This window comes from Phyllobates terribilis, unplaced genomic scaffold (genome assembly GCF_046119375.1).
Source record: "Phyllobates terribilis strain yellow unplaced genomic scaffold, ASM4611937v1 Scaffold_5__5_contigs__length_657084704, whole genome shotgun sequence".
Classification (NCBI taxonomy): domain Eukaryota; kingdom Metazoa; phylum Chordata; class Amphibia; order Anura; family Dendrobatidae; genus Phyllobates; species Phyllobates terribilis.
The window spans coordinates 320,289,298-320,413,876 of record NW_027362765.1 but is presented as its reverse complement, the minus strand read 5'-3'; the positions used below and the strand labels follow the sequence as shown (position 1 = coordinate 320,413,876).

Sequence of the window (124,579 nt, the reverse complement as noted above, 5' to 3'; positions counted from 1 at the left end):
TCACCTAACCAATAACCATGAGTGGAGAAAAAGTTTTTTTGTTATCATTCATATTCTCTGAAACAAAGCGAAGAAAGCAAAAATTCTGCCGGGGCATGTAAACTTTTGAGCACAACTGTATATAATATATATACAGTACAGACCAAAAGTTTGGACACACCTTCTCATTTAAAGATTTTTCTGTATTTTCATGACTATGAAAATTGTACATTCACACTGAAGGCATCAAAACTATGAATTAACACATGTGGAATTATATACTTAACAAAAAAGTGTGAAACAACTGAAAATATGTCTTATATTCTAGGTTCTTCAAAGTAGCCACCTTTTACTTTGATGACTGCTTTGCACAATCTTGGCATTCTCTTGATGAGCTTCAAGAGGTAGTCACCGGAAATGGTCTTCCAACAATCTTGAAGGAGTTCCCAGAGATGCTTAGCACTTGTTGGCCCTTTTGGCAATGTTGCGAAGACCAAAAAAACGTAATTCTGGGGTTTGGATTTTTTTTCTCATCATGCCGTTTACCGATCGGATTAATTCTTTTTTTATATTAATAGATCGGGTGATTGTGAACGCGGCGATACCAAATATGTGTATGTGGGGTTTATTTTTTATTATTTTATTTTGAATGGGGCAAAAGGGGGGTGATTTAAACTTTTATTTTTTTTAATTGTTTTAATATTTGTAAAAACATTTTTTTAAAACTTTTTGCATGCTTCAGAGATTGACAGCGGCATTTAACATGTTAACAGCCGTGGGTGGATCGCGATTCCACCCGCGGCTGTTATGGGCACATGTCAGCTGTAATAATCAGGGGCGGGCTCAGCGCCGGAGCCCTCACTAAACCGGGGGTGATGGCCTGGGGCGTACTAATACGCCTTGGGCCAGTAAGGGGTTAACCTTTGGCACTCTGATAGCTGGTGCATGGCAATGCTTTATACCTGTCAGTGCTGCATTGACAAAAGCCTCTTATACCATGCTCTGAGCATGGTCTAACAGGCTTTCCGTAGCCTGGTGATCCGGATGTCGTCATGATGAACTCTGGTCACCATGGCAACGATCGAGCACTCTCCCTCTCCCTACCGTATAAATGCTGCGATCGATATCGATCACAGCATTTAGGGGTTTAAATAGGCGAGAGCAGTGCGGTTAAACATTCAGTGGCGACCGCACGCTCACTGCTGGTGCCTTGAATCTCCCGCTCGGGACCCTTCACTAGTCCCAGTTCCTCAGTCCTGCTAACGCCTGTTACCTTCTGCGTTACAAGCTCAAGGTCTCGTGGCTAGGCATCCTCTCGTATCTCGTAGGACCAGACTCCGGAAGGTCACTCTGTCTTTTTGTCACTTTTCCTCAGGATCTCACTATCCCTCTTCTCCAGTCTCCTCTCGTTCAGGGTCACCCCTCAATGCAGCACTGCTCACTTCGCACTCCAGACCCTATCTCACTAACTTATCAGTAAGTTCCCCACAGTCTTCCCACATAGCCCCTCCCATTCTGGGTTAGTCCCAACCATTAACTGTATCTTACTCTACTCACTGTCTGTTGCTGGGCAGAACTCAGCTTCCTCACAGCACAGTACAAATATTACAATGCAAACCTTAACTCTATCACGCATAGCACATATTACAATTCACATTATACACACACTACACTTTACATTATACAATATATTTCAACAATTAACTTGTGTATTCACGGGGGAAACATGGGCATTTTGTCCATATTCTTACACCGGCGCCACCCGTTACTGAAACAGGGAGCCTGCCAAGTGGAATAAAGTTAATTTCACTCCCATGTGGGCAATCCTCTTAAGGGCATTACAATTATATGACCCTCTGTAAATCTGTGAACACCTGTGACAGCGATGTTAAAAACATATCGGCTAAAATCCAGGTTTTGAAAGGCTTTATTTCTAGACGTTATAACATCTGAAAAAAGAGTCCGGGAAAATCAAGTTATCTTCTGTAAAAGTTTTGGATTTGCTTATTATGTACAGTATCTCATTAAGGCCTCATTCAGTCGTTAATGATTTTTCACTTATGCAAAATAATGGTACCAGTGTCCTCAATGTTTTCAATCCCAGTTTCATCAGTATTTGTTCTGTCAGTTTTTAGCATCAATGATTTTCATGTATAGAAAAATATATATTCATTGCAATGTTAGTTAAGGCTTGCACACTGATGCCATCCGAACGCTGTCTGTGATTTTCACTGACCCATAGAGTTGTATTGCTACTTTTCATCCAAGAAGTTAATAAAAATGGACATGTCTTGTGATTTTTTCATGGACACATGGGTTGCAAAAAAACATGGACAGAGACTATAATGGATATGTGTTCTATCCGTAGAATAGAATACGTATGTGAAACATGTACATCTGAATGATGCTTTACAGGGAGTTCCCATTAAAGTCATTTATGACATATCTACAGATAATGCCACCCCTGCATCCAGCACCAATGCTAGCAAAAGAGGTCCGGGACCCTGTCTTGATGGCTGAGATGGCCAGAGGCTGCCCCATCTGGTTTAAAAATGAATGTTCAAGTGGCTGTGCATGTGAATGGCTCCCATTATTCACTTCTATGAGATTTAAGCAAACAACCAATTTTAACTGCCCTGTAGTATCTGGAAGTACATGATGTAAATCTATAAATAAAGAAAACCAGCACTCACCGCAGATGTACAGATCTGTGGAACTTAAAATGGGGTGTCACAGACTTCTTACTGGCGTCAAGCAATGATCCACTGTACAAAGAGTAGGATCTAAGTCTTGCCCCTCTGAACGTGGGGTCCGGGGCGACCACACCGTCTGCCCCCTCCCCCACACGGTAGCTATGCTACTGCTGCGGAGCTATTGCCTTTTCTTCCCAATCCAAAATACTGATGGATCCAACTGTCTTTGTTCTCCCTTCTTGGTTTGCTCCTCTACAGGAGAGAATTGAGGCCTTTGTGTTCAGGTCTCAATTTTTGTCGTTGGTTAGACATTCCAGAATCCTTCACAACCACTGATTATGATCTGGATAAAATGTATTTGAACAGGCAAGTAGGATGATACCTATTCTCACTTACAAAATTCTAGATTATACAGAATCTTGCCATTTTTTATTATGACTAAATACCATTTTTAATTACTAACATTTACCAATATAAATATAAGGTGAAAACATTCAAAGACACTTCTCTTTATTTTTCCAATAATTCTAGGGTTACCACAATTCTACAAGATGTTCACAACTGTTATTAACACGTATACAATAAATATAAAGCAGATGTAAACATAATATTAAAATAACGTTTTTACATCAAAATGAACAAAAAAGGATGTAACATTGGAGGGCATGTCAGGAAACTAACAGAGATCCACTTACAGCTCAAACATACTTTCCATCTAGACACCTGTTCTTAGAACAGAATGTAAATATTAATTACAACTTTTGCTTTCATTTAGAAAAATGTGATCACCCACAAAAGGCCAGATCAAGTCTGCTAAATTTTTCACTCTTGAAAAAAATCTTTTCATGGTGCTCAGCAATCATGTTAGTGTTGTGATGCTCCAAAAACAATATCAGAAATGTTAACCGGCCACCTAAGTGATATCAACTAAGGAGTACCTATCATTTTACCCAACACCAGAGTAAATGCATGATCTTGCTGCCTTGATTCCCATGAAAAGTTAAAACTGCTTTTGATGAACTCACCAATCTAAAATGTTCAGGAACTGTGCTTTTTCTCATATTCTGTATTTACCATCCACTCATTTTGAGTGGGTAAGTTTCTCCTTATCAGGATATGACCAACACTTTAGGTGCTGGAACGTCCTTTTTTTCTCAGTTTGCATTGTGCATACCAGTGTCCAATCTCTTGCTTGATGGTCTCTCTATTATGCCGGAATGCAGTTTGACAAAGTGGTAGAAGTAGAGACAAAGAGCCGTCCACCCCTCCTGTAATCTGTCTCAGGAGTGTTTGTATTTTAAGACAGATTACACTTGGCAACAGTCAGCGGACAGCAAGTTAAGACTTTCCTGGTGTTTAAGAGTGATTTTCTAGAGGCTAAAAACCTTATTTGGAGTACATTGCAATTCATTTAGTAACTGAACTGACCATCAGGTGACCTTAACTTCATTGAACTGATGGTGATTATTTCAAAAAGACTGCCAAGGAGTAGAAAGCTCAAAGTAAAAATGGTGTAAAAGTTTGATATGGACTGTTGGATTAAAAGGTCTCACCGATTGAAACCTGTCTTATACTCCATGGTTCCTAATTTATAAAAAAAATGTGTTGGTAAGAAGCAAGGCCCAATGTAACAACTTACCTCACCATGGAATGTAAATAGCTTCGAGATGTTGGCCATCAATGTAATCAGTTTTGTACAGTTGTAACTTTCAACTGTAAGACATTTACTACATACTAGACATTTAGATGGTTTCTCTGCTCTGTGAGTTCTCTAGTGAATCTCAACATGGGATTTACAGTACGTTTAGAACAAGAGAATAGATTCTCAGTTGTGTGATTCTCTCAGGTTTTATTACATTTAGCTTTCTAAGTAATACTTCCTAAATTCTTAACATGAAAACTGTGTCTCTTCTTTGTTGCTGCTTTCTTCCATGTCAAAATCCTCTTCTTCGACACTTTCTGGATAGGAAGACATCTTATCTCCTGTGTGAGTTCTCTCATGTCTAGAAAGATCTGATTGGTTGATAAAACATCTTTCACACTCCAGGCATGAAAATATCTTTTCTCCTCTGTGAATTCGGTGGTGTATTTTAAGCTGAACTTTGCTGGTAAAGCATTGCCCACATTCTAAACACGAATATGACTTCTCTTTTGTGTGAACTTTCTGATGCCTAACAAGGGCTGACTTTTGGTTAAAACATTTCTTACAGTCTAAACAAGTAAATGGTTTCTCTCCTGAATGAATTCTCTGATGGTCAGCAAGAACTGATTTCCTAGTAAAACATTTACCACATTCTGGACAAGAAAATAGATTCTGGCCTGAGTGAATTTTCTGATGTTCTACAAGATTTGATTTCTTCGTAAACCACTTCCCACATTCCAAACATAAGAATGGCTTCTCACCTTTATGAATTCTTTGATGTTTAACAAGATGTGATCTTTGAGTAAAACATTTTCCACATTCCTGACATGTAAATGGCCTCTCCCCAGTGTGACTTCTTTGATGGATCTCAAGCTGACTTTTACGTGCGTAAAATTTTCCACACTCTAAACATGGAAATGGCTTCTCCCCTGTGTGAATCAGCTGGTGTTCAACAAGAACTCGTTTTCTAGTAAACGACTTTCCACATTCTGCACAGGAATAAGGCTTCTGACCCGTGTGAAATCTCTGATGTTCTAGAAGACTAGATTTATAAGGAAACGATTTGCCACATTCCTCACATGAGAGAGGCCTTTCAGAAGAGTGAATTTTCTGATGTCTAAAAAGAATTGCCTTTAGTGCAAAGCACTTTCCACAAGTATCGCAAGAAAATGGTTTTCCGACTGTCCGAATAACCTGTTCTCCTACATGAGAATTTTGAGTCACAGCGTTGTCACAAGTAGTACATAAGAAATGTATCTGTCCTGTGTGTGCCGACTCATATTTAAAAAGATTAGAACGCGTAAAACATTTTCCACATTCAGAACATATAAACTGCATTCCTGCTCTTTGTGTTACACCGTGTGATTTACCAATAGATGGTTCTCGATTACAAGCATTAGTTGAAAGATTTGTGCTTGGATGTCTTGGGGGTATTGGCGTGGTGGAATTTCCTCCAAGAGAATCTTGTCTGATGTTGTTATCCTCCACTATATTGTCCTGTGATAATCCTGTTGAGCTCTTGGTGTTGTCATCTGTTGAAGAAAACCACACTTATTACATGATATTTCAGATTTACCAAGCATTTTCTCGCTTTATGCCAGGGGTGAGACCATTTATGGCCCACAATGTCACTTCCTCTGGCCCCTGGGCAGATTCTCGGGGACCACAGTGCTTGGGCCACGGACTCCGTTTCTCTGGCCCTTTTTTATGCCAGAAAGTGGTGTAAATAGCTATAATAAATGCCCAGCACTATCTGTGAGTGGGGTTGTGGTAACAGTAGTCCTTTACATTGTTTACCATACCAACAGTAAGCCCTGGCAGTGTTAAACAAAGGTAGTGCATGGATCTGGTCCCCTAGCTCCTCATAGATTGTAAGCTTGCGAGCAGGGTCCTCACTCCTCCTGGTATCTGTTGATTTATGTGATTATTGTTATTCTGTAATGTCTTTTATTGTCTGTACAAGTCCCCCTCTAAAATGTAAAGTGCTGCGGAATATGTTGGCACTATAGAAATAAAAATTATTATTATTATTATTATTATCTGGGAAAGATCGCATAATATCTCAGGGTACTCATACTTTTATTTAACCTTGAAAAACCCTTTCAAATAAGATAAAATACACAACTAAGGAACTAAATTTTGACTTGTACGAAACCCCAGTTTTCCCATGCTTAGTGCATATTACTCACCAGTGCTGATATCTGTATGAATTTCCTCTTCTTTACACATCACATATGTTTCTTCTTCACTTTCTATAATTTCAACTTTAATATCAATGAGATCTTCCGCCTGATTTCAAAATGGGGACAAATTAATAGTTATATACAACTGAACTATAATATAGTTACAGAAGTTGAGCACAACATATTAAAAGGGTTAATAAACAAAAGTAGATGATGGCATCCCATGAAATGCTGTAAAAACGTGCTCTTTTTTCCTCTATAACCAAATTACAGTGACGTTTCAACACTGAGACCTATTTAAGAGGATACCGAGGACACCATGAACCCCTACCGATTAGATGTCAGTAGCTCACACTGCAGCCAAATGTATACCGAGTACAAAGCCATGATGTACAATACAAAGTTATATTGTGGTACCGTGTTAACCAATAATGTAAATACTTTTATGCCCAAAAATGACAAAAGTATTCTCGGAATGATACCTTTATGATACCCTGTCTCTGAAAGCTTGCATATTTTTTTTTTTTCTGGTTAGCCAATAAAGGTATCATTCCGAGAATACTTTTGGCATTTTTGGGCATAAAAGTATTTACATTGAGTACAAAGCCGAATAAGCACAGCTCCGTATACTGTGTAGTGGCCATTCTGTGGTACTATAGCTAAGCTCCCAATGAAAACTACATGGTAAACAGATTTGTAACCAACAAGAACCATGACACCCACGTTGGAAGCAACTAACTAGGCCCCAAAATCTAAAAATCACCACACTATCTAATACAGTCCTGAATATAAACAAATCAGATTAAAACTCATGTAGCTCCTCCACTGGACGTAAAGAAACCTAAGCTCTATTTACCTGATGATCTTCCGCATAATTCTGGGAATGAATAGGACTGGAACATCTCGCTGGTGAATTTTTTGTACTGGATGCAGCTGTAGAAAATTCAGTCAGTGAGTGAACAGATTGTCAGTATGTGATGACCAGGACTGATGTAGCCAGGTGACCAAGAAAACTATACACTGTGTGCAGAATTATTAGGCAAATGAGTATTTTGATCACATGATACTTTTTATACATGTTGTCCTACTCCAAGCTGCATAGGCTTGAGAGCCAACTACCAATTAAGTGAATCTGGTGATGTGCATCTCTGTAATGAGGAGGGATGTTGTCTAATGACATCAACACCCTATATAAGGTGTGCTTAATTATTAGGCAACTTCCTTTCCTTTGGCAAAATGGGTCAGAAGAGAGATTTGACGGGCTCTAAAAAGTCCAAAATTGTGAGCTGTCTTGCAGAGGGATGCAGCAGTCTTGAAATTTCCAAACTTTTGAAGCGTGATCACCGAACAATCAAGCGTTTCATGGCAAATAGCCAACAGGGTCGCAAGAAGTGTGTTTGCCAAAAAAGGCCCATGAATTGAGGAAAATCAAGCGTGAAGCTGCCAAGATGCCATTCGCCACCAGTTTTGCCATATTTCAGAGCTGGAACGTTGCTGGAGTATCAAAAAGCACAAGGTGTGCGATACTCAGGGACATTGCCAAGGTAAGGAAGGCTGAAAAATGACCTCCTTTGAACAAGAAACATAAGATAAAACGTCAAGAATGGGCCAAGAAATATCTTAAGACTGATTTTTCAAAGGTTTTATGGACTGATGAAATGAGAGTGACTCTTGATGGGCCAGATGGATGGGCCAGAGGCTGGATCAGTAAAGGGCAGAGAGCTCCACTCCGACTCAGACGCCAGCAAGGTGGAGGTGGGGTACTGGTATGTGCTGGTATCATCAAAGATGAACTTGTGGGACCTTTTCGGGTTGAGGATGGAGGGAAGCTCAACTCCCAGACCTACTGCCAGTTTCTTGAAGACAACTTCTTCAAGCATTGGTACAGGAAGAAGTTGGTATCGCTCAAGAAAAACATGATTTTCATGCAGGACAATGCTCCATCACATGCATCCAACTACTCCACAGCGTGGCTGGCCAGTAAAGATCTAAAAGAAGAAAAAATAATGACATGGCCCCCTTGTTCACCTGATCTGAACCCCATAGAGAACCTGTGGTCCATCATAAAATGTGAGATCTACAGGGAGGGAAAACAGTACACCTCTCGGAACAGTGTCTGGGAGGCTGTGGTGGCTGCTGCACGCAATGTCGAAAACAGATCAAGCAACTGACAGAATCTATGGATGGAAGGCTGTTGAGTGTCATCATAAAGAAAGGTGGCTATATTATTTCTACATTTTGTGCACTGATATTGGTTTACCTGGTGAAAATAAACAAATGAGATGGGATTATATTTGGTTTTTATTAAGTTGCCTAATAATTCTGCACAGTAATAGTTACCTGCACAAACAGATATCCTCCTAAGAAAGCCAAATCTAAAAAAAACCCACTCCAACTTCCAAAAATATTAAGCTTGGATATTTATGAGTCTTTTGGGATGATTGAGAACATAGTTGTTGATCAATAATAAAAATAATCCTCTAAAATACAACTTGCCTAATAATTCTGCACACAGTGTATAATTCCTCTGACATACAATCAATAAAAGTATTTTCATACCAGGTGATGTAAGTGGATGTTGGTTCTCCGTCATAACATCTTTGTATTGATCCTTATGTCCTTCTATATACTCCCACTCATCCATGGAGAAATAAACTGTGACATCGTGACACCTTAAAGAAACCTGTCACACACAATGATACAGTCATCATCCAGACACCATACCCCCATGTCAGCAAAGTTAGTACTCCCATAGCGCCCTGCCACAGTGCTTAATACAAGACAGAAGTATTGCAGTGTATGTACAAGCGATTGAAGTTCAAGTTCCCTAGGAAGACTATAAAATGAGTAAAAAATAAGTGTAAGGAAAATTAAAAATAATTAAACTCAAAAAGATATAATTACTCTAATCACCTCCTTTTCCAATTATGTACCATATTTGTAATTAGGAACGGTAACATTTGGACAGTACCAAATCTTAAGCGTGTGAAATGCTGCTCGATGGGGTTGAGATCGATTGATTGACTCAGTCATTGCAGAATATTCCACTTTTTTGCCTTAAAAAAACTCACGGGTTGCTTTCGCATTATGTTTTGAGTCATTTGTCCATCTGTACTGTAAAGTGCCATCCAATCAACCTTCCAGCATTTGGTTGAATCTGAGCAGAAAGTATAGCCCTATACACTTCAGAATTCATCCAGCTGCTTCTGTCTTCAGTCACATCATCAATAAACACTGGTGACACAGTGCCATAGGAAGCCATGAAAGCCCACACCATCACACTGCCTCCATCATGTTTTACAGATGATGTGCTGTGCTTTGGTTCATGAGTCGTTCCAAGCCATCTCCATACTTTCTTTTTCCCATCATTTTGGTACAAGTTGATCTTTGTTTCATGTGTCCACAGAATGCTTTTCCAGAACTGGACTGGCTTCTTTAGATGTTTTTTTTTGGCAAAGTCTCATCTGGCCTTTCTATTTTTAAGGCTGATTAATGGTCAATTCTCTGTATTTGCTCTCATGAAGTCTTCTCTTTATGGTAGACTTAGATACTGAAACACCTAATTCCTGGAGAGTGTTTCACTTGGATGGATGTTGTGAAGGGGTTTTACTTCACCATGGAAAGAATTCTACAATTATCCACCACCATTGTCTTCTGTTGATATCCAGACCTTTTTGCATTCCCAAGCTCATCAGTGCGCTCTTTTTCTTGCAGAATGTACCAAACTGTTCATTTGGCCACTTCTAACATTTCTGCTATCTTTCTGATGGATTCTTTTTTTTCAGCCTAATGATAGTCTGTTTCTCTTCCATTAAGAGCTCCTTTGTCCGCATAACGTGGATTTACAGCAACAGCTTACAAATGCAAATGCCTACCTGGAATCAGCTCCAGATCTTTTACCTGCTTAATTGATGGTGTATTAACGGGGAATAGCCCATGCAGCCCATTTAAGAGCTTTTGAGATAACTGTCCAATTACTTTTGGTCCCTTTAAAAACAGGCAGCTACATATTAAAGAGCTGTAATTCCTAAACCCTTACTCCAATTAAGGTTCGAATACTGTGAAATTAAAGCTGAGAGTCTGCCATTTAAGCCTACCATTATTTCTTGATGTAATATCATAATTTCCCACTATTTATGGGCAGTGCTCACCTCTCCAGTCACCAGCTCAATGATCTTGTTGGTGAGATCTAGGATCATCTCCTCATGTTTTCTCTCATATATCAGTGAGTGAAGTGGAGGCTTTGTGATGGGACTCTGCATCCTGTTACATCCTCCTGACATATGGGGATGGCTGCTGAAGGTTATACATTCAGTAGATGTCTTCTTCACTAACATGCAATCCTATGTAATATCAGAGTAATGCCATTACAATCATTTCCAGGATCCCTCACTTTTTCAGTGTCTCACTAAGATAAGAATGACTATGTCCCTCACCTCTCCACTCAACAGGCAGATTATCTTTAAAGTGATGCTTAGTATCTTCTCAGTCATCTCCTTGCTTATCCACAGTGGGTCAATCAGGGAAAGGATCATTGTCTCATATAGGAAATTGTAAGGAGAGATTAACTCTGAGTATTCAGAATCTAAACAGAAAATAAAAGTAAAATATAAAAGTAATGAACACTGGCAACTCCAGAAACAGGACATTCGGCAAGTTTTAGCTATGTTGTCTGGAAGCAGAGAGCCTGATTCCAGCAATGTATCACTTACTGGACTGATTGGTGAGATTTGGACAGAATCCCGGTTTTCTCTGTTGTAGATGGTCAGAATGCTGAGCTCTGTATAACCCCGCCCACACCCCTGATTGGTAGCTTCCCATGTACACTGTACATTATAAGCAAGCTGCCAATAAGAGGTGTGTGCAGGGTTGTTTTCTAGTGCTAATCTGCTGATAGAACACTGATTGTATTACTTGCTCAGCAGCATGTTGTAGTTTTAACACATCCCTGGAATCAGGGTCTCACTCCTACATTATTTTAGCTCTCAGCTAAAATAACAAAGCCCCGCTGACAGATTCCCTTTAACTGCACGCCTTCTGAACAGCAAATTGCCCAAGTATCCTTGCCCACATCTTGTCAGACACTCCTTACATCAGAACTCCTAAAGTCCGTGCACTTCAGAAATGTTCTGTAGATCCCCAGCTATTGAATCTTCTCATCTAACTCTGCAAAGACACTCCTAGGCTTTTTTAATTAGACCTGGCATGACCGTTGACTGTCATTTCTTCATCAAACGTTGTGAAACAAGATACCAATACACTCTTCGATAAACAATGGAACCTCCTCTGCACCTCAATTAACCCCTTTACGACCTTGGGTCTTTCTGTTTTTGCGTTTTCGTTTTTTCCTCCCCTTCTTCCCAGAGCCATAACTTTTTTATTTTTCCATCAATATGGCCAAGTGAGGGCTTTTTTTTGCGGGATGAGTTGTACTTTTGAAAGGCACCATTGATTTTACTATATCGTGTACTGGAAAACAGGTATAAAATTCCAAGTGTGGTGAAATCGCAAAAAAAATGCAATTACACATTTTTTATTTTTTTTATCATGTTCCCTAAATACTAAAACTGACCTGCCATTTTGATTCTCCAGGTCATTACAAGTTGACAGATACCAAACATGTATAGGTTATTTTTTACTTAAGTGGTGAAGAAAAATCCAAAAAATAAAAAAAGCGCCATTTTCCGAGACCCGAAGCGTCTCCATTTTTCAGGATCTGAGGCTGGGCGAGAGCTTATTTTTGCGCGCCGAGCTGAAGTTTTTATTGATACGATTTTGGGGTAGATACAATGTTTTGATTGCCTGTTACTGCATTTTATTGCAATGTTGTGGCGACCAAAAAAACGTAATTCTGGCATTTTGATTTTCTTTCTCATTATGCCGTTTACTGATTGGATTAATTCCTTTTATATTTTGATAGATTGGGTATTCCTGAATGCAGCAATACCAAATATGTGTATTTTTGATTTTTTTTATTGTTTTATTTTGAATGGGGAGTGATTTAAACTTTTATATTTTTTTTAAAAAACTTATTTTTTTTTCTTTACTTTTTACTTGCTTCAACAATCTCCTTAGGAGACTTGAAGCTGCGATCTTCTGATCGCTTGTGCTACACATAGCAGGACTCCAGCCCTGCTATGTGTAGCAAAAATCATCATCTGGTATGAACGCTGGCCACGGGGCAGCGCTCATAGCAGATCTACAATGAAAAGCATGGGGGTCTCCTGCAGACCCCCAGTTTTCATGCCGACCCTTCGGCACACCATGATCATATGACAGGGGCACCGATGGGCGTGGTTTGTGACATGCATCTGGAACGCTCTTGTTAAATGTCGCTGTCAGAGGTTGACAGCGGTATTTAACATGTTAATGTGATCAGATCAGCTGTCATGTGGCTGAAAAGATGTGGGCTCAGCGTCGGAGCCCGCATTAAAGGGAGATACACGACCTATATGTCATAGGTCATGAAGGGGTTAAAGGAAATCTGTAATCAGTATTCTGCTACCTCATCTGAGAGCAGCATAATGTAGACAAAGAGAAGCTGAATCCAACGATGTATCACTTAGATTACTGGGTGCAGCCATTCTCACACAATCAGAGCTTTTAGATTTATCAATGAAGTAGAGCTGAGAAAGCTTCCCCTGCCCACACCAGGCTCTGTATATGCAATGTCCATAGACAGTGAGCTGCCTGTCACAGGAGGGGGCGGAGTCTGACTAGGAGGCTCCTGCTGCTGGGTCACAGCAATGATAAGCTCCTGGTACTAAAACAATCATTGCAGGCAAACAAAACCAAGGAGCTTTATAAGAGAGAAATTGCTGAAAGCTGTGCTTTAACCCCTACAACATCCTGTCTGCAACTTACATAGCAAACGCCTGCTGACAGATTCCCGTTAAAGAAAGTCTGTCAGCAGGTTTTACGTCTTGTTTTACGTCTTCCATGTCATGCACAGTCTGTTCAACTCTCTTTGTGCAGATCCTGTAACCTACTATGCAGGTGCTGCGGATGACTTAGGAAACGTTAGCCATGTCAATCAAGGTAGGAGGGCCGGGAACTGTAGCGATAAAGGAAGTGTCGAGCACGAACCAGCGATACCCATTGGACTGGAAAGAGCCGATTAGAATTCAAGATGGGAGGATTATAAGAGGTATTTTCTGACATATGCAGGGGAGATGGGCAGTTATGAAAAGGATGCAGTAGCGCTGTTCAAAACAACTTAAAATTGGTGGATTTACTTTATATAGGGAAAACCTGGTGACAGTTTTCTTTTAATTTCACTGCGGATGAGGTTGCATTGTTTGTACAAGAGTGAATTGTTGGTCTGGTAATAGTTTGTTAAAAAAAGTTTAGGAGTGTCTTTCCCAAGTTGGCTGAGAAGAGTCAATACAACTGGTATGAAGTCAAAACTCTCAAGACAATTTCTTGCCCAGAAGATTCCTCAAAAGCCCTCCAGGATAAACTGGACAATCTGAAAAAGAGACGAAGGAGAAACAAAACCCTTTTCTTCTGAATCTCTAAGACCATTCAAGCGGCTGTGCCATGATAAGATCTCGTCACCCATCCACAGAACAGGTGATACGTTGCTGATTGCTGGAGGTCGCAACACTGGAACCCCAACTGCTTATTGAAGCATAGGTCTCCTATTTTAATAGAGTGGTGGTTGAGGAGGCACATTAGGACAGACAAGCTGGCCACCTCCGTAAGTCCAAATGTAACACTACTCCTGTAGACCTTGCAGAGGAACATGCCATGGTTGCCAAATTTCTCTTCTCTTTAGCATAAATTATTATTCTGAGGAAAGTAAACAAAACTATACAGGGGTCTGAACTTACAGTTATATGAAAAAGTTTGGGCACCCCTATTAATCTTAATGTTTTATAAAAATTGGTGTTTTTGCAACAGCTATTTCAGTTTGATATATGTAATAACTGTTGGACACAGTAATGTTTGAAATGAGGTTTATTGTACTAACAGAAAATGTGCAATCTGCATTCAAACAAAATTTGACAGGTGCATAAGTATGGGCACCTCACCAGAAAAGTGACATTAATATTTAGTAGATCCTCCTTTTGCAAAAATAATAGCCTCTAGTCGCTTCCTGTAGCTTTTAATGAGTTCCTGGATCCTGGATGAAAGTATTTTTGACCATTCCTCTTTACAAAACAATTCCAGTTCAGTTAAGTTTGATGGTCGCCGAGCATGGACAGCCCTCTTCAAATGATCCCACAGATGTTCAATGATATTCAGGTCTGGGGACTGGGATGGCCATTCCAGAACATTGTAATTGTTCCTCTGCATGAATGCCTGAGTAGATTTGGAGCGGTGTTTTGGATCATTGTCTTGCTGAAAGATCCATCCCCTGCGTAACTTCAACTTTGTCACTGATTCTTTAACATTATTGTCAAGAATCTGCTGATACTGAGTGGAATCCATGCGTCCCTCAACTTTAACAAGATTCCCGGTGCCGGCATTGGCCACACAACCCCAAAGCATGATGGAACCTCCACCAAATTTTACTGTGGGTAGGAAGTGTTTTTCTTGGAATGCTGTGTTTTTTTGCCGCCGTGCATAACGCCTTTTTGTATAACCAAACAACTCAATCTTGGTTTCATCAGTCCACAGGACCTTCTTCCAAAAAGAAATTTGCTTCTCCAAATGTGCATTTGTATACCTCAGCCAACTCTGTTTGTGGCGTGCTTGCAGAAACGGCTTCTTTCGCATCACTCTCCCATACAGCTTCTCCTTGTGCAAAGTGCGTTGTATAGTTGACCGATGCACAGTGACACCATCTGCAGCAAGTTGATGCTGCAGCTCTCTGGAGGTGGTCTGAGGATTGTCCTTGACTGATCTCACCATTCTTCTTCTCTGCCTTTCTGATGTTTTTCTTGGCCTGCCACTTCTGGCCTTAACAAGAACTGTCCCTGTGTTCTTCCATTTCCTTACTATGCTCCTCACAGTGGAAACTGACAGGTTAAATCTCTGAGACAGCTTTTTGTATCCTTCCCCTGAACAACTATGTTGAATAATCTTTGTTTTCAGATCATTTGACAGTTGTTTTGAGGAGCCCATGATGCCACTCTTCAGAAGAGATTCAAACAGGAGAACAACTTGCAAGTGGCCACTTTAAGTAGCTTTTCTCATGATTGTATACACCTGGCTATGAAGATCAAAGCTCAATGAGGTTACAAAACCAAAAAAAGTGCTTTAGTAAGTCAGGAAAAAGTAGGTAGGAGTATTTAAAACAAGAAAATGATAAGGGTGCCCATATTTATGCACCTGTCAAATTTTGTTTGAATGCAGATTGCACATTTTCTGTTAGTACAATAAACCTCATTTCAAGGCAGAAACATTACTGTGTCCAACAGTTATTACATATATCAAACTGAAATAGCTGTTGCAAAAACACCAATTTTTATAAAACATTAAGCTTAAAATTAATAGGGGTGCCCAAACTTTTTCATATAACTGTACATAATACTCCCAAGCTAAGTTTGACAAAGCAACTAAGGAAACTAAAGGAGCAGACTATGATATCAGCTTTGTCACTCCCCAAATAATTCTCTGTTAATACCAGCCTAGTCATCATATCAATTAAACTCCCTACACCCCATTACATGCTTATAAACAAACCTTTTTTTCAAAACTTTCATTAATTTCTAAAAGGAGTTTTCAGATTCTAGAAAACTGCTGTACCCGGGCTTTAATTTATTAAAAAAGAAACAAACTGGGCCTTACTCAGCCTCACCGGTTCAGTGCAGAGTCTCAGTCTCTGCTGCTACTCCGGAGTCTGCTATTGTCTGCAGCGCTGATGTCACATCAACAGCGCTGCAGCCAATAATTGAGCTCAGTGGTTTGAGTTTCTGGAATACCCTTTCAATGAACCTAACAACCAGATTTAGGGCAAAATCCCACTCTTTTACAAATACTGTATTTCATCTCTAAACTATAGAAACACCACATATCTTTTAACACTGTTTTCCGCCTTACCGGACTTGGATATCTCCAACATTGTAAATTTCACAGAATATTCTCTAAAACCCCCTCATCCAGTACATACATGGAATTAACTTTTCACCTTTCACAAATCATTCAATTCACCCACTAGGAGATACAAATTACCAATAGTCTCCACAGACGCCTGCTTCTGTAATAAAACACTAAAAGTGGACCGCAAACTTTGCCTGTGGTCGTGTGGCACTATCCAGTCATTTTATCATGATATCTGAGACCCAGTGGTGTATCACTAATAGAAACAGACCACACGGCCGCTATGGGGCCCATGAGCCAGGATGGCCTAGTGCCAGTGCCAGCACCGGGCCTCCCCTGCCTGTCATCGCACTTTCAGCTGTATCGGCATCCTGGATGCCAATACAGTTGAAAGCAATAGTAGAACAGATATCTCCCTCCTCTATCATTCTGCTCTGTGCATCTGGCGGGATGTGGTCACTACATCGCACCCACTCTGTAAAGCTTCAGACCACATATTGCAAAGACAGCAGCTGCAGGGGAACAAGGAGAGAGGAGTATTTTTTGTTTTAAATCAATGGGAACCCTTATACCGTGGACAGAGATATGTAGGCCAATTATACAGTTTGCAGGGCTATGTAGGGACCATTATACTGTTTGGAGGGCTATATGGGGGCCATTATACAAAAGGAGTGTTGTGTTGGGGGCATCATACTATGTAAAGGGTTTGGTAGGTGCCATCATCCTGTATGGAGGGCTGATTCGGGTCCAACATACTGTGTTGGGGTCACGGTGGGGGTATCATACTTTGGGTGTGGGAGTACAGTAGGGTCATCATACTGTGCATGTGAAGGATAATGTGTAGGAATTAACTGTGTGGGTATCATACTGTGTTTGGGGGGAACTTTTGTTGGCATCATACTTTATGGGGGCCAAGAAAGGGGTATCAGTTTGGTTAACAAGGCCTCAGAGAGAGATTCTGGCTTGTTTCTCGCTCTCCAGATCCAATACAATTCACTCTGGTTAGCTTCCCCCAGCTGACTGACTGAGGTAAGCACCTAGCCTGGTTGCAGAGCTAGCCAGGTGCAACCAACCAGAACCTGTAGTGGTAGGATTTAACCCCAGAGCCTACCTGGCTTTGCCACATTTGTGTATGTATATAAATTTGCATATTTTTGAATGCTGCCGGTGAGTGCACACAATGAAGATTTAATTGACTCTGGAGCATTGGGATTTCTTGAAGGTGTTTTCACACCATAGACATTTCAACAAAATAAGTGGCTGTCATACGCAGAGACAGAGTAGATAGGTTCATTCCCATTAAAGTATATGGGAGTTACACAAAAATTATTTTAAATCCAAAAGGTTTATTTTTTGAGGAACCACCAGCACAAATATATAGTTACTTTTTCACCTGATATACTCTACATCTATAGACAAGATTTAACTATTTTTCATAGTGCATGCCAAGTAGAGTTTCACATGCCTTACCTGGTAAAGAGGGAGGTGTATGGTTGTCTATCATTACATCCTTGTACAGATTCTTGTGTCTTTCTACATACTCCCACTCCTCCATAGATAAATGGACAGTGACATCCTGACACCTTATAAGAACCTGACACACAATACAGTCATTAGAAAGACACAATGGGCCACATTTCTTATTATGCTTTATTTTGGAGGAAATTTCACATGTTTAAAAGTCACATCTAAAATTGAGCAAATTTGTGACATCTGTTTCTCATTCCAAAAAGAAAGAAGAAAAAACACATGTCTGCAACATGTAAATGCACTATTATACTTATTTATCAATGGTCAAGAAAGTCGCACATTAGTATGTAGAAAGCATAAAAACAGTAAACAAAAATTGCAAATGCTTACATAAATTAGGCAGAATTCTTAAAGGGGGTGATCTAAAATTAAAGTTGATTTAATCCTAAATGTCTATCTATTTAATGAAATAATCTATTCTCTTTTTTAATATACTTTAATTAAATAGTCCCTACCATTTCCCTTCTACTCTATCGCCTTTATTTATTTTTTATTTTATGACTTCCTTTTTTATAACGTTTTTCTTGAGTATCTCAGTACATGCTGGGATTCTCAAACGAGATGACATCAGGTGGAAGTGCTTATGGTCACTGCTGCAGCCTCTGTCCCCACCCTGAACCGAAGCATCAGCAGTGACGTCTGTTTCCTGGATAGGGCTAGTCCCTGCTCTCTGCGTTCACCCCTGTTCAATGCATAATGATAACTCGTCGCTTCTCATTAGAGCTGGTGAGGGAGAGCACTGTCACTGCGCATTGAAAAAGAGTATAACGAAGGGAGCTCATACTGAACATGCGCCAGAATTGACAACCACCACATGCTCCTTAGAGCAGGGACTAGACTAGCCCCTAAAACAGATCTCACTGATGACGCTTTGTTTCAGGGTTGGGAAAGCCTGTGCCCCCTGATGATGTCCCATTTAAGTAACCCAGCATGCATTAGGGATTCTCAAATGAAATGTCATCAAAACAGAAGTAAAAAAAATAAAGCTGAGTAGAGAGAGACTGATAGGGATTTTTTAATTAAAATAGATTAGAAAAACAATTAGATTATTACATTAAATAGAAAGAAATTAAGGATTAAAATCAACCTTAGTTTCATTGCTGCAATATATAGAAAATTAAGTTTCAGAACTGTTATATCCAAAAGGTGACATTAGAGTCCTAGTTTTCCCCTCTATAGAGGATATTTGCATAGTTAAATTCCCAGAGGAGCAGCTAAATTTCACTCAGTGATGTTGAAATTGTATAACTCTTGAAATATGTAATGTATGAAGCCTCATTAATCTTCAACATGTTTTTGTTATATGTTGGAATATCCAGAATTTATTGTCATGATTCAGAGTATGGGGGATGCTCGGGAGAAGTCTTGGAGGCGACTGGGTGAGGAACATATAAGTGTGGAGGAGAGAAGGAGGTATTGAAAGGACAGGAGGAGATTAAGTGGTGGAAGGTCACGGGAGATTAGTTTGGAGATATATGGGGGAGACAGATTATGGATGGCTTTTTTAGGTCAATGTTAATAGTTTGAACTGGATACGTTGGGGAATTGGGAGCCAATGAAGGGATTTGCAGAGGGGAGAAGCTGAGGAATAGCGATGCGAGAGGTGGATTAGTCATGCAGAAGAGTTAAGGACGGACTGGAGAGGTGTGAGATTGTTAGCAGGAAGGCCACAGAGGAGGGTATTGCAGTAGTTGAGGTGGGAGATGATGAGGGCATTTTAGGATTCATGGTTGAGGAAAGGACGGATTCTGGAAATATTTTTGAGTTGGAGGCAGCAAGAGGAAGATCTACAGTTTGAAGGCCCGGGCAGAGTGCAGGGTTATGCCGAGGCAGCGAACTTACGGTACAGGGGAAAGCGTGATATAATTTATTGTGATAGATCAGGTAGGAAGATAGGTGAGATGAATGAAAGATGATGAGCTCTGTTTCGTCCACATTTAGCTTTAGGAAGCCTGATGAAAAGAAGAAAGATATGGCTGATAGACACTCTGGGATTCTGGACAGCAGAGAGGTATCACCAGCATATAGATGGTACTGGAAACCATAGGATTTTATGAGTTGTCCCAGGCCAAAGGTAAAAATTGAGACGAGAAAGGGTCCCAGGACAGAGAGCCTTGATGGACACCAACAGAGATAGGTTGGGATGAGAAGGTAATATGGGAGACGCTAAATGTGCGGTAGGAGAGGGCAAGGTCTTTGACACCAAGGGAATAGAGGATTTGTAGGAGGGAATGGTCGACTGTGTCGAAGGCAGATGATAGGTCTAGAAGGAGGAATACAGAGAATTGTCTGTTAGCTTTCGTTGTAAGTAAGTCGTTGTAAGGATAAGTGTGATTGTGGCATGTTTGAAAGCAGAAGGGAAGGTACCAGAGGTTAGTAATAGGTTGAAAAGATGGGTTAGGGCCGGGATAGGCGTGGTGGTGAGGTTGGGGAGAAGTTGGAATTGTGTTAAGTGCACAAGTGGCGAGGTGCGATTTGGACAGATGAGTGAGCTCTCCTTCAGTGATGGTGGGGAGCATGGTTATGGGGGAAGGGAAGTGATCTTTTATACATAGGGGTTGTGGTGGATGGGCAGTAAAGACTTGCCTTGCTTGGTCGACCTTATTTTGGAAATGTGCGGTGAAGTCTTCTGCGGAGATGAGTGAGGTTAGAAGGGGCAGTGGAGAGTGGAGGAGGAAGTTAAAAGTGTTGAATAACTGTTTGGGGTTGTGGGATAAAGAAGATACAAGAGTTGTGAAATAGACCTGTAGGCAGAGGCGAGAGCTGATTTGAATGTGAAAGTTAAGTCTTCTTGCGAGTGTGTTTTCCTCCAGTGCTGCTCCGCAACCCTGGACACTTGGTGAAGCTTTTTAGTGAGGTTATTGTGCTAGGGTTGTCTACGGATTCATCGCCATGCACGAGAGGGGTGACTGAGTCAATAGCTGATGCCAGTGTGGTGTTGTAGAAAAAGGGTGACAGTGTCTGTGTAGTGAAGATATGGAGGACAGTGTTAGAACAGAGCCGGAGAGCGTGTGACTGTCTAGGTGTGCGAGGTTTCTGTGGGGTGTGCTAGTTTCTGAACATAGGGGACAGGTGAGGAGGACAGAAATAGAAAAGTGAGTAGATAGTGGTCAGATGGGGGCGAGATGAGGTAGTGAGGTTAGATAGGGATCAGAGGCAGGTGAAGATAAGGTCTAATGTATGTCCGTCTGTGTGGGTGGCTGCAGAGGACCACTGAGTAAGACCAAAGGATGAAGCAAGGGACAGGAGTTTGGAGGTTGCAGGTTGGCGGGTGTCAGTGGGGACGTTGAAGTCGCCCATGATGACGGTGGGAATGTCAGCAGAGAGGAAGTGTAGCAGCCAGGTGGAGAAGTGGTCAATAAAGGCAGTGGCCGGGCCTGGAGGCTGTATATGACGGCCACTTGGAGGTTCGAGGGAGAGTAGATATGGACAGAATGCACTTCAAAAGACGGGAAAATAAAGGAGGGTAGAGGGGGGATTGGGTTGAAGGTGCAGTTGTTAGAAAAAAGAAGACCCACTCCTCCACCATGCCTATTGCCAGGGCGAGGAGTGTGGGTGAAGTGAAGGTCACCATAATACAGCGCACCAGGTGTGGCTGTATCGGAGGGTGTTAGCCAATAAATCGAGTTATAAAAAAAAAAAATTCCCAGAGGAGCACTGCATGGTCTATAACTCTCCTTACGCCGACTTGGCACTTTCCACAAGGAGAAAAGTTACCCATAAGACCCTCTGTCAGAGGTCTCTCACCTAGCCAAGTCAGACTTCTTGCTATCTACTGAATAAGGGCAAGCATGCCGAAGCTTGTGACTGCAAATGGAGTGTGTGGTTTAGCTTTTTATCCTAAGTCATGTGACAAGGCTTGTTAAGGGGTTAATACTGACTTTTAGGATTGTTACCTCCAATATGTGGAGCTCAAGTCCACTTCCTCTCTGACGAGTAGTGATAAGCAGTCCGTCTCTTTTTGGTTATCTGAATACTTGGCTCAGCTCACCAAAAAGAACCACCTCTTTTGGATTCTAAGCAGATCTTTATTTACTGTATTTTTTGGACTTTAGGCTATGTGCGCATGTTCAGGATTGGATTGCAGAAATTTCTGCAGCGTTTCTGCATCTTTTGGCAGGAAAAACGCTGCAGAAAAAAATGCGCGGTTTGCCACGATTTTGATGCGTTTTTTTATGCGTTTTTGTACATCAATGAATGCTTTTTGGAGCTAAATAAAGATATTTGAAAAAAGAAACGTGGGACATTGCTTTAACCCTTGGATTACCGTCAGACCTGCGGTGAGTATATTGGTTAATTTAAATGATTAAATAATGCATCTATTGTATTTCAAATAAAGTGTTTACTCTGTGTATGTGTTTATTTAACTCTTTACTTTAGTTTACTTAGGTGTAGTAATGAAAGGGTCTGATTGACACCTTTTCATCAGCACACAAAAGGGCTAGGTGTCAGCTAATACCATATACCCAATCTCATTAGCATTTCCATTCATGTCATTTCTGGGGCAGCTGAGAGCTACTATTTTTAGCCTAGGAAGGTGCCATTAGGCAAACATGTTCCCTGGCTATTAATAACAGCTCATAACTGTTTAGTTAGCTGCTACGTCCCCCCGATCAGCAACAAGCAGTGCTGTGGACGCAGCACATTTTTGCTGTGTTCAAAACGCTGTGTTCTAATGCCGCACTTTTGTTGTCGGTACATGTGAATCCACCCCATATAATGACATTTCAATCGGTCAAAATCTGCAGCGGAGAATGGTTGTTAAGGGTGTGTGTTATTTTTTTTCCGGCATGTCACCCAATGTAAACCAGACATGCTACTGATAACAGGATATTCTAGGGGCACAAAATGACTGCATCGTTCTGGGAGTATAGAATATTTGTCAGCTTTTTTAAACAGGCCAGTAAATGATCCCCCGATCGTCTCGTAAATAGCCAATTGGGAGCTGTTTAATGGTCTGGATGGGCCCATGTGAAGACTGTATATTCCCAGCAGCGCTCACCTCTCCTGTCAGAAGCTCAATGATCTTGTTGGCGAGGTCCAAGATCTTCTGATCAGCGTTTTTCTCATATATCAGTATGTGAGGTGTAGACTCAAAGCTGTGGCTCTGAGTGCTATTCCATCCTGCGGACACCCAGGGGTGGCTGCTTGGGATCACATATTCTCCAGATTTTTTCACTACGGTGTATTCCTGATAGGGAAAGAAGCACAGACATCACTATATACATCCCCAGAGTCTGAAAACTCTTCTTTATTAATACTAATCATGCCATTTCACTGATGTGACATAATTGCCAGAATTCTTTACCTCCCCCGTTAGCAGGCAGATAATATCTTGGCTGATGTGAAGTATGCGCTCTGTCATCTTGTTCCTGTCCTTGTCCATGGTTAATGGACCAGGCAAGGAGGTAACCATGGGACACTATGAGAAAACTAAAAAAAAATGATATCCTGCACAGTTAGAGGATAAAAGAGAGATACCGTTATGTATGTATGTACAATTTTATACTAAATTTATCATTTCTGTGATAAATGCACCAGATATAACTTATAATGAATATGCAGACATTTCCTCCCTTTAAACCTTTGTAAATAAGTATGTTAAAGCGAACCTGTCATGTAGAAAAATGCTATTTATTACAGCTATAGGGTTAATTTGCAGGTAAGTATCTATATGGGCATGTAGGTTATAGTAAAGCAAAGATGACTAACACCTTTCCAATAAAGAAAATGAGACTGCAGGATCCGTAATGGATGTCCTTGACAAAGACCACTGTCGGTCAAAACATTGGACTATATCTGTTTTTGGCCCAATGCCGGATCAAAATAAATTAACACTGTAGCAAGACCTACAGTTTCATTTTCTTTTCTGGTGCTGAAGTTCCTATCTCAACTAGTCTGGAGCACGAGTCCCTTCCTCAAGCATACTATTTTTTTTAAAGGACAGTGTTTGCTGGTCTTTCTCATTCACCTTCCAATAAAGTCCCAGTCAGAGTGGAGGGAGAGGCAGCACAGCAGAATTTAGCTGTGTCACATAACTCCTCTATCAGCTACCTTTCTCTCCTAGCACTGTCACTTCTGCTGTACTGCCCCTCCCCACATTGCCTGTCCAGAGATGGGACAGTATAACACTGTCTTCTGTAATAAAAGCAACTTGACCTCTCTTTGCAGTGAGACCAGAACAGGGCCCATTATATGTCTCACACATAAATGTGATTACATCTTACATACTGAGAAACCTGCTCTGAACTATTGTGTCGGCGTGTTCTTCTTCTACTGTATGTTGCTGACTATTTATGATTGGGCAATGTCATACAGGAGGAAGAAGTAGACGCCACAGTCAAAACTCTGATAATGCCCAATTAGACCTAAATATAATTAACTCATTAGATGCCAAATACTTTGATTACTGATATCTCTGCAACACAGAGGCGAGATTAAAAAAAAAATGTTCTCAGTTCTTCAGCCACTTTTACATCATGTGTCTTGTTCAACATGAAACATCCAGCATATGAAACTCCGATACAAATAAATTCCCCCAGTATGTGTATGAGTAGTGCAGAACGATAGTTAAAAGAAGTATACAAGGTACCGTAATAAGGCTTCCATTCAAGAGCAATGGGGCTTCTACTAAACAGTCGCATGCCTGCAATTTCATATGAAATAAATATGGCAGGAAAACATCGATTGTTGTACCATATTCATTGGGTTTTCCAGTCTTTTATGATGGCCCATCCTTGATAGGTCACCAATGTTTCACAGTGGGATCTAACCTCAAAAGGGGTCCCTTTGTTTTATTTTTACCATGAGCACACTGGCTTTTTAGTACAGGTCTCAGTGTTTGGTACTGCAATGACAATTATGAAAACCTTCAATATAACCAAAGTGACAATTACCTTCAATAGATCAACGCTGGTAAGCTCCAGACTGTGGCCCACTCATTTTTCATTCCATTTTTTTAGATAATAACTTGAACATGGAAACTTGTCCAACTTGTGCAATTTATATATTCATCCATGGGACACATAATGAATAAATCACAAACTGCTTTGGGAGCTTCAATCAGTCAAAGTGCTGGTATTAAAAAACATCCCCCATTGTGCCATATCAGTGTATAAAAGGCCATGGAACTGCAATTGAGAAAAGAGATCACCAAAAATTTTTACATTAAAGTCATTGTAAGAAAAAGAATGCTGCTTTCTTCCAGAAACAGCACCACTTGGTCCATGGACTTTGTCTGGTACTACACCTCATTGCTATTCCCTTGAATGAGATCTTGCAATACGAGAGATAGTACATGGACAAGAACAGCGTTGTTCAAAGTAGCAGCAGTTTAATACAGGAGAACAATAACAATCAGCTATTATAGTCTGGATAGAAATATTTGGATGTCCATGTAGACGTGCCTCGGTGGCAGCTGTTTGTAGGGATGGGGGACTGCCGCTGTCTTCTGGCTTCATTTACATCTGCGCTTCTTATTTCTGTTATGGAAACAAAAAACAAAAATAATGGTAGTGCTGTGACCCCACACCCGATAGACCCCATTGACTTTAAAATCGTCTGTCGAGTTTCTGTCTTGGTGGCTGTCACTTTACCTATAAAACCCCCCCAAAAAACAGTATACTGTGCTATTTGGTTGGCTTTTTTGGCACAATCTATTATGGTGCCTCCTATGTAGATGTGAACAAAGCCTTAGTGAAGGAGGAAGCTGAGGTGTGCTTTGGAGACAGCAGAGGTCCTATCTATAATCATATTTCCACGAGGACTGTATACGTGACAGGACAGGGGTCCTTTGTTTTTATATAAGGCCTCCTTCACATGTCTTGTGTTTCCAGTATGTGTTGTATCCGTTTGTTTTGGATAAAACACGTACCCATTATAACCTATGGTGCTATGCACATGTCGATGATTTTACGTGGACCCTATGTCCGTGCAAAGCATACTGAGACATGTCAATACTGTATATACTAGAGTATAAGCCAACTCGAACATAAGCCGAGGCACCTAATTTTACCACAAAAAACTGGGAAAACTTTTTGACTCGAGAATAAGCGGAGAGTGGAAAATTCAGCATCTACTGTTAAATTTTCCCAATCCTGGTATGCATGGCCCCCTCATCCCCAATCCTGGTACACATGGCCCCCTCATCCCCAATTCTGGTATGCATGGCCCCCTCATCCCCAATCCTGGTATGCATGGCCCCCTCATCCCCAATCCTGGTATGCATGGCCCCCTCATCCCCAATCCTGGTATGCATGGCCCCCTTATCCCCAATCGTGGTTTGCATGACCCCCTCATCCCCAACTGTGGTATGCATGGCCCCCTCATCCCCAATCCTGGTATGCATGACCCCCTCATCCCCAATCGTGGAATGCATGGCCCCTTCATCCCCAATCCTGGTATGCATGGCCCCCTCATCCCCAATCCTGGTATGCATGGCCCCATCATTCCCAATCCTGGTATGCATGGCACCCCTCATTCCCAATCCTGGTATGCATGGCCCCCTCATACCCAATTCTGGTATGCATGGCCCCCTCATGCCCAATCCTGGTATGCATGGCCCCATCATCCCCAATCCTGGTATGCATGGCCCCATCATCCCCAATCCTGGTGTGTATGGCCTCATCATCCCCAATCCTGGTGTGCATGGCCTCATCATCCCCAATCCTGGTGTGCATGGCCCCATCAACCCCAATCCTGCTGTGCAAGACCCAATCATCCCCAATCCTGGTGTGCATGGCCCCATCATCCCCAATCCTGGTGTGCATCGCCCCATCATCCCCAATCCTGGTATGCATGGCCCCATCATCCCCAATCCTGGTATGCATGGCCCCATCATCCCCAATCCTGGTATGCATGGCCCCATCATCCCCAATCCTGGTATGCATGGCCCTATCACCCCAATCTTGGTATGCATGGCCCCATCATCCCCAATCCTGGTTTGCATTGCCCCCTCATCCCCAATCTTGGTATGCATGGCCCCATTATCCCCAATCCTGGTATGCATTGCCCCCTCATCCCCAATCTTGGTATGCATGGCCCCATTATCCCCATTCCTGGCATGCATGGCCCGCCTATCCTGGTATACATGGCCCTCCATTCACTACACACATGAAAAAAATAAACACTCCTACTCACCTTCCTTCCCTCTGCTCCAGCGGCGTGTCCTGTCCTCCCAGCAACAGCTCACCTCAGCATCTGAGCAGCGCATTACATCACTGTCATGTGCCCTCAGTTGCCAAGGTAAGCTGCGGGGATAATCACTCCTCTCCACACCGGGACTATGGGTGTGGAGAGGAGTGAATAGTCATTTTCTTTAATAGTCCGCAGTGTCAGCAGCGGCGCAGCTCCTGCTGTTGCTCAGCGATCCTCTGTGCCCGCTACTAAAGAGAATGAATATTCACTCCTCTCCAATCCCATGGGACTGGAGAAAAGTGAATATTCATACGCTCTAATAGCGGGCACAGAGAATCACTTGGGCGTGGAGAAGAGTGAATATTAATTTTCGTTAGCAGCGGGCACACGTGGTAGCTGCATGAGCCGACTACTGCCTGTGCACCACTGCTCTGCCGCCAACCCCCCCCTACACAGCCACTATATACTATATGTATAAGTATATACCCAAGTATAAGCCGAGGGGGGCTTTTTCAGCATAAAAAATGTGCTGAAAATGTCGGCTTATACTCGAGTATATACGGTATTTTTATGGCAGCACGGATGACAAGGGTCAATACAAGTCCATGGGTCCGTGAAAAACATGTGCAGCACACAGATGGCATCAGTGTGCTGTCCGTGTTTAACATTGCAAAGCAAAGGAGATGCTTTGTAACTTATTTCTTTCTTTATCCATCTGTGAAAAACACTAATGACCACACTGATGGAAAAGACTGATGACACACTGATGGTAAAAACGGACACACGTATGGCACACTGATGGAAAACACTGATTACGCCGATACCATTTTTTCACTTATGTGTTTTATACATATGTGTGAAATGGGTCCTGTGTATAGCAAGCACTGGAAGCATGATCTGTAGAAGCTAGACCTTGTCATCCTGTATATAAAACATCAGAAATGTATAAGGGACAGTGCAAGGATGTGTGTATAGTACAGTGGATATAGAAAGTCTATACTACCGTTAAAATGCCAGGTTTTTGTTATGTAAAAAAAATATATATACCAATAAGAATCATTTCAGAATTATTTCCACCTTTAATGTCACCCATAATCTATACAAATCCATGGAGGAAGAAACAGAAATCATTTTGAGGGGTAAAATAAAATAAGAAAACTAAAATAATGTATTTGCATAATTGTGAACACCGTCTTATAATTGGTGATATGGCTGTGTTCAGAATTAGGCAATTGCATTTACACTCATGAAAAATAGTAGTCAGTAAACAGGTGCCATCATTTACAGTGATTTTTATTAACCCCATATAAAGTTTAGCTGTTCTAGTAGGATTTTCCTGACATTTTGTTAGTTCCATTTTCCAGCAAAAACCATGGTCCGTAATCAGCTTACAACACAGCAAAAGGATCTCATTGTTGAAAGGGATCAGTCAGGGGAATGGTACAAAAAAAATTCCAAAGCATTAAGTATAACATGGAACACTGTGAAGACTGTCATCAAGAAGTGGATAAAATTTGGCACCACACTAACATTACCTAGAATGACTGTCCATCAAAAATGAATGAAAAGACAAAAAGAGGATTGGTCTGGGAGGCTGCCATGAGGCCTACACCAACATTAAAGGAGCTGCAGGAAATTCTGTGAAGTACTGGTTGTGTACTGCATGTGACAACAATCTCCAGTATCCTTCATATGTATTACCTGTGGGGAAGGCTGGTAAGACGGAAGCCTTTTCTTACAAAGAAAAATATCCAAGCCTGGCTATGCTTTGCCAAAACCTACATTGTCTGCCAAAAGCATGTGGGAAAACCTATTATGGTCTGATGACACCAAAGGTCCAATTTTTTTGGCCCAGATTCCAAAAGGTATGTTTGTTGCAAAGCCAATAGTGCACATCACCAAAAAAAACACCATACCCACAGTGAAGAATGGTGGTGGCAGCATTATTATGTAGGGCTATTTTTCAGCAGCTGTAAATGGGACTTCAGATAAGGTGGTGGGAGTTATGAACAGTTCAGAATATCAGTCAATTTTGCATCAAAACCTTTAGGCCTCTGCTAAGAAGCTGAAGATGAGCTTCACTTCTCAGAACACCAACCACCCTAAGCAAGCCTGCAAATCAACAAAAGTATGACTTCACAAGAAGAAGATGGAGACTTGGAATGGCCTAACCAGAGCCCAGACCTACATCCAAGAGAAAATCTGTGGGTGACCTGAAAAGGGTACTGTACACAGGAGATGAACTCGTAATCTGACAGATTTTGATCTACTCAATTTACGGCAAGGAAGAGTGGGCAGATTGGATTGCCAATTCTAGATGTGCCATGCTGACAGACTGCTACACAAAGACTGAATGGTGTCATCAATTCAAGGGTATATTAAACAAAGTATTAGTTTAAGGGTGTGCATATTAATGCAACTACATTATTTTAGTTCTTTATTTTCCACCCCAAATTATTTCAGTTTATTTTTCATTCAAATTGTACAGATTATAGGTGGAAAAAATTCTTAAATTATAATTCTTGGTTTTGTTTTTTTTTATATTACAAAAGCCTGGCATTATAACAGGGGTGTGTAGACTTTCTATATTCAATGTATATGTACACATCTGTAGTGTGTGTATATATACAGTGGTGAAAATAAGTATTAGATACACTACTGATTTTGCAAACTGCAGTTGTGTGTGTATACTAGACCCCTATATAGTCCTCGTGTTTTATATATATATATATATATATATATATATATATATATATATATATATATACAGTACAGACCAAAAGTTTGGACACACCTTCTCATTTAAAGATTTTTCTGTATTTTCATGACTATGAAAATTGTACATTCACACTGAAGGCATCAAAACTATGAATTAACACATGTGGAATTATATACTTAACAAAAAAGTGTGAAACAACTGAAAATATGTCTTATATTCTAGGTTCTTCAAAGTAGCCACCTTTTGCTTTGATGACTGCTTTACACACTCTTGGCATTCTCTTGATGAGCTTCAAGAGGTAGTCACCGGAAATGGTCTTCCAACAATCTTGAAGGAGTTCCCAGAGATGCTTAGCACTTGTTGGTCCTTTTGCCTTCACTCTGCGGTCCAGCTCACCCCAAACCATCTCGATTGGGTTCAGGTCTGGTGACTGTGGAGGCCAGGTCACCTAGCGTAGCACCCCATCACTCTCCTTCTTGATCAAATAGCCCTTACACAGCCTGGAGGTGTGTTTGGGGTCATTGTCCTGTTGAAAAATAAATGATGGTCCAACTAAACACAAACCGGATGGAATAGCATGCCGCTGCAAGATGCTGTGGTAGCCATGCTGGTTCAGTATGCCTTCAATTTTGAATAAATCCCCAACAGTGTCACCAGCAAAGCACCTTCACACCATCATACCTCCTCCTCCATGCTTCATGGTGTGAACCAGGCATGTAGAGTCCATCCGTTCACCTTTTCTGCGTCGCACAAAGACACAGTGGTTGGAACTAAAGATCTAAAATTTGGACTCATCAGACCAAAGCACAGATTTCCACTGGTCTAATGTCCATTCCTTGTGTTCTTTAACCCAAACAAGTCTCTTCTGCTTGTTGCCTGTCCTTAGCAGTGGTTTCCTAGCAGCTATTTTTACCATGAAGGCCTGCTGCACAAAGTCTCCTCTTAACAGTTGTTGAAGAGATGTGTCTGCTGCTAGAACTTTGTGTGGCATTGACCTGGTCTCTAATCTGAGCTGCTGTTAACCTGCAATTTCTGAGGCTGGTGACTCGGATGAACTTATCCTCAGAAGCAGAGGTGACTCTTGGTCTTCCTTTCCTGGGGCGGTCCTCATGTGAGCCAGTTTCTTTTTAGCGCTTGATGGTTTTTGCAACTGCACTTGGGGACACTTTCAAAGTTTTCCCAATTTTTCAGACTGACTGACCTACATTTCTTAAAGTAATGATGGCCACTCATTTTTCTTTACTTAGCTGCTTTTTTCTTGCCATAATACAAATTCTAACAGTCTATTCAGTAGGACTATCAGCTGTGTATCCACCAGACTTCTGCACAACACAACTGATGGTCCCAATCCCATTTATAAGGCAAGAAATCCCACTTTTTAAACCTGACAGGGGACACCTGTGAAGTAAAAAACATTTCCGGTGACTACCTCTTGAAGCTCATCAAGAGAATGCCAAGAGTGTGCAAAGCAGTCATCAAAGCAAAAGGTGGCTACTTTGAAGAACCTAGAATATAAGAGATATTTTCAGTTGTTTCACACTTTTTTGTTAAGTATATAATTACACATGTGTTAATTCATAGTTTTGATGCCTTCAGTGTGAATGTACAATTTTCATAGTCATGAAAATACAGAAAAATCTTTAAATGATAAGGTGTGTCCAAACTTTTGGTCTGTACTGTATATATATATATATATATATGTATGATATCTCCCTTACATAGCACAGGAGCTTGTACTGTAGTACACACCGTAGTATACATGTATAGGAGATGTCCTGTATATATAATACACGGGGGTGTCAGGGAAGTATTGAGGAATATTGAAAATGTTCTTCAATATTTCCCTGACCCAGATATTGATCATTCTTCCCCTTCTGCTCTTCCCAAAAAAAAAAAACAATTACAACAGTCATGAGGAAGGCCTTACACAAACAAATGGCAGCCAAGATGTGTTATAACTTCGTTAAGAAGCGAGCATCTTGGCCCTTGTCCCGCAGGGGGTAATTACTGGCAGGATTGCACTAACTTGCTTGTAACTGGGAAAGTTGCTTTCCTGAGCTTAACAAAGAAATCTCCAGACAATCCGACTACGATACGAAATATGAAATGTTGTAAATTCCATGCGTCTGACAATAATGGGACCCATATTTCTAGTGACAGAAACAGCCGAGGAATGCATACATAGATTTTCATTGTTGCAAGCCAAATCAGACAGCTGTAGCACAAAAACACCAGAATAGCAGACTGTAACTATGCGATGTGTGGTCTCTAAATAAAGCTAAAATCATAAGGGAAAAAATGGAGTCGCTTGCAAGCTTCTGCGATCAACGAGCGGTGAGTTATCGCAGAAGTTAGCGTTTTTAATAAAATGTACAGGCTGGGGACCGGCCCACATGATGTCACCACAAGGGGCGTGTGGCCAGATCTCCCCTTAGGTATAAGAGAACTCATGGACATTACAAAAGCACTCATTGCCAGGGGGTATAAGGATTATAAGCAACGGGTCACGTATATATTTTTCCTAAACACCGCCTCCCTTTGGATTAAATATAAAATTTAATAGTTCTGTTTCTTTTGTCCTGTAACCGTTATATACACTGCCATATACACTGCCAAAACGCAGGCATCCCGCCAGGCCTGTATTATATTTCAAATCTGGATGGTGGTGGCTGAGAATAATAATAATTGGGCTATCGTGAAGCTGACAGTGACAGAACGGGGGCGTAAACACGGATTCCATGCATTGGAATCCCGAGGTGTGACGCCATACTCTCACTGCTTGCTTGCCGATATCCACGTAGCGAGTAATCTGGATAGTGTGCTCGCGATTCTGGACGAAATACTGACAGCGTGACAGACAAGGCGAGATATTGCGTGATCTCCCCAGTGTCGTCCCTGTGTGGTGATCGCTGACAGAGGGCTATATAGGGGGCTTGTATACACACACTGTAGTATACATGTATAGGAGACGTCCTGTATATATAATACACGAGGGGCTATATAGAGGACTTGTATGCACACACATATCTGTAGTAATCATGTATAGGAGAAGTCCTGTATATATATAATAATCGGGGGTTATATAGGGGGTTTGTATGCACATATATGTTGCATACATGTTTAGGAGACGTCCTGTATATATAGTACATGAGGGGCTATAAAGGGGTCTTGTATACACACTGTAATATACATGTATAGGAGACGTCCTGTATATACACTGCTCAAAAAAATAAAGGGAGCACTTAAACAACAGAATGTACTCCAAGTAAATCAAACTTCTGTGAAATCAAACTGTCCACTTAGGAAGCAACACTGACTGACAATGAATTTCACATGCTGTTGTGCAAATGGAATAGATAATAGATGGAAATTATTGGCAATTATCAAGACACCCTCAATAAAGGAGTGGTTCTGCAGGTGGGGACCTCAGACCACATCTCAGTACCAATGCTTTCTGGCTGATGTTTTGGTCACTTTTGAATGTTGGCTGTGCTTTCACACTCGTGGTAGCATGAGACGGACTCTACAACCCACAGAAGTTGCTCAGGTAGTGCAGCTTCTCCAGGATGGCACATCAATGCGAGCTGTGGCAAGAAGGTTTACTGTGTCTGTCAGCGTAGTGTCCAGAGGCTGGAGGTGCTACCAGGAGACAGGCCAGTACACCAGGAGACGTGGAGGGGGCCATAGGAGGGCAACAATCCAGCAGCAGGACCGCTACCTCCGCCTTTGTGCAAGGAGGAACAGGAGGAGCAGTGCCAGAGCCCTGCAAAATGACCTCCAGCAGGCCACAAATGTGCATGTGTCTGCACAAACGGTTAGAAACCGACTTCATGAGGGTGGTATGAGGGCCCAATGTCCACAGATGGGGGTTGTGCTCACAGCCCAACATCATGCAGGACGCTTGGCATTTGCCATAGAACACCAGGATTGGCAAAGTCGCCACTGGCGCCCTGTGCTCTTCACAGATGAAAGCAGGTTCACACTGAGCACATGTGACAGATATGACAGAGTCTGGAGATGCCGTGGAGAGCGATCTGCTGCCTGCAACATCCTTCAGCATGACCGGTTTGGCAGTGGGTCAGTAATGGTGTGCGGTGGCATTTCTTTGGAGGGCCGCACAGGCCTCCATGTGCTCGCCAGAGGTAGCCTGACTGCCATTAGGTACCAAGATGAAATCCTCAGACCCCTTGTGAGACCATATGATTGTGCGTTTGGCCCTGGGTTCCTCCTAATGCAGTACAATGCCAGACCTCATGTGGCTGGAGTGTGTCAGCAGTTCCTGCAAGATGAAGGCATTGAAGCTATGGACTGGCCCGCCCGTTCCCCAGACCTGAATCCGATTGAGCACATCTGGGACATCATGTCTCGCTCCATCCACCAACATCACGCTGCACCACAGACTGTCCAGGAGTTGGTGGATGCTTTAGTCCACGTCTGGGAGGAGATCCCACATGAGACCATCCACAACCTCATCAGGAGCATGCCCAGGCGTTGTAGGGAGGTCATACAAGCACGTGGAGGCCACACACAATACTGAGCCTCATTTTCACTTGTTTTAAGGACATTACATCAATGTTGGATCAGCATGTAGTGTGTTTTTGTGTGATTTTGTTGTCAGGACATTCAACTTTGTACAGAACAAAGTATTCAATGAGAATATTTCATTCATTCAGATCTAGGATGCGTTATTTGAGTGTTCCCTTTATTTTTTTGAGCAGTGTATAATACACGGGTGCAATATAGCGGGCTTGTATGCACACACATATCTGTAGTATACATGTATATGAGACGTCCTGTATATATAATACACGGGGGCTTGTATATACACACTATAGTATACATGTATAGCAGACGTCCTGTATATATAATACACGAAGGCTATATAGGGGGCTTATATGCACACACATATCTGTAGTATACATGTATAGGAGACAACCAGTATATATAATACACAGGGGCTATATAGAGGGCTTGTATACACACACTGTAGTATATATCTATAGGAGACGTCCTGTATATAAAATACACAGGGGCTTGTATACACACACTGTAGTATACATGTATAGGAGACGTCCTGTATATATAATACACGGGGGCTATATAGAGGGCTTGTATACATACACTGTAGTAAATATCTATAGGAGACGTCCGGTATATAGAATACACGGGGGCTATTACAGGGGGGTTGTATGCACACTCTGTAGTATACATGTATAGGAGACGTCCTATATATATAATACACAGGGGCTATACAGGGGGCTTGTATACATACACTGTAGTATACATGTATAGGAGACGTCCTGTATATATAATACACGGGGGCTATATAGGGGGCTTGTATACACACACTGTAGTATATATCTATGAGACGTCCTATATATATAATACACAGGGGCTTGTATACACACACTGTAGTATACATGTATAGGAGACGTCCTGTATATATAATACACAGGGGCTTGTATGCACACACTGTAGTATACATGTATAGGAGACGTCCTGTATATATAATACACAGGGGCTATGTAGGGGGCTTGTATGCACACACTGTAGTATACATGTATAGGAGACATCCTGTATATATAATACACAGGGGCTATATAGGGGGCTTGTATACATACACTGTAGTAAATATCTATAGGAGACGTCCTGTATATAGAATACACGGGGGCTATATAGGGGGCTTGTATGCACACACATATCTGTAGTATACATGTATAGGAGACGTCCTGTATATATAATAGAAGGGGGCTATATAGGGGGCTTGTATATACACACTGTAGTATACATGTATAGGAGACGTCCTATATATATAATACACAGGGACTATATAGGGGGCTTGTATACATACACTGTAGTAAATATCTATAGGAGACATCCTGTATATAGAATACACGGGGGCTATTATAGGGGGCTTGTATGCACACACTGTAGTATACATGTATAGGAGACGTCCTATATATATAATACACAGGGGCTATATAGGGGGCTTGTATACATACACTGTAGTAAATATCTATAGGAGACGTCCTGTATATAGAATACACGGGGGCTATTATAGGGGGCTTGTATGCACACACTGTAGTATACATGTATAGGAGACGTCCTGTATATATAATACACAGGGGCTATATAGGGGGCTTGTATACATACACTGTAGTAAATATCTATAGGAGACGTCCTGTATATAGAATACACGGGGGCTATTATAGGGGGCTTGTATGCACACACTGTAGTATACATGTATAGGAGACGTCCTGTATATATAATACACAGGGGCTATATAGGGGGCTTGTATGCACACACTGTAGTATACCAGTGTATACATGTATAGGAGACATCCTGTATATATAATACACAGGGGCTATATAGGGGTCTTGTATACATACACTGTAGTAAATATCTATAGGAGACGTCCTGTATATAGAATACACAGGGGCTATATAGGGGGCTTGTATGCACACACTGTAGTATACATGTATAGGAGACGTCCTGTATATATAATACACGGGGGCTATATAGGGGGCTTGTATACACACACTGTAGTATACATGTATAGGAGACGTCCTGTATATATAATACACAGGGGCTATATAGGGGGCTTGTATGCACACACTGTAGTATACATGTATAGGAGACGTCCTGTATATATAATACACAGGGGCTATATAGGGGGCTTGTATACATACACTGTAGTATATATCTATAAGAGACATCCTGTATATATAATACACAGGGGCTATATAGGGGGCTTGTATATACACACTGTAGTATACATGTATAGGAGACGTCCTGTATATATAATACACGGGGGCTATATAGGGAGCTTGTATGCACACACTGTAGTATACATGTATAGGAGACGTCCTGTATATATAATACACAGGGGCTATATAGGGGGCTTGTATGCACACAATGTAGTATACATGTATAGGAGACGTCCTGTATATATAATATACAGGGGCTATATAGGGGGCTTGTATACACACACTGTAGTATACATGTATAGGAGACGTTCTGTATATATAATACACAGGGGCTATATAGGGGGCTTGTATACATACACTGTAGTATATATCTATAGGAGACGTCCTGTATATATAATACACAGGGGCTATATAGGGGGCTTGTATACATACACTGTAGTATATAACTATAGGAGACGTCCTGCATATATAATACACGGGGGCTATATAGGGGGCTTGTATACACACACTGTAGTATACATGTATAGGAGACGTCCTGTATATATAATACACAGGAGCTATATAGGGGGCTTGTATACATACACTGTAGTATATATCTATAGGAGACGTCCTGTATATATAATACACAGAGGCTATATTGGGGGCTTGTATACATACACTGTAGTAAATATCTATAGGAGACGTCCTGTATATAGAATACACGGGGGCTATTATAGGGGGCTTGTATGCACACACTGTAGTATACATGTATAGGAGACGTCCTGTATATATAATACACAGGGGCTATATAGGGGGCTTGTATACACACACTGTAGTATATATCTATAGGAGACGTCCTGTATATATAATACACGGGGGCTATTATAGGGGGCTTGTATACACACACTGTAGTATATATCTATAGGAGACGTCCTGTATATATAATACACAGGGGCTATATAGGGGGCTTGTATACATACACTGTAGTATATATCTATAGGAGACGTCCTGTATATATAATACACGGGGGCTATATAGGGGGCTTGTATACACACACTGTAGTATACATGTATAGGAGACGTCCTGTATATATAATACACAGGGGCTATATAGGGGGCTTGTATGCACACACTGTAGTATACATGTATAGGAGACGTCCTGTATATATAATACACAGGGGCTATATAGGGGACTTGTATGCACACACTGTAGTATACATGTATAGGAGACGTCCTGTATATATAATACACGGGGGCTTGTATGCACACACTGTAGTATACATGTATAGGAGACGTCCTGTATATATAATACACGGGGGCTTGTATGCACACACTCTAGTATACATGTATAGGAGACGTCCTGTATATATAATACACAGGGGCTATATAGGGGGCTTGTATGCACACACTATAGTATACATGTATAGGAGACGTCCTGTATATATAATACACGGGGGCTATATAGGGGGCTTGTATGCACACACTGTAGTATACATGTATAGGAGACGTCCTGTATATATAATACACGGGGGCTATATAGGGGGCTTGTATACACACACTGTAGTATACATATATAGGAGACGTCCTGTATATATAATACACGGGGGCTATATAGGGGGCTTGTATACATACACTGTAGTATATATCTATAGGAGACGTCCTGTATATATAATACACAGGGGCTATATAGGGGGCTTGTATGCACACACTGTAGTATACATGTATAGGAGACGTCCTGTATATATAATACACGGGGGCTATATAGGGGGCTTGTATACATACACTGTAGTATATATCTATAGGAGACGTCCTGTATATATAATACACAGGGGCTATATAGGGGGCTTGTATACATACACTGTAGTATATATCTATAGGAGACATCCTGTATATATAATACACGGGGGCTATATAGGGGGCTTGTATATACACACTGTAGTATACATGTATAGCAGACGTCCTGTATATATAATACACAGGGGCTATATAGGGGGCTTGTATGCACACACTGTAGTATACATGTATAGGAGACGTCCTGTATATATAATACACAGGGGCTATATAGGGGGCTTGTATGCACACACTGTAGTATACATGTATAGGAGACGTCCTGTATATATAATACACGGGGGCTATATAGGGGGCTTGTATGCACACACTGTAGTATACATGTATAGGAGACGTCCTGTATATATAATACACGGGGGCTATTATAGGGGGCTTGTATGCACACACTGTAGTATACATGTATAGGAGACGTCCTGTATATATAATACACGGGGGCTATATAGGGGGCTTGTATGCACACACTGTAGTATACATGTATAGGAGACGTCCTGTATATATAATACACGGGGGCTATATAGGGGGCTTGTATGCACACACTGTAGTATACATGTATAGGAGACGTCCTGTATATATAATACACGGGGGCTATATAGGGGGCTTGTATGCACACACTGTAGTATACATGTATAGGAGACGTCCTGTATATATAATACACGGGGGCTATATAGGGGGCTTGTATGCACACACTGTAGTATACATGTATAGGAGACGTCCTGTATATATAATACACGGGGGCTATATAGGGGGCTTGTATGCACACACTGTAGTATACATGTATAGGAGACGTCCTGTATATATAATACACGGGGGCTATATAGGGGGCTTGTATGCACACACTGTAGTATACATGTATAGGAGACGTCCTGTATATATAATACATGGGGGCTATATAGGGGGCTTGTATGCACACACATATCTGTAGTATACATGTATAGGAGACGTCCTGTATATATAATACACAAGGGCTATATAGGGGGCTTGTATGCACACACTGTAGTATACATGTATAGGAGACGTCTGTATATATAATACACAGGGGCTATATAGGGGGCTTGCATGCACACACATATCTGTAGTATACATGTATAGGAGACGTCCTGTATATATAATACACGGGGGCTATATAGGGGGCTTGTATATACACACTGTAGTATACATGTATAGGAGACGTCCTGTATATATAATACACGGGGGCTATATAGGGGGCTTGTATGCACACACTGTAGTATACATGTATAGGAGACGTCCTGTATATATAATACACGGGGGCTATATAGGGGGCTTGTATGCACACACTGTAGTATATATCTATAGGAGACGTCCTGTATATATAATACACGGGGGCTATATAGGGGGCTTGTATGCACACACTGTAGTATACATGTATAGGAGACGTCCTGTATATATAATACACGGGGGCTATATAGGGGGCTTGTATGCACACACTGTAGTATACATGTATAGGAGACGTCCTGTATATATAATACATGGGGGCTATATAGGGGGCTTGTATGCACACACATATCTGTAGTATACATGTATAGGAGACGTCCTGTATATATAATACACAAGGGCTATATAGGGGGCTTGTATGCACACACTGTAGTATACATGTATAGGAGACGTCTGTATATATAATACACAGGGGCTATATAGGGGGCTTGCATGCACACACATATCTGTAGTATACATGTATAGGAGAGGTCCTGTATATATAATACACGGGGGCTATATAGGGGGCTTGTATATACACACTGTAGTATACATGTATAGGAGACGTCCTGTATATATAATACACGGGGGCTATATAGGGGGCTTGTATGCACACACTGTAGTATACATGTATAGGAGACGTCCTGTATATATAATACACGGGGGCTATATAGGGGGCTTGTATGCACACACTGTAGTATATATCTATAGGAGACGTCATGTATATATAATACACGGGGGCTATATAGGGGGCTTGTATGCACACACTGTAGTATACATGTATAGGAGACGTCCTGTATATATAATACACAGGGGCTATATAGGGGGCTTGTATGCACACACTGTAGTATACATGTATAGGAGACGTCCTGTATATATAATACACGGGGGCTATATAGGGGGCTTGTATGCACACACTGTAGTATACATGTATAGGAGACATCCTGTATATATAATACACGGGGGCTATTATAGGGGGCTTGTATGCACACACTGTAGTATACATGTATAGGAGACGTCCTGTATATATAATACACAGGGGCTATATAGGGGGCTTGTATGCACACACTGTAGTATACATGTATAGGAGATGTCCTGTATATATAATACACGGGGGCTATATAGGGGGCTTGTATGCACACACTGTAGTATACATGTATAGGAGACGTACTGTATATATAATACACGGGGTCTATATAGGGGGCTTGTATGCACACACTGTAGTATACATGTATAGGAGACGTCCTGTATATATAATACACGGGGGCTATATAGGGGGCTTGTATATACACACTGTAGTATACATGTATAGGAGACGTCCTGTATATATAATACACAGGGGCTATATAGGGGGCTTGTATACATACACTGTAGTATATATCTATAGGAGACGTCCTGTATATATAATACACGGGGGCTATATAGGGGGCTTGTATATACACACTGTAGTATACATGTATAGGAGACGTCCTGTATATATAATACACAGGGGCTATATAGGGGGCTTGTATACACACACTGTAGTATATATCTATAGGAGACGTCCTGTATATATAATACACGGGGGCTATATAGGGGGCTTGTATACATACACTGTAGTAAATATCTATAGGAGACGTCCTGTATATAGAATACACGGGGGCTTGTATGCACACACTGTAGTATACATGTATAGGAGACGTCCTGTATATATAATACACAGGGGCTATATAGGGGGCTTGTATACACACACTGTAGTATATATCTATAGGAGACGTCCTGTATATATAATACACGGGGGCTATTATAGGGGGCTTGTATACACACACTGTAGTATATATCTATAGGAGACGTCCTGTATATATAATACACAGGGGCTATATAGGGGGCTTGTATACATACACTGTAGTATATATCTATAGGAGACGTCTTGTATATATAATACACGGGGGCTATATAGGGGGCTTGTATATACACACTGTAGTATACATGTATAGGAGACGTCCTGTATATATAATACACAGGGGCTATATAGGGGGCTTGTATGCACACACTGTAGTATACATGTATAGGAGACGTCCTGTATATATAATACACAGGGGCTATATAGGGGGCTTGTATGCACACACTGTAGTATACATGTATAGGAGACGTCTTGTATATATAATACACAGGGGCTATATAGGGGGCTTGTATGCACACACTGTAGTATACATGTATAGGAGACGTCCTGTATATATAATACACAAGGGCTATATAGGGGGCTTGTATACACACACTGTAGTATATATCTATAGGAGACGTCCTGTATATATAATACACGGGGGCTATATAGGGGGCTTGTATACATACACTGTAGTAAATATCTATAGGAGACGTCCTGTATATAGAATATACGGGGGCTTGTATGCACACACTGTAGTATACATGTATAGGAGACGTCCTGTATATATAATACACAGGGGCTATATAGGGGGCTTGTATACACACACTGTAGTATATATCTATAGGAGACGTCCTGTATATATAATACACGGGGGCTATTATAGGGGGCTTGTATACACACACTGTAGTATATATCTATAGGAGACGTCCTGTATATATAATACACGGGCGTAATATAGGGGGCTTGTATACATACACTGTAGTATATATCTATAGGAGACGTCCTGTATATATAATACACGGGGGCTATATAGGGGGCTTGTATACACACACTGTAGTATACATGTATAGGAGACGTCCTGTATATATAATACACAGGGGCTATATAGGGGGCTTGTATACACACACTGTAGTATATATCTATAGGAGACGTCCTGTATATATAATACACAGGGGCTATATAGGGGGCTTGCATGCACACACATATCTGTAGTATACATGTATAGAAGACGTCCTGTATATATAATACACGGGGGCTTGTATATACACACTGTAGTATACATGTATAGGAGACGTCCTGTATATATAATACACAGGGGCTATATAGGGGGCTTGTATGCACACACTGTAGTATACATGTATAGGAGACGTCCTGTATATATAATACACAGGGGCTATATAGGGGGCTTGTATGCACACACTGTAGTATACATGTATAGGAGACGTCCTGTATATATAATACACAGGGGCTATATAGGGGGCTTGTATGCACACACTGTAGTATACATGTATAGGAGACGTCCTGTATATATAATACACAGGGGCTATATAGGGGTCTTGTATACATACACTGTAGTAAATATCTATAGGAGACGTCCTGTATATAGAATACACGGGGGCTATATAGGGGGCTTGTATGCACACACATATCTGTAGTATACATGTATAGGAGACGTCCTGTATATATAATATACAGGGACTATATAGGGGGCTTGTATACACACACTGTAGTATACATGTATAGGAGACGTCCTGTATATATAATACATGGGGGCTATATAGAGGGCTTGTATACATACACTGTAGTAAATATCTATAGGAGACGTCCTGTATATAGAATACACGGGGGCTATATAGGGGGCTTGTATGCACACACATATCTGTAGTATACATGTATAGGAGACGTCCTGTATATATAATACACAGGGGCTATATAGGGGGCTTGCATGCACACACATATCTGTAGTATACATGTATAGGAGATGTCCTGTATATATAATACACGGGGGCTATATAGGGGGCTTGTATATACACACTGTAGTATACATGTATAGGAGACGTCCTGTATATATAATACATAGGGGCTATACGGGGGGCTTGTATGCACACACATATCTGTAGTATACATGTATAGGAGACGTCCTGTATATATAATACACGGGGGCTATATAGGGGGCTTGTATATACACACTGTAGTATACATGTATAGGAGACGTCCTGTATATATAATACACGGGGGCTTGTATGCACACACTGTAGTATACATGTATAGGAGACGTCCTGTATATATAATACACAGGGGCTATATAGGGGGCTTGCATGCACACACTGTAGTATACATGTATAGGAGACGTCCTGTATATATAATACACGGGGGCTATATAGGGGGCTTGTATGCACACACTGTAGTATATATCTGTAGGAGACGTCCTGTATATATAATACACAGGGGCTATATAGGGGGCTTGTATGCACACACTGTAGTATACATGTATAGGAGACGTCCTGTATATATAATACACGGGGGCTATTATAGGGGGCTTGTATGCACACACTGTAGTATACATGTATAGGAGACGTCCTGTATATATAATACACAGGGGCTATATAGGGGGCTTGTATGCACACACTGTAGTATACATGTATAGGAGACGTCCTGTATATATAATACACAGGGGCTATATAGGGGGCTTGTATACACACACTGTAGTATATATCTATAGGAGACGTCCTGTATATATAATACACAGGGGCTATATAGGGGGCTTGTATGCACACACTGTAGTATACATGTATAGGAGACATCCTGTATATATAATACACGGGGGCTATATAGGGGGCTTGTATGCACACACTGTAGTATATATCTATAGGAGACGTCCTGTATATATAATACACAGGGGCTATATAGGGGGCTTGCATGCACACACTGTGGTATACATGTATAGGAGACGTCCTGTATATATAATACACAGGGGCTATATAGGGGGCTTGTATGCACACACTGTAGTATACATGTATAGGAGACGTCCTGTATATATAATACACGGGGGCTATATAGGGGGCTTGTATGCACACACTGTAGTATATATCTATAGGAGACGTCCTGTATATATAATACACAGGGGCTATATAGGGGGCTTGTATGCACACACTGTAGTATACATGTATAGGAGACGTCCTGTATATATAATACATGGGGGCTATTATAGGGGGCTTGTATGCACACACTGTAGTATACATGTATAGGAGACGTCCTGTATATATAATACACAGGGGCTATATAGGGGGCTTGTATGCACACACTGTAGTATACATGTATAGGAGACGTCCTGTATATATAATACACAGGGGCTATATAGGGGGCTTGTATGCACACACTGTAGTATACATGTATAGGAGACGTCCTGTAAATATAATACACAGGGGCTATATAGGGGGCTTGTATGCACACACTGTAGTATATATCTATAGGAGACGTCCTGTATATATAATACACAGGGGCTATATAGGGGGCTTGTATGCACACACTGTAGTATACATGTATAGGAGACGTCCTGTATATATAATACACGGGGGCTATATAGGGGGCTTGTATGCACACACTGTAGTATATATCTATAGGAGACGTCCTGTATATATAATACACAGGGGCTATATAGGGGGCTTGTATGCACACACTGTAGTATACATGTATAGGAGACGTCTTGTATATATAATACACAGGGGCTATATAGGGGGCTTGTATGCACACACTGTAGTATACATGTATAGGAGACGTCCTGTATATATAATACACAGGGGCTATATAGGGGGCTTGTATGCACACACTGTAGTATACATGTATAGGAGACGTCCTGTATATATAATACACGGGGGCTATATAGGGGGCTTGTATGCACACACTGTAGTATATATCTATAGGAGACGTCCTGTATATATAATACACAGGGGCTATATAGGGGGCTTGTATATACACACTGTAGTATACATGTATAGGAGACGTCCTGTAAATATAATACACAGGGGCTATATAGGGGGCTTGTATGCACACACTGTAGTATATATCTATAGGAGACGTCCTGTATATATAATACACAGGGGCTATATAGGGGGCTTGTATATACACACTGTAGTATACATGTATAGGAGACGTCCTGTAAATATAATACACAGGGGCTATATAGGGGGCTTGTATGCACACACTGTAGTATACATGTATAGGAGACATCCTGTATATATAATACACAGGGGCTATATAGGGGGCTTGTATGCACACACTGTAGTATACATGTATAGGAGACGTCCTGTATATATAATACACGGGGGCTATATAGGGGGTTGTATGCACACACTGTAGTATACATGTATAGGAGACGTCCTGTATATATAATACACAGGGGCTATATAGGGGGCTTGTATGCACACACTGTAGTATACATGTATAGGAGACGTCCTGTATATATAATACACGGGGGCTATATAGGGGGCTTGTATGCACACACTGTAGTATATATCTATAGGAGACGTCCTGTATATATAATACACAGGGGCTATATAGGGGGCTTGTATGCACACACTGTAGTATACATGTATAGGAGACGTCCTGTATATATAATACACAGGGGCTATATAGGGGGCTTGTATGCACACACTGTAGTATACATGTATAGGAGACGTCCTGTATATATAATACACGGGGGCTATATAGGGGGCTTGTATGCACACACTGTAGTATATATCTATAGGAGACGTCCTGTATATATAATACACGGGGGCTATATAGGGGGCTTGTATGCACACACTGTAGTATACATGTATAGGAGACGTCCTGTATATATAATACACGGGGGCTATATAGGGGGCTTGTATGCACACACTGTAGTATACATGTATAGGAGACGTCCTGTATATATAATACATGGGGGCTATATAGGGGGCTTGTATGCACACACATATCTGTAGTATACATGTATAGGAGACGTCCTGTATATATAATACACAAGGGCTATATAGGGGGCTTGTATGCACACACTGTAGTATACATGTATAGGAGACGTCTGTATATATAATACACAGGGGCTATATAGGGGGCTTGCATGCACACACATATCTGTAGTATACATGTATAGGAGAGGTCCTGTATATATAATACACGGGGGCTATATAGGGGGCTTGTATATACACACTGTAGTATACATGTATAGGAGACGTCCTGTATATATAATACACGGGGGCTATATAGGGGGCTTGTATGCACACACTGTAGTATACATGTATAGGAGACGTCCTGTATATATAATACACGGGGGCTATATAGGGGGCTTGTATGCACACACTGTAGTATATATCTATAGGAGACGTCATGTATATATAATACACGGGGGCTATATAGGGGGCTTGTATGCACACACTGTAGTATACATGTATAGGAGACGTCCTGTATATATAATACACAGGGGCTATATAGGGGGCTTGTATGCACACACTGTAGTATACATGTATAGGAGACGTCCTGTATATATAATACACGGGGGCTATATAGGGGGCTTGTATGCACACACTGTAGTATACATGTATAGGAGACATCCTGTATATATAATACACGGGGGCTATTATAGGGGGCTTGTATGCACACACTGTAGTATACATGTATAGGAGACGTCCTGTATATATAATACACAGGGGCTATATAGGGGGCTTGTATGCACACACTGTAGTATACATGTATAGGAGATGTCCTGTATATATAATACACGGGGGCTATATAGGGGGCTTGTATGCACACACTGTAGTATACATGTATAGGAGACGTACTGTATATATAATACACGGGGTCTATATAGGGGGCTTGTATGCACACACTGTAGTATACATGTATAGGAGACGTCCTGTATATATAATACACGGGGGCTATATAGGGGGCTTGTATATACACACTGTAGTATACATGTATAGGAGACGTCCTGTATATATAATACACAGGGGCTATATAGGGGGCTTGTATACATACACTGTAGTATATATCTATAGGAGACGTCCTGTATATATAATACACGGGGGCTATATAGGGGGCTTGTATATACACACTGTAGTATACATGTATAGGAGACGTCCTGTATATATAATACACAGGGGCTATATAGGGGGCTTGTATACACACACTGTAGTATATATCTATAGGAGACGTCCTGTATATATAATACACGGGGGCTATATAGGGGGCTTGTATACATACACTGTAGTAAATATCTATAGGAGACGTCCTGTATATAGAATACACGGGGGCTTGTATGCACACACTGTAGTATACATGTATAGGAGACGTCCTGTATATATAATACACAGGGGCTATATAGGGGGCTTGTATACACACACTGTAGTATATATCTATAGGAGACGTCCTGTATATATAATACACGGGGGCTATTATAGGGGGCTTGTATACACACACTGTAGTATATATCTATAGGAGACGTCCTGTATATATAATACACAGGGGCTATATAGGGGGCTTGTATACATACACTGTAGTATATATCTATAGGAGACGTCTTGTATATATAATACACGGGGGCTATATAGGGGGCTTGTATATACACACTGTAGTATACATGTATAGGAGACGTCCTGTATATATAATACACAGGGGCTATATAGGGGGCTTGTATGCACACACTGTAGTATACATGTATAGGAGACGTCCTGTATATATAATACACAGGGGCTATATAGGGGGCTTGTATGCACACACTGTAGTATACATGTATAGGAGACGTCTTGTATATATAATACACAGGGGCTATATAGGGGGCTTGTATGCACACACTGTAGTATACATGTATAGGAGACGTCCTGTATATATAATACACAAGGGCTATATAGGGGGCTTGTATACACACACTGTAGTATATATCTATAGGAGACGTCCTGTATATATAATACACGGGGGCTATATAGGGGGCTTGTATACATACACTGTAGTAAATATCTATAGGAGACGTCCTGTATATAGAATATACGGGGGCTTGTATGCACACACTGTAGTATACATGTATAGGAGACGTCCTGTATATATAATACACAGGGGCTATATAGGGGGCTTGTATACACACACTGTAGTATATATCTATAGGAGACGTCCTGTATATATAATACACGGGGGCTATTATAGGGGGCTTGTATACACACACTGTAGTATATATCTATAGGAGACGTCCTGTATATATAATACACGGGCGTAATATAGGGGGCTTGTATACATACACTGTAGTATATATCTATAGGAGACGTCCTGTATATATAATACACGGGGGCTATATAGGGGGCTTGTATACACACACTGTAGTATACATGTATAGGAGACGTCCTGTATATATAATACACAGGGGCTATATAGGGGGCTTGTATACACACACTGTAGTATATATCTATAGGAGACGTCCTGTATATATAATACACAGGGGCTATATAGGGGGCTTGCATGCACACACATATCTGTAGTATACATGTATAGAAGACGTCCTGTATATATAATACACGGGGGCTTGTATATACACACTGTAGTATACATGTATAGGAGACGTCCTGTATATATAATACACAGGGGCTATATAGGGGGCTTGTATGCACACACTGTAGTATACATGTATAGGAGACGTCCTGTATATATAATACACAGGGGCTATATAGGGGGCTTGTATGCACACACTGTAGTATACATGTATAGGAGACGTCCTGTATATATAATACACAGGGGCTATATAGGGGGCTTGTATGCACACACTGTAGTATACATGTATAGGAGACGTCCTGTATATATAATACACAGGGGCTATATAGGGGTCTTGTATACATACACTGTAGTAAATATCTATAGGAGACGTCCTGTATATAGAATACACGGGGGCTATATAGGGGGCTTGTATGCACACACATATCTGTAGTATACATGTATAGGAGACGTCCTGTATATATAATATACAGGGACTATATAGGGGGCTTGTATACACACACTGTAGTATACATGTATAGGAGACGTCCTGTATATATAATACATGGGGGCTATATAGAGGGCTTGTATACATACACTGTAGTAAATATCTATAGGAGACGTCCTGTATATAGAATACACGGGGGCTATATAGGGGGCTTGTATGCACACACATATCTGTAGTATACATGTATAGGAGACGTCCTGTATATATAATACACAGGGGCTATATAGGGGGCTTGCATGCACACACATATCTGTAGTATACATGTATAGGAGATGTCCTGTATATATAATACACGGGGGCTATATAGGGGGCTTGTATATACACACTGTAGTATACATGTATAGGAGACGTCCTGTATATATAATACATAGGGGCTATACGGGGGGCTTGTATGCACACACATATCTGTAGTATACATGTATAGGAGACGTCCTGTATATATAATACACGGGGGCTATATAGGGGGCTTGTATATACACACTGTAGTATACATGTATAGGAGACGTCCTGTATATATAATACACGGGGGCTTGTATGCACACACTGTAGTATACATGTATAGGAGACGTCCTGTATATATAATACACAGGGGCTATATAGGGGGCTTGCATGCACACACTGTAGTATACATGTATAGGAGACGTCCTGTATATATAATACACGGGGGCTATATAGGGGGCTTGTATGCACACACTGTAGTATATATCTGTAGGAGACGTCCTGTATATATAATACACAGGGGCTATATAGGGGGCTTGTATGCACACACTGTAGTATACATGTATAGGAGACGTCCTGTATATATAATACACGGGGGCTATTATAGGGGGCTTGTATGCACACACTGTAGTATACATGTATAGGAGACGTCCTGTATATATAATACACAGGGGCTATATAGGGGGCTTGTATGCACACACTGTAGTATACATGTATAGGAGACGTCCTGTATATATAATACACAGGGGCTATATAGGGGGCTTGTATACACACACTGTAGTATATATCTATAGGAGACGTCCTGTATATATAATACACAGGGGCTATATAGGGGGCTTGTATGCACACACTGTAGTATACATGTATAGGAGACATCCTGTATATATAATACACGGGGGCTATATAGGGGGCTTGTATGCACACACTGTAGTATATATCTATAGGAGACGTCCTGTATATATAATACACAGGGGCTATATAGGGGGCTTGCATGCACACACTGTGGTATACATGTATAGGAGACGTCCTGTATATATAATACACAGGGGCTATATAGGGGGCTTGTATGCACACACTGTAGTATACATGTATAGGAGACGTCCTGTATATATAATACACGGGGGCTATATAGGGGGCTTGTATGCACACACTGTAGTATATATCTATAGGAGACGTCCTGTATATATAATACACAGGGGCTATATAGGGGGCTTGTATGCACACACTGTAGTATACATGTATAGGAGACGTCCTGTATATATAATACATGGGGGCTATTATAGGGGGCTTGTATGCACACACTGTAGTATACATGTATAGGAGACGTCCTGTATATATAATACACAGGGGCTATATAGGGGGCTTGTATGCACACACTGTAGTATACATGTATAGGAGACGTCCTGTATATATAATACACAGGGGCTATATAGGGGGCTTGTATGCACACACTGTAGTATACATGTATAGGAGACGTCCTGTAAATATAATACACAGGGGCTATATAGGGGGCTTGTATGCACACACTGTAGTATATATCTATAGGAGACGTCCTGTATATATAATACACAGGGGCTATATAGGGGGCTTGTATGCACACACTGTAGTATACATGTATAGGAGACGTCCTGTATATATAATACACGGGGGCTATATAGGGGGCTTGTATGCACACACTGTAGTATATATCTATAGGAGACGTCCTGTATATATAATACACAGGGGCTATATAGGGGGCTTGTATGCACACACTGTAGTATACATGTATAGGAGACGTCTTGTATATATAATACACAGGGGCTATATAGGGGGCTTGTATGCACACACTGTAGTATACATGTATAGGAGACGTCCTGTATATATAATACACAGGGGCTATATAGGGGGCTTGTATGCACACACTGTAGTATACATGTATAGGAGACGTCCTGTATATATAATACACGGGGGCTATATAGGGGGCTTGTATGCACACACTGTAGTATATATCTATAGGAGACGTCCTGTATATATAATACACAGGGGCTATATAGGGGGCTTGTATATACACACTGTAGTATACATGTATAGGAGACGTCCTGTAAATATAATACACAGGGGCTATATAGGGGGCTTGTATGCACACACTGTAGTATATATCTATAGGAGACGTCCTGTATATATAATACACAGGGGCTATATAGGGGGCTTGTATATACACACTGTAGTATACATGTATAGGAGACGTCCTGTAAATATAATACACAGGGGCTATATAGGGGGCTTGTATGCACACACTGTAGTATACATGTATAGGAGACATCCTGTATATATAATACACAGGGGCTATATAGGGGGCTTGTATGCACACACTGTAGTATACATGTATAGGAGACGTCCTGTATATATAATACACGGGGGCTATATAGGGGGTTGTATGCACACACTGTAGTATACATGTATAGGAGACGTCCTGTATATATAATACACAGGGGCTATATAGGGGGCTTGTATGCACACACTGTAGTATACATGTATAGGAGACGTCCTGTATATATAATACACGGGGGCTATATAGGGGGCTTGTATGCACACACTGTAGTATATATCTATAGGAGACGTCCTGTATATATAATACACAGGGGCTATATAGGGGGCTTGTATGCACACACTGTAGTATACATGTATAGGAGACGTCCTGTATATATAATACACAGGGGCTATATAGGGGGCTTGTATGCACACACTGTAGTATACATGTATAGGAGACGTCCTGTATATATAATACACAGGGGCTATATAGGGGGCTTGTATGCACACACTGTAGTATACATGTATAGGAGACGTCCTGTATATATAATACACGGGGGCTATATAGGGGGCTTGTATGCACACACTGTAGTATATATCTATAGGAGACGTCCTGTATATATAATACACAGGGGCTATATAGGGGGCTTGTATGCACACACTGTAGTATACATGTATAGGAGACGTCTTGTATATATAATACACAGGGGCTATATAGGGGGCTTGTATGCACACACTGTAGTATACATGTATAGGAGACGTCCTGTATATATAATACACAGGGGCTATATAGGGGGCTTGTATGCACACACTGTAGTATACATGTATAGGAGACGTCCTGTATATATAATACACGGGGGCTATATAGGGGGCTTGTATGCACACACTGTAGTATATATCTATAGGAGACGTCCTGTATATATAATACACAGGGGCTATATAGGGGGCTTGTATATACACACTGTAGTATACATGTATAGGAGACGTCCTGTAAATATAATACACAGGGGCTATATAGGGGGCTTGTATGCACACACTGTAGTATATATCTATAGGAGACGTCCTGTATATATAATACACAGGGGCTATATAGGGGGCTTGTATATACACACTGTAGTATACATGTATAGGAGACGTCCTGTAAATATAATACACAGGGGCTATATAGGGGGCTTGTATGCACACACTGTAGTATACATGTATAGGAGACATCCTGTATATATAATACACAGGGGCTATATAGGGGGCTTGTATGCACACACTGTAGTATACATGTATAGGAGACGTCCTGTATATATAATACACGGGGGCTATATAGGGGGTTGTATGCACACACTGTAGTATACATGTATAGGAGACGTCCTGTATATATAATACACAGGGGCTATATAGGGGGCTTGTATGCACACACTGTAGTATACATGTATAGGAGACGTCCTGTATATATAATACACGGGGGCTATATAGGGGGCTTGTATGCACACACTGTAGTATATATCTATAGGAGACGTCCTGTATATATAATACACAGGGGCTATATAGGGGGCTTGTATGCACACACTGTAGTATACATGTATAGGAGACGTCCTGTATATATAATACACAGGGGCTATATAGGGGGCTTGTATGCACACACTGTAGTATACATGTATAGGAGACGTCCTGTATATATAATACACAGGGGCTATATAGGGGGCTTGTATGCACACACTGTAGTATACATGTATAGGAGACGTCCTGTATATATAATACACGGGGGCTATATAGGGGGCTTGTATGCACACACTGTAGTATATATCTATAGGAGACGTCCTGTATATATAATACACAGGGGCTATATAGGGGGCTTGTATGCACACACTGTAGTATACATGTATAGGAGACGTCTTGTATATATAATACACAGGGGCTATATAGGGGGCTTGTATGCACACACTGTAGTATACATGTATAGGAGACGTCCTGTATATATAATACACAGGGGCTATATAGGGGGCTTGTATGCACACACTGTAGTATACATGTATAGGAGACGTCCTGTATATATAATACACGGGGGCTATATAGGGGGCTTGTATGCACACACTGTAGTATATATCTATAGGAGACGTCCTGTATATATAATACACAGGGGCTATATAGGGGGCTTGTATATACACACTGTAGTATACATGTATAGGAGACGTCCTGTAAATATAATACACAGGGGCTATATAGGGGGCTTGTATGCACACACTGTAGTATATATCTATAGGAGACGTCCTGTATATATAATACACAGGGGCTATATAGGGGGCTTGTATATACACACTGTAGTATACATGTATAGGAGACGTCCTGTAAATATAATACACAGGGGCTATATAGGGGGCTTGTATGCACACACTGTAGTATACATGTATAGGAGACATCCTGTATATATAATACACAGGGGCTATATAGGGGGCTTGTATGCACACACTGTAGTATACATGTATAGGAGACGTCCTGTATATATAATACACGGGGGCTATATAGGGGGTTGTATGCACACACTGTAGTATACATGTATAGGAGACGTCCTGTATATATAATACACAGGGGCTATATAGGGGGCTTGTATGCACACACTGTAGTATACATGTATAGGAGACGTCCTGTATATATAATACACGGGGGCTATATAGGGGGCTTGTATGCACACACTGTAGTATATATCTATAGGAGACGTCCTGTATATATAATACACAGGGGCTATATAGGGGGCTTGTATGCACACACTGTAGTATACATGTATAGGAGACGTCCTGTATATATAATACACAGGGGCTATATAGGGGGCTTGTATGCACACACTGTAGTATACATGTATAGGAGACGTCCTGTATATATAATACACAGGGGCTATATAGGGGGCTTGTATGCACACACTGTAGTATACATGTATAGGAGACGTCCTGTATATATAATACACGGGGGCTATATAGGGGGCTTGTATGCACACACTGTAGTATATATCTATAGGAGACGTCCTGTATATATAATACACAGGGGCTATATAGGGGGCTTGTATATACACACTGTAGTATACATGTATAGGAGACGTCCTGTAAATACAATGCACAGGGGCTATATAGGGGGCTTGTATGCACACACTGTAGTATATATCTATAGGAGACGTCCTGTATATATAATACACAGGGGCTATATAGGGGGCTTGTATATACACACTGTAGTATACATGTATAGGAGACGTCCTGTAAATATAATACACAGGGGCTATATAGGGGGCTTGTATGGACACACTGTAGTATATATCTAAAGGAGAGGTCCTGTATATATAATACACAGGGGCTATATAGGGGGCTTGTATGCACACACTGTAGTATACATGTATAGGAGACATCCTGTATATATAATACACAGGGGCTATATAGGGGGCTTGTATGCACACACTGTAGTATACATGTATAGGAGACGTCCTGTATATATAATACACGGGGGCTATATAGGGGGCTTGTATGCACACACTGTAGTATACATGTATAGGAGACGTCCTGTATATATAATACACAGGGGCTATATAGGGGGCTTGTATGCACACACTGTAGTATACATGTATAGGAGACGTCCTGTATATATAATACACGGGGGCTATATAGGGGGCTTGTATACACACACTGTAGTATACATGTATAGGAGACGTCCTGTATATATAATACATGGGGGCTATATAGGGGGCTTGTATACACACACTGTAGTATACATGTATAGGAGACGTCCTGTATATATAATACACAGGGGCTATATAGGGGGCTTGTATGCACACACTGTAGTATACATGTATAGGAGACGTCCTGTATATATAATACACAGGGGCTATATAGGGGGCTTGTATGCACACACTGTAGTATACATGTATAGGAGACGTCCTGTATATATAATACACGGGGGCTATATAGGGGGCTTGTATACACACACTGTAGTATACATGTATAGGAGACGTCCTGTAAATATAATACACAGGGGCTATATAGGGGGCTTGTATGCACACACTGTAGTATATATCTATAGGAGACATCCTGTATATATAATACACGGGGGCTATATAGGGGGCTTGTATGCACACACTGTAGTATACATGTATAGGAGACGTCCTGTATATATAATACACGGGGGCTATATAGGGGGCTTGTATGCACACACTGTAGTATACATGTATAGGAGACGTCCTATAAATATAATACACAGGGGCTATATAGGGGGCTTGTATGCACACACTGTAGTATATATCTATAGGAGACGTCCTGTATATATAATACACGGGGGCTATATAGGGGGCTTGTATGCACACACTGTAGTATACATGTATAGGAGATGTCCTGTATATATAATACACGGGGGCTATATAGGGGGCTTGTATGCACACACTGTAGTATACATGTATAGGAGACGTCCTGTATATATAATACACGGGGGCTATATAGGGGGCTTGTATGCACACACTGTAGTATACATGTATAGGAGACGTCCTGTATATATAATACACAGGGGCTATATAGGGGGCTTGTATGCACACACTGTAGTATACATGTATAGGAGACGTCCTATAAATATAATACACAGGGGCTATATAGGGGGCTTGTATGCACACACTGTAGTATATATCTATAGGAGACGTCCTGTATATATAATACACGGGGGCTATATAGGGGGCTTGTATGCACACACTGTAGTATACATGTATAGGAGATGTCCTGTATATATAATACACGGGGGCTATATAGGGGGCTTGTATGCACACACTGTAGTATACATGTATAGGAGACGTCCTGTATATATAATACACGGGGGCTATATAGGGGGCTTGTATGCACACACTGTAGTATACATGTATAGGAGACGTCCTGTACACATCATAGGATGAGAGACAATGACACAGGAGATCTCCGCGGGCCACAGCACAGTATAACAACAGACAGGATGTAATGGAGCACACAGCTGTATGTCAGCACACTCGGGACAATACGTACACTGAGCACTCACAGAACCACCACCGACTCCCGCCCCGGAAGTAATCCCCCTCCGCCGGGCCAGTTCCTGATGGTCTCTTTGGAAACGTAGCAACATCTGTGAGCGATTGGCTGCTGCCAGCGAGAGGCGCACAGTGCGGGCTGTGCCCGGAGCAGCTATGGCCGTAGTGCTGATAGCATTGTCTGTCGCTGCTGCTGTGTGATTGGGGGAGGGTAGTGGCGACGGGGGCCCCCATTAGTCGGTGGTGACGGACGGGGGACCCCAGTACTCGGTGACAACACTGGGGCTCCCAGTACTCGGTGGTGACCCCAGTACTCGGTGGCAATAGGAGGGGGGCCGCCCATTACTCGGCGACAGGACGGGCGCCCCCATTAGTCGGTGGTGACGGACGGGGGACCCCAGTACTCGGTGACAACACTGGGGCTCCCAATACTCGGTGGTGACCCCAGTGCTCGGTGGCAATAGGAGGGGGGCCCCCCATTACTCGGCGACAGGACGGGCGCCCCCATTACTCACAGGTGATGGGACAGGGGACCCCAGTCCTCATAGGTGACGGGGGCCCCCAGTACTTGGTGATGATAGGACACCTAGAGCTCCTCACATAACAGCTGTATACTACATGTGCACAGTCCTGCTGTGGCTGTAATATGGACATGTTTATTAGTGGATGTGACGATTACATTTCTATTAAAGATGTGCAGTGTGTTGTGCTGCTGTTTCAGACGTGGATATGCCACGTTTCCACCTGGCTATACAATGTCTGTACCACTGTGGCATTGCGGCATAATGCAGGTAAAGGTGGTGACCAGGCGGCCCACGAGGTACCACAAGTCAAAATAGATCTTACTGGTTATGACTTTTTGTTGCTTCTTGCTGCCGTGGCTCCTTGGAAGTCACAGTGGGACACTGCTCACTTGCCTTATACTGCAATGTAGCAGTGGCATAGAGCGATCTTTGGCCACACAAAGTTGATGCATAGCCCAGGCCTGAAAACACAGACCAGAATTAGGCTATAGCACCAGGCACAGCAGCCACTTATGTACATTGTACTTCCAGAGTGAGCAAAGGGGATGCAGAGCTGGCTGTAGCCCCGGTAAAATAACCTGTAGGCTGTGTGCCAACAATGCAGATTTAATGCATTTCCGTGGCGGCATTTCTGCCGCGGAAACGCATTGAAATCGCTTGTTAAGATGTCTGCCATGTTTCCCAATGATAATCTGCATGTGCTGTGCACATGCTGCGGAAATTTCTGCTGCGGATTATCATTGCGTAAAATTCCGCAACACAACCATTTCTTGTGCGATTTCGCGGCGAAATCGCACCCATTGACTTGCATTGAACCTCATAACATCTGCATGTATACATGCGGATATTATACGGTTCAATACGCAGATGGTACCCGGGTTGAGAGAAGAGAAGACTCTCATCAGACCCGGGTACCATCGTACCTACAAGTTAAAAAAGAATTGTAAGGTAAAAAATAACAAAAAATATTCATACTCACCTCTCCAGCGGCCCCCGGTCTCCTGGCAGGGATCCTCTGGCCCGCGGTGTACTGGCAGGACCTGCGGTGATGTAATTTAGTCAGCTGATGGTCACGCGACCATCACCTGACCGCTGACGGTCGCGTGACCATCAGCTGACTAAATGACGTCACCGCAGGTCCTGGCAGTACACCGCGGGTCGCCGAGGAGAGAGGATCGCCACCGGGAGAAGACTGGGGCCGCCAGAGAGGTGAATATAAGGTTTATTTTTACTTTTTAATTCTTTTTATTTACACTAAATGCACGATTTGAAGCAGAAATCTCATTATTATTAAAGCGACATTTATTCCATGGCGCTTTACATGTGAAAAAGGGGTATACATAGCAAAAACAATTACAATAATCTTGAATACAATGTGACAGCGACTGGTATAGGAGGAGCGAGGAACCTGCCTGCGACGGCTCACAATCTACAAGGGATGGGAGAGGATACAGTAGGTGAGGGTAGAATTGGTCGTGCAGCGGTATGGTGGAGCAAGGGTTACTGCAGGTTGTAGGCTTGTCGGAAGAGGTGGGTCTTCAGGCTCCTTTTGAAGGTTTCCACGGTCGACGAGAGTCTGATGTGTTGGGGTAGAGAGTTCCAGAGTAGGGGGGAAGCACAGGAGAAATCTTGTATGCAATTGTGGGAGGAGGAGATAAGAGGGGAGTAGAGAAGGAGATCTTGTGAGGATCGGAGGTTGCGTGCGGGTATGTAACAGGAGACTAGGTCAGAGATATATGGAGGAGACAGGTTGTCAATGGCTTTGTATTCGATGGTTAGGGTTTTGAACTGGAGTCTCTGAGCAATGGGGAGCCAGTGAAGAGATTGACAGAGAGGAGAGGCCGGGGAATAGCGGGGGGACAGGTGGATTAGTCGGGCAGCAGAGTTTAGGATGATTGGAGGGGTGCGAGAGTGTTGGAAGGGAGGCCACAGAGCAGGAGGTTGCAGTAGTCAAGGCGGGAGATGATGAGGGCGTGCACTAGTGTTTTTGCAGATTCATGGTTGAGGAATGTGCGGAACCGGGAGATATTTTTGAGTTGGAGTCGGCAGGAAGTAGAAAGGGCTTGCATATGTGGTTTGAAGGAGAGTTCAAAGTCCAGGGTTACCCCAAGACAGCGAGCTTGAGGGACTGGGGAGAGTGGGCAGCCATTGACGTTGATTGATAGATCAGTTGGGGGGGTTGAATGAGATGGCGGAAAGATGATGAATTCTATTTTGTCCATGTTAAGTTTTAGAAATCTAGCAGAGAAGAAGGATGAAATAGCAGACTGACATTGTGGGATTTTGGTTAGTAAGGAGGTGATATCGGGTCCAGAGAGGTAGATCTGTGTGTTATCAGCATAGAGGTGATAATGAAAGCCATGAGACTCTTTGAGCTGTCCCAGGCCTAAGGTGTAGATGGAGAAGAGTAGGGGTCCTAGAACTGAACCTTGGGGGACGCCGACAGATGGGGGGCGAGATGAGGAGGTGGTGTGTGAGTGGGAGATACTGAATGTCCTGTCTGTTAGGTATGAGGAGATCCAGGATAGGGCCAAGTCTGTGATGCCGAGAGATGAGAGAGTTTGTAGTAAGAGGGAATGGTCCACTGTGTTGAAGGCAGATGACAGGTCTAGGAGGAGGAGGACAGAGTAGTGTTGCTTGGATTTGGCGGTTAGTAGATCGTTGGTGACTTTAGTCAGTGCAGTTTCAGTAGAATGTTGCGGTCGGAAACCAGAATGTAGGCGGTCCAAGAGGGAGCAGGAGGAGAGGTGGGAGGATAGCTCAGAATGGACGTGTTGTTCCAGTAGTTTTGATGCATAGGGGAGAAGTGATATGGGGCGATAGCTAGTCAGAGAGGATGGGTGTGATTGAGGCATGTTTGAAGCATGAGGGGTAGACACCAGTTGTTAGTGACAGGTTGAAGAGATGGGCTAGGGGTGGGATGAAGATAGTGGTAAGGTTTGGGATGAGGTGGGACGAGATTGGGTCAAGTTTACAGGTGGTGAGGTGTGATTTGGAGAGTAAAGAGGAAAGCTGATCTTCCGTAATGGTGGAGAAGGTGGCTTTGGAGGAGGAGGGTTGAGTAGGTGTGAGGTGGGGCTGTGGGGGCTTTAGGCAAAAGCTTTGTGAGATGGTGTCAATCTTCTGCTTGAAGAATGAGGCAAAGTCTTCAGCTGAAATAAGAGGAGAGGGAGGAGGCACTGGGGATAGAGGAGAGAATTGAAGGTGTTGAATAGTTGTTTGGGGTTGTGAGACAGGGAGGATATGAGAGATGCGAAGTATGTTTGTTTTGCTCCAGTGAGTGTGGACTTAATGGTAGTGAGGGACTGTTTGAATGCGATGAAGTGCTCATTGGAGTGGGACCTTTTCCCTCTACGCTCAGCAACCCAGGAGGCCCATCGCAGTTCTTTAGTTAGGCTGGTGTGCCAGGTTTGTCTGTTGATTGTGCGAGCTTTGGTATGTGTGAGGGGGGTGACCGAATTGAGAGCTGCAGCTGTTGTGGTGTTGTAAGCAACATCTGCATCATGTAAGGAGCTAATATCTGTAAGAGGGAGAAGGGATTCTGAGAGTGAGTGTAGGTCAAGGTGTTTGAAATTTCTGCTAGGGTATGCAAGTTTGTGGAGTGGGGATTGTTGCCCTGGAGAGGAAAGGGTAGAGAATGTAAGTAGGTTGTGGTCAGAGAGAGGGAGAGGTGAGTTAGAGAGGTTAGATAGGGAACAGAGGCGGGTGAAGATGAGGAACAGTGTGTGGCCGTCTTTGTGGGTGGGTGTGAAAGACCACTGAGTAAGACCGAAGGAGGAAGTGAGGGATAGAAGCTTAGAGGCAGCTGAGAGGGAAGTGTCAATGGGGATGTTAAAGTCGCCCATGGGGATAGTGGGGATGTCTACGAAGAGGAAATGAAGTAGCCAAGTGGTGAAGTGGTCAAAGAAAGTGGTGGTTGATGCTGGGGGGCAGTAAATGACAGCCAGTTGGAGGGGGAGTAGATGCGCACTCAGTGCACTTCAAAAGAGGGGAGAGTAATGGAGGGCGGCAGTGGGATATGGGTGAAGGAGCAGTTATCTGAGAGGAGGAAACCTATTCCTCCACCATGCTTGCCGGTGGGGCGGGGGGTATGGGAGAGGTGGAATCCGCCATACGAAAGTGCAGCAGGAGAGGCCGTGTCAGAGGGGGTGAGCCAGGTTTCAGTGATGCAGAGGAAGGAAAGCTTGTTAGTGATGAAGAGATCGTGAATGTAGGAAAGTTTGTTGCAGACGGAGCGAGCGTTCCATAGAGCTCCTGTTTGAGGGACTTGGGAAGCGGGGGCTGGGCGGATGGGTATAAGGTTAGAAGGGTTACGAGAGTTTGGAATAGATCGTGGGTAGGAGGTGGAAGTGATTGTAGGGATGTGGTGAGGAGGGCAGGGATGTGGAGAGATGTCGCCGGCAGTGAGGAAGAGCAGAGAAAGCGTTAGTAGGTGGGAACAGGAGAGGGCATGAGGTGGCTGTCTGTATTTGGAGACAAAGGATTGTATGTGGAGGAATAGCTCTGAGGAGGAGGTGAGATGGGTGGGGAGAATGGAGGGAGAGATGAAGAGTTCATTACTAGGTGTAGGGATTAGGGGTGGTTGGAAAAGGTGGAGGATTAAGGGGATGAGAGTGAAAACAAAGACAAACATTGTTTACTGTGACTTAGTTTCCAGTTACCTTCAGTTCCCTTCAGGTTCAATTCAGGATTAATTCATATTTCTCACACTTCAGCAATGGCCACACTTAAGGTGATGGACACAGGCTAAAGTCTAACAGACTCCTAGTTCACAATATATGTGCTAAAGAAGTTGGTCACAATATGAATATCCAATATATACAGTGGTGGCCAAAAGTATTGGCACCCCTGCAATTCTGTCAGATAATACTCAGTTTCTTCCTGAAAATAATTGCAATCACAAATTCTTTGGTATTATTATCTTCATTTAATTTGCTTTCAAGGAAAAAACACAAAAGAGAATAAAGCAAAAATCAAATCATTGATCATTTCACACAAAACTCCAAAAATGGGTCAGACAAAAGTATTGGCACCCTCAGCCTAATACTTGGTTGCACAACCTTTAGCCAAAATAACTGCTCCAGGTCCCTGATATTTGAAGGGTGCCTTCTCCAAACTGTCATTTTGAGATCTCTCCACAGGTGTTCTATGGGATTCAGGTCTGGACTCATTGCTGGCCACCTTAGAAGTCTCCAGGGCTTTCTCTCAAACCATTTTATAGTGCTTTTGGAAGTGTGTTTTGGGTCATTGTCCTGCTGGAAGACCCATGACCTCTGAGGGAGACCCAGCTTTCTCACACTTGGCCCTACATTATGCTGCAAATTTTGTTGGTAGTCTTCAGACTTCATAATGCCATGCACACGGTCAAGCAGTCCAGTGCCAGAGGCAGCAAAGCAACCCCAAAACATCAGGGAACCTCCGCCATGTTTGACTGTAGGGACCGTGTTCTTTTCTTTGAATGCCTCTTTTTTTTTCCTGTACACTCTACGTTGATGCTTTTTCCCAAAAAGCTCTACTTTTGTCTCATCTGACCAGAGAACATTCTTCCAAAACGTTTTAGGCTTTCTCAGGTAAGTTTTGGCAAACTCCAGCCTGGCTTTTTTATGTCTCGGGGTAAGAAGTGGGGTCTTCCTGGGTATCCTACCATACAGTTCCTTTTTATTCAGACGCCGACGAATAGTACGGGTTGACACTGTTGTACCCTCGGACTGCAAGGCAGCTTGAACTTGTTTGGATGTTAGTCGAGGTTCTTTATCCACCATCCGCACAATCTTGCGTTGAAATCTCTCGTCAAATTTTCTTTTCCGTCCACATCTAGGGAGGTTAGCCACGTGCCATGGGCTTTAAACTTCTTGATGACACTGCGCACGGAAGACACAGGAACATTCAGGTCTTTGGAGATGGACTTGTAGCCTTGAGATTGCTCATGCTTCCTCACAATTTGGTTTCTCAAGTCCTCAGACAGTTCTTTGATCTTCTTTCTTTTCTCCATGCTCAATGTGGTACAAACAAGGACACAGGACAGAGGTTGAGTCAACTTTAATCCATGTTAACTGGCTGCAAGTGTGATTTAGTTATTGCCAACATCTGTTAGGTGCCACAGGTAAGTTACAGGTGCTGTTAATTACACGAATTAGAGAAGCATCACATGATTTTTCAAACAGTGCCAATACTTTTGTCCACCCCCTTTTTTAGGTTTGGTGTGAAATTGTATCCAATTTGGCTTTAGGAAAATTCTTTTTGTGTTTTTTCATTGAAGACAAATTAAATGAAGATAATAATACCAAAGAATTTGTGATTGCAATCATTTTCAGAAAGAAACTGAGTATTATCTGACAGAATTGCAGGGGTGCCAATACTTTTGGCCACCACTGTATGGTCCTCATAAGTTGGTCACACAATATAAATCCATGCCAGTTGCATGGATTTATATTGTGTGACCAACTTGTCAAGCCCTTTTCCAAGTGATGCTCAAAATCGCTTGGAAAACCACTTGAAAAAAATGCATGCATAAACGCATTTAAAAATGCTGAAAAAAATGCATGTAAAATCCGCATGCGTTTTTTCTACCAAGGAGATGCAGAAATGCTCAGGAAATTTCTGCTTCAAATCTGCATCGTGGGCACATACCCTTACTTCTGTACTCCGCCATGTGCAGATCCCCACTGAAAGGAGAGCCCAGAGCTCCCTCTGAGCCTCCTGCAGTGTAGATATTAAGCCCCCCTCATTTTGACTGACATGGATGACGTTCCCTATGTCACTCACACATATCAGTAAATCTTGTGCTTTCTTTTCTCACACAGAGCTTGGCACGTAAGGAAACTGGCTGGTTCCTATCCTAGCCTAAATCTGGTCATACACATTAGATAGCAACCAAAGCTTCTGACGACAGCCATCTCCGCCGACTCTCCCATACACAGGAGCGCTCGTTTGGCAGAACCCTCCTCTGTTCTCTATGAGAAAGGAATCAGGCAACAGCTTATCTCAAAGAGAGCAGAATAATTGGAATTCCAAAAAATAAGTGCCCGATCAACGTTTTCCTCAATGATCAGTTGTCCGGTTAAAAGCAGCAACATGACCACTGCATGTGCACGTAGCCTAAAGAAAATTCTTATCTATAGTTAGGTCCAGAAATATTTCGACAGTGACAAGTTTTGGCATTTTATCTGTTTACCAGAACATATTCAATATGCAGTTATATAATCAATATGGGCTTAAAGTGCAGACTCTCAGCTTTAGGGCTGATAATCATCTGCGAGAAAAATGGACTATTGCAATCTGATAAAAAAAAATCGGATTGCACTCTGACTAATGTTATTCAATGATTCCCTGCTCATCCGCGATATTTTTCTCAGCTCAGATTGGCCACGTATATCGGTAGAGACTCATCAATGCAAGTTAATGGGTGCAATAAAAAAAATGCACAACATTCGGACCATGCGAGTGCCATCTGATTTTTTCACACCCATCTCCTAAAAAACCCAACATTTCATCTGCCGCATAACAGTAAATTCACAGTATGACCCGTCAGAATAAAATAGATACAAAATAGGTGAGTGACATTTAGAATTAGTACCGTACCATGTGTAGCTTACTGTACATGTATTTTAGTAATAAATTGCAGAAAAAAGGGTGTGGGGTCCCCTGAATTTTAATTAACCAGCTGAGGGAAAGCGGACAGCTGGGGGCTGATGTTTATAGCCTGGGAAGGGGGTAATACCCATGGAGCTTCCCAGGCGGTTAATATCAGCTCACAGCTGTATACTTAGCCTTTACAGGTTATTAAAATGTCAAACAATTTTAAACCCAGGTAAGGGTAGGATGTCCCAGATAGCACTAAGATGTATTAGAAATACCAAAAACAAAGATGTGCCAGGACCATAGTAAACACAGAATAAAAATTGATAATCTTTATTTAATAAAAAATTGATTAAAACAGAACATAGAAAAATTCCAAGATACAGACACACAGACAGGTTGGTGGGTGAGTAGTTGTAGGGAGCCCCGATTACATATATTGATGAATATGGAGCAACAAGTTATTTTATAGAAAAAGTTTATTTGAATAAATTAAAGCGCATCAATGCAACTAGTCACCGAATTCCTATGACCCTAAACAGATGGCCATAGACAAATGTTCACAAAAATGATTCAGCCTACAGCTATATATAACAGGTATTGACTAGTGTCATAATGGATAACCATACTCACCCACCAAACACCCGACGTACATTTCACAGATGCTTCGTCAGGGCTGGTTGGTAAACAAGTGACCCAGCCATTTAAGATACAAGCAACCAATGGGAGACAACAACAAAATTAAAAACAGGTGGAAACATAAAGTGTAAGAGGTAATTACAAGGGTACTTCACGAGGTATCCACACCAGCGCATCATAGAATATTTTATCAAGCACAGGTAAATTATCTCTTAAGGCAGGGTTCCCCAACTCCAGTCCTCAAGGCCCACCAACAGGTCATGTTTTCAGGATTTCCTTAGTATTGCACAGGTGATGGAATTATTGCCTGTGCAGGTGATGCAATTATCACCTGTGTAATACTAAGGAAATCCTGAAAACATGACCTGTTGGTGGGCCTTGAGGACTGGAGTTGGGGAACCCTGTCTTAAGGTACTGACCTAGTATTGCGAGTCTCATATCGCCCATACGCAATGGAGCAACTTCCCGCACATAATGGTCAGATGACCACAGCGTCTTAAGTATGACGCGTCCAAATGATTGCCGCATGTGCAAACTCCGTCCAATGACGGCGGTATAGGGGAGCGATCATGTGGTGTAGGTCAGGTGACCGTCACGGCATAGTAACGAGGAATATAACTTGTTTACACCCGGATACATATGGAGACTAGAGGGACAGACCAATGCATTGGTGAGACAGAGATCAGTACGTACTGCTATATTGAATAGAAAAAGTGGATTATTTAAATTAATTAAATATAGTTAATCCTGTCATAGAACAATAGGGTTAGGCATAATAATACCATATTAAATAGATTCATTATATAAAAACAGGCATATATACCTATGTACACTGTGTTCCAAATTATTATGCAAAAAGTGTTTAGGAGTGATAAGGGAAGAATTTGTTTGTTTGTCAGTTAAACTCATTGATGGTGATGTGTGTCAGGGCTCTTTATATCACTGTAAGCAATTGCAGACACCTGTGCTAATTAGTTTGGCAGGTGTGTCCAATGAAAGGCAAGACTACTTAAGAAGGCTGTCCCACATTATTAAGCAGCCTACATTTTCTGCCAAAATGGGAAAGAAAAAGGATGTGTCGGCTGCTGAGAAACAACAAATTGTGGAGCGTTTAGGTCAAGGCATGACTACAATCAACATTGCCAAGACACTTCATCCTGATCATCGCACAATCAAGAAGTATGTAGCTGATTCACAGTACACACATGTGCGTGCTGATAAGAGAAAATTGAGGACTCTTTCCTACAAGCAATTACATGCGAAAAGAAAACAAAGGGCGCATGTGTAGACTCACAGGGCTATTTAAATAATTTAAAAAGTGCCAGTACACTCACCTGTGATGGTTGTGTACGTCTACACAACCAAGATTAAGCGTGTGATTAATAAGGCTCCGGGTCGCCTCTATTTGTAGTACCGTCCTGTCGGTGTTTGCCTCTCAACTCCCTGCTCCTCAAGTGGTCACACGATCCTGCTGGACCAGATACCATGTCACCGCAGGTCCTCAGTAGTTTAACCCGGTGGCTGGGTAACCGCAGGTCCTCACACATCCAAATATGCCCAGCTGCTCCTGCCGCTTTGGCTCCGTATGGAGATATATCACAAGTAAACTATGGTGCAGCGGTCTCAGGGAGCGCCAAAGGAATACTGGACAATTTACTAGATGTCAACCGACTTTTATTCTTCCTCCAATACCACTGCCACAACGCGTTTCAACGGTCTAAGCCGTCCCCACCTGATGAAGACGGCTTAGACCGTTGAAACGCGTTGTGGCAGTGGTATTGGAGGAAGAATAAAAGTCGGTTGACATCTAGTAAATTGTCCAGTATTCCTTTGGCGCTCCCTGAGACCGCTGCACCATTGTTTACTACAGGCAATTACGTCAGGTTAAAAGAGCAGCGGCAAAAAAGCCTTGTCATAGCAGCAGACAAGTTTTTGAAGCTGCTGGTGCCTCCAAAGTCGCCCAAACAACAAGATGCTGGGTCCTTCAGAGGTTTGCAGCTGTGCGTAAGCCATCCTGTCGACCTCCTCTATCCACTGCACACGAGCAGAAACGGCTCCAGTGTGACAAATAATACATGAAGACTGACTTCAAAACTGTTTTGTTCACCGATGAGTGTCGTGCAACGCTCGATGGTCCAGATGGATGGAGTGGAGGATGGCTCGTTGATGGACACCCCATGCAAACATGGCTACGGCGAAAACAAGGAGGAGGTGGAGTAATGTTTTGGGCTGGAATCATGGGGAGAGAGATTGTCGGCCCCTTTAGGATCCCTGAAGGGGTAAAGATGAACTCCATAATGTATGTTGAGTTTCTCAAACAGCACTTCCTGCCATGGTTCAAGGAGAAGAACCGTGCATTCCGCAGCAAGATCATTTTCATGCATGATAATGCACCATCTCATGCTACACATAACACATCTGCATCTCTGGCTGCTATGGGCATAAAAGGGGACAAACTTATGGTGTGGCCCCCATGCTCCCCTGACCTGAACCCCATTGAGAACCTCTGGAGCATCATCAAATGGAGTGTCTATGATGGTGGGAGGCAGTTCACATCTAAGCAACAGCTCTGGGAGGGTATTCTGTCCTCATGCAAAACAATTGAAGCAGAAACCATCCAAAACCTGACAAATTCAATGGACGAGACAGTTCAGAAGCTCCTTTCGAACAAGGGGTCCTATGTGCAAATGTAACATCACCTAGAATAAAGTTTTGAGTTGAAAACTGTCTGATTTCAGTTTGTAATAACCTGCCAATGCTTATAATTTTAAAAATGACCATTTTTTTGTTCTTTATTAAAATGAAAAGGTTGAAAACTCTGCTGTGCATAATAATTTGGAACATGCATTTTGAGTGCAGTTTGAGTGTTTTATTTTTTAAAAAATATACTGTTATCATAGGCAGTTTGTACAAAAATCTTTAAATTGTACTCTAATAGTTATTTGACTGGAAAATTACAATGACTGCAATTCATATAGGTAATTTGGGAAAATCTGAGAAAATATTATTTGCATAATAATTTGGAACACAGTGTATTAGTATACCTATCTATAAAATATACATATGCAATAGTGAAATAAATGTGATTAAATGGAAAAGTGTGTGGTGTGAAATAAAAGCTATGGGTATGCTGTGTGAACTGGAAAATAACACATAAAAATGTATATGTGTAAGTGACAAAGGTGACTACTAACAGAACTGCAATAAATAGTGAAAAGCACAGTTAGATGCCCACTTAGATGCCCTCGTGGGTCCCACCGAGCACACGGGCCAATCCCATGGGCGCAGATATGGGAGCCACGGAGGCGTCCAATGTGAAAATAACACGGTGTACATAGTAAGAACCACACCAACATTTTAAGTGATCCAAAGGAAACACTGAAGAGGATGATATTATGTCAATCATTGTCTAAGTGTATATATAAAAAGTGTTAGTCAAAGAAGTGACTAATATGTGACCCAACCCTATCGAAGATGGTAATATTACATAAAAAAGAAGCTACAACCCCTGGCAAAAATTATGGAATCACCGGGCTCGGAGGATGTTCATTCAGTTGTTTAATGTTGTTGATAAACAACTTTAGGGCTTTAAGAAACACTAAAAGAAATCAAGATAAAAAATGTGGTACTCAGTAAGGGTAATTTTTTACAGACCAAGCAGAGGGAAAAAATTATGGAATCACTCAATTCTGATGAAGAAATTATGGAATCACCCTGTAAATTTTCATTTCCAAAACTAACACCTGCATCAAATTAGATCTGCTCGTTAGTCTATATCTAAAAAGGAGTGATCACACCTTTGAGAGCTGTTGCACCAAGTGGACTGATATGAATCATGGCTCCAACATGAGAGATGTCAATTGAAACAAAGGAGAGGATTATCAAACTCTTAAAAGAATGTAAATCATGCAATGTTGCAAAATATTTTGGTTGTTCACAGTCAGCTGTGTCTAAAATCTGGACCAAATACAAACAACATGGGAAGGTTGTTAAAGGCAAACATACTGGTAGACCAAGGAAGACATCAAAGCATCAAGACCGGAAACTTAAGGCAATATGTCTCCAAAACAGGAAATGCACAACAAAACAAATGAGGAACGAATGGGAGGAAACTGGAGTCAATGTCTGTGACCGAACTGTAAAAAAACCGCCTAAAGGAAATGGGATTTACATACAGAAAAGCTAAACAAAAGCCATCATTAACACCTAAACAGAAAAAAACAAGGTTACTATGGGCTAAGGAGAAGCAATTGTGGACTGGGGATGACTGGATGAAAGTCATATTCAGTGATGAATTGTGAATCTGCATTGGGCAAGGTGATGATCCTGGAACTTTGTTTGGTGCCGTTCCAATGAAATTTATAAAGATGACTGCATGAAGAGAACATGCAAATTTCTACAGTCATTGATAATATGGGGCTGCATGTCAGGTAAAGGCACTGGGGAGATGGCTGTCATTACATCTTCAATAAACGCCCAAGTTTACATTGATATTTTTGACAGTTTTCTTATCCCATCAATTGAAAGGATGTTTGGGGATGATGACATCATTTTTCAAGATGATAATGCATCCTGCCATAGAGCAAAAACTGTGAAAACATTCCCTGAAAGAAGACACATAAGGTCAATGTCATGGCCTGCAAATAGTCCGGATCTCAATCCAATTGAAAATCTTTGGTAGAAGTTGAAGAAAATGACAAGGCTCCAACCTGCAAAGCTGATCTGGCAACAGCAATCAGAGAAACTTGGAGCCAGATTGATGAAGAGTACTGTTTGTCATTCATTAAGTCCATGCCTCAGAGACTGCAAGCTGTTATTAAAGCCAGAGGTGGTGCAACAAAATACTAGTGATGTATTGGAGTGTTCTTTTGTGTGTTTGTTTTTCATGATCCCATAATTTTTTCCTTCTGCTTGGTCTGAAAAAATTACCCTTACTGAGTACCACATTTTTTATCTTGATTTGTTTTAGTGGTTTTTAAAGCCCTAAAGTTGCCATTTGAAATTACTTTAGTTTTGTGCCATGTCTGTGATCTGCTTTTTTTCAACAACATTAAACAACTGAATGAACATCCTCCGATCCCAGTGATTCCATGATTGTTGCCAGAGGTTGTATATGCATATGATAAACAACTAAAATTCATACAGGTGCTTCTCACTAAATTAGAATGTCATCAAAAAGTTAATTTCAGTTCTTCAATACAAAAAGTGAAACTCATATTATATAGAGTCATTACAAAGAGAGTGATCTATTTCAAGTGTTAATTTCTGTTAATGTTGATGATTGTGGCTTACAGCCAATGAAAACTCAACAGTCATTATCTCAGTAAATTAGAATACTTTATAACAGCTTGAAAAATGTTTTTAAAATCTGAAAATGTTGGCCTATTGAAATGTATGTTCAGTAAATGCACTCAATACTTGGTCGGGGCTCCTTTTGCATCAATTACTGCATCAATGTGGCGTGGCATGGAGGTGATCAGCCTGTGGCACTGCTGAGGTGTTATGGAAGCCCAGGTTGTTTTGATAGCAGCCTTCAGATCGTCTGCATTGTTGGGTCTGGTGTCTCTCATCTTCCTCTTGACAATACCCCACAGATTCTCTATGGGGTTAAGGTCAGGCGAGTTTGCTGGCCAATCAAGCACAGTGATACTGTTGTTTTTAAACAAGGTATTGGTACTTTTGGCAGTATGGACAGGTGCCAAGTCCTGCTGGAGAATGAAATTTCCATCTCCAAAGAGCTTGTCGGCAGAGGGAAGCATGAAGTGCTCTAAAATTTCCTGGTAGACAGCTGCGCTGACTTTGGTCTTGATAAAACACAGTGAACCTACACCAGTAGATGACATGGCTCTCCAAACCACCACTGATTGTGGAAACTTCACACTAGACCTCAAGCAGCTTGGCTTGTGTGCCTCTCCACTCTTCCTCCAGACTCAGGGACCTTGATTTCCAAATGAAATGCAAAATTTACTTTCACCTGAAAACAACACCTTGGACCACTGAGCAACAGACGAGGTCTTTTTCTCCTTGGCCCTGGTAAGACGCTTCTGGCATTGTCTATTGGTCATGAGTGCTTGACACAAGGAATGCGACACTTGTAGCCCATGTCCTGGATACGTCTGTGTGTGGTGGCTTTTGAAGCAATTACTCCAGCAGCAGTCCACTCCTTGTGAATTTCCATCAAATATTTGAATGGCCTTTTCTTAATCCTTTCAAGGCTGCGTTTATCCCGGTCGGTTGTGCACCTTTTTCTACCACACTTTTTCTTTCCACTCAACTTTCCATTAAAGGGGTTGTCGACTACTTTATATGATCCCTCAATATATTCCCCCAGGGCCCATAAGTGTTTCTCTAAATACTTTGTTGTGCCTTTTCTGCCTGTGAGTGGCGCTATCACTGGCCGCTCACAGGCATCACGTGGCCCCCAGCTGCAGCCGGCTCTGACATCCGCTGATGTCACGTCAAGTTCCGGCTGCAGCAGGGGGTATTCACTTCTGCGTTCCACGGTGGATGCTGGGCTGTGGACGGGGTTACCCAGCACGTCACACCCGGCATCCACCGCGCACTCTCCCTCTCCTCATTCACTGGGAAAGCGCGCAGTGGATGCTGGGTGTTACGCACGGGGTAACCTGACCCACATCCCAGCATCCACCGAGGGGGGGGCGCATCACTGATGTCACGCCTCACTTGACGTGACATCATTGATGGGTTACGTGATGCCTCTGAGTGGCCAGCGATAGCGCCGCTCAGAGGCGGAGAAGGCACTGCAAGGTATTTACAAAAACACTTCTTGACTCCGGGGGGATACATTGGGGGATTCATATAAAGTAGTGGATAACTTCTTTAATATGCTTGGATACAGCACTCTGTGAACAGCCGGCTTCCTTCTTTTTTGTGGCTTATCCTCCTTGTGGAGTGTGTCAGTGACTACCTTCTGGACATCTGTCAAGTCAACAGTTTTACCCATGATTGTGGAGCCTACTGAAACAGACTAAGGGACCTTTTTAAACGCTTTGGTAGCCTTTGCAGTTGTTTTTTGTTAATTATCCTAGTTTACTGAGATAATGACTTTTGTGTTTTCATTGGCTGTAAGCCATAATCATCAACATTAACAGAAATAAAAACTTGAAATAGATCACTCTGTTTGTAATGACTCAATATAATATATGAGTTTCACTTTTTGTATTGAAGAACTGAAATAAATTAACTTCTTGATGATATTCTAATTTTGTGAGAAGCACCTGTATTTATGTGGACATAAAACCTAGAAGTGTATCCCCGGATCCTCATCTCTCAGGGGAAAGATGGAAGGAGAGGAACAAGGGTAACAAGGACGAACACTGTATTGCAGACAAATGCAGATCAGGTCCCGTCATTAGTGGATGTTCCTATACTGTAACATATCTAAAAAATAAAAAAAGATAAAATCAATTAAACACAAGTTAAAATTGGTGAACCAACCAAGACAAGAAGTCGCTAAATAGAGGGGAAGGGCTCAAAAGGAGAAGCACTAGAGATCATATGGATCTACAAGAATGGAACAAATGAAGTATGTTCACTGAGACCAAAGGGAGTCTGTGTTTTCAATTTATATATCCACTGGACTACCTTTTGGGCCAATCTTTATTTCCAGTTTCTCTCTTTTGGTCCTGGTATTATGTGGTCAATGCCCTGTACCCGCAGTAATTTTTCATCACAGCCATGTGTTAGCCAAAAATGCATAGGTATAGGTTTCAAATCCGTGCATGCTTCTTTTGCTGCGATAATATCACATACGTTTTCCCTAGTTCTCCTTTTTCGTTCCCTTGTGGTCATGCCCACATAGATCTTTTCGCATGGGCATGTTGTGTAATAAATCCACTCCACTTGTACCACAGTTTATCGAATGAGTAATCTTGTATGTAGTGGTACCTCAAAAGTTGGAGAAATCAGAGGCATTCACCATATTGGGGCATGCCATGCAATGACCACTAAGAGAACTGCCCCATTTAGGGCCACGGGATCCAAAAATATGGACAGGTTTGTTATTCTAATAGTGGCTGTGAACCAGTAAATCACAAAGATTTTTTGATCTTCGAAATGTCATAGATGGTCATGAGCCTTGGTTAGCATAATAGCTAAATCTTGCTGGTCAAACCACATTGTTATTTCTTGTGAATTATAAGTTACTCTTTGCACTATGCACTTTATATTGAATCATGTCTTGTATTTGTGAAATATATATAAGGTAAACCCTTTCTCCTCTATCTCCTCTTGCATCATGTTGATGTTGCTGTAGATGCCCTATAGTCCCCCCTTATTATCACACATTTTTTATTATGTCTTTTTTAATTGTTATGTGGTGTCGCTAATAAAATTTGTCTATTATTTGTGTAACTATTTCTGGCTATTTTTTGCTGATCTCATTAGACTGTTTTGTATCATTGTTGTTCTAATTGGGTGGTGCTGTATTGCACGCTTATATAGCTATTGTTATGTGGGATATGTTCGTCCTTATATAGGTTAAAGGTTGGCAGCTGATATTAATAGCCTAGGAAGGGGTCATGGATATTGGCCCCCTTCTAGACTAAAACATCAGCTCGCAGCCTCACCAGAAATGGTGCATCAATAAAATGCGCCAATTCTGGTGCTTAGCCTCTGCTCTTCCCACTTGCCCTGGTGCGACAGCAAGTGGGGTAATAGGATTAGAGTAAGGATTTAGGAGTTACAGCTCTTTAATAAGTTTTTATTATTATTTATTATAGCACCATTTTTTCCATGGCGCTTTACATGTGAAAAACGGGGTATACATAGCAAAAACAATTAAAAGATCTTGAACAAAAACGCAACAGCAAACTGGTACAGGGGGAGAGAGGACCCTGCCTGCGAGGGCTCACAATAGTTGCCTCTTTATGGCGGGGCCAATAATTTAAAGCACACCTGTCAGCAGGATTGTGCCCAGTAAACCATATATACTGTCAGGTGGGCGCCATTACACTGAGTAAAATGATACCTTTGTTGATGAAATCCATCCAGTGGTTCTTTTATAATCTTTATTTTCATTTCTGACATAATGAAATGCTCGTGCTTTGGGGCGGGCCTTGGGGAGGTACTGTTACTGGTGCTCTGCTTGTGTTTTCATATTTCTACCTTCTGATAGGTCACTGTGCTTTCAGTGACCGGCCTACTATTTTAAATACTGCCTGTGTAATTGTGTTCCAAACCTGAAATTTGCCTGCACCAAATGGCCCCTGTTACCGAGAGATGCTACTGCGCAAGCGCGGCAAGCGGTGCCATATTGCTGCAGGCAAATTTCTTTTTCCTCCAGCGAAATGGCGCCGCTAGCAGCGCTTGTGCAATAGAATCTATCGGCAAGCTATAGATGCTACTGCTTACGCACGGGCGCCATTTTGCTGGAGGAAAAATAAATTTGCCTGCAATATGGCACCGCTGGCCACGCTTGAGCTGTAGCATCTCTCAGACCATTTTGGTGCATGGAAATTTCAGGTTTGGAACACAAATTACACAGACAATATTTAAAATAGTAGGCCGGTCACTGAAGGCACAGTTTTTAGAAAAATGATTGCACTTTCCTGATGTTGGTTGGTGCCCGGATAAGGTACCAAGCCAATTATAAGTCTATAATAACCCGGCACTCTAAGACTTAGGTTAAATTTTCTTGATTTTTAATGAAGTTTAATACAGTGTACAAATGTTTCGGTCACTCAGGACCTTCATTAGTGTACTAAAACAACAAAAATAACATAGATAACAATCAGTATATGGTCACAGAGGTAGAGAAAAAATAGCCAATATTTACAAAATATATATGACATGTAGTTTATGTAAATTGAGGACTACCTGTCTTGGGAGGGTCAGGGAAGGAGGGGCAGGGGGCATGAGATGGATGTCCCATACAAGAAAAAAAGAGAACGCACCAGTGTAAGGTTTTCATAAGGTGGACTGAGGCTACCAAGGAGGCTGTGAAGAAAGAGGTATTGTTAAGAAAAGATACTAATAGCTGCTGTAACTAAAGAAGGGTCAGTGGTGGACACATACGCTGTATGGAGCTCTAGGAACGCGGTGTCCACCGCTTGTTCCTGTGATGTGAGGTGTGCATGGATGCCTTTTTGATATGGAATGGACGTATAGAGGTTATTGGCATCTAGAGTCACTAGGAGAGCGTCTGGTGGAATTTGGTAAATTGTGCGGATCATACTGAGGAAAGCCCCTGTGTCGAGTATAAATGATGGACTTTCTTTAATTAATGGGGTCAGTATTTTCTCTAGAAAGATTGATAAGGGAGACAATATAGAGTCAGTGGAAGCAACTATCGGGCGCCCTGGTGGATTCTCTAGACATTTATGTATTTTAGGAAGTATGTAAAATACTGGAGTTATGGGAAATTTCTTAATTAGAAAATCTCGTGTTGAGATCAATTGTGCCCTTGCTTAGGTGTTGATCTATAATTCCTGTAACAGATGTACTGATGTCGTATGAGGGGTTACTAGATAATTTTTAATATACCATGGTGTCGTCAAGTTGTCGCTGAATCTCTGTTACGTATTTAGTTTTGTCCATTACTACTATAACCCCACCTTTGTCTGCCGGTTTAATTATGATTGACTGATCGGCCTGTAATGATTTAAGGGCTTGTCACTTCCGCCCACGTGACCGCAGCTTAGTCACAGGACCTGATGACACATTTGCCGCGTCATTTCCGGTCCGGCAGGTCCTTCAACAATGCGCGCAATTTCGGTGTCCCACTACGACCAATGTTCAGTGTATCCATATAGGACCCACCCACAGCCTATATAAGGCTTATTCACATTCTCTGCACACCTAACATCACAGGAACAAGCGGTGGACACCGCGTTCCTAGAGCTCCATACAGCACATGTGTCTATACAAGGTATGTGTCCACCACTGAACCTTCTTTAGTTACAGCGGCTATTAGTATCTTTTCTTAACAATATCTCTTTCTTCACAGCCGCCTTGGTGGCCTCAGTCCACCTTATGAAAACCTTACACAAATACTGGTATGTTCTCTTTTTTTCTTGTATGGGACATCCATCTCATGCCCCCTGCCCCTCCTTCCCTGACCCTCCCAAGACAGGTAGTCCTCAATTTACATAAACTACATGTCATGTATATTTTGTAAATATTGGCTATTTTTTCTCTACCTCTGTGACCATATACTGATTGTTATCTATGTTATTTTTGTTGTTTTAGTACACTGATGAAGGTCCTGAGTGACCGAAACGTTTGTACACTGTATTAAGCTTCATTAAAAATCAAGAAAATTTAACCTACTATAAGTCTTAGAGTGCCGGGTTATTATAGACTGAAGGCACAGTGACCTGTCAGAAGGCAGACATAGGAATACATAAGCAGAGCACCAGCTAAAGCCCCTCCCCAAAGGCCTGCCTCGAAACACATCTCATTATGTCAGAAATGAAAATAAAGATTATAAAAGAACCACAGGACGAATTTCATCAACAAAGGTATCATTTTATCAGTGTAACGGCGCCCACCTGACAGTGTGTGTGGTTTACTAAAAACAATTCTGCTGGCAGGTGCGCTTTAAATACACCTTCCCACCTGCTCGGTTTCCATCTATATCTGCCCTTCTCTTTCTTTATGGGGCCAGAGCTGTCAATTAAAGAAGAGGTGGGTGTAGATAGGGGGAAAACAAGCAGGTGAGAAGATGTATTTAAATGATTGGCCCCGCCAACTCTGTGCTGACAGAGTTCCTTTAAGAGGTGCATGCCTCTTAATAAGTCATATTAGAAGGTTCACAGGAACACTGATAATTAGATAATAACTAAGCAATTTCATCTTGCTGGTAACATAGTCATAGGCTATGTGCCCACAATGCAGAAATGCTGGATATTTTTTACGCTTCTCCTTGGCAGGAAAAACGCATGCGTTTTTCCCGCATCTTTGCATGCATTTCTGCATGCGGGTCATCAAGCGCTTTTCCAAGCGATTTTAGCATCACTTGGAAAAGTGCTTGACAACTTGTTCACACTATATAAATCCATGCAACCGGCATGGATTTATAGTAGTGTGACCAAGTTAGTTAAAAAAAAAAGAATAAAATGGTAAAAAATAAAGTTTATACTCACCTTCCGATGTCCTCCCGGTGTTTTCTCTGCCGCTTCTGGTGTGTTGGGCGGCTCGCGGTGGTGTGAAGGACCTGCTGTGACGTCATTGAGCCATGTGATGGGTCACATGACTCAGTGACGTCATGGCAGGTCCTTCACAACAGCGCGAACATTGCAAGACACCGGACGGAGCAGACAAAACACCGGGAGGACATCGGAAGGTGAGTATAAACTTTATTTTTTATTTTAAATTCTTTTCTTTACAGTTTCTATGGTACTCGGGTCTGGATGAGAGTCTCCTCTCCTCCAGACTTGGGTACCATCCGCACATAGAAACGCATAATATCCGTGTGTACAAATGTACTGACACGGATATTATGCGTTTCAATGCAAGTCAATGGCGGTGATTACGCTGCGTGTCCGCAAAATTAATGGACATGCTGCGGATTTTTGAGCGCAGCATAAACGCTGCGGAAAAATCCGCAGCATGGGCATTGACATTGCGGCTTGTCATTGGGGACCATGGGGGGCGGATTACCAAGCGTTTACGCTGTGGAAATTCCGCAGCATATACGCTTGTAAAACGCTACGTGGGCACATACCCTAAGACACGTGCTGATATCATGGACATAATTATTGAAAAAACTCCTAATAATACTGGTTGATGAAAAGAATGGCGTGCTGACTTCATATAAATATTAGATGATTTAACTTTATTAATTATGACAAATTCATACATAGATACATAAATGCAGGGGCTCCCTATTTTGAAAAAGCTAACGAGAAACGCGCGTCAGGGTGCTCCCCTGGGAAAACGCGACTTGCGCCTACACTTATGGGTGACTGATAACTACTATGCACTTTAAGGGCATTATGCCACTTTGCTATTCTGCCACCATTGCTCAATAGGAGTGAATAACAGTGAGTTTAGCACAAGCACTTTACTAGATTGATGAATGAAAAGAAAAACAAACACTAATCATTAATATTGTATAAGTTAGGGGATTCATTCCTTGAGAGGCTCCCAGAATTACATTTCTAATCACGAATTACTCTATATATGAAGCTTTGCATTATTATCATTAATACCCTATACTTACCTATCTTGTTCCTCGGGTGACATTTTATCCTCTATCTACCTCTGTTTTATGCTATTTGCATTTATGTATCTATGTATGAGTTTTTCATAATTAATAAAGTTAAACTGATTAATATTTATATGAAGTGAGCACTCCAATTTTTTCATTCATCACTCTTAAAGGGGTTGTCCACTACTTTCACATTGATTGGCTGGGGTCCCGCACACGGCACCTCCGCCGATTAGCTGTGATTAGTGGCGGCAGCCGCCGACCGGAAGCCCTTACCTGCGGTGCTTGGCCGTCAAGTTGTAGTGGCCGGCGCGGGGTACTGCAATTGAATGGGAGGCGGATGTACAGTAACAAGCGCCAGCCACTACAACTTGACGGCGAAGCAGCGCAGGTAAGGACTTCCGGCCGGCGGCACCGATAACAGGTGATCAGCAGGGGAGCTGTGTGCAGGACCCCGGCCGATCATACATTGATGCCCTATCCTACGGGTAAGGCATCAATGTGAAAGTAGTGGACCAGGGGCGGAACTACCGCCCGTGCAGCCGGTTCATTGAACGGGGGCCCCGAGGGAGAGGGGGCCCCTCCAGCCTCCAGCAGGGCCGCCATCAGGGCATGACTGCCCTGACTCCAGTATGGGGCCCGGCCGGTAGGGGCCCCCTCGGGGGCCCCCCTCTTGTGCGTCTCTCTCCTCATGGGGCCCCCGGCCCCATGCTATGCGCCGGGTCCGGGACATTTCAGCGCTGAGCTGCGCTGTTGCAGCAGCGCCTTCATGATTCCCCTGACTTCCGGTCATGTGACGGTGCCGTCACATGGCCGGAAGTCAGGAGAACCTGCTGTCAGCGATTTGGACGAGCGCCAGGATTCTGCAGGGATCGCATGGGGGTAAGTATAACAAGTTTTTTTTTTTTTTTAAATACAATTAACTAGGAGTGGAGAGATGGGAGATGCACATGTGTGTGTGTGTGTGTGTGTGGGGGGGGGGAGATGGGAGATGCACATGTGTGTGTGTGTGTGTGTGTGTGGGGGGGGAGATGGGAGATGCACATGTGTGTGTGTGTGGGGGGGGAGATGGGAGATGCACATGTGTGTGTGTGGGGGGGGAGATGGGAGATGCACATGTGTGTGTGTGTGGGGGGAGATGGGAGATGCACATGTGTGTGTGCGGGGGGGGGAGATGGGAGATGCACATGTGTGTGTGTGTGGGGGGGGAGATGGGAGATGCACATGTGTGTGTGGGGGGGGGATGGGAGATGCACATGTGTGTGGGGGGGGGGATGGGAGATGCACATGTGTGTGTGGGGGGAGATGGGAGATGCACATGTGTGTGTGGGGGGGGGAGATGGGAGATGCACATGTGTGTGTGTGTGGGGGGGGAGATGGGAGATGCACATGTGTGTGGGGGGGAGATGGGAGATGCACATGTGTGTGTGTGGGGGGGGATGGGAGATGCACATGTGTGTGTGTGTGGGGGGGGGTGGGAGATGCACATGTGTGTGTGGGGGGGGGGGATGGGAGATGCACATGTGTGTGTGTGGGGGGGAGATGGGAGATGCACATGTGTGTGTGTGGGGGGGAGATGGGAGATGCACATGTGTGTGTGTGTGTGGGGGGGGAGATGGGAGATGCACATGTGTGTGTGTGTGGGGGGGGGAGATGGGAGATGCACATGTGTGTGTGGGGGGAGATGGGAGATGCACATGTGTGTGTGGGGGGGGGGATGGGAGATGCACATGTGTGTGTGTGTGGGGGGGGGAGATGGGAGATGCACATGTGTGTGTGGGGGGAGATGGGAGATGCACATGTGTGTGTGGGGGGGGAGATGGGAGATGCACATGTGTGTGTGGGGGGGGAGATGGGAGATGCACATGTGTGTGTGGGGGGGGGAGATGGGAGATGCACATGTGTGTGTGGGGGGGGAGATGGGAGATGCACATGTGTGTGTGGGGGGGGAGATGGGAGATGCACATGTGTGTGTGGGGGGGGGAGATGGGAGATGCACATGTGTGTGGGGGGGGAGATGGGAGATGCACATGTGTGTGGGGGGGGGGAGATGGGAGATGCACATGTGTGTGTGTGTGGGGGGGGAGATGGGAGATGCACATGTGTGTGTGTGTGTGGGGGGGAGATGGGAGATGCACATGTGTGTGGGGGGGGAGATGGGAGATGCACATGTGTGTGGGGGGGAGATGGGAGATGCACATGTGTGTGGGGGGGGAGATGGGAGATGCACATGTGTGTGTGTGTGGGGGGGGGAGATGGGAGATGCACATGTGTGTGTGGGGGGGGAGATGGGAAATGCACGTGTGTGTGTGTGTGTGGGGGGGAGATGGGAGATGCACATGTGTGTGGGGGGGGAGATGGGAGATGCACATGTGTGTGGGGGGGGAGATGGGAGATGCACATGTGTGTGGGGGGGGAGATGGGAGATGCACATGTGTGTGGGGGGGGAGATGGGAGATGCACATGTGTGTGGGGGGGGAGATGGGAGATGCACATGTGTGGGGGGGGGGGTGGGAGATGCACATGTGTGTGGGGGGGAGATGGGAGATGCACATGTGGGTGGGGATGAGAGAGGTGCACATGTGGTGGAGGGGGATGAGAGAGGTGCACATGTGGTGGAGGGGGATGAGAGAGGGGCACATGTGGGGGAGGTGGATGAGAGAGGGGCACATGTGGGGGAGGGGGTGAGAGATGTGCACATGGGGGGGATGAGATCTGCACATGGGGGGGTTTGAGAGCTGCACATGGGGGAATTGGGAGTAGGGGGATAATGAGCTGCACATAACGAATGTGGGGTGGGGGAGAGTAAATGATAAATGATGATGGGGTGGGGAGAGCACGGACATGATATAATGAATTGGGGCAGGGGGTGCATGTAAATATTGAATGCGGGGAGCAGGAAGTATAGAGTAGGGGGCGTTGCGGATGCAGGAGTGTGACTGGTAACAAATTGGCGGAAAGAGTAGAGGTTCTAATTAAATTATATATTAAGTGCCTATTTACAGTTAATGGGGGCACAGTGGTGGATTACAATTTATATTTGGAATGGTAGGTTGCATAATAACTAACCATATATTGATGGTGGATGCATGTCTGTATTCAGCTGCGTAATGTAGAAGTTGGGGAATGTGCTCTAGATAACTGTGTTATTTTATGCAGAGACGAGTCCTGGCTGGAAGACGTGATGGCGGTCTGTGCTGGATGAAGGAGAAAAGCGAAGATGAAGGACTTCACCTAGAGACGTCACCGGTGAGTCAGTCTATTACATGTACACTGTGTATAATGTCACTGGTGATCACTGTATTACCTGTACACTGACACTATATACAGAGCTCCTGTGTATAATGTCACTGATGATCACTGTATTACCTGTACACTATATACAGAGCTCCTGTGTATAATGTCACTGGTGATCACTGTATTACCTGTACACTGACACTATATACAGAGCTCCTGTGTATAATTTCACTGGTGATCACTAGATTACCTGGACACTTACGTTATACATACCATGTATAGAGCTCCCGTGTATAATGACACTTATGGTAATATTAGTAATGTGGTGGTAATATTAGTAATGTAGTGGTAATATGTGGTCTGGTCATGGTGTGGCAGTTTTTCTCCCTTCTGTGTGGTATTATTCGGTCACTATGTTGTGGTAATATGTGGTCTGGTCATGGTGTGGCGGTATTCCCTGTATGTGGTATTATTGGTCATTTAAAAAAAAAATGTATATGACACATTCCCTTAAAGAAAACTAAATAAAAATATATCTAAAAGAGTATTGGATATTTTAAGAAAATTTTAATAGGTTAGAGTAGGGCCCGGCCAGAAGAGTCTACCTTATCGTGGTGGCGGCTTTAAAAATCTTTTGGCCAAACCAAAAGCTGATGGCTATGTATGTGGCGCCGTCACATGGCCGAACGTCAGGAGAACCTGGTGGCAGCGACGTGGACGAGCGCCAGGATTCTGCAGGGATTGCATGGGGGTAAGTATAACAAGTTTTATTTTTTTTAAATACAATTAATTAACTAGGAGTGGGGGGAATCAGATGCACGGGGGGGGGTGAGAGATGCACATGGGGGGGTGAGAGATGCACATGGGGGGGTGAGAGATGCACATGGGGGGGTGAGAGATGCACATGGGGGGGTGAGAGATGCACATGGGGGGGGTGAGAGATGCACATGGGGGGGTGAGAGATGCACATGGGGGGGTGAGAGATGCACATGGGGGGGTGAGAGATGCACATGGGGGGGGTGAGAGATGCACATGGGGGGGTGAGAGATGCACATGGGGGGGGTGAGAGATGCACATGGGGGGGTGAGAGATGCACATGGGGGGGGTGAGAGATGCACATGGGGGGGTGAGAGATGCACATGGGGGGGTGAGAGATGCACATGGGGGGGATGAGAGATGCACATGGGGGGGATGAGAGATGCACGGGGGGTGAGAGCTGCACATGGGGGGGGTGAGAGATGCACATGGGGGTTATGTTTACATAACTTTGTTGCCTTATGAAGGGCAGGGGGGGCCCCCCAAAATTTCTTGCACAGGGGCCCACTACAGTCTGTGTCCGCCCCTGTAGTGGACAACCCCTTTAATAAGTCAGTTGCATCTGACAAGTGGGATGGGACAAGCAACAAATCTTACTCCGTAGTAACCCCTTAAGGACCGAGCCACTTTGTAGGTTAATGACCAGGCCTAATTTTTTAAATCTGACCAATGTAAATTTATGAGGTAATAACTCTGGAACGCTTCAACGGATCCCGGTGATTCTGAGATTGTTTTTTTTCATGACATATTGTACTTCATGATATTGGTAAAATTTGTTCAATATGACTTGTGTTTATTTGTGAAAATATTGGAAATTTGGTGAAAATCTTGAAAATTTCACAATTTTCAAACTTCTAAGTCTTATGCCCTTAAAGATTTTGTCCACTACAATGTGAAGTGGGCAGATTAATTTAAACTTTGGAAACATGTTTCAAATACATCTCCAAATGTTCCTGTGAGCGACGCTATTGCTGTCCGCTCATCCCAGATGCTTCACAGAAGTTTATAACGTAGAGCCGTGAAAATAAAAAAATCAACATTTTCCCACAAAAATGTTCTTTTAGCTCCAAAGTTTTTATTTTCACAAGAAAAAATGGACCCCAAAATTTGTTGTGCAGTTTCTCCTGAGTGCGCCAGTACCCCATATGTAGTTGAAAACTACTTCTCAGGCACAGTCCAAAGCTCAGAAAGGAAGGAGCGCCATATTATAGTGCAGATTTTACTGTTATGGTTTGTGGGTGCCATGACCCACTGGAAGTGCCCCTGAGGTGCCAGAACAGCAGAACCCCCCCATAATTAACCCCATTTTACAAACTACACCTCTCAAATTCATCTAAGAGTGCAGTGATCATATTGACACCAAGGGTGTGTCACAGAATTTTATACCATTGGGCAGCGAAGAAAAATTAATTACATTTTTACCACAAAAATTTTGTTTTAGTCCCAGATTTTACATTTTTACACGGGGAACTGAGTGAAAATGGCACCAAAATATGTCACACAATTTCTTCTGAACATGGAAATACCCCATATGTAGCTGTACACTACTGCTTAGCAACATGGTGAGACTCAGAACGGAAGCCCCTAGGTGCTAAAAGAGCAGAATACCCCCTTCAGGTGACCTCATTTTGGAAATTAAACCCCTGCCAAACATGTGGATTCTAAATGTGGTTTAGGCACACTGTGGAGCTTAGAATGTGAGGGCTTGTTTTTTGCGGGACTAGTTGATGTTTTTATTTGTACCATTTTCGTGCACATCACATTTTTTGATCGCTTTCTATTCCAATTTTTGGGAGGCAGAATGAACAAAAAACAGCAATTCAGTAATTGTTTTTTTGGGGGTTTATTTTTTATGCCGTTCCGTATGTGGTAAAATTGATAAAGCAGCTTTATTCCTCGGGTCAGTACGATTACAGTGATACCACATTTATATAATTTTTTAATATTTTGGTGCTTTTACACAATAAAAAACTTTTATAGAAAAAATAATTATTTATTCGTACTCCCATGACAGCACCACGAGAGAGAGAGAGGATCCGCCCATCAAGGACAGGAAACCTACAGGTTAAAAAGGGCGGCACCCATCTCCCGCCTCAGTTTAGGTTTCCTGTCCTTGATGGGAGACCTCTCAGGCTTACCTGCAGGAATGAAGATGGTCTCTTGCCCCAGATGGAATCGACAGGGTGTTTGGAGCGGTGAAGTTTCCTACCCTAGTCAGTCCTGGACCTCTGGAGACGCCACAGCAGGGCTCATTGGGGCACCTCCGTGTGCGTTGCGGCGGGCGTGACATCCCCTCTCGTGGAGGTAGATGTCCGCCATGTGTGGAGCCGCATGCGGGCATCCTCCCCCCCGCTACACTATGCAAGAGATCTGGGCCGCGCGGGCGGGGAACGTGACAGGTGCGGCCCTGTGACGTGTTTCCAGTGCGTCGGAGACTCCACTGGAAGTGGGCGGAGCTCGTGCGCGACCAAGAAGCCGCATGCAAGCATGGTGACTCCGGAACGGGGATCCAGGGGCGTTTCGCCAGTATTGCTAACAGCAGTGATTAGCCCACAGAGAGGGGGGGGGAGTGAATTCCTTCCGAAGCTCCCCCCAAAAAAAAACACACAGGTACCAGGTATGGCCAGTATAAAAGGTTCCTGGCAACATACAGAGGTGCTTCCCAGCCCATTGTTTTTAGCCTTAGTAAACATGGGAGATACACAGGAGCAGCTATAACCTCAGCAAGAACAACTGCTGCAGGAGCAGCCCTCTGGGTAGCCCTCACAACTGGCGGTGCAATGACGTTCCCGGTCTGGGTCCAATCGTTCAACTAGAAAGTTCACCGCAAAAAGCAGGAAAGAAGGTCCGGTTGTTCGGCATGATTCTCCGCCGATTAAGATGGATTCTTCTGCTTCTATAGTACCACATATTCCAAGGGGTAAGTGGAATCTTCGTAAAAGTTCTACTAATTCTTTTTCCTCCTTCTCTATCTATAACTTTCTTTCAGAGCAAGAAATGTTCATTTGAGACTAAACATAAGGAATGTGCCCTATGCAGCAATCTGCTCCCTGATGCATATGTTAAGAAATTGTGCCAACCTTGTATTGACAAGGTAATGACGGAAGAAACCCCGGGGTTTTCCTTAGGCCTAAAGACTTTAATTAAAGAAGAAATAGGCCAGGGTGCAGCGGCCTTTCTTGCTGATACGTCTGCGGACTCGGTTAGATTGGCAGTAAAATCATCAGCTCTATCAAATGCTGCTCGGCGAGCCCTATGACTTAAATGCTGGCCTGGAGATGTACAAACGAAGTCTAGACTTTGTACAATTCCTTGCGAGGTGGAATATCTTTTCGGCCAGACCATGGACGAACTGTTGGAAAAAGCCGCGGATCCTAAGAAGGGATTTCCATCTGTACCTCTACCCTCTTTTAAGAAATCGTTTCGGAAAAAGAAATTTGTCCGAAGAAGATTTTTCAGAGAACAAGAGAAATTCGAAGAAAGAGGTCGCAAAGGTAGAGGCCTACTCTTTGGTTCTTCTTCCAAAGATGAGCAGAAGCCAGGGAAATCACAATCTGCCCAGGTAGGAGGGAGATTGTCATTATTTTTCCCGGCTTGGGAACGTATTTCACATAGTAATTGGATTTTGAGCCTGATTAGATTTGGTCTTAAATTTCAATTTCAAATTCTTCCTTACAGAAGAGTCATGATTGTTCCCTCTAGTTCCTCCCCAGAGCGGCAGACTGCCCTCGTATCGAAAATTCAAGTCCTAATAAAGAAAAACGTCCTGATTGAGGTTCCGGAATCAGAAGAGGGTCACGGATTCTACTGGTCCCCAAACCGGATGGGTGTTTCAGGACAATCATAAATTTAAGATCTTTAAATAGCTTTCTTAAAATAGACACCTTTAAAATGGAATCCTTAAAAACGATAATAAAATTACTTTTTCCCCACTGTTATATGGTAGTTCTGGATCTTCAAGACGCATATTACCATGTTCCCATTCATAAGGATTATCAAAAGCATTTGAGGGTGGCCATTGAAATAAGAGGGGTGGTTAAACACTTTCAGTATACCGCACTTCCCTTTGGGCTAGCTATAGCCCCGAGAATTTTTACCAAACTAGTGGCAGAGGTTATGGCCCATATAAGAGAAAAAGACATCTTAATAATCCCTTACCTTGATGATTTCCTGATAGTGGGGAACTCCTTTGTTCAATGCGAGGCCCACCTTCAGGTAACCATTTCTGTCCTAGAAGGACTAGGTTGGTTTCTAAATCTGGAAAAATCTAGGTTGACTCCACTAAAAGCTCAACAATTCCTAGGGATCATTTTAGACTCTGAAAGACAGTTATGCTATTTATCAGAAGAAAAGATTGCAAAAATACAGGGTTTAGTAAGACATTGTATGGATAGACCATCTACGTCACTCCGTAAAGCCATGTCATTACTAGGGTCCCTGACTTCAAGTTTTACCGCAGTGCGTTGGTCCCAATTTCACTCAAGGGCACTTCAATGGGATATATTGTATAACGACTCAATCCTAGATGGGCATCTAGACCGGGAGTTAACCTTGGCCCCTCGCTCCTTACAATCCCTTCGTTGGAGGGTTGGTACACACTAATATTTCTAGGGGAGTCCCTTGGGAATGTAAACCTACTGCAGTCTTGACTACAGATGCAAGTGCTACAGGTTGGGGAGCTCATTTTGAAGGCAACTTAATTCAGGGGACCTGGTCAGAAAATGAGGTACGGTGTTCCTCAAATGTTAAGGAACTTTTGGCGGTTGATTATGCGTTCAATAAGTTCCTTGTATATTTACAGGGCCAGGATGTCCGTATACTCTCGGACAATCAAGTCTCGGTAGCATATATAAATCATCAATTGGAACCCGTTCAAAAGACTTAATGAGAGTAGCAGACAGACTTCTTCAGAATGCAGAGGATCATTGTCTCTCCCTTTCTGCTGTTCATCTAAGAGGGAAAGAAAACGTCACAGCAGATTTTCTCAGCCGTACTTCCATAAAAGAAGGAGAATGGTCCTTGAACCCTCAAATATTCTCCAGGATTGTGGCAATGTGGGGTCTTCCAACAGTGGACTTGTTTGCGACAAAATCCAATCGAAAAGTGGCAACGTTTTGTTCCCTAAACCCCAGGGAAAGGCCCCTGGCAGTGGAGGCCTTCATGGTTCCCTGGGAGTTTCCTTTGGCGTATGCATTCCCTCCCATGATCCTACTTCCGTCAGTCATAAGGAAGATCAGAGCAGACAAAGCCAGAATGATCCTCATATGCCCCTTTAGGCCCAAGAGACCGTGGTTCTCTTGTCTCCGGAGAATGTCAATATCAGACCCCTGGGTTCTTCCGGAGATTCCGGACCTTCTCACTCAGGGTCCGGTTTCCCATCCTCCAGCCTCAAATCTCCATTTAACGGCATGGAATTTGAAAGGGCGCTGTTAACCAGCAAAGGTTTTTCCACAAATGTAGTAAACACTCTCTTATGTAGCAGAAAACCCATTACTACCCGCATCTACGCTAGGACTTGGAGGAAGTTTCTGTCCTTTTCGAAATTTAAACCAGAGGATGGGCCCCCTATTGGGAAAATACTAGAATTTCTACAGCGGGGTTTAGAACGGGGCCTTACCACTAGTACATTGAAAGTACAAGTTTCGGCTTTAGGAGCTTTGTTTTCTTCCGATATAGCGGCTAATTATTGGGTAGCACGATTTATAAAAGCCTCTTTTAGGTGTAGACCTATTATTAAAACTAAATCCTCTCCCTGGGATTTAAATATAGTCCTAAATACCTTGACTAACCCTCCCTTCGAGAACCTAGATTCAGCCTCCCATAAAATTATTCTTCTTAAAACAGCCCTGTTAGTTGCCCTGACTTCAGCCAGAAGAGTAAGTGACATACAGGCTCTTTCTATATCCCCACCATTTACTCAAATTCTAGATGATAGAATTATATTAAAGCCTTACCCAGCCTTTCTTCCAAAGGTAGTCTCACGATTCCATAGGACTCAGGAGATTAATCTTCCAACTTTTTGTTTTCCCCCTAAAAATCAGAAAGAGGAGAAACTACACACATTGGATGTTAGGAGGTGCGTACTTAAATACCTGGAGGTTTCACACAGTTTTAGGAAAGATAGTTCCCTATTCATATGCCATCAGGGGGCTAGGAAAGGTTGTAAAGCTTCAAAATCTACGATGGCGAGGTGGATTAGAGAGTCCATCGCCCTCGCCTACTCTTCAGGGGATAAGGAAGTACCGGAGGGGTTGAGGGCTCACTCCACCAGAGCAGTAGCAACCTCCTGGGCGGAGAAGACGGGGGTTTCCATCAAAGACATGTAAGGCTGCTACCTGGTCTTCTCCCTCCACCTTCTATAGGCATTATAGATTGGATTTAGGTGCCTCTTCTGATCTCATCTTTGGGAGAAGGGTGCTTCAAGCTGTGGTCCCTCCCTAATCTCCTTTCATCTCTGTAATTCTCTCGTGGTGCTGTCATGGGAGTACGAATAAAGTCTTAACTACTTACCGGTAACGGGATTTTTCGGAGCCCATGACAGCAACCTTATATTCCCTCCCTACACTGGTGTTTTCGCACTCCCGTAGAGTTAATTTCCTTTTTTGCACCCTCGGGGGAAGTTAGTTAAAGTAATTGGCTTAAAATGAATTTGTTTTGTTGTAATTAACCTTGACGGTCCTCTCATGCTCAGTTAACTAAACTGAGGCGGGAGAGAGGTGCCGCCCTTTTTAACCTGTAGGTTTCCTGTCCTTGATGGGCGGATCCTCTCTCTCGTGGTGCTGTCATGGGCTCCGAAAAATCCCGTTACCGGTAAGTAACTAAGGCTTTTGCATCGTTATATTTTGAGAGTTATAACTTTCTCATTTTTCTGCTGATGGAGCAGTATAGTGGATTTTTTTTTGCAGGAAAAGATGACGTTTTCAGCGATACCATTTTTACTTATGTTCGTCTTTATCGCATTTTATTCCACTTTTTTCAGCTGTATGATAAAAAAGCATAGTTTGTCAACTGTTTTATTTTTATTTCTTTACAGTGTCCACTGAAGGGGTTAACTAGTGTGACAGTTTTATAGATTGGGTCATTCCAGACGTGATAATACCAAATATGTGCACTCTTTTTGTTTTTTTTTTGTTTTGTTTTTTTACATAAAATTGTGTAATTATTGGTGTAATTTTTTTTTATTATTATTTTGTAATTTTAAAAAATCTATATTTTTACCATTTTTTTTAGCTTTTTTACTTGTTTACACGCAGTAACAGTTTAAAGTCATGACGGCATAGCATGTCATACTTGTTACGGGTCCGGCAGGTGGAACCTCTGTGACGAGGTGCAAGGAGGGACCCAGAGGGGCGTGACTAAGTATCAACCCGAACCAACCCTGGTCAGACGGCAGCTAACGACTCCGTCACCAGGGAGGATCCGGGCAGAGGGACCAGGTGCTACTCTGGGGACGACCTTGTAAGAGAGCAGGTGGCTCCCACGGGTCAGATGGCTGGGACTGACCGGTATGACGGATGGACACGGCAAGCAGGCGGAAGTCTCTGGTAGCTGACAGGTGGTCGCGGTTCGTGATAGCAGGGCAAGTAACAGTCTCTAGGTTTACCAGGAAGGTGGTCACAGCAAGTGACGGCAGGGTCTCCAGGTAGGCTGGCAGGAAACAGGTGGGCGCTCCCAGGTGAGCGGGCAGACAGTCAAGGCAGATAACAGGCAGGTAACAGGTGAGCGCTCCCAGGTGAGCGGACTGACGGACACAGCAGGAAACAGGCGGGTGCTCCCAGGTGATCGGGCAGACAGACGAGTCAGGTAACGGGCAGGTAACAGGTGGACGCTCCCAGGTGAGCGGGCTGACGGACACAGCAGGAAACAGGTGGGTGCTCCCAGGTGAGCGGTCTGACAGACAGGGCAGGTAACAGGCAGGTAACAGGTGAGCAGGCTGGCAGGCTCGGCAGGAAACGGGCAGATAACAGGCTGGCAGGTAGGATGAGGAGTCAGGCTAGCAGCGGGTCCTGAGGGCTGAAGCAGAGATCAGACACTGTGCAACAACTTTGCTCGGGCCCCTCCATTTTGGAGGAGGTGCCTTATATATGGGAGGTCCTCCGGCAATTGGCCGGGGACTCCTTAGGACGACGCGGCAGCAGCGGGGGGAGAAGCGCTGGAGGACGCTGCGCCAGGAGCGGGAAGGTGAGAGGGACGGCGTCTCTGCCTAGCAAGGGGCAGAGACACCGATGCTACAGTACCCCCCCACTTTAGGCCCCTTCTTTTTTTGGCCTGAAAGAAATTTTTCAAGGAGAAGCGGGGCGTGGATGTTCTCCCTGGGTTCCCAGGTTCTCTCCTCAGGACCAAACCCTTCCAATCTACCAGAAAAAAGGTCTTTCCTCTTACCCTCTTGGTGGCCAGAATACGCTCTACCTCAAAGACGTCCTCAGCGGAAACCGGAGCAGGGGGAGTACCTGGATTGTTGGAAAAAGAGTTAAAGACAACGGGTTTGAGGAGAGATACGTGGAAGGAGTTGGGAATCCGTAAGGTGGCCGGGAGTTTTAACTTGTAGGCCACTGGATTAATTTGCTTGAGGATTTCAAAAGGGCCGATGAAGCGAGGACCTAACTTGTAGGAGGGTATCTTGAGCCGCACATGTTTGGAGGAGAGCCAAACCTTGTCTCCCGAACGGAATTGAGACGTCTCTTATCAGCATATCTCTTCATCCGCTTGGAGGACTGAAGAAGTCCGGACCTAGTACTCTCCCAAATGGTAGAAAACTCGCTGACAAGAGACTCCGCGGCAGGGTTGTCCACAGAAGTGGAGACGGGAAACGGAATCCGGGGGTGTTGGCCATAGACAATAAAGAACGGGGACTTGGAAGAGGATTCGCTCTCGTGGTTATTATAAGAGAATTCGGCCCAAGGAAGGAGGTCCACCCAATCAGAATGGTGGGCATTAACAAAGTGCCGGAGGTAGCTGGTAAGGATCTGATTGATCCGCTCCACTTGACCATTGGACTGAGGGTGGTAAGCGAAGGAGAAATCCAGGGTGACATCCAGCAGTTTACATGTGGCTCTCCAGAAGCGTGAGGTGAACTGAACCCCTCGATCCGACATGATGTGGAGGGGTAGGCCATGGAGACGGAAGATATGGCGGATAAAGTCTTTAGCCAGCTCAGGTGCAGACGGGAGACCAGGCAGGGGAATGAAGTGGGCCATTTTAGAGAAGCGGTCCGCGACCACCCAAATGACAGTACACCCGGCAGAAACAGGGAGATCGGTAATGAAGTCCATAGCGATGTGTTGCCACGGGGCAACAGGTACGGGAAGCGGCAGGAGATGACCGGCTGGTAAGTGTCTGGGAACTTTGTTGCGGGCACAAGATGGACAGGCTGAGACGAAATCTACCACATCCTTACGCAGTGTAGGCCACCAGTAATGTTGGGAAATGAGTAGGAAGGTCTTCTTTTGGCCAGCATTGCCAGCTAGTTTAGAAGAATGACCCCAGCGAAGGACCTTCTCACGATCTGGAACCGCTACGAACGTCTCGCCAGGTGGAAGACGAGTCAAATCCAAGGGAGCCACATTCATCCCTTTGGAGGGGTCGATGATGTGCATAGGCTCCTCCTCTTGGTCGGAGGACAGGAAGGATCGAGACAAGGCATCAGCTTTGACATTATTATCCGCCGGGCGGAAATGAAGGATGAAGTCGAAGCGGGAAAAAAACAAAGACCACCGGGCCTGACGTGGATTAAGTCTCTGGGCATTTTGGAGATATGCCAGATTCTTGTGATCAGTGTAGATGATCACCGGGTATAGAGCCCCTTCAAGCAGATAGCGCCACTCCTCCAGCGCCAATTTGACGGCTAGCAATTCTCGGTCTCCTATGGAGTAATTGCGCTCAGAGGAGGAGAAGATTTTGGAGAAAAAGCCGCAGGTTACCATTCTGCCGGATGAAGACTTTTGGATGAGCACCGCTCTGGCTCCAGAGGAGGGAGCATCAACCTCCAGGTAGAACTGTTTGTTGCAGTCCGGACGGTGCAGCACAGGGGCAGAGGAGAAGGCTTGCTTCAGGGAAAGGAAGGCCTCCTCAGCTTCGGGGGGCCATACCTTGGGATTTGCTCCCTTATGGGTGAGCGCAGATATGGGAGCAGTCCGAGACGAGAAGTGTGGAATGAAGAGACGATAGTAATTAGCGAAGCCCAGGAATCACTGTATCGCCTTCAACCCCTCCGGACGGGGCCACTTTAGGACAGCAGAGAGCCTCTCGGGATCCATTCGCAAGCCTGTCTGGGAGATAACATAGCCCAGGAATGGAAGAGAGGTCTGCTCAAAAAGGCACGTCTCGTATTTAGCATAGAGCTGGTTCTGCCTGAGCCTAAGCAGGACCTGACGAACATCCCTCCGGTGTGTGGGAAGATCCGGAGAGAAGACCAAGATGTCGTCCAGGTATACCACCACGCAGGAGTAAAGAAGGTCACGGAAGATGTCGTTGACCAATTCTTGGAAGACGGCGGGAGCATTGCAGAGGCCGAAGGGCATCACACGGTACTCATAGTGTCTGTCCCGGGTATTAAATGCCGCTTTCCACTTGTCTCCTTGACGGATACGGACCAGGTTATACGCTCCACGTAGATCCAGCTTGGAAAAGATCCTGGCGCCTTTAAGGCGATCAAACAACTCGGAGATGAGCGGCAGGGGGTATTTATTTTTTATGGTGATCTGATTGAGTCCTCTATAGTCAATACAGGGGCGTAGCGAGCCATCCTTTTTTTTGACAAAGAAGAATCCGGCTCCCGCCGGGGAGGTAGACTTCCGGATGAACCCCCTCGCCAGATTCTCCTCTATGTACTCAGACATGGCCCGGGTCTCGGCTGCAGACAACGGATAAATACGCCCACGGGGTGGAGTGGCGCCAGGTACCAAGTCGATCGGGCAATCATATGGCCTATGAGGTGGTAATGTCTCTGCCTCCTTTTTACCGAAGACGTCTGCATAGGGCCAGTAAGGAGCCGGAAAACCAGGTAAATTAGCTGGAGTGGGTAGTGGACGAACCGGGCGAACTGGAACCAGGCAGGTCCTATGGCAATCCGGACCCTACCGGAGTACTTCACCGGATTGCCAGTTCAAGACGGGTTCATGCGTCTGGAGCCAAGGTAGGCCTAGCAATAGGGAGTGAGAAAGTCCGAGTAGCACATGGAAGAAGATCTTTTCAGAGTGCAGCATTCCCACCTGCAGGGTTATGGGTTCCGTGACGAACAGGATGATCACTGGAAGGAGTCTTCCATCCACGGAGGCGACAGACAATGGTTCAGCCAGAGATTTGGTGGGAATACGGTATTTCTCAACCAGGGACTGGGAAAAGAGGTTTCCAGCAGCTCCAGAATCCAGGTGGGCGAGTTCAAAGTGACGGTTCTCTCCCCAGGCGATAGAGACAGACAAAGTCAGAGACGGAGAGGGCTTACTTTTGTCTAGGACGACCTCTCCGAGCGGTCCTAGACACTGGCGTTTCCCGGCTTTTCCGGGCAGGAACGGATGAAGTGCTCCTTACTGCCACAATAGAAACAGCTTCCCTCGGCTCGGCGTGATTCTTGGCGAGATTTGACCATCTTGGTCTGGTCGATCTGCATAGGTTCAGGCGAGTGCGCCCGGGGAGTGACTGGTTGAGAGGCAGGTCTCAGGGAAGTAGGAGCAAAGCGAGAAAAGTCTTTCTCCCGGGTAGTCTCTTTGGCACGTTCTTGGAACCGGATGTCAATCCGGGTAGCTAGTGACACCAGGTCATCCAGAGCGGTAGGAATGTGCCGACCAGCTAACTCGTCCTTAATCCGTCCGGAAAGACCCTCCCAGAAGACGGACACCAGGGCCTCATTTTCCCAGGCAAGCTCAGAAGCGAGGGTACGGAACCGTATGGCATATAGGCCCACGGTGAGACTCTCTTGGCGGAGACGTAGCAGAGAGGAGGCAAAAGAGGTTTTCCGTCCAGGTTCATCGAAGACTTTCCGGAAAGCAGCGAGGAAAGATGGTAGGTCGGACACCAGGGGGTCCCCTTTCTCCCACAGGGGATTTAGCCATGCCAGTGCCTCCCCAGTGAGATGGGACATGATGAAGGCCACCTTGGCCCGGTCGGAGATGAACTGGTATGCCAATAGCTCAAAGTGCAGGGTGCACTGGTTTATGAAACCCCGAGCTAAAGCGGGGTCGCCGGCAAAGCGTGGAGGTGCCAGAAGCCGAGGTCCATAGCCGGGTGCCATAAAGGGACTGGATTGTGGTACCGCAGGAATAGGCACGGCTGGACCAGAGGTAGACATAGACGAGTCACACAATGCGCCTAGACGAGAGTTAACGGACCGTAGATAGGACAGTACCACTTCCTGCTGAGTTCTCTGACGTAAGACCTCCTGATGCAGGTCGGAGATTGTGGGGGTCTGGGGGCCACCGGGTTCAATGGCCCGAGCAAACTGTTACGGGTCCGGGAGGTGGAACCTCTGTGCCGAGGTGCAAGGAGGGACCCAGAGGGGCGTGACTAAGTATCAACCCGAACCGACCCTCGTCAGACGGCGGCTAACGACTCCGTCACCAGGGAGGATCCGGGCAGAGGGACCAGGTGCTACTCTGGGGACGACCTTGTAAGAGAGCAGGTGGCTCCCATGGGTCAGATGGCTGGGACTGACCGGTATGACGGATGGACACGGCAAGCAGGCAGAAGTCTCTGGTAGCTGACATGTGGTCGCGGTTCGTGATAGCAGGGCAAGTAGCAGTCTCTAGGTTTACCAGGAAGGTGGTCACAGCAAGTGACGGCAGGGTCTCCAGGCAGGCTGGCAGGAAACAGGTGGACGCTCCCAGGTGAGCGGGCTGACAGTCAAGGCAGGTAACAGGCAGGTAACAGGTGAGCGCTCCCAGGTGGGCGGACTGACGGACACAGCAGGAAACAGGCGAGTGCTCCCAGGTGAGCGGGCAGACAGACGAGTCAGGTAACGGGCAGGTAACAGGTGGACGCTCCCAGGTGAGCGGGCTGACGGACACAGCAGGTAACAGGTGAGCGCTCCAGGTGAGCAGGCTGGCAGGCTCGGCAGGAAACGGGCAGATAGCAGGCTGGCAGGCAGGACGAGGAGTCAGGCTAGCAGCGGGACCTGAGGGCTGAAGCAGAGATCAGACACTGTGCAACAACTTTGCTCGGGCCCCTCCATTTTGGAGGAGGTGCCTTATATATGGGAGGTCCCCCGGCAATTGGCCGGGGACTCCTTAGGACGACGCGCGCGGTCCCTTTAAGAGAGGGGGAGCGTGCGCGCGCGCCCTAAGCACATTGCCGGGGAAGGAGCGCGCGCCGGCAGCAGCGGGGGGAGAAGCGCTGGAGGACGCCGCGCCAAGAGCGGGAAGGTGAGAGGGACGGCGTCTCTGCCTAGCAAGGGGCAGAGACGCCGATGCTACAATACTGCAGGAATTGACACCAGCTCATGACGTGCTATGTCTGTCATTCATCGTAAAGGGGTTAAGATGTTTGGCATAAGGTATGCAATAGCCTGTCATGAAATAGACGAACTGTTGCAACACACCCCTGTCTCGCCCATATTGACAGAGCTAGGTAACACTGGAGTGAAGGCGCCAAAAATTGTGAAACTTTTGCACAACACCGCATTGTGTTAGTAGATAAAAACCCTTATATTAAAATACATATACTTTATTAATAAAACAGTTGACAACAATAACCTCATAGAAAAGCAAAAAGGAAATCATTTTTAGTATATAAGACTAATAGGTGTTAGTAAATTGTCAATATGCAAAAGTTTCTCCAGAGTAACCAAAATAATAAGTCACAATATTTTAGTTCATAGAAGGGGAGAGAGGTAAAACAGTATACTGACCCTAATTAGGCCCTTAGACGAATATCTGTTATCTTCCTATCCTCGGAGGTTGGTACCCAAGTGTATGATATGGCACCCCCGTTCATTGGCGACTGCCCCTAGGTAAGTGCCCCTTTGCTTAACCCTATTCATGTAAGAGATAAATAGCTTACTGATATTAATTATATCCCACACATATATATCAGTTAGCTGGAAAGTCAGGGGTCCCCTTCAATCCATAAAGACAAATATATCACAGCAGGAAAATCTCAGTCAGAGCAATGAGATCCATAATATATAATATCCATATAAATGTCTGAAATCATCTCTATGAAAATAGGTATTAATGATTGTCCCAAAAATGTTCTGAAGCTGGAAACATAGACATAACATATACAGTAGAGAAAATAAGTATTTGAGACACTGTCGATTTTGCAAGTTTTTGCACCTACAAAAAATGGCGAGGTCTGTAATTTTCATCGTAGGTACACTTCAACTGTGAGAGAGAATCTAAAAATAAAAAAAAAAAAAAACAGAAAATCACATTGTATGATTTTTACATACCGTAATTAAGTTGCATTTTATTGCATGAAATAAGTATTTGATCGCCTACTAACCAGCAAGAATTCTGGATCTCACAGACCTGTTAGTTTTTTCGTTAAGAAGCCCTCCTACTCTGCACTCACTACCTGTATAAAAGACACCTGTTCACACACTCAATCACACTCCAACCTCTCCACCATAGCCAAGATCAAAGAGCTGTCTAATGATACCAGGGACAAAATTGTAGGTCCGCACAAGGCTGGGATGGGCTACAGGACAATGGGCAAGCAGCTTAGTGAGAAGGCAACAACTGTTGGCACAATTATTAGAAAATACAAGAAACACATGATGACTGTCAATCTTCCTCGGTTTGTGGCTCCATGCAGATGCAAGATCTTGACTCGTGGGGTAAGGATGATTCTGAGAAAGGTCAGGAATCAGTCCAGAACTACACGGGAGGACCTAGTCAATGACCAGAAGAGAGCTGTGATGACAGTCTCAAACATTACCGTAACACTCTACACCATCATGGATTGAACTACTCCTCACACCACACCAGCCCATGTCCAGGTCTGTTTGAAGTTCGCCAATGACCATCTGGATGATCCAGAGGAAGCATGGGAGAAGTTAATGTGGTCAGATGAGACCAAAATAGAACTTTTTGGTATCAACTTCACTAGCAATATTTGGAGGAAGAAGAGTACAACCCCAAGAACACTGTCCCAACTATGAAGCATGTTGGGGGAAACATCATACTTTGGGGGTGTTTTTCTGCAAAGGGGACAGGATGACTGCACCGTACTGAAGGGAGGATGCATGGGTTCATGTATTGCAAGATTTTGGCCAACAACTTCCTTCCTTCAGTAAGAGCATTGAAGATGGGTCATGGCTGGGACTTCCAGCATGTCAATGACCCAAAACACACAGCCAGCATTTCAAGGTCCTGGAGTGGCCTAGCCAGTCTCCAGACCTGAACCCATTAGAAAATCTTTGGAGGGAGCTGAAACTCAATGTTGCTCAGTGACAGCCCCGATGCCTGAAAGATCTGGAGATCTGTATGCAGGAGTGGGCCAAAATCCCTGCTGCAGTGTGTGCAAACTTGTTTCAGAACTACAGGAAACGTCTGACCTCTGTAATTGCAAACAAAGGTTTCTGTACCAAATATTAAGTTCTGTTTTTCAATTGTATCAAATACTTATTTCATGCAATACAATGCAAATTAATTATGTAAAAATCATACAATGTGATTTTCTGGATTTTTTTTAAGATTCTGTAACTCACAGGTGAAGTGTACCTACAATAAAAATCACAGACCTCTCCATTCTTTGTAGGTGGGAAAAATTCACCAGTGTATCAAATACTTATTTTCTCCACTGTATAAGAGGTGCTGACTACAGAGGGAATCCACCATCACATAAATGGGGTCCAAATAGATGTTAGTCAATTGGAATTAAGACCATTATAATATATTTCCTAAAAATGAATTTCATAATGCTCCCTATAACGGGCCGATGTGGTGAAAAGGAGAGACTAGTAAATTATGTACAGAATCTGAAACCCTGAATCGGAGGGGGGTGGGAATTGGAAAGTAATCTAGAGTATTAATCAAATAAAGCTACCAAATGTAAGCTGTTCGTCCAAACCTTTCAAGTGAACAGAGTTGAACCGAAAGATCCACTGACTTTCTTTTTGTAGCAAAGGTCGGTTCCAATCTCCAGTTCTAAGGGACAGAGTCAATACCTCCATAACTGTGAATGAGATGCTGTTAAGATTGCCCCCATGAAAGAACCTGTTAAGTCTGGATATAAGGGTTTCCCTGGCATTACGAATATCTCCCAAATGCTCAACCACACTTTTGCGGTCTTACTAATATAATTTAAGGGGCATGTACACATAGATAACACCTTTAGTACCATATTTTTGTAAAATCCCTAATAGTGTATGAGTTGCCTGTACTAACATTGTTAACCGTTTAACAAGGCTGTAGCCACTTGCACCTTCAGATGCAGTGGCCACATCTGAAGGTGCCTAAAGTTTTCCTCTCAAGCCACGTTCCTGTCTGTACCCACGGTTGGAGGAAACTATGGACCAAACAGTCTATTGACCTTCCCTTCTGTTACGGGTCCGGGTGGTGGAACCTCTGTGCTGAGGTGCAAGGAGGGACCCAGAGGGGCGTGACTAAGTATCAACCCGAACCGACCCTGGTCGGACGGCAGCTAACGACACCGTGACCAGGGAGGATCCGGGCTGAGGGACCAGTTGCTACTCTGGGGACGACCTTGTAAGAGAGCAGGTGGCTCCCACGGGTCAGATGGCTGGGACTGACCAGTATGACGGATGGACACGGCAAGCAGGCAGAAGTCTCTGGTAGCTGACAGGTGGTCACGGTACGTGACGGCAGAGCAGGTAGTAGTCTCTAGGTTTACCAGGCAGGTGGTCACAGCAAGTGGCGGCAGAGCCTCCAGGCAGGCTGGCAGGAAACAGGCGGGCGCTCCCAGGTGAGCGGGCCGACCGACAAGGCAGGTAACAGGTGAGCGCTCCCAGGTGAGCGGGCTGACGGACTCTGCAGGTAACAGACGGATGCTCCCAGGTGAGCGGACTGACAGACAGGGCAGGTAACAGGCGGATGCTCCCAGGTGAGTGGACTGGCAGACAGGGCAGGTAACAGGCAGGTAACAGGTGAGGGCTCCAGGTGAGCAGGCTGGCAGGCTCGGGAGGTAACGGGCAGATAACAGGCTGGCAGGCAGGAAGAGGAGTCAGGCTAGCAGCGGGACCTGAGGGCTGAAGCAGAGATCAGAAACTGTGCAACAACTTTGCTCGGACACCTCCATTTTGGAGGAGGTGCCCTATATATGGGAGGACCCTCAGCTATTGGCCGGGGACTCCTTAGGACGGCGTGCGCGGCCCCTTTAAGAGGGGGGGAGCGCGCTCCCTAAGCACAGTGCCCGGGGGACTGCGCGCGCAGACAGCAGGCTGAGAAGGAGAGTGGGGAGCGTGGTGAGAGGGACGGCGTCTCTGCCTGGAAGAAGGCAGAGACGCCGATACTACAGTACCCCCCCTTTACGCCCCCCCTTTTTTAGGCCAGAAAGGAATTTTTCAAGGAGAAGCCGGGCGTGTATTTTCTCCCTGGGTTCCCAAGTTCTCTCCTCTGGGCCAAACCCCTTCCAATCCACCAGAAAAAAAGTTCTCCCTCTTAGTGGCCAGAATACTCTGTACCTCAAAGACGTCCTCAGCGGAAACTGGAGCAGGGGAAGTACCTGGATTGTTGGAAAAGAGTTAAAGACAACGGGTTTGAGGAGAGATACGTGGAAGGAGTTGGGAATCCGTAAGGTGGCCGGGAGTTTTAACTTGTAGGCCACTGGATTAATTTGCTTGAGAATTTCGAAAGGGCCGATGAAGCGAGAACCTAACTTGTAGGAGGATATCTTGAGCCGCACATGTTTGGAGCAGAGCCAAACCTTGTCTCCCGGACGGAATTGAGGCGGATCCAGACGTCTCTTATTAGCATATCTCTTCATCCGCTCGGAGGACTGAAGAAGTGCGGACCTAGTACTCTCCCAAATGGTAGAAAACTCGCTGACAAGAGACTCCGCGGCAGGGTTGTCCACAGAAGCGGAGACTGAAAACGGAATCCGGGGGTGTTGGCCATAGACAATAAAGAACGGGGACTTGGAAGAGGATTCGCTCTCGTGGTTATTATAAGAGAATTCGGCCCAAGGAAGGAGGTCCACCCAATCAGAATGGTGGGCATTAACAAAGTACCGGAGGTAGCTGGTGAGGATCTCATTGATCCTCTCCACTTGACCATTGGACTGAGGGTGGTAAGCGGAGGAGAAATCCAGGGTGACATCCAGCAGTTTACATGTGGCTCTCCAGAAGCGTGAGGTGAACTGAACCCCTTGATCCGACACGATGTGGAGGGGTAGGCCATGGAGACGGAAGATATGGCGGATAAAGTCCTTAGCCAGCTCAAGTGCAGACGGGAGACCAGGCAGGGGAATGAAGTGGGCCATCTTAGTAAAGCTGTCCGCGACCACCCAAATGACAGTACACCCGGCAGAAACAGGGAGATCGGTAATGAAGTCCATAGCGATGTGTTGCCACGGGGCAACAGGTAAGGGAAGCGGCAGGAGATGACCGACTGGTAAGTGTCTGGGAACTTTGTTGTGGCCACAAGATGAACAGGCAGAGACGAAGTCTACCACATCCTTATGCAGGGTAGACTACCAGTAATGCCGGGAAATGAGCAGGAAGGTCTTCTTTTGGCCGGCATGGCCAGCTAGTTTAGAAGAATGACCCCAGCGAAGAACCTTCTCAAGGTCAGGGACCGCTACGAACGTCTTGCCGGGTGGAAGCCGAGTCAAATCCAAGGGGGCTACATTCATCACTTTGGAGTGGTCGATAATGTGCATAGGCTCCTCCTCTTGATCGGAGGACAGGAAGGATCGGGACAAGGCATCAGCTTTGACATTCTTGTCCGCCGGGCGGAAATGAAGGATGAAATCGAACACAACACAGTTCACTAAATCAACACCAATAATACCACAAACAAAAGGGACAAATATCGCCACACCATGTCTAGATCACATATTACCACCACATAGTGACCGAATAATACCACATACAAGGAACAAATACGGCCACACCATGACCAGACCACATATTACCACCCCAAAGTGACCAAATACTACAATACTGATCATGAATACAAACCACAATACTAACAGCACTGTTATTACCACCAGCGACATTATACACAGGAGCTCTGTATTTAGTGTCAGTGTACAGGTAATACAGTGATCACCAGTGATATTATACACAGGAGCTTTGTATATAGTGTCAGTGTACAGGTAACACAGTGATCACCAGTGACATTATACACAGGAGCTCTGTATATAGTGTCATTGTACAGGTAATACAGTGATCACCAGTGATATTATACACAGGAGCTTTGTATATAGTGTCATTGTACAGGTAACACAGTGATCACCAGTGACATTATAAACAGCAGCTCTGTATATAGTGTACAGGTAATACAGTGGTCACCAGTGACATTATACACAGAAGCTCTGTATATAGTGTATACGTAATACAGTGATCACCAGTGACATACACAGGAGAACTGTATATACTATATACACACGTGGTCAGAATTGTTGGTACCCTTAATGAAAGAAAAACCCACAATGGTCACAGAAATAACTTGAAGCTGACAAAGGTAATAATAAATTAAAAATCTCTGAAAATGAAGAAATGAAAGTCAGAATTTAAAAAAAAAATAAACTCATGAAATAGGCCTGTAAAGAAATTATGGTACCCCTGAAAATAATGTGACAAAAGGGACATGTTAAATCAAGTTGTGTCCACTAATTAGCATCACAGGTGTCTACAATCTTGTAATCAGTCAGTGGGCCTGTATATAGGGCTACAGATACTCACTGTGCTGTTTGGTGACATGGTGTGTACCACACTTAACATGGACCAGAGGAAGCAAAGGAAAGAGTTGTCTCAGGAGATTAGAAAGAAAATTATAGAAAAGCATGTTAAAGGTAAAGGTTATAGGACCATCTCCAAGCAGCTTTATGTTCCTTTGACTACAGTGTCACATATTATTCAGAAACTTAAGATCCATGGGACTGTAGCCAACCTCCCTGGATGTGGCCGCAGGAGGAAAATTGATGACAAATCAAAGAGATGGATAATATGAATGGTAACAGAAGAGTCCAGGAAAACTTCTAAAGAGATTAAAGGTGAACTTCAAGCTCAAGGAACATCAGTGTCAGATCGTACGATCCATCGTTGTTTGATCCAAAGTGGACTTCATGGGAGACGACCAAGGAGAACACCATTGTTGAAAAAAAAAAGTCAGACTGGAATTTGCCAAACTACATGTTGACAAGCCACAAAGCTTCTGGGAGATTGTACTATGGAAAGATGAGACAAAAATGGAAGTTTTTGGCAAGGCACATCAGCTCTATGTTCACAGATGGAAAAATGAAGCATATCAAGAAAAGAACACTGTCCCTACTGTGAAACATGGGGGAGGCTGTTATGTTCTGGGGCTGCTCTGCTGCATCTGGCACAAGGTGTCTTGAATCTGTGCAGGGTACAATGAAATCTCAAGACTATCAAGGGATTCTAGTGAGAAATGTGCTGCACAGTGTCAGAAAGCTTAGTCTCAGTCGCAGGTCATGGGTCTTGCAACAGGATAATGACCCAAGAATGGCTAAGAGGAAAACATTGGACTATTCTGAAGTGGCCTTCTATGAGCCCTGACCTAAATCGTATTGAGCAGCTTTGGAAAGAGCTGAAACATGCCGTCTGGAAAAGGCAACCTTCAAACACGAGACAACTGGAGCAGTTTGCTCATGAGGAGTGGGCCAAAATACCTGTTGAGAGGTGCAAAAGTCTCATTGACAGTTACAGGAATCGTTTGATTGCAGTGATTGCCTCAAAAGGTTGTTCAACAAAATATTAAGTTAAGAAGAATCATCATTTCTGTCCAGGCCTACTTCATGAGGTTAATTTTTTTTTCAATTCTGTGGAAGCAGGGTTGAAAAGCAATGTCTGACTTTCATTTGTTCATTTTCATAGAGTTTTAATTTATTATTACTTTTGCCAGATTCAAGTTATTTGTGTGACCATTGTGGGTTTTTCTTTCATGAAACGAGGGGTACCAACAATTTTGACCACGTGTGTAGTGTAAGTGTACATGTAATACACTGACTCACCAGTGACGTCTCTAGGTGAAGTCCTTCATCTTCGCTTTTCTTCTTCATCAGGTACAGACGGCCATCACTTCTTCCAGCCAGTAATCGTCTCTGCAGAAAATAACACACAGTTACCAATAACTGATCTCTTCTAGAGAATATTCCCACTCCCTACACCCCCCCCCCCGACTTCTACACTATACCAGTTGAAGAAAAAAGCAACATAGTGCCATCCTGCACAGTAACAGGACTCCTCTTTTGTCCCATCCCATGGAAAACAGTTTCCTAAAAAGTAAATTATATTACAGAAGTAATAATGTAATAACAATAATTGGAATCTAAAGTAATAATGTTCCCCACTGGCCACCATAAACTAATAAAGTATGTTCCTCAATCTGGCCCCCAAACAGTAATTAAGTCCCTTGTCCAGCCAGGCACCCCCATATGTCCCTTCTGGCCCCCATATGTCCAGGGTGGCCTCTCCACATATTTATCCTAGCCCACATGTATCGAGCCTGCCCCCCCCATATATCCATGCTAGCCCCCCATGTGGCCAGCCTGCCCCCCCCACATATCCATCCTTGCCTCCATGTTTCCACCTTGCCCCCCCATATATCCATCCTGGACTCCATGTATCCATCCTGACACCCCCCTGCATATATCCCTTCTGGCCCCCATTTGTCCAGTGTGACCCCTCCATATATTTATCCTAGCACACGTGTATCGAGCCTGCCCCCTCCCATATACCCATCCTAGCCCCCCATGTGGCCAGCCTGCCCCCCCACATATCCATCCTTGCCTCCATGTTTCCAGCCTGCCCCCCCATATATCCATCCTGGACTCCATGTGTCCAGCCTCCCCCCCATATATTCATCCTGCCCTTCCCCCTGCATATATCCATCCTAACACCCCCCATATATCCATCCTGCCCCCCATATATCCATCCTGGACTCCATGTGTCCAGCCTGCCCCACCCATATATCCATCCTGGCCTCCATGTGTCCAGCCTGCTCCCCCTACATATCCATCCTGGCCTCCATGTGTCCAGCCTGCCTCCTCATATATCCATCCTGCCCTTACCCCCTGCATATATCCATCCTGACACCCCCATATATCCAGCGTGCCCCTCCATATATTTATGTTAGCCCACGTGTATCGAGCCTGCCCCTCCACATATCCATCCTAGCCCTCCATGTGTCCAGCCTGTCCCCCCATATATCCATCCTGGTCTCCATGTGTTCAGCCTGCCCCCCCCATATATCCATCCTGGCCTCCATGTGTTCAGCCTGCCCCTCCCCCCCATAGATCCATCCTGGCCTCCATGTGTCCAGCCTGCCCCTCCCATATATCCATCCTGGCCTCCATGTGTCCAGCCTGCTCCCCCTACATATCCATCCTGGCCTCCATGTGTCCAGCCTGCCTCCTCATATATCCATCCTGCCCTTACCCCCTGCATATATCCATCCTGACACCCCCCATATATCCAGCGTGCCCCTCCATATATTTATGTTAGCCCACGTGTATCGAGCCTGCCCCTCCACATATCCATCCTAGCCCTCCATGAGTCCAGCCTGCCCCCCCATATATCCATCCTGACCTCCATGTGTCCAGCCTGCCCCCTCCATATATCCATCCTGGCCTCCATGTGTCCAGCCTGACCCCCCATATATCCATCCTGGCCTCCATGCATCCAGCCTGCCCCCCCATATATCCATCCTGGCCTCCAGGTGTCCAGCCTGCCCCCCCCATATATCCATCCTGTCCTCCATATGTCCAGCCTGCCCCCCATATATCCATCCTGGCCTCCATGAGTCCAGCCTGCCCCCCCATATATCCATCCTGGCCTCCATGAGTCCAGCCTGCCCCCCATATATCCATCCTGGCCTCCATGTGTCCAGCCTGCCCCCCATATACCCATCCTGCCCACCCCCCCTTTGCCTGGGTCCAGCCAGGGTCCCCCCCTTGTGTGTCCAGCCAGGGCCCCCCCTTGTGTGTCCATTAAGGGCCCCCCCTTGTGTCCAGCCAGGGCCCCCCCCTTGTGTGTCCATCCGGGCCCCCCCTTGTGTGTCCAGCCAGGGTTCGCCCTTGCGTGTCCAGCCAGGGCCCCCCTTATGTATCCAGCCAGGGCTCCCACCTCGTGTATCCAGTCAGGGCTCCCGCCTCGTGTATCCAGCCAGGGCTCCCCCTCGTGTGTCCAGCTTGCCCCCCCCCTCGTGTGTCCAGCTTGGCCCCCCCTTGTGTGTCCAGCTTGGCCCCCCCCTCGTGTGTCCAGCTTGGCCCCCCCTCGTGTGTCCAGCCAGGACCCCCCCTTTTGTGTCTAGTCGGCTAACCCCTTGTGTGTCCATCCAGGCTACCCCCTTGTGTGTCTGTCCAGCTGGGCCCCCCCTTGTATGTCCAGCTGGGCCCCCCCTTGTGTGTCCAGTCAGGGGCCCAGACCATTACACACACATCTCTTACCTTCCTGGCTCCCGTGCGGTGTCCTCCTTCTCCTGAGTTGCGCGCCTCCTTCACAGCAGGCGCATGACGATGACGTCATACGCCGGCCGGCGAAGGGAGACGCGCAACTTCAGCTGCTTCACTGGGACGTGCGCCGCGGTGGTTCAGGTAATGAACGCCGCGTGCGCGTGTCCCTGCATACACTGTGCCCGTGCCCCTTAAAACCGCAGGATTTTTTTTGCTCTCTTCTCCCCCCCTCTCCTCTGCAGCAGGGGGGGGCACCTTCTCGTTATCCCACCAGCCCAGACCGACCCTGGGTGTGTGTGAGGGCCATCATACTGTGTGGGTTTGTGGGGGCATCAAACTTTGTGAGGGGGACTATGGGGTCATCATACTGTGCTTGTGGGGTTACTGTAGGAGAATTTATTGTAGGGGGTATAATACAGTGGGGTGGATGTAATTTCAGGGGCATCTTAATCTATAGGTCCATAAAAGAGGTATCATAATGGGTGATAACATTAAAGGGCCACGGTATGGGCACATTTACTCATGTAAATGCCAGTATACATGTCCACTGTCCTGTCTTCAAAAGATGAGAGGCATGCCCTTTTGTGACTGCACCATTGTGTTGTTATTCTTTTTTATTTTTTTATGGGGGGGGGGCCCAATTTGGAATTTTACTTTGGGGCCCCATGATTTCTATGTACGCCCATGATTGCAAGCCCGTAAAAGTGGCGTAATACTCTGACAACATTGTTCACAGCAGTGACCTGGGAGTCAGAAATGCTTCCAGGGGTCTTGCTCATGCTGTTCCCATGTCATTTGAGCATTGTTCCTATTGATTTGGTCATTATTTAGGCTCCCTGCAGACCTCTGCGGGTGGGGGAGGGGCGCCGGAAAAATGCTTGAGTTTCCCATAGACTTACATTGGGCTCGTTACTCGGATTGAGCACTCGAGCATTCCAATATGCTTGTGCCGAACAACGAGCACCTGAGTATTTTAGTGCTCACTCATCACTAATTGTTACTTACATATTGAATTTATGTCGAGAGAATAATTATTGCCCTTTCCTCCTTGTTTGGGTTTTCTGCCCTTCTTCTTGGATTGCCTTTACAACATGCATCATACATAAAATCCAAGGCAAAACATTGTTAAAGAATACAACATGCATAACTTGATTTATCATATAATACATTTACATTTTTTTGGATTATTTTTGTTAGTTTTTCTCATACATCAACAGACAAGAAAATAAGAAACTTTCTAATATTCCCTATTATAGAAATCCACTTATTTCTCCTGGACTGATCATTTAGTCTAAAAATTATCAATTTAAGAGATTTTGTTTTCATTGAATACAGACTTTCCCATTACTGAGATAGGAGATGACAGTTGGTGCGCATAAAGTTCTATGGAGAACTGTAACTGTCATATCAGGAGAACTTGCAGCAGAATGTCTGTGTCTGCCTCTAGCTCCTCCCTCCATAGAACTTTGAAAGCACCAACTGTCATCTATCTCAGATTTTACAGCTCTACCCATGAATTGAGAGTGGAAAATCAGTCCAGGAGGAGAAAGAAGCATCTCTGATAAGATAAATTACAAAGTTACTTATTCTCTGTCGAGAGTTGAGCTGAAACTATCACATATCTGTGCTAAAGAATGGATTTTTCACTCGTGACTACTATGAGCAATGTTCTTGGAATGTATGGACTTTTTGTGTTTCATAGAACACCATTGTGCTGTTCCCCCAGAAATAATTGCTGTTCAGATGTTTGCTTTGCATATGTTAGAAAATTAATTCTGAATTTGTTATCTGCTAAATTTTTTATCGCTACGTCGCCATCTGCTGGTCAGTATTAATTCACCGCTCACTCTCATTCGTTCCAATTAAATTGGTTCAAACTGGGCGTGGCTTCGCATGGCAGTTGGTGGGTCTCTTGCTCTTGGCAGCCACGTTATCGCCAGAGCTGCTGTGAGACAGGAACCACTGTCTGGGCTAGCAAAGTCATTCATTTCTGACCAGCAGCAACCGAAGTCAGGGAAAGGTAACACAACAGAAGGGTCACAGGAGATGGTAAAAGCTATGACATCATTTTCATCCAGGAAATCAATTAATTATAAATCAAAACAAGACATAAATGTGCAACAAAATCTCTAAATAGATTCCAAAGTAAAGTGCATAGTGCTGATTATGAAGTCTATGGAGATAGAGATATAGTTATACAGTCATTGAAAAGGTAAGTGTGGCATATAAGTGTATGAAACATGTAGTAGCAGCATCGCCTATACTGACCCGAGTGACCAGATTTCCTGGATGAAAATGATGCCCTAGCTTTTACTGTCTCCTGTGACCCTTCTGTTGTGTTACCTTTCCCTATTCATTTTAACTTACATGTATTTTTATTGTCTTCATCGATCAGTAAATGTTATATTTTCTATGATTATAGTTCTTGTGTCACGTATGTAGGTTCTTATAGTTGCAGACACATGAACGTCTGATTATACTCCCATATAGATTTTGTATCATTATATCATCTAAACCTCCAATTGCCTTATGTGGAGACAGTAAAACCATTGCATTGCCTCAGCCTCAGTTATGCCTTGCAATGCAGTGACCAGTCCATAAAGGTGCCATGGTTTGGCTCTGAAGTGGTCATTTCGGGTGCCTTTCCTGGGTGCGGCTTAGATGGCACAATTTCGAGCAGCGAAATGTTGATAAGTATTTATACAAATTCCTATTGTCCAATGGACAAAAAAAATACACTGATTGCACATATCCAAAAGAAGCAAAAACTTCACTTTTATTAACAAATAGAACACAGTATCCCAACTATAATGAAGAAATTCTGAGTGGTTAATATCTCTGTAATCAAGGGCCAGATTAATTATGCCTGGTTTCATTACTAATACTAAGTGTATTGCCTAGTGCTAGGGGTGATGTGTCTGCATATATTATATTAATTTCTTTTCTCCATATTGAAATTTCTCTTTTTAGACATAAGTCCAATGTGAAGCCAGGTAATAGTGTAAAATAATAAATCACATATACTCACCTGCCCTCACTCCTGTCGCTCCAGCGCAGGCCGCTCCTGTGCTCTCCATTGGGACCAGAAGTGACTCTTTGAGGCTTGTGATTGGCTGTAGCAGTCATGTGACTGAAGTGGTGCATCATCTGTGCACATGTGGTTGTCATTGGCCCTTATGTAGAATTCATTGTAGAATTAAGATAAACAAGAAAACAGTATAAACCTCAATCATCAGAAACATTTTCATGCAGAACAGAGACTTGTCCTCAACATTGTATAGAGAACGACTGGCGGGTCCTGTATATAGTAACTGATGATGACATACCTGTATATAAGTGACGTATTGCCTCAGAGAGTCCCCCTGGCAGCAGGCAGCCGATCGTAAGGTTTTCTGGAAGAAAAGGATATTATTATTATACTGTATAATAAGCCTACTTGTACGTCACATCAGTCTCTATAGTGTTATGCACACGCCCGGACTGACTGGCGTGTGCGTGTTTAGTGTAGTGATTCCACTGGACCGTACCGGAGAGTGAATGCCTGGAGGGGCGTAACTAAGTATCCACCTGATCCGACCAAGGTCGCACGACGGCATACGACGCCAGTGCACCAAGGAGGAACCGAGCAGAGGGACCAGGTGCTACTCCAGGTCAGACCCCGGACACGGCTGTTCACCCACACCGGGGAATACAGGAACAGGCAGGTTAGGCTGGCACACAGACTGGTGGGTATAGGCAGACACTGCTGGTATGCAGACGGGTGGATGCTGGTAAGCACGACTGGTATGCAGGCAGGGAGGTACTGGCAGGTACGACAGGTTGGAGCACAGAGTGGACAAGACCCAGTACAGACTGGGACTCAGGAACAGAACCGCAGATGCGGTGGACAAACACAGCAGAGTGAGGCCGCCCAGAGCGGTGAGCAAGAGCAGAGCAGGACGAGGCCGCCAGGAGCGGTGAGCAAGAGCGGAGCAGGACGAGACTGCCAGAGCAGTGAGCAAGAGTGGAGCAGGACGAGACTGCTAGAGCAGTGAGCAAGAGTGGAGCAGGACGAGACTGCTAGAGCAGTGAGCAAGAGTGGAGCAGGACGAGACTGCCAGAGCAGTGAGCAAGAGTGGAGCAGGACGAGACTGCCAGAGCAGTGAGCAAGAGTGGAGCAGGACGAGACTGCCAGAGCAGTGAGCAAGGCAGAGCAGAGCGGAAACCGCAGGAGCGGTGAGCAAGGCAGAGCAGAGCGGAAACCGCAGGAGCGGTGAGCAAGGCAGAGCAGAGCGGAAACCGCAGGAGCGGTGAGCAAGGCAGAGCAGAGCGGAAACTGCAGGAGCGGTGAGCAAGGCAGAGCAGAGCGGAAACCGCAGGAGCGGTGAGCAAGGCAGAGCAGAGGGGAAACAGCAGGAGCGGTGAGCAAGGCAGAGCAGAGCGGAAACCGCAGGAGCGGTGAGCAAGGCAGAGCAGAGCGGAAACCGCAGGAGCGGTGAGCAAGGCAGAGCAGAGCGGAAACCGCAGGAGCGGTGAGCAAGGCAGAGCAGAGCGGAAACCGCAGGAGCGGTGAACAAGGCAGAGCAGAACGGAAACCGCAGGAGCGGTGAGCAAGGCAGAGCAGAGCGGAAACCGCAGGAGCGGTGAGCAAGGCAGAGCAGAGCGGAAACCGCAGGAGCGGTGAGCAAGGCAGAGCAGAGCGGAAACCGCAGGAGCGGTGAGCAAGGCAGAGCAGGCTAGAACCGCTGGAGTGGTGAGCAAGGCAGAGCAGAGCGGAAACCGCAGGAGCGGTGAGCAAGGCAGAGCAGGCTAGAACCGCCGGAGCGGTGAGCAAGGCAGAACAGGCAAGAATTGCCGGAGCGGTGAGCAAGGCAAAGCAGAGCGGAAACCACAGGAGCGGTGAGCAAGGTAGAGCAGGCTAGAACCGCCGGAGAGGTGAGCAAGGCAGAGCAGGCTAGAACCGCCGGAGCGGTGAGCAAGGCAGAGCAGAGGGGACAGGGCTCTGTTCACACGAAACAGACAGGAAGGGAAAGGCAGAACCAGATACACAGAAGATACTAGCAATGAAGTAGCGAGTGGACTCTAAACTCACAAACGGAAGTATAGCGACAACGAGTAGGAGTTAGGAGCAGGTTCAGACTCTGCAGAAAAAAGGAAGGTACGTACATAAAGAAAAGCAGGAAACAGGTTAGTTGACAGTTCAGACAGGAACTGTAACAGCAACAAAATACAGGAACGAGCCAAGGTAAAGCCGAGTGATGGTTCAGACAATGCCGGAGAAAGGGAAGGTACAGACATAGAGAGAAACAGGCAGCAGGTTAGGAGACAGTTCAGACAGGAACTGTACTGCAACAAATACAGGAGTGAGTCTGGGTATGCGGCCCCCAGAGGGCGGGACGAACAGGCAAGGAGCGTGTTCAGACAAGCCTGGAAATACAGCCTCCAGGAAAGGCAGAAAGACAGCTGGCTAGAGAGCACAGACAGGACTCAGTTCAGACACGGGAACTGATATCGCAAGGCAGGAAACATAGACAGGACCTGGCACATCAGTGACAAGAAGCCAACTGACAGAACAAGATGCTCAGGCATGGATTCCAAGGAGGAGCTGGTTTAAATACCAGGTGACAGACAGCAATAGGCTGAGGACGCATTAGGGGAGTGTCTGCAGCAGCTACAAGAAACAGGAAGTTCGGGGGGCGTCGCCCTAAGCAGCCAGAGCAGAGCAAAGCAGACAGTATGGAAAGAAGCCAGAGTGGCAGTCTGGACTGGAAATCAAGTGCGCGCTCTTGCACAGTGGGAGATGGACCACTATGCAAGGATGCCGCCAGGTATGTTACATATAGGAGCATTCAGGATAGGAGATGGTAGAATTATACAGATTGTTATTTATTATAATACTTACATGTATAATGAGGGGTGTCCTGCATGTCAGCTGTCACTGGGGCCGCACATTCAGATCTTTATATGTCTGTAAAATACATAAAGACTTCAATGGTTACACATAAAATATCAAAAAATCTGCCAAATGACGATGTGATATATGTGTGTGAGCAGAGGTGTAAACCATGTCCTGCCCTGACCTTGGACTCTCCTACTGAAGGTCTTGGTTTGGTCCAGCTGGTGATGAATTGAGATCTGGTATCTCAGGCCCCTAAAATTATTGCTAACAAAACTGGGACAAAAGAAAGAAATATTAGTAGTAGGAAGAAAAGGATAGTAGTAAATCACTAGATGGATAAATAGATACCTCAGGGTTTATGGTGATCCAGCGATCAATAAATTCAGAATTGGCCCCCAGATCAGATCTGCTATCTCAGGCCCCTAAAACTGTGACTAAAAAAAGACTTGGAAATATTAGTAGTAGGAAGAAAAGAGTAGAACAATTGGAAAGATACTCACGCCCCGGATGCTCTCCAGTGCTCTCCGTTGGGACCAGAAGTGATGATGTCCTGTTTTTGGGTTACCTGACCTTTTGGAGCTTGTGATTGGCTGTAGCAGTCATGTGACTGAAGTGGTGCATCATCCGTGAACACGTAGTTCTCATCAACTCTTATGAAGAATTCATTCTAGAATTAAGAAAAACAACAAAACAGTATAAACCTCAATCATCAGAAATATTTTCATGTACAACAGAGACTTGTCCTCAACATTGTATAGAGAACGACTGGGACAAAAGAAAGAAATATTAGTAGTAGGAAGAAAAGGGATAGTAGTAAATCACTATATGGATAAATAGATACCTCAGGGTTTGTTGTGAGCTAACGATCAATGGATTCTTAATTGGCCTCCAGATCATATCTTGTATCTCAGGTCCCTAAAACTATGACTAAAAAAGACTTGGAAATATTAGCAGTAGGAAGAAAAGGGATAGTAGTAAATCACTAGATGGATAAATAGATAACTCAGGGTTTATGATGAACGAGTGATCAATAAATTCAGAATTGGTCCCAGATCAGATCTGCTATCTCAGGCCCCTAAAACTGTGACTAAAAAAGACTTGGAAATATTAGCAGTAGGAAGAAAAGAGAAGAACAATTGGAAAGATACTCACGCCCCGAATGCTCTCCAGTGCTCTCCGTTGGGACCAGAAGTGATGATGTCCTGTTTTTGGGTTACCTGACCTTTTGGAGCTTGTGATTGGCTGTAGCAGTCATGTGACTGAAGTGGTGCATCATCCGTGCACACGTGGTTCTCATCCACTCTTATGAAGAATTCATTCTAGAATTAAGAAAAACAACAAAACAGTATAAACCTCAATCATCAGAAATATTTTCATGTAGAACAGAGACTTGTCCTCAACATTGTACAGAGAACGACTGGCGGGTCCTGTATATAGTAACTGATGATGACATACCTGTATATAAGTGACGTATTGCCTCAGAGAGTCCCCCTGGCAGCAGGCAGCCGATCGTAAGGTTTTCTTGAGGAAAAGGATATTATTATTATATAATAAGCCTCCTTGTACGTCACATCAGTGTTATGTTCTGCTACCAGAGCTAAGGAAAGAGAGGAGATCTGTCCCTACGATAGAACTCAGCTGAATCCCTACGATGTAACAGGGAACCTGATCCTGCGATCAGACCTGCTAAAGTCCTAAGCTAGTCTGTACGGAGACCTATAGATGTGGGGAAGGAATCCCTACAAGTACTAAGGACTGGGAGGAAAATGGGACACCTCCTAATAGAAATAGTAGCAGACAGACGAACAAACAAAATATATAGAACATAGAGGTCCGTAGACCAAGCAAACTAACAGAGTTAGATACAGAGCACAGACTAGCTAGAAAGTAGTTATACAATGAAGTCCAGCAAAGCCAGAAGGGCGGAGCAGGATTAAATAGGCCAACAAGGTCATGTGACCAGCAAAGGAAAAAACCTAAGAGCAAGGTTCTAACAGTACCCCCCCTTCTAAGAGGATCCTCCGGATCCCCTAGGACCAGGCTTATCAGGAAATCTCCTGTGAAACGCTCTGATAAGTCTGGACGCGGAAACATCATCTGACCTCACCCAAGAGTTATCCTCGGGTCCGAAACCTTTCCAGGCCACAAGATACTGCAAACTACCTCTATACCGTCTAGAGTTAAGGATGCGAGAAATTTCATATTCCCTGTCCTCCACCACCGGAGGAACAGAGGCAGAGGCGTCACCATCCGACACAACAGCTTTTTTTAACAGAGAGACATGAAATACCGGATTAATTCTCCAGGAGGTAGGAACCTCCAACCTAACAGCAGATTGGTTGACAACCTGAAGCACCTTAAAGGGCCCTACAAACTTGGGACCCAATTTCTTAGAAGGAATCCTCAACTGCAGATTTCTAGAGGACAACCAAACCATGTCACCAACAGCGAACAAAACCTCCTGTCGTTTCCTATCAAAGTAGTCTTTAGATTTTCTGTTGGCCTCCTGAAGATTACCACGCACATCCGTCCAAACTCTCTCCAAATCACCGGAAAAATTCTCCTCCTCAGGCACGGCAGATCCCAACTTGGAGAACGACCCAAACGACGGATGTCTCCCAGAACAACAAAAAAAAGGCGAACAACCAGCAGAAGAAGATGTATGATTGTTCAGAGCAAATTCAGCAAGTGGCAGAAACTCAGACCACCCCGCTTGATTGTCTGCCACAAAACAACGCAAGAACTGCTCAACATCCTGGTTTTTCCTTTCTGTCTGGCCATTAGATTTAGGATGATATCCGGACGAGAACGACAAATGAACTCCCAACCTGTCACAAAAGGCACGCCAAAAACGAGCCACGAACTGAGGACCCCTATCAGAAACAATGTCAGTAGGAACGCCATGAAGTCTGACAATTTCCTTGACAAAGGCCTTAGCGAGAGTTTTAGCGCAGGGCAGTTTGACGAAGGGAACCAAGTGACACATCTTGCTAAAACGGTCCACGACCACCCAGATGACAGTAAAACCCTCAGAGGGGGGAAGGTCAGTTATAAAGTCCATAGCCAAATGTGTCCAAGGAGCACTGGGAACCTCCAAAGGACAAAGCAACCCCGCAGCAGGAGTATGTGAGGACTTAGATCTAGCACATATAGTACATTGACGCACCCACTTAATGACCTCCTTCTGCCATCCAGGCCACCAAAAACTGCGACCCACCAGTCTCTTGGTCTCAGAGATTCCGGGATGACCTGCCAACCGAGACTCGTGACACTCAACAAACAAATCTCTCCTAAAGGTCCCAGGCACAAACAACCTCCCATGAGGAGTGTTAGATGGGGCATTCTCCTGTGCTTTAAGAATCTCATCTTCCAAAACGGAGTCCAAAGCAGCTATCACAACACCTTCTTGTAAAATGTTCTCCTCTTTCTCAGCACCGACTATGGGAGAAAAACTGCGAGACAAGGTATCCGCCTTAACATTCTTAGTACCAGGGATGTAAGTAACGGAGAAATTAAACCGCGAGAAAAACAGTGCCCACCTAGCCTGACGGGCATTCAGGCGCTTGGCAGCATCAAGATATATCAGATTTTTATGATCCGTAAGAACCTGAACGGGAAATTCCGCACCTTCCAAGAAGTGGCGCCAGTGTTCAAATGCGAGTTTAATAGCCAATAATTCCCGATTACCAATATCGTAATTCAGTTCAGTCTCCGAAAATTTTTTTGAAAAAAAGGCACAGGGATGTAATCCATCCCCGTTATCCTGAGACAATACTGCGCCAACCCCCACAGAGGAAGCATCAACCTCAACCAAAAACGGCTTAGTCACATCAGGCTGCATAAGGATGGGAGCAGAGGTGAACCTCTCCTTGAGATACACAAAAGCTTCAATGGCCTCAGAAGACCACTGAACCGCATCAGCACCTTTCCTGGTGAGATCGGTCAGAGGTTTGACAATACTAGAAAAATTTTTTATGAATTTTCTGTAATAATTGGCGAAACCTAAAAACCTCTGTATCGATTTCAAACCAATAGGCCTAGGCCATTCCTGTACAGCTTGAACTTTAACCGGGTCCATCTCAAAACCTTCGCTGGAGATAATGTAACCCAAATAACTAATTCTCTGTACAGCGAACTCACATTTCTCCAGCTTAGCAAAAAGCGAATTGTCCATTAATAACTGTAATACCTCACGTACGCTCCGCCAATGAGACTCCAGATCCGGCGAATAAATCAAAATGTCATCCAAATACACAACCACATTTTTGCCGATCAAAGGTCTAAGGATGTCATTAATAAGATTCTGAAACAATGCAGGAGCATTAGTAAGACCAAAAGGCATAACCAGATTCTCAAAATGACCCACAGGAGTGTTAAAAGCAGTCTTCCATTCGTCACCCTCCTTCATGCGCAACAGATTGTATGCCCCCTTAAGGTCAATTTTAGAGAACCACTTGGCCCCCATTAACTGGTTAAACAGATCAGGAATCAATGGCAGTGGGTAAGGATTGCGTACAGTAATTTTGTTAATCTCACGAAAATCCAGACAAGGACGTAAACCGCCGTCCTTTTTTTAAAAAAAAAAAATATCCAACCGCCACAGGAGACTTAGAAGGCCTAATGTGACCGGCGGCCAAACTTGTCTGTATGTATTCCTCCAAAGCCTTCCTCTCAGGAATAGTAAGGTTAAATAAACGACTTTTAGGAAGAGTCGCTCCAGGGACAAATTCAATAGAACAATCATAGTCTCTATGGGGAGGCAAAACCTGCGATTCCTTCTCAGAAAAAACTCTCCAAAAATCCTGAATAGGAACAGGCAATTCTCCCCTATCCAAAGCTGCAATACGCCCGTTACAACACTTGTCATAACATTTATGGCTCCAGGATTTAATTTCACTGGTAGACCAATCCAGTACAGGATTGTGAAATTTTAACCAGGGCAATCCCAATATTACTGGAGAAGGCAAGTTATTCAAAACTACCAAATCCAATTTCTCATGGTGAACACCATTAATAGTGAGAGGAAATTCACAGACCTTGAGAGTAATATTCTTCAAAGGGGAACCATCCACAGAAACCACAGCAATGGGGGATGATAAAGGTTCGGGTTTTAAATTGAGTCTTTCCAAGAATCCCCCATCAATTACATTCAGAGTAGACCCACAATCAACAAACACCCGAAATTCCATTAATTTTTCCTGAGCAATCGTGGAAGCAGCTAAAAATACACCCTTGGAATTTAAACAGGCAATACGGGCATGACTGACCATTTTTTTTTCTTTCTTCATACGAAGCTCACAGCCTTTAATCAAATGACCAGATTTTCCGCAATAGAAACACAAGCCTTCAAAAAATCTACGGTCTTTTTCTTGAGAGCGAGGTGCCACCGATCCAATCTCCATCGGTTCACCACTGTTAGTACACACATTCTCATAACCAGAAACTGACATAGCAGAGGATTTGCTCTCATTAACCCTTGCACGCAGTCTCCTATCCACCCGTATAGCTAATTGCATAGCCTGTTGCAAATCTTCAGGTGTAGGATAAGCAATTAGCAGGTCTTTAACCCTTTCATTGAGCCCAGCAAGAAATAGACTTTTCAGAGCAGAATCGTTCCACCCTGTTTGAGTAGCCCAACGACGGAAATGAGTGCAATATTTTTCCACATTACCTGATCCCTGTTTCAAACGTCTCAACTCAGTCTCAGCTGATGCGACACGGTCAGGATCATCATATAATAGTCCCAAAGCAGAAAAAAAACTATCCACTGATCTGAAGCATGTATCACTAGGTTGCAAAGAAAAGGCCCACTCCTGAGGCTCTTTGCGCAAAAGTGACATTATGAACCCTATGCGCTGGGATTCATCCCCAGAGGACTTGGGTCTCAAACGAAAATACAATAAGCAAGCATTTTTAAATGAAAAAAATTCTCGGTGTTCACCAAAAGATAAATCCGGCAAACATACCTTAGGCTCCAAGAAATGTGCTCCAGGACAGTTACTCACATGCTGACGGAGCTCGGCCACCTCCAGAGAGAGTCCCTGCAGGCGATGAGCCAAATCCTGAACCGACTCCATGATGGAACAGAAAAATCTTTCCTTAGAGAATTTGCAGGCTGGACTTACTGTTATGTTCTGCTACCAGAGCTAAGGAAAGAGAGGAGATCTGTCCCTACGATAGAACTCAGCTGAATCCCTACGATGTAACAGGGAACCTGATCCTGCGATCAGACCTGCTAAAGTCCTAAGCTAGTCTGTACGGAGACCTATAGATGTGGGGAAGGAATCCCTACAAGTACTAAGGACTGGGAGGAAAATGGGACACCTCCTAACAGAAATAGTAGCAGACAGACGAACAAACAAAATATATAGAACACAGAGGTCCGTAGACCAAGCAAACTAACAGAGTAGATACAGAGCACAGGCTAGCTAGAAAGTAGTTATACAATGAAGTCCAGCAAAGCCAGAAGGGCGGAGCAGGATTAAATAGGCCAACAAGGTCATGTGACCAGCAAAGGAAAAAACCTAAGAGCAAGGTTCTAACAATCAGTCTCTATAGGAGCATTCAGGATAAGAGATGGTAGAATTATACAGATTGGTATTTATTATAATACTTACATATATAATGAGGGGTGTCCTGCATGTCAGCTGTCACTGGGGCCGCACATTCACATCTTTATATGTCTGTAAAATACATAAAGACTTCAATGGTGTGATATCTGTGTGTGAGCAGAGGTGTAAACCATGTCCTGCCCTGACCTTGGACTCTCCTACTGAAGGTCTTGGTTTGGTCCAGCTGGTGATGAATTGAGATCTGGTATCTCAGGCCCCTAGAATTATTGCTAACAAAACTGGAACAAAAGAAAGAAATATTAGTAGTAGGAAGAAAAGGGATAATAGTAAATCACTAGATGGATAAATAGATATGACGCACCCCCTGGGCCATGTTCAAGGGATACCCGGAGCCGGATCTCGATGGGGGTAGTAGTCCTTGTGGCGGTGACCCGGTCCGTGCCCAGGGTGTCAAACTAAGTGGCAGTCTATGGCAGTAGATGTTAATTTGATCGACTACGCCACCCGTTGAGTGCGGCTTTGAAGCCGCTGCTGCAGAGCAGTCCGCTGAGGCCGGTGGTATATGTGCAGCAGTGATGGTATAACCCCCAACGGGAGGGGTATGGCCTCAGGGCAGCAGGTGTGGATGATGGGTGTAGTTATGTTGTAGAAAGGAGAGTCAGAGACTTGAGTTGCAGTTTCAGGGTTTTTACTCACGGTTGTTCTCTCAGTCACTCTGGCCTTGAGTGACCACCCGAGCCGTGCTGCGTCCACCAGGTCCTGGACTCGGCTAACCCCCAGGCAGTTCTGGAGCGTGGTCCTGAGCTCCCTTCTCCCTCTCTTTCTCCTGGCCGTTCCCACCAGGGATCCACCTTTGGCCGGTTCCCTCGGGTCTCTTAGTGGTCAAACCTCCTCTGGGTTCCCTGACCCTATGCTTGGTGTGCCTTTCTGGTGGATTTGGTGAGGGTCGTGGCAAATCTTGACCACGACCTCCGGTTCCTGGCTGAGGATAAGTGGCCTCCACCAGTTCGGGTTCCGGTACCCGTGTCCGCCAACCCTTCACCCTTTCTGGTCTGTTTCTGGGTTCTTAGGGTTCCTTCTGACTCTGCTTCTCTGGGCCTTTCTTCCTCCTCTCTCTCTTCAATGCAGGCTTGGCCCTGGAGCTGGGCCCAGCCGGAGCCACAGCTCCCTGTCAGCCCTCCTGGCTGAGCTCCTCTGCTAAAAAGACCCTGTCCTAAGATGGTGCCCACCATATATACTCCCTCTATGTGTGAACCCAGGTGACCAGCACCCAATGGGCTCCTAGCTTTACCCAGACTACTCCCCCTATCTGCCCCTACACTACTGGGATGTTCCACCCCCCTCCCACTCCAGGCAGGGACAGACGCTGTCGTACCTGCACATATACTGGTGGGAGTACCGTTGTTCTGTCCCCCGGAAATGGGATGTATGTAGTGCATGCAGCCTACTAAGCTCAGTTCCACACTCCATCCTTACCCGGGAGTGGAATACCACACCTCTGGCTTGAGGTGTAATACCCCTGTAGCAGCCGAATCCTCAGGGTGCTACATTCCCCCCTGGTAAACCACAGCACGTCCTCGGGCTGTAGAAGAATAAAATATCCAATAACATTCAATTTTTTTTTTTTTTTTTAAAACATCATAAACATATAAAACACTATATATATATCAGCAGCATAATACTCTTCATATAAAACTTTTCATTATAAACATTCTTGTTCCTCCGGCCACGGTGCAACTTGTGACCGGGTAAAGTGCAACAGTCTCTTCTGGAAAAACACAGTTCCTTATAAAACCAGTAGGGGGTGCCTTAGAAAGCGCAACTATATACAAGGGGAGGTGGCCGCTCTCAGTCCTCGGCCAGTGGGATTAGGGAAGAATGACCGCTCTCAGTCCTCGGCCAGTGGGATTAAGGGACATACGGGTAACAGTTTAATTTGCTGGTCCCAACGGGGACTATAATGGTAACAGTTCCTGTACCCTAACGGGTAACTATTTTACAGTTCCATTTACCGTACTTTAGTAGCGGCGTCCTCCTGCTCCTTCCTCCGTGTACCCTTCAGACCCGTTCGGGTCCTCTTGCTCCTCCTGACACCTCAGCTCTTTCTCTGTCAGTCGGTGTACATGAAGGGCATAGGGTCCTTTGGCACATTGGTGCCGGGTGAAGGTGACCTCATCACCCAGGTAAAGGTCACGACCTCTGTGTCCCTCCGGTAGGTGGGACTCGACATCTCTTCTGGTCACGAAGACGTCGCCGGGGGTGTGATGATCTCTGATGAAGCCCCAACCGTGCTGCAGTTGGAATTTGATTACAGTCCCGGTGGCACGGGGACCGTGGGCTGCACGGGGGTTCCTTCGGGTCCGGCTCTTTTGTTCTGCACTCTTTACTTGCAGCCGCTCCTCGCGGACCCGTCTCTCTCTCCGTTCTCGCTCAAAGACTTCCAACTGCTGGCGGCAGCACTCCGCACGCTCAGTTGCGGCCGCCCGGGTCTCCTGAGTGAACCCGATGAGGTCTCCTCCTGCGGGGTCCCACTCAAACTGCGCCTCCTCTAACGAGAGCGGGGTCATCTTGACGGGCGCCGGAGCTGGGATTAGGGGCTCATCCAGGGGTCTTTCTTTCCGGAGTCGGGGATGGTGGTACTCCGGTGGCCACGCAAAGGGCTGCCCATCCTGGCAAGTGTGCTGGGCAAACAAGTCTTCACCCAGGTGCGGCACAGTGGAAGTTGAGGGCGCGGTGGTGGCAGCGGCGCCCGGGATCACTAGGCCTTGCGACCAGGCTTGGGGTACCCTGAAGGTAAAGGGCACCGTGAAGACGGCGGCGCCCGGGGGCACTCGGCCTTGCGACCAGGCCGGTGGCGTCTCCTGCTTGGCCGCGCTCAGGGTTGAGGCGCGTAACGTCACAGGGGGCGTGGTCGCGGCTCCTGCTTGGGGCCTATTCTGGAGCGGTAGCGGTGCGGCAACGGGCACGATCAGTGGGACTTCGGGCTCTGCGACGGGGAGCGGGGGTAGGCTTACGGTGGCTGGGTTGGGGTAGTGACGTCCCCTTTACTTGCCTCCGTCTCTTCAGCTCCCTCTGCGGCGTCGTCTCCGGCCTCCGTCCCTTCTGCATCCTCTTCAGGGGCAGGCGTGCTCCTCGTTGCGGGTGGTGTGCTCCGCTGGCGGGTTCCAGCCTGCTGGGCCATCTCCCTGCTCCTCTCCATCAGCGTTTCTCGCTGCACCTGGGCCATCCTCCGTGCGAGGCCCTCCAGCGCGGTCTGTGCACGCTCCCGGTCTCGGGGGAGCTGTGCCAGGATCTCCACCAGGTCTTGTGGAGTGGTAGCTTGCAACAGGCTCCTGACCACAGGGTCGGTGCTGCCTGACTCTCCCTCCCTCTCTGGGTACGGCTTCTCTAGACCCCTCCAGGCTGCACCCATCTTCGCTCTTTTGTTCTGTATCCGCCCACACTCAGGGCGGTCCTGGGGCAACTTGGTGATTGTCAGTTCCAGGGGCAGACCCCCCACGCTGATGGACATCGCTAGCATCGCAGCCTCTGCTGGTGGGGGCGGTCTTCGTTTTTGGCGCCATTCTTGGTCCTGGCCCACGATGGGAGGTCGTCTCTTACCACCCTCTGGCATGCCCATAATGGCGTCCGCTCTGCCAGGGTGGGAAATCATCTCAGATGGCGGGAATCGTCTCCTAATGGCGGGAAACTCCGTGGATGGCGGGAAAAGGCTGCAGATGGCGGGCAAACGGCGGGAAATGATCCGAGATGGCGTCCGATGGCGGGGACCCTCTGGAATTGGCGGGAGACTTCTTCTTACGGTAACTGTGAACTTTTCTTCAGGCACGCAGTACCCGGTGGTGGCGGGCACGTGATCCTGCCGACTACGCCAAAGTTGACGCACCCCCTGGGCCATGTTCAAGGGATACCCGGAGCCGGATCTCGATGGGGGTAGTAGTCCTTGTGGCGGTGACCCGGTCCGTGCCCAGGGTGTCAAACTAAGTGGCAGTCTATGGCAGTAGATGTTAATTTGATTGACTACGCCACCCGTTGAGTGCGGCTTTGAAGCCGCCGCTGCAGAGCAGTCCGCTGAGGCCGGTGGTATATGTGCAGCAGTGATGGTATAACCCCCAACGGGAGGGGTATGGCCTCAGGGCAGCAGGTGTGGATGATGGGTGTAGTTATGTTGTAGAAAGGAGAGTCAGAGACTTGAGGTGCAGTTTCAGGGTTTTTACTCACGGTTGTTCTCTCAGTCACTCTGGCCTTGAGTGACCACCCGAGCCGTGCTGCGTCCACCAGGTCCTGGACTCGGCTAACCCCCAGGCAGTTCTGGAGCGTGGTCCTGAGCTCCCTTCTCCCTCTCTTTCTCCTGGCCGTTCCCACCAGGGATCCACCTTTGGCCGGTTCCCTCGGGTCTCTTAGTGGTCAAACCTCCTCTGGGTTCCCTGACCCTATGCTTGGTGTGCCTTTCTGGTGGATTTGGTGAGGGTCGTGGCAAATCTTGACCACGACCTCCGGTTCCTGGCTGAGGATAAGTGGCCTCCACCAGTTCGGGTTCCGGTACCCGTGTCCGCCAACCCTTCACCCTTTCTGGTCTGTTTCTGGGTTCTTAGGGTTCCTTCTGACTCTGCTTCTCTGGGCCTTTCTTCCTCCTCTCTCTCTTCAATGCAGGCTTGGCCCTGGAGCTGGGCCCAGCCGGAGCCACAGCTCCCTGTCAGCCCTCCTGGCTGAGCTCCTCTGCTAAAAAGACCCTGTCCTAAGATGGTGCCCACCATATATACTCCCTCTATGTGTGAACCCAGGTGACCAGCACCCAATGGGCTCCTAGCTTTACCCAGACTACTCCCCCTATCTGCCCCTACACTACTGGGATGTTCCACCCCCCTCCCACTCCAGCCAGGGACAGACGCTGTCGTACCTGCACATATACTGGTGGGAGTACCGTTGTTCTGTCCCCCGGAAATGGGATGTATGTAGTGCATGCAGCCTACTAAGCTCAGTTCCACACTCCATCCTTACCCGGGAGTGGAATACCACACCTCTGGCTTGAGGTGTAATACCCCTGTAGCAGCCGAATCCTCAGGGTGCTACAGATACCTCAGGGTTTATGGTGAACTAACGATCAATGGTGTAGCATCGGCGTCTCTGCCCCGTACTAGGCAGAGACGCCGTCCCTCTCACCTCCCCGCTCCTGGCGCGGCGTCCTCCAGCGCTTCTCTCCCCGCTGCTTCTGGCACGCGCTCCTTCCCCGGCAGTGTGCTTAGGGCGCGCGCGCTCCCCCTCTCTTAAAGGGACCGCGCGCGCCGTCCTAAGGAGTCCCCGGCCAATTGCCGGAGGACCTCCCATATTTAAGGCACCTCCTCCAAAATGGAGGTGCCCGAGCAATGTTGTTGCAAAGCCTTCACTCTGCTTCAGCCCTCAGGTCCCGTTACCAGTTACCTGCCAGTCACCTGCCAGATTCCTGCTTGATACCTGCCTGATATCCGTTTACCTGCTTGCAAGCCTGCGGTCCGACGGTCTGCCTTCCGACACCTGTCAGTCTGTCTATGGACCAGCCTGCCCGCTCACCTGGGAGCGCTCATCTGCTACCTGCCTGCTAGCCTACCTGGAGGCTCCGCCGTCACTTGCCGTGACCACCTGCCTGTCCAGAGACTCTTGCCTGCTCACCTGGGAGCGCTCACCTGCTACCTGTCTGCTAGCTTACCTGGAGGCTCTGCCGTCACTTGCCGTGACCACCTGCCTGTCCAGAGACTCTTGCCCGCTCACCTGGGAGCGCTCACCTGCTACCTGCCTGCTAGCCTACCTGGAGGCTCTGCCGTCACTTGCCGTGACCACCTTCCTGTCCAGAGACTCTTGCCCGCTCACCTGGGA

General features: G+C 44.6%; 1 protein-coding gene across 3 annotated transcripts; it reads right to left on the bottom strand.

The window, feature by feature from the left end:
• Nucleotides 1–3,165: 3,165 nt before the first annotated feature.
• LOC141273120 (uncharacterized) lies at nt 3,166–56,933 on the bottom strand. Of its 3 annotated transcripts, none has more exons than XM_073684536.1 (12): nt 56,778–56,933; nt 25,421–25,495; nt 24,911–25,144; nt 23,323–23,447; nt 23,017–23,205; nt 17,955–18,078; nt 10,934–11,082; nt 10,649–10,840; nt 9,057–9,180; nt 7,354–7,430; nt 6,504–6,603; nt 3,166–5,846 (listed from the first exon to the last, which is right to left on the bottom strand). In XM_073684536.1, exons 4-12 carry the CDS (start codon nt 23,428–23,430, stop codon nt 4,561–4,563), a joined length of 2,349 nt encoding a protein of 782 aa, XP_073540637.1. In that variant the 5' UTR covers nt 23,431–23,447; nt 24,911–25,144; nt 25,421–25,495; nt 56,778–56,933; the 3' UTR covers nt 3,166–4,560. The 3 variants fall into 3 exon arrangements, with proteins under 3 accessions (XP_073540637.1, XP_073540639.1, XP_073540638.1); XM_073684538.1 differs by having other exon boundaries at nt 23,323–23,436; XM_073684537.1 differs by having other exon boundaries at nt 56,791–56,926.
• Nucleotides 56,934–124,579: the final 67,646 nt, after the last annotated feature.

Coding starts and splice junctions, on each gene's coding strand:
- LOC141273120 (XM_073684536.1), bottom strand. CDS start 23,430: ATGGTTACCTCCTTGCCTGGTCCATTAACCATGGACAAGGACAGGAAC. Junction 18,079..23,016: donor TTGAGCTTCTGACAGGAGAG/GTGAGCGCTGCT, acceptor ATTGTGTGTCAG/GTTCTTATAAGGTGTCAGGA. Junction 5,847..6,503: donor TCATACAGATATCAGCACTG/GTGAGTAATATG, acceptor TTTCTTCAACAG/ATGACAACACCAAGAGCTCA.